This window comes from Mytilus trossulus, chromosome 6 (genome assembly GCF_036588685.1).
Source record: "Mytilus trossulus isolate FHL-02 chromosome 6, PNRI_Mtr1.1.1.hap1, whole genome shotgun sequence".
In the NCBI taxonomy this organism is placed as follows: Eukaryota; Metazoa; Mollusca; class Bivalvia; order Mytilida; family Mytilidae; genus Mytilus; species Mytilus trossulus.
In genome coordinates this window covers 36,310,753-36,438,781 of record NC_086378.1, presented here as the reverse complement: position 1 = coordinate 36,438,781, position 128,029 = coordinate 36,310,753, and the positions used below count along the sequence as shown (strand labels likewise).

At 31.7% G+C, this 128,029-nt stretch overlaps 4 protein-coding genes and 1 pseudogene across 9 annotated transcripts; 3 read left to right on the top strand and 2 right to left on the bottom strand.

The window, feature by feature from the left end:
* Window positions 1-7,274: 7,274 nt before the first annotated feature.
* LOC134721251 (teashirt homolog 1-A-like) lies at window positions 7,275-60,525 on the bottom strand. Of its 4 annotated transcripts, none has more exons than XM_063584087.1 (2): window positions 60,390-60,525; window positions 7,275-12,201 (listed from the first exon to the last, which is right to left on the bottom strand). In XM_063584087.1, exons 1-2 carry the CDS (start codon window positions 60,427-60,429, stop codon window positions 9,107-9,109), a joined length of 3,135 nt encoding a protein of 1,044 aa, XP_063440157.1. In that variant the 5' UTR covers window positions 60,430-60,525; the 3' UTR covers window positions 7,275-9,106. The 4 variants fall into 4 exon arrangements, with proteins under 4 accessions (XP_063440157.1, XP_063440159.1, XP_063440158.1 ...); XM_063584089.1 differs by lacking the exon at window positions 60,390-60,525 and adding an exon at window positions 37,843-37,961; XM_063584088.1 differs by lacking the exon at window positions 60,390-60,525 and adding an exon at window positions 16,493-16,743.
* A 35-nt stretch (window positions 60,526-60,560) lies between these two features.
* LOC134721250 (zinc finger protein 845-like) lies at window positions 60,561-77,923 on the top strand. The gene is made up of 3 exons (XM_063584086.1): window positions 60,561-60,645; window positions 69,368-69,496; window positions 71,121-77,923. The coding sequence occupies exon 3, from the start codon at window positions 71,131-71,133 to the stop codon at window positions 74,944-74,946; it is 3,816 nt and encodes a 1,271-aa protein (XP_063440156.1). The 5' UTR covers window positions 60,561-60,645; window positions 69,368-69,496; window positions 71,121-71,130; the 3' UTR covers window positions 74,947-77,923.
* A 12,830-nt stretch (window positions 77,924-90,753) lies between these two features.
* On the bottom strand, window positions 90,754-101,106 carry LOC134721249 (plasmanylethanolamine desaturase 1-like). Its single transcript, XM_063584084.1, has 5 exons — window positions 100,931-101,106; window positions 99,699-99,818; window positions 98,361-98,452; window positions 97,178-97,396; window positions 90,754-95,892 (listed from the first exon to the last, which is right to left on the bottom strand). Exons 1-5 carry the CDS (start codon window positions 101,073-101,075, stop codon window positions 95,632-95,634), a joined length of 837 nt encoding a protein of 278 aa, XP_063440154.1. The 5' UTR covers window positions 101,076-101,106; the 3' UTR covers window positions 90,754-95,631.
* LOC134721248 (mitochondrial ribosome-associated GTPase 2-like) lies at window positions 101,057-115,109 on the top strand. Of its 3 annotated transcripts, none has more exons than XM_063584082.1 (7): window positions 101,057-101,132; window positions 105,689-105,849; window positions 106,948-107,095; window positions 110,463-110,578; window positions 111,372-111,593; window positions 112,272-112,410; window positions 113,041-115,109. In XM_063584082.1, exons 1-7 carry the CDS (start codon window positions 101,114-101,116, stop codon window positions 113,433-113,435), a joined length of 1,200 nt encoding a protein of 399 aa, XP_063440152.1. In that variant the 5' UTR covers window positions 101,057-101,113; the 3' UTR covers window positions 113,436-115,109. The 3 variants fall into 3 exon arrangements, with proteins under 3 accessions (XP_063440152.1, XP_063440151.1, XP_063440153.1); XM_063584081.1 differs by lacking the exon at window positions 101,057-101,132 and adding an exon at window positions 101,282-101,349 and having other exon boundaries at window positions 113,041-115,108; XM_063584083.1 differs by lacking the exon at window positions 101,057-101,132 and adding an exon at window positions 101,310-101,407 and having other exon boundaries at window positions 113,041-115,107.
* An 8,347-nt stretch (window positions 115,110-123,456) lies between these two features.
* Window positions 123,457-127,422, top strand: LOC134723401 (complement C1q-like protein 2; annotated as a pseudogene).
* Window positions 127,423-128,029: the final 607 nt, after the last annotated feature.

The window sequence follows — 128,029 nt, the reverse complement described above, 5'->3', positions numbered from 1 at the left end:
CTTGACCTTGAAAACAACCATAGACTACCAGCATACAATGAATTAAGTTATGTAAAAAAGGTAAAACTGTTCAGCTAAAAATGTCAAACGCTATTTGTATTAATTACCCGGAAAAGATAGGGTATATCAGGGTGGCGACTGACGGCTGACTTAATAGTAAAATGGGGCTGAATATTGAAATACTACTTTTTGATAAATATTCCTAAAGTAATTAACTAATGAGAAGTTCTCGCTCGGACACACACTCTGAGGTATAGAGTATCATTGATGTTCATTAGGTCAATGATTTGAGGATAATCCCCTTCAAGCCATTGGATTTTGTCTCACCTGTGACAAAATATTAGACATATAAATTACTATCAAGCCAGGCCACAGCATACACTTTTAGTGAAAAGCTTTATCTGTCAGAGGGTGGAGGACCTTGTATTCAGATGCCTTATGTTTTCAAAGTTTCCCTGTTCAATTTTTGACCTCATTTTCATGGTTTAGCAACTGCTTGGAAAATATTTTTTTTGTTATGAAGTACTAGCTTTTTGTGGGTAAAAGGATAACTATACTTGTATATGGTATCCTTGCAAAGTCTGCAAATTCATGTTTTGACCTCATTTCATAGATTAGTTAAGTTTTCATGGTAAAATCTGTACGTCAGATACTGTAAGAAATAGGTCAACTATATTTGATTTTTGTCGAGCCTGCAACTTTTGTTGCAGAAAGCTCAACAAAGGGATAGTGATCCGGCGGCGGCGGCTTTAGCTAACTTCTTAAAAGCTGTATATTTTAGAAGGTAGAAGAAATGGATGCTTCATACTTTGTTTATAGATGCCTCATGTTACGAAATTTCTGTCAGTCACATGTCCAATGTCCTTGACCTCATTTTCATGGTTCAGTGAATACTTGAAAAAAAAGTTAAGAATTTTTGTAATGTTAAATTCTCGCTTATTATAAGTAATTGGATAACTCTATTTGGTATGTGCGTACCTTGCAAGGTCCTCATGCCAGTTTTCACTTTACCTCGACCTCATTTCATAGATCAGTGAACAAGGTGAAGTTTTGGTGGTCAAGTCCATATCTCAGATACTATAAGCAATAGGTCTAGTATATTTGGTGTATGGAAGGACTGTAAGGTGTACATGTCTAACTGGCAGGTGTCATCTGACCTTGACCTCATTTTCATGGTTCAGTGGTTATAGTTAAGGTTTTGTGTTTTGGTCTGTTTTTCTTATACTATATGCAATAGGTCTACTATATTTGGTGTATGGAATGATTTTAAGGTGTACATCTGACCTTGACCTCATTTTCAAGGTTCAATGATCAAAGTTAAGTTTTTGAGTTTTCGTCTATTTTTCTAATACTGTATGCATTAGGTCAACTATATTTGGTGTACGGAAATATTATTATCTATATGTCTGTTACGCAGGTTTTATTTGACTTTGACCTCATTTTCACGGTCTATTGCTAAGTGGTAAGTGTTTTTGCTTTGGTCTGTTTTTCTTAATTTATAAGCAATAAGTCAACTATATTTGTTGTATTGAAGATTTGTTAGCTGTACATGTCTGCCTGGCATGTTTCATTTGACCTTGACCTCATTTTCATGGTTCATTGATAAATGTTTCGTTTTCTTGGTTAATGTGACAGTTGTAATAAAGCTTTATATTAAGGCCTATCAACATAATATCAATGATTAGTAAAGGCAAGACATTTCAGCGTGTGCACTCTTGTTTGAACGTATATAAGGTGCACTTAGGTTATAGATCAACCATATTTGGCGTATGGCTTGACTATGGTGTATATGTCGGGCAAGGTTCATCTGACCTTGACCTCATTTTTCTGGGTCATTGATCAATGTTTCAGTTTTCATAATTTAGTTTGTTTCTCGGATACTATAGGCATAAGGCTAACTATATTTAGTATCTGGTATGATTGAAAAGTGTTTAGTTTTAACGTTAGGTGATATTAAACTTATGAAGTAAAACCTTCAGATATCCTTACGATAAAGGTCTGCTTAGTAGAGCAGGCAACACATACATTTCAGTGTGTGCACCGTTGACTTCTATTGATGTATTTAACATTTTGCAATCAAGGACCTTTTATATTTAAGAAATAATTCATGGGGGCTTGAATATATTGTGATTTTACCACGGGTTGGACTTTTATGACAAATATTTTACCCTTAGCGATAGCTTGCATTGCGTTCGGGGTTAATTACCCAAAACATGTAGGAAAAAAGGGCAAAAAAAAAGCATTTTGCTAGTTTCCGGACAATAACTTGTATTAAAGTGTATGGATCTCTCTGAAATTGTACTACAAAGTTCCATACTACAAGTATTGCGTTTTAGGGTTATTGCTCCAAGGGGGGTTTCAGGAAGAAATCTTCAATTGCACAGCGATTTGTAAAATCTTTGACCATATGTATTTTGTGTCAGAAACCTATACCATGTCAAAATTTTTATCACAATCCAAAGTCGGACAGTATAAAGCTTGAATATTGTGTCCAAATTTGACCCAATAGTTTGGGGTTCGACCTCTGCGGTCGTATCAGGTTGAGCTCAAGGAAGCATTTTATTGTTAAATGTCTTAAATGCAGTATGTTGACCCATAGTGTTGTGTACATCCTTTTTTCATTGGTGAATAATCGTATCATTAGCAATCCTATCACATATTCATATTCTTATATATTGTACTTGACTGAACTACAAAACCATATTTTTAGTCTACAGCAAGACATGTTAACCTGTCTAAGACACCTACTCTTGACTTTGAGCAAACCAATCTGCTCTTTTTTTATTACTTCTAAATGCTGCATAATTGACAGAATCATCAAATACTTAGAATGAACCATAGATATAATATCAATTATTATATCTACGAATGAACTAATAACAAGAAACTGGCCTTAACACCTTGGATTGAAACAAATACATCTAGTTTTCTTCAGCTTTTTATTTTAACAATATTGTTGATAGGATATGGATTTATCAAAACATGTAAATACAAATATATAAAGTCAAAAGAGAACATGTCAGACTGGAAAGATTTAAGAATAGCAATTATCTAAGAAATTTTCTATCTTATGGAAACATTTGTTTCATTTAATATATATTATGCAAATACATAAATTTCCTTGTAGATTAAAATGTCATTACAACATGCTTGCAGATTGTAGATAATCTTATCACTAAAGATTTAAATATGCTTTTTGACAACCAGTGTAAAATTAATTAAAATTAAGTGTAAAAAAAGTCATAACTGAAACAAAAAAATTAACAAACATTTTCCAAATTTTTTAGAGTGATTTTAATTAAGAAGAGAGAACTCAACTTAAATGTCATTTCTCGCTCAAAAATTCAAAATTAGTATTGATGAATACACACAAAAATGACATGTCTGTATGCATGATACTAAGCATTTTAATTAAATCATTCCAGTCTGATTAGAGAATGAAAAATGAAATTTTCAGAAACATTTTCAAACTTGTATACTTTTGAATACTATAAAATAAAGCACTCAAGTGATAGCATATTCATCAACATTTAGTATTCAAAAGTACAGTAAACAAATAATTTCTGAATATAAAGTAGATAAATGATATGTAAAATGTAATGGTTTTCACAAAAATATGTACATAATTGTAGAAGTCAAAAGGGATTTCATTCATTTAAAGCAAACTCAAATATACATGTATAAATGCGAATTCTGACTATGCCACAATAACTAGATAATGTAATAAATATTTGCCATTTTCAACATATAAAATAATTTCTTATGCAAGTAAATTTCATTCAACTTAAATAAATACATATCTGTTTATTTACCTATAAAAACTCAGAATAACAGTTTAATAAAAGATTCACATAGTATACAAAATGATACAAGACCTTTGGGGCAATAGAGATGGAGTGGGCATTTTTCTATATTCCACATGTCTAAACCAGGAGAAAAGGAAAGCGGCTTAATTTAAAGTTCTTTTGTATATATCGGAAAGCAAAGAGACATATCTATGATGACATGAGCATTATATGAGATAATTAAGTATGTATTCTTTGGTCAAATAGTTGCCACTGTACATAAAGCAAACAAGGATCCACCAATCTGGATTATTGAATACATGGATAAAGTTTAAGGAGTTTAAAGCCAGTTAGGGATTACTTTTATCATAATTGATAGCCGAATTATGTGTGTTAAGAAAAGTAACCCTTACAGTCCCCTCAAAGGACTTAATCATTCCATTTGTATGAAATCTGTAGACAATACAGAATGACAAATTTTAATTAGATCTTGTTGAGTACTTTTCAGTTAAAAAAGCAGTTAATAATGAAATGTGACATTTGCAATCAGATAAAAAAAAATATATTTATACATAAATTTCTAATAATTTATATCCTCTTCATCAATATCATAAATATCATATGTAAATAACAGATGTTGACAACTGAATTAGCATATCTTTTTCATAAATTATATAATATTATCAATTTATCAGGATTCTATATCCAAGCATTGCATGTGTTGACAGAAAATCTATTTACATATTACTTTGCACTAGTTTTCCCCCAAAATATATATCTTCAAATTCAATTGATTCAATGACAAGGCATTTTATTGTCAACACTTTTTTTTCAAATTCCTCATTTTCCACAAGAAAAAAAAAAATCATTAAATTAACACTTGTGACAGTTTATGGATACAGTGTTTTCTAAATATTCTATTCTTTTGTAGCTACATTTGTGAAAGAAGATTAAAATGAAGAGAAACAAATGGATGACATAATTTCTTAAAAAGTCATTTCCGATAGTCCATCTAAAGAGTTATTTATCTTGTTTGAAGTTATCTCCCTTTAACTGTCTTATACTGCTAGTTGACTTGTTTTTTTCTGTTACTTTTTTAACCTTGGACTTTTTAGGGCAAATTTTGTGGAGATTTATTTTTACCATTTTCTAACTTCTTAGTCGTATTATGCAAAAGAATATCAAGTTGGACATATCCAACTTACTTTTTCAAGTCATCACATTGAAAAGCTCGCAAAGATATTTAAAAAAAAAATTGGTTTAGAGAAATGACATGCAAGTTGATTGAGTGTGTCGTGACATTTTTGGGTATCATCCAACTTACTTTTTCAAGTCATCACATTGAAAAGCTCGCAAAGATATTTAAAAAAGCTCGCAAAGATATTTAAAAAAAAAAGAGACTTGACATGAGTTGAACAGGTAGATGTCCATTAGCTGCCAAACCCATTACCAAAGGTCCTGTTATAAATAGTCCTAGTTTAAGTTCAATAAGATAGAAATTCCAATGTTATGCTTTAAGGAGATGGGGGAAAAAAGGTCCAATTTCTGGTGGCCAATACATATTACTGATATTAATTGATCACTGAACATACATCCAAGTAAAAGTTTGACAGTTTCCACAAATACCAAATTACTACACCTAAGAAAGATATTTTTAGTCGTGGTATCTTACGTACCCAATGACAATCCATGTCTAAAGGCATTAACCAACCTGATATGGTATTAACTGACAGATGACCTAAAAATGTCTTTCCCAGCATTGATATGTGTTAAAAGATTAGTTAAAGCAAATAATCTAAAAAATCAATCTTCTAAATTACATATAATAGTCTCTTATACAAGATTCAATTTTCATTTAGTTTTTTTATCTTATTCAGGAAACTATTTTTTCGCATGCTATTTTCTACTTGGGAGAAAGGATTTGAAAGGCAGGATTTATTCTTTTAGAATGTATTGCACCACATGGGATAATGATCTCTCTTAAAGATTATCTATATTTTCCCATTAAAAAGGTTTATCTGTTCAATAGGACAAAGATATTTTTGATGTATGACAAAGAAACACAACACATCTAGACGATTTCTTTGTATAAAAAAAATCATCGGCTGACAATTTGACAAATCTTCAAAATAGTCGAAATCCAAATCAAATTTAATTAGTTTAAATCCAATTTTTCTTTGTAAATGGTATATATACCACAGCTGACGCATATAAGATATGATTTTTTATCAATATTGTTAATCTGCCACGATTGATATGTCCTAACACCATCAAAGATTATAGACAGCCGGAAACAGATGAATACCCTAAAGCTAAACTAAAGGGGAAAAATTAAGCTCTATTTGGTGTTGAATGATTGCAGCAAAACATCCCTCTTGTATTTTTTGTCTTAAAGGGTGGACAAAAATTAATTATGAATAAATGGTTTTGTAATTAGATAATTCATGTATGGAATTAAAATTCCCTTATAATTTATGGCAAATTTTGAACATTTTAGACAAAAAGGGGAATTTTTAAAATAATACCCATTATGCCTATACATTTGTAGTGACGTCAAGGTCATAGTTAAAATAATTACAACACCGTAATAGTCTTGAGGATTTGTGACAGTATCAAATTACATAATCATGAAAATTACATTTAACAAGATTTTCCTTATACATGCTAATTAATTGTTTCTACATCAACAACATTTTTAGATAAGAGAAGTGGATTCTGATAAATTACAGCTTTATATTTGACAAGTCTGTATGTGACAGGATACTTAATTACTGCGTGAAAAATAACAGAACATGCAAGTGTTACCTCACATTGTACTCTGAAAGACAAAAGGATGAAGTAAAGGCAAAAATTTAGGTCGCAATTTACTAGTACAAATTTGCATTAGGACTTTAACCATTTTTTAACTAAGAGAATAGTTATTACTCTGTCAGAAAAGACTTGTTTACAAAAATTTACAACTGAAATTAATCTATTGATTATTGTTATATAAAATTTAAAAGTTTTATTCTGTTTAATAAATTAATATTTCAGGTACAGATACTTTTTGTAAAAACTGAATAAATATTTATGTTTAAAAAACTGATGAAAATAGCAAATATATATAATAGAAAAAATAACTCTACAACAAAGTAGCAGTATAATAAAGCAAATGAAATAAATAACAACAATTTAGACAGATTAGATCTGAAATCAATAATATAATAAAGCACTTAGTACTAACAATTCATTTTGATATGTATACAATAGACACAACCTCTTTCTTTCGACTTTGTTTTATTTAATAAATAACTGAAATAAAATGATTCTAAAGGACCAAGTCCCTATTGTGGAATGGTAAAATGTACAAATATTCAAATAGATAAATTCAAAGAAAACATTAATATCTTCTATCATTTCATTTCTTATAGATATTAGGGATTTCTTTAAATTCTAATTTTAGATTTATGGCACTGGACATGATAATGAATTAAATCAGTAACCATTAAATCATTGGTACTCTAAAATATTTTTATGAAAAATAATTAACTTGATTGACAATTCTAATTGTTTAACAATTCTCAATCTTGATATAAAACTAGCATCATTTTTTAAATACAATAAAAAAAGTTGTGCAACAAACTCCACAAAAAAACAAATTTTAACCCTGAAGGTCATTCCATAATTACAAAAAAAATATTTGCAAACAGTCATTGCTATTTAAATTCTACAGTTGAAATTAAAATTACTACATGTACAGAGAAAATGCTTGAGCAATTTTGATTTCAACTGCTATCTATCTTTTTTTTTTAACAGTAACTAAATCCATCTAAAACAGACATCATGACTGCTTTGAATAATGTAGAATGGTCTTTGCTATGGAGTATAAAATGAAATCTGTCCCATTTTCTATATAAAGTTGATTTAAACAAATAAAAAAATATTTCATAAACAGCTGCTTTCATTAATCATTATTTTTCATCTAATATATAATATCCATTTAATTTATACACCTCGATATAATATAACTTACAAATACAATAGTAAAATTTAATACCTGTTTGTTTACCGAAATTTTTAATAAACTTTTCAAATTTCCTGTTTTTCAATTGTTCAAATATTTGAAAATGAAAAATCGTTTAAATAGCGTGGTAAATTTATCACTGTCACCCAACGTTTATGACATGATTTGTTACATCGTAAATTTTACTGACCATCAGAAGAAATTTATCCTTTGGTCCCTTATCTCCCTCACAAATCAATATTAATTCAATACAAACTATAATACAACACAAATTCTTGTCTCAGACTGCCATAGATTATACTTTGGTCTAAACTATAACTGTACTAATTTCCATCAAATATACATTTATTCGTAATGTTTTCTTATAAAATTAGACTTGTTTTCTTTTTAAGGGAGTAAAAGTAAGATGAAACTCTTGACATTTTTTTGAAACATAAGGACTTTTTACTATTACTATGGATTCAATAATAATCATAGGACACCAATTTTGGTAATTTCATTCAAAAAGGGAAACTACTTTATATACATTGAAAAACTTTGAAAGAAGCAAAGTATTAAAACCATGATATTTAGTGTTCTCAAAATAGAGATTTCTCTTCAAGTACAAAAATAAGAAAATAAGCTATTAACAATGATAAGTCCATAGGACAACATGCCCTGCTCCTACTATAAAATGTCCATGTTCTGTGAACCATGGAATCTAGGTCAAACCCCTGATCTGGCATACATATAAAGCTTGCATCATGTTGAATATGACTACCAAGTTTTAAATGATAGTGAACAACTTAAACTTATTTTGGGAAAGATGCATTAACCAGTAAACATAATTCCCCTTTTATATTTTAGGCGTGGAAAAAGGGGGAATTTTACTCACCGATTAAAATAAAGTTGAAGTAATAGAAATTTCATTGGAAAGTTCAAATTTTGGTACCAGTACTTGTTCTAAAGCCTTAAACTCTAAATCCAGAAAAGTTACATCAAGTATGTCATCTGTTACAGACTGAATTTGGATTAAAATAAATCATTAAAACTAAACCAAAATAATTCTACAAAATATGTGTATTACCAATGCTTTTTTTTCTTGACAGCTTCTTAAAATAGGAAAGAACCAACATTTCCAAAAAGTCTGTGTTTAAATGTCAATGTTAAATTATGTAAAGGTTTGCCCAATAACTCAAAACCACCTTGCAACAAACATGTCTTCTGACAAACATTATGCAATTCATAGCAAAAAATATCAGATTTCAAAAAAATAATATACCGAAATTAGTACAGTTATCGTTAAGAAATTGCACAGAGCAAAATAAATTTATATATGTTACAATTTTTCTTTTTTAACTAATTCTTCTGCCATTTTAAAATACTTAGAAAACTTGGCAGTATGGTCTAAAGGAAGATATACATAAGGACTCATGTTAAAGGCCTCTTTTATACCATATTTCTTAATGGTTGATAAATGACATCGACTTAAATGATAACGGTATGTTCCTTTTGAAGCAAAATGTCTACTGCAAGCTACACAATGGTACTCTACAGCAGAATCACTACCACTGTCGCTATGACTACCTTCAGATATTCCATCCTCCACAAGGTCATCCTCGTCAATTTCTCTTTTCACAGACAAATTTAGAGGAATGGAGACTTCAGGTGACCCATTTAAAATAGTCCGACTTGAAGAACTCATTCCGGGAATGTCAGTTTTTGTTATGAGCTTCTGTAATTTATCAAGAGGGTGTTCACTGTCTAAAGCTTGTCCATAGACAAAACTACTCAGCGAATCCAGTGCTGATGAAGACTTTTCAGCATTTTGTTCCTCTTCATCAATATTTAAATATTTACTACTTAATGATTCATTTGTAACTTTTGTTTCTTTGAGTTCAGCAGTTTCTAATTTCGTACTTTGTTTAGGACTTGTCTGCCTTTTGTTGACATTTTCACATAATTTTTCAAGTTTTTCTAATTCATCTTTTGTGGAATCGTCGGCTTCGCTATCATTCATCTCTGATTCCTCTGGCTTCTTTGATGTATTCTCCATCATTAAAGACGGTTGGAAATATTTCCTATATTTTTCAAACTTCAACAGAGGACTTAAAGACTCCTGCTTGTCAAACATATTAACCTGAAACTTGTTTTTGCCGTAGGTAAATTTTGAACTAAAACTTTTTTGAATGAATGATTCCATGGCTTGGAGAGCTGAATTACCTCCCCTATCTGTCCCTTCGTCCTCTGGATTTAAAATATCTAACATTTTAACACTATCAGATTTTAGTGGATTTCTGTCTTCGGATTTATCATTTTGGTTTTTTTCTGAGGATTTTTGGTTTTCATTTAGTTCTATGGGTTCAGTTTTGATATTGTTTAGCTTTTCCGGAGTATCTGAAATAGAATCTTGATTGATTAGTTCTTGTTTTATATCACTGTGTTCATCATGTTTCAAATCTTTCTTTTCCGTACTTTCAAGTTTCACAATTCTAGACTTGAATTTCTCAGAATCTTTTCCATTACTAGTTTCATTTGGGTCAACTTCAAAGTTTTTATTTTCTTCTTTTACATTTTTTGACTGTAGATTGTCAACTTTTGATTTTAACTTTTGAATTCTTGATTCAAAGGCATCAACCATACTTTGATGAAGACAAGCTCTTACGTGTTCTACAAATAAACTTGTTTCTATTTTATCACCGCAGTTTTCACAACTGATCATGCTATCATCCATTAAATCACTCTCAGGACTACTAGCCGATAACCTGTCCTGAGGCGGTGATGACCTAGAAAGAGATTTTTTACGAGTATCACGCTCTGTGCTTTCCTCACTTACAGGTAAATATTGACGATTGTTTTGTTTTAAATTTAATTCTGCAGTGTGATTTTGAGTTCGGAGTATGTTTCGTTTATGATGTCCTGATAATATCATGTGATTAGCTAGTCCTTCCATGTCAACAAACATACTATTGCATACTTTACATTTGAATACACATTCACGGTCAACATCGCGATCACAATAAGCAGAACACTTATGTGTACGTCGTCCGTGTTCAGAACTTACAATTTTTGTATAATGCTGAGTCTGCATCATATGAACTGTCAACATAGGCAATGATTTAAATGATTCTCCACACTGCATACAGCGTAGAATTCGTTTGGTTTGTTCAGACTCTGTATTCAACCACATATCTTGACCCCGGACAAGTTTGGGATATTCCATTAAGTTTGCCTTTTTCACCCCAGCAGGGAGATGTCCAGTTTCTTGAATATGTAAACTTAATTCATACAATGAAGTAAAAGTTTTAGTACAAACACACTTATGCCTTGTGTACTTATCTTCTTCATTATCATTGCTAGAATTCTGCTTTTTGAAGTTAGAGTTCAAGTCTTTGTGATTATTAAATGACGATTCTGATTTTTCGCTCAAGGATTTCTCTGATGTTTCTGTAAATGGCGGAATAGGGCTTTTCTTTTTTGGTAATGAGGATATGGAATTCAGCAAAACATTATCTCCACAAAAAGTTTTGTTAAACATTTCATATGACAAGGGATGCAACCCTTTCACAGGTTTTTGTAATTGTCTTGTGTGATAGTCGCCGCCAAACTTTTGTTGTAAACTTTGTAGACTAGATTTTACAGAATCTGGAAACATTCCATTACTGTACTTATGACGAGATTTCAAATGAATATTTTCCACTGTATGACTTGATGTGAGTTTGCTAGAACCTGGTGAGTATGACGCAGATGATGATGAAGATTTTCCATTTCCTGTTTTTTTCGACAAGTCTAACGGTTGGTCGTCATATACTTTTAGATTGGGTTGATAACCCATTGAGTGAAATGAGGAAACAGCTGAAGGCGAAAGGAAGAGTCTGTTTGAATAAGGCTTTGATTTCAACATATGTTGCCGTGGATGCATCGGAGCATTTTTAACATTCGACAAAAAGGCAGGAGTAGGAATGAGTGGCACCTGCCACTTTGAAGAGTGAATATGTTCCTCTTTAAACATCTTTTTAGGAGGTGAATGATGATGATTATTCATGAAGAGAGGCAAAGGGTCCTGCCTCATTAGTCTTTTTAATGGAGGTGTTTCTGAACGACTAGATTCTTTGCTACATTCTTGCTTATCCACAATATGTTTAGTGTCTGATATTTTTTCACTTTCCTCCATAATTTCAGTTTTTTCTTCTTCTTGTTTTGTTTCTTCCTCGTCTACCATGATGTTTTTATCACAGTCGCCATTCTTTGTATTCAAACTTCCCTCTTCTTCATCATCTACTTCAGACTCTTCCTTGTGACCATTAGCAGTTATCTCCCCTTCATCCACATCCTGTGAATCCATGGTTACTGTATCACAGTCTTCGTCACCATCACTTTCGTCCTGGTTATCATCATTATCTTCTTTTTCTGACGATTTCTCATCACCAATAGCTGTAACAAAAAAATATAATAATTAATTTTACAAGATAAAAAAATGTAAAGGCCTGAGAAATACAATGTATACCTCTGTTTCAATACTAGATTTAGCTGCATGTCACCCGAATTCTACATTTAATTTCAAGCATATCGTTTCAACCAAACTGACAATGCTTTGTTAAATCAGTTTATTTTATTAAATATTTATAGCATATAATGGAAAATGGAAAATTCTTGCATGTTGCAACAAATCTTGCCAACTCACTTTTATTAAGATGGCTTTATATGTTTTATCTATCTTTTTTGCCGCATATCCACTTTATTTGGATCTGGTATATAGTTGTTTCATTGGACATCATACCACATCTCCTTAATTATCTTTATTTTTGTATCATAGCAAGAATTTCCTTCTAACCTTAACTTGCGTGCCAATATATATTTTACCACCTCTAATTTTGTTATTTTCTTCAAATTTTTGGATTAATTGTTTTATTACTTCCAACAATTTATAAGTATAGCATTCTTATTTTTTTCTCAATTTTTGATAATGTAATGAAGCTGACAAATAATATCCGATTTTAATTTCCACCGCAATTTTCAGGTAACTATCACATGACAGTTCACCTGTAATCAACTTTGTTTATTCCTAAGCACACGAAAAACATGTGAACCTGGATGCACTTTATGACATAAAGTAATAATATGAATTGTCATAGACGGATGCAATAAGTCATCTGCGCTAGATTTATTACAAGATGACAGTTTGACAGTCTGATGATTGTGTTTCTTGAAACTGGAGATGAGACCATAAAAACAAGGATGGGTTTCAAATTTAGGAAAATATTAAAACAACCCTAATCCATCACAATATCGGGTATTTTAAGCTGGCCTATAAATCTGTCAAAATGTAGTATATAAAACTACAGTAAAAGTGCCTAAGATTTAATGATAGGTGACATTTCAGTATGATAAAATATGTCATCTCTGTGCCAAATAATATTAGTAATAAAATTTGATATATTCTGTTCAAGTTTTAAATTTAATACAAAAATTAATACAGTGTGATTGTAAAAGCAATATTCCTCTTGGTTTCAGAGACAATACTCTCTGTTGTTACAGCCATGAAGACTAGCATTGTGCAACATGATACATATACACTCAAATTTGACAAAAATACTAGCTTGACTAGAACAAAATTTCTTTTGGAGTTATCTCCCTCATATGAGTTATCTCCCATGTTTCATAGCTAGATAATCTCAGAAAATCAATGGATCAAAGTTGATTCTTTTGACTAACAGTTTTATTTCTTTTCTACATCCTTTTGCAAATAATGTACTTATAAGAATATTTGCTATTTTACCCAGATTTTTCAATACTTGTATAAAAAAAACCTAAAATTTTGCACTTTCACACTTCTTCTAAAAAAATTAACTTTTAAACAAAATAAAATAATTATGCATGGAGTAAGACCATCTTTTTTAAATTATTTGTGAGGGGGAGCATTTAATTTAACTTATATTTTTCAATGCAGCAATGCCGTGCAGACCTTAACTGCTCCTGTACAATACAACATAATATGAATCATGGTTGTTTTCTGATGGATACTGATGATAAAATGCAAATTCTACCGTAAAGCCCTGTGGACTCAGATACACTGCATATATATATATTAATTTATCAAATACAGCAACCATTTTTTATGGATTCATTAAATTTGCAGGTAATATTTCACTTCAATTATAAGCATATTAAAGAAATAATAAATAAATGATACATTACTATCCAGAGGCAGATCCAAACCGAGGTGGGGGTGTTCTGGGATTGGAACCCCTTTTAGGGGGGGGGGATGATCAATACATTTGAATGGGAACATATAGTTTTCTTTTATGTAAAATACCACAAGTCAATAAGTTTTAAAAGGAAAATTTAGTGCTAAAAATGGTTTTGGCAGAAGTTGACTGAAGAGCTTAAAGATGTTTTAATTTATGTTTTCCACTTACATGTAAATAATGTGAAGTAGTCTTGCTTGTGATTTATTTCTGACTTATTCATCTGCTAAAATGGGAGGTAAGAAGGTCCATACCAGCAAAATTTGGCAAAGGACAGACACAATTTTGGTATTTTGCAATTGAAATAGTAATGAGGACCTGCAGATTTAATTCAAGGACCATCCGGGGAAATACTATTTTGAGAATGAGAACTCTGTGATAAGTTTACAGAAAACTTGCATAACACTTATTGCCAAAGGACAGTTAATATACATGGATTACATTGACCAAGGAAGTTAAATTTCGAAATATAACCCCCTTGCACTCATCACATGTTTCGTGCAGATTCTTAATTATAAAATGATTATTCAGGAATGCATAAACAACCCCACCTACCCATGATATCAAAACAGCAATTACACAAAGTCTTATTATCTTTGATGTATATTTAATGGCTTTATAAGTACGTTACATATGCAGTCTGACAACAATTGTGATTACGGAGACATAAAATATCCACCTGAAGACCCCCATTCTTTTATCCTCCATTTACCAAATGATTTATAGAAATTTTCGAAGTTTTATGGTGTTTCTATGCACAAATCCATGCGAATATATATTTCTATATTAACTTATATTGATTTAGTATGTCAGGTTGTGTTTTTATGAAATTTGTATAGAAAATAAATCGTATCAAAAATCGATGGAAAATGACAGAATACATCTTTAATTCCACCAGACTTAATGTATTATGTGTTCAAATGAAAAGAAATTCACCACTCCAATAAATCATATATAATAGTCCAATAAATCTGAAAAAAATACCCTGAAAAAAATTAATTTCTATAGTTGAAGGGTGCTGTATATCATAATCGAAAAAAAAAACAGATTCAGAAAACTGCAAATTTTGCAGTCATCGAGCTTGAAAAAATTACTCATTTGTTTAAAATTTATTTCTTAATCAGTCTGCTAACTAACATGCTGTAGGACAAGAATGTACTTATTCTTCATAGTACTCTTCGAGGTTTAAAGCAGGAAAGAAAATATTTTCAGACAGACAAAAGTTCAAAGCTGTTGTATAGATTTTGAAACTTGCTGTAGCTATAACATAATAATCATGATGCTGAAGCAATAGAAGGTTCTGCATGCATGAGCCAAATATGAGGTTTTAACTTTATATGTTTAAAAAAATTTGAATCTTTCATGGTAAACTATGAAACAATAGTGTAACATCACAACATAGATAGACATATCAATTGAAATGGCTTAATAACTCAATCAAGACATATTAACACAAGTTACCATCAGGGACATTTCTCCCTATTGCATAGGAATACAGAAGAAACAGCATTACGAAAAAAGTCCGATTTGGAGCAAGCACAAACCATATGGTGGGTCTTTACATTATACCACTGAACCAAACCAGGATTAAACAAAGGACCCCTGGCACAGACAACCCTCAAAATAGTAACTTACTAGTTAACAAGTACTTCTTTAGTTGAGGTGGTAAATATTACTAGTGGTCTGAATAATACAGTGCAAGGAGTTGGAGACTCAATCCAAAGACACAATATAGTGGTAATTTTTTAATGAACACCATTCTTTAGTGATGTAATTTAGTATATTCTACAGTAGTACAATTCCAGAGACAGTTACCCAGATGTCACTATAACCCTCCTCTCTCAAAAACGACATCTACAGTTAATTTTCCTCATAGAAAGAATGCATACATACATGTATGTATGAAATAATGAGATGAAAAAAGTGAAATCAATCCCTGATCACATTTCTTCATCACAGGACCCCAGAGTGAGCTTTTCAAGGGGTATAACTACTCCCATCATATGTCAACCATTATCTTAATGCAATTAGTGTCTTTTTATTTTATTTTTTATTTTTGGCATTTTAGGAGACACAGTGGTTCTGAGTGAACAATTATAATACACAATTGATTTAGACATTTGCAGTTTAAGTTTGCTTGTCCTTCAGTATTTGTGTTCTAAACTAATTGACTACCACCCTTCAAAATCTTAAATAGTTTTTTCTTCTTCTTTAGAATCACAATTGTATTCAAAATAAAAATGTAAACAACAAACTTTAAAGAAAATGTTGAATTTCATTTCCTACTATAAAACTTTAAAATTTAAATATCATATCTTCCTTATTCTAACTTTCATTCTAGTCAATACTAAATAAAATAAATTACAATAAAATAAATAAGGATGATTTAAAGCCGTTATATAAAAGAAAATAAAACATTCCTTCCTGAAGTTTTTTTCTCGCTAAAAAAGTTACGTAAGGTTTGATATAATCCTTACCTTTATCTTCTGTTATGATCATAATGACAACATTCCAGAGTCACACAGTTTCAAACTAACACTCCATAATGAAGAATTATTGTGTAGTCAACGCTGATTGATGGTTACATTTCACCTGCTGTAACTGAGGGACCATATTTACCTGGCCGCTCAGGTGTGTCTGTTTGACAAAAACGTAATACCTGTCAGGAGGTTGATAAATTCGGAACCAGATGCGGACCCTACATTTACCTGTCAGTTTTTCACTGGTTTGACAAAAAAATCGGCCAGTTTATTGGGTGATTAGCGACATATTGATTTTTGCCTTGATAGCTGTCAAAGTTAAAGTATCTGTAGGGCAGGTCATAGGATTTTGTCATTTAATATTGGTTTGTTGTGCTATTAGCAAATCTCCTTGTTTCCATTTTCCCCCCAGAAAAAAATGTCTGAGGGCGGATTATTAAATCGCAGAACAAACTGTTACAAGATGGACAGCTATATGTATATCAGAAAGTCAAATTTGACATAATTTAATATAAAAATAAATATTAATGTTATGTATGCTCGATATTTATCACTTGTGTACATTACAAACATATTAATTTAATTCACTTTCAGATTGTAGTGTTAAGTAGAAACTTTAATGTTGTTTTAAATGTAAATACTTTAGCAAATAAGATTTATTTTTATCATTTTGTCAATTAAAAGTTGTAAAATACTTGCTGATTGAAATTATAATCTTTTAACCTACCAAGATTTCCTGTTTAATGGGGGTACTTAAATAATGTTCAGTGATTAATAGTTCAGCGAAATGGACAAAATACAACTATATAACCAATGCTTGAATGCAGCAATGATGACATTTAGGCCAACCCCCTCCCCCAAAAGCCCTTGGCATAAAAAATATGGAATGCCTCCACACCCTTAGCTGGTCGGGGATCAAGGGGGTTGTACACCTCCCCTCCCCCTTGAAAATAAATAATCACTGCTAAAGTCGACGTTCTGTTTGAATTTTAATTGTTTTCGAGTTGAGTATGATTGTATTGACCCCCATTGAAAATTCCTGGCTACGGGCCTGCTGAGGCCTCCAAAGACTCAATACTGCCGAATCATAGCTCTTTTGATCCTTGTGATATTTTGATATAACTTAGAGACTACTTGTTTCTAATCTAAATGAGATAAATGACTTAAATGCAGTCACTAAATTCCAATTTTTTGGGTAAATTTTGCCGTTTGTCATTGTAATCTTTTAAGTAAATGATGAATGCACAATTAATTCACATGCTCTATAATCGTTTCTAGTGCAATACTTATAGACTGGAGTAAACATTGCATTTGTTTGTATTGGTTGTTTCATGTCTTGCACTGTAAAATAATTAAATGATGAATTTGTTTCTGCCAATGTTAAGCTTACATAATGACATCCATTGCGGACAAAGATTAGGCTAGTCTAAGAAACAAATTCCCTCTTTATAATACAGTCTTGTGTTTAATTTTTTTTTGGAAGACTGTTGGACATTGCTTCACTCAATCCAAATAGATATAAGAAGATGTGGTATGAGCACCAATGAGACATTTAACTCTCCATCCATTAGTCGCAATTTTTAAAAGTAAACCATAATAGGTCAAAAGTACGGTCTTCCACATGAAGACTTGGTTCATAAAGAACAGTAAGCTATCACTGGCCCAGATTACTGATAAACCAAGCATATAGTGTTTCTGAAGAATCTTAGTTTCCTAAGATTATTTGCAACTTGCAAGACTCTGGATGGTTTTCAGCTTGAAATATTATATGAACAATTGTCTACTGTAAAAGACTGACAATTTTGACCTCTATATATGTATTTTGACATTTTATGTGGTTTGGTTGCTGTCTCATTGACAAATCTCATTCCCCAAATCTCTTTTTGTTCATATTACAAACTATTTCATTACACAATGTGAAGCCTTACAGTCAAGCAATATGTAAAACTTATTTATACCTACTATTATTTCATTGACCTTGGAGTATATAATATTGTCATAAATGATATTAGCTTGAAACCATATAAATATATAATCAAGTCCATCAAAACTCATAAAAGAAGGGATGAGCTCCCATCAATAATAATTTGTTTTATTATTTTGCTTTTAATGTCAAAATAAATCTTTCATTTGAAATCATCGGGTATCATAATTGAAAAAAAAAATCAAAAATCGTGATTGAGGATTTGACAATCCTCGGAATTTAATAGGGGGTAATTTGCTATACAATATAAGAAATTACACCTGTCTATCCATACAAACAATCCTATTATAATCACAATTGGTTGATCATCTTGCAGTCCAAGATATCTAACAAGCTGCAATTAGAACCTTATACTTTAATGTGTTTTAAATATTCCTGTTATGGAACATTTACATAAGTTTTTTTTCTAATTTGAGCAAGACTTATGTTGTTGATGTCATTGACAGTTGAAGAGCGATTGAAATATAAATAAAAGAACTTTTCTACACTGTGCCCTCTAAATACATGTTCATTACAACTCATACGAATACATTCTGCATCTAGCTCGGAAATCTTTTTTTTGTTTAAAGGTTAGTATGAATTCAGTGATAATATATCGTCTTATTAAAAGTTCTACAAAAAACTTATTTGGGATGCGGTATACATAAATTAACCATTTCAATTTAGGAAAGAAAATGAAATAAAGATAATAATATTCTAATTAGTACAAAAGTGACATATTGATATAAAACCTGACAAAAACCTAAAAATTTCAAACTTTAAATTTTCTATGAATGCTCACTAATTATGCTCAATGTTGCTGGTAAATAGAAAGAAGAACATTGAAGGAACTGAAACAATGTAACGATGTACAGCAAAACTATACAACGATTGCTATTTATTTATATCAGAAAGTTTTGTCTTGACATTGTTGAGAAAAACAAGACAAAAAAGTGTCATTTTCAGACAGAAACTGAGGTAAATCCAGGCAACCACTAATAATACCTTATTCCAGCATGCTGCTAGTTTTAAATTCTAATAAAAAAAAACTTACATTTGATAAGTTTCTAAACAGATGGACAGACCGACATAGCTTATGAGTAAATAGTACTAGTAAACAAGCAGCCCATACCTTTCAAGGCTAAAAGTATAAAACTAAATACATCTGTACTCGTGCATCTTATCTTTTGCTACTTTCGTCAACAAACATCCACATTACTTAATTCAGTACCTTTCATGTTAAGACAAGATCATGCAATGTTGGAAATTTTAATTAACAATCATTGATTATGTTCAATATTTATAACTTTAAAGCACCCAAAACTCATTAGTACCCAGTTGCATACAATAAACAAGTTTAAATAAACTAATAAACTGTAACAATGTGTCAACGTTAACGTGATAAATCATACTAATCTATCACTTCCCTCCACATCTAAACTTAGTCATTCTGTTATGACAACAAATTCTTAATTGTTTGTCATGGTATGACTGCCTTCTACTGTGTTTTGTTCTTTTTTTCATAATGGAATTAAGTTTTATTACAATCAAGGCCATTGACAAATGGTCATAGGCGGATCCAGGGGGGCCCTAGGGGGACTTAGCCCCCCCCCCCTTTTTGTGGGAAAAATTTGGTTGATTATATAGGGAATCATTGAAGCATGACCAGAGCCCCCTCCCCCCATAGGAAAAGTTCTGGATCCGTCACTGATGGTTCTTAGATTTTGTACAATCAAGGCCATTAAGAAATGATTCCTAGATTCAAATCAGATTCCTAGATTCAACTCATTCTCCTTAGCTTTTTTTGTAAAATTTGTGTATTTTCTTTTGGCCATAAGATGGTTTATAGGCTGACCACCAATTTTGATGCACTAGACATTCAAAAGTTACAATCCTCGTATTCAGAAAAAAATGTTCTGTTATATGCCATTCAAATGATTCAGTATGTAACTTTGAATAAAAGGGTTCAAGTGTAATTGTACAACTTATGATACATATATTTGCCAATTTAGAGTTGACTGTGTTGATGTTGGATATATAACAAATCAGCAAATCTAACCAACCATATTCGGCAACAAAATGCTGCAACATTTCTTAAAACTGAAAATTCATGTAGTCATTGAAATCTAATTCAGTTTTCTGAGCTTAAATTCTTAAATTAAGAAAACACCACTTTAGCTCTTAAAGGCAAAAAAGTAAAGTTACATTACATAAACAGCAAAAAATGTCATTTAAAGTTTATTTAAATGTCTATAATTATTATACATAAAACTTTAAAATCCCATATAATTCACTTCTGCAATTTTAAAAACATGTTTTTCAGTAGTCATTCTTATAAGGTGTTTTGTTGTAAAATACATTAAACACGACTCTTTTTTAAGCATTCTTAAATTTATTTTCCCATATCAGGGAATTAAATATTGCAATTTTATGTATATAGCCTGTCAGCTAACTCACCATAAAAATGACAATGCTATTTAATGAGAGTATTTTCACATAAAAACACCCTTATTTCTACCCCATCGAAGTTGATAATTTATTAACCAAAATGTTCAGCCAGATGCTTTTAATGTATGGATTCTGAAGAGCCCTGACAACCTTTACTAGAAGAAAATGAATGATTTAAATCCTTCATAAGAAAGAAGTTGTCAGTGTGCTGCCTGATTTATGATCGCTTGTTATTACAATTGCGCCTAACCGGGTATTATTAAGGAGAATCCCATGGCACAGTAAGAAATGGGTATTAATTGCGAACTACTCATTCAATCAAATGATATCTGACACCTTGTTTTGCAAAGGATTTGTTGTTGATATCATTTGCTTGACAAGACTTTTATTATCGCTTTTAGAGCTTTAGATGACGAAAACAAAGGGACAATCAATCACACGTCTAAATCATTCGTAAATTACTTGTACATGCAACTCCCAAATGGTGTGGCTGAAACGTGATTTTCACTGCACGTAAATAAACTGCATTGTGCTGAAGTATAACATTAACACGATCAGTCTGTACAAAAAAAATACGGAAAATCTCATATATTCTTATTCTTTCTCTTCAACAAAATTAATTCCACAGCAAATAAAATTTTCACATAAATCAAACAAAAATTCAAATTAGGAGATTTAAATTCACAAAATCCTGTTAAGGACTCATCACTTTTACAGTTTTTTTGATTTAGCATGTTATAAACTCAAATACTGTAAATAACACAATATTTTCGCTTATTGAAAAAAAAACAAAAAAAAACCATCAGTTATTTACTAACAAAACCATTCAAACAATATAAAGACATATAAATTTTATGTACTCTCCATTATACACACAAAACTTTCAAATTAAAGCATTGTACCTTATATGAACTAGGAGTTGAGTAGATAAATTAAGCATCATATAGTGAACTGCATAATTATCATTCTCAGAATAATATACTCTTCCGAAAAACACAACACACTTTCTAGCTTTAAACGGTACAAATGCACCTAGTATTGCAAGTATTGATTTTTATGAATTATTTAAAAAGTAAGGACAATTGAACTAGCATTTTTGTTTAAATTTCAATATATTATAAGGATTCTGGTTTTGATGAATTATTAAAAAGATGGTTCATTGAACTATTTCCATTTATTTCAAATTTTGCATACGAGATACACTTCATTATATTCTTTCATCTATTCCAATTGTTTCCAAGCTAATTAATTTTGTGGAATCTTGTACTTTATTTCTTTAATTATTCAATAGTCTTTGTTAAATTTGCATAATTTAATATGCACATCATTGGTATACGTTATGCAGTATATACGCTTCTAGTAAGCAGTATGTGATGTTAACAACATCCATTACATTCACCTAGTATACATTATAAACATAGGGGACAGCTGCAGAAGCCTGCAATTGGGTGCAGGATTTTCTTGCTGCGTTCAAGACCCATTGTTATATGGCTTTGTCTTGTTTTCTGCTCTTTGGTTGGGTTGTTGTATCTTTTAAAAATGACAACAATGTACTTCTTTTATTGACAGAAGGACAGAATTATTGGTACTGTATAAAACAAGTGTTAACATAACCCCAATAGTTCTTGTTTTTGCAATAAAATTTATGACAATTGGTGGGAATAATTCAAACGCACCTCAAACTGATTTGAAGGATTTTCTCATCCCATGAGAATGCTTGTCAATAACTTTAAATAATCTATCTATATTAATTTTATTCCTCCTTCTTTTATTCAAATGATTTATGCGAACATTATGTAATAAGATTTAATTTTTAAACTGATGTTTGATCAGACAATCTAATACCAATGGTTCTATATCAAAGCTGTGCAGGTTAAGAATTTAATCCACTTAAAGTGATTATAAAAATTTCAAACTCTACCTGTGAAAAAGCACTCCCTACTAATCCATTCAAAGTCGAAGCATTATTGTATAAGTGATTAAATATCAATAGCGTCAAGCCAATTCTATCTTATTAATCTTTCAAAATAACATTTATCTTTATTGCCATAATTTCATTACCAAAATTTGTTGTATCATTAAAGTTGTCTTCAAAAGATCAAACAAAAACAGTTATATTAATTATTGGTGATAAGAACATTAATGGGGTAACATCAAGGGCTATGCAAATAGTTAAAAACACTATTAGTAAATCTTGATTTTCTTAAACATGATGAATACATGTTTAAGTAATCAATGGCTTTCAGTCTTCTTTGATGGTTTCTTGTTTTAGTCTGTAGTGTATCATAAGTACTAGCTTTGCAAAAAAGCTTACCAAACTCACTTTCAAGAGAGCATTCAATAAGCTTCAGTAACTAGTGATGGGTAAAAAAAATTATCTACCCTTCAAAGATTTTACTGTTTTACCTTCTACTTTAAGAGCAGAGGATATTTTGATAATTTGTCAAACACAATCAAAGATTGCATCTTACTGTCATGTTTAAAACATAGGTACAGAAACAAAATAGGAAGCCTTTCAGACATTCTCATAAAGTTTGATTAAAATTATCCCAGTTGATTAAATGAAAATGGAAATGTTCTTTTCCAAATGGTTTGAATTGGAACTATGTGCCATTAATGCCACATGATGGGTGCCACTCAATTAACATTCCGTGTACCTTACCTAGAGGGTCTTCTTACCGTTAATATCCTAAAGTTTTAGAATACACCAATCCGAATTTAACAATGCCTTCTACCATCATGTTTTAATCCTGAGTGGCTGAAAAAGTAGTCGACATTGGATGTTTTAGATGAAATGATGAAAGTGTAAATTGGTCAAACAAAGAAGGAGTGATAGACACAAAGTGAAGACCCAATTAAGTGAAAAATTGCCCTGTTGGTCTGGTTAATATACTAAGCTCAAAAAAGTTACATTTTTACTCTGCATCAGGCCACCAATGGACCACTCAAGAACTTGCTGCAAGACAGACATGAAACTCTTTCCTGTCTAATGTCTAATCTACCTTAGTATCCTAAACTTTTATGGTAACCCTTACACTCACTTTTTATGACCATTTTTTTAATAAGCATCATCCAAGTCCAGACATTTTTGATGATGCACTACTAGTATTAAATTCCAGAAAATTTTTAAAAGATCTTGTCTTTTAGTGAAAGAAATTTGATAATTACAGAATCAGAATCACTTATTAACCTCAATGGTTTTTTTTTACTTACATATGACTAACTTGTTCATTTTGGTCTTGTTATATTTTATGAGATCATCTTCAAACTTAACAGGCTGACAGACACCATGTGTTGGCAGTAGTTCAATCACACAGACACTTGAGTTAAAAAGTTGTCTAAAGCCTCATGTTAATTCAATGAAACATGCATGATGACTTTCAAAGACATGCAAAGTAGTTTGTATTATCCAAACAAATCACATACTATTGTGACCTCAGTAACTAGGATATATTGGCTATGACAGAAGCTTTGACAGACTGTCAGAATGCAGCGGAGAATTACGACCCCCAGGGACTACTGTATTCCAATTTACCTGTCAAACCCACAATAATAAATACAAAGGGTGGCAAGAAAATCATTAATATCTTAATTGTGACTCATCATTTTATATCAAATGACAAAGATTTCACCATTTATCTTTTTCTTTCCCATTGAAGTGTACACCTAATTCAATTTTTTTCTATATCACTGTCAATTCATTGGTATCATTTTTCATATTGTATGGATGTCAAGCAACGAAACAAATCAAATTCTATATTCAAATAACTTCTGATCTTATGACAGTCACTGGGATTACAAACGAAGAAAACAAATGAATAAAACCTAAAGGACATTTACTACTGTGTTAAACTCCAAGAAAATTCTTTACAGGGAGTACATTCATATTGACCTTGATTTGCTAACACAATCTGTCCAGTGGCGTCTCAAGAGGGGGGTTTCCAGGGATTGGAACCCTCCTTTTATTTGGACGATCAATGTATTTTGAATGGGGACATATAGTTGGCACCCTTTTAAATTTATATTTAATATCATAACCAGGAGTATTTATCCTCATATCTGTAACTGCAATTTCCAAAATGTGCATTTAAATTGTCTTTCTATCAGCAATAATAGATATAATCATAAATTTAACTTTACTTCTTGATACTTATATATATAAGACTTATAATTTAGGTTTTGAGAAATTCAGAGTCCCCCAGTCTAAAAGACTGATGAAATTTAGAGGAATAACTAAAGATATACACTCTCCTTTAAATTTTCAACTCATATCACTAAGAGTGTAATATTGACACCAATTTCCAATTCACTCCTACTATATTCAGTCTGTAATGATCTGTAATATTAACACCAAAAGTAGAAATACAATCTATTCTATTACATCATTTTTTTATACTAGGTAAGAATTCAAATTTATCTGTTTTTTTAACCAAAAAGAAGTAATATATATTTTTCTTAGAATTACAATTTAAAAAATGTTTGGCAGCCCACACACTATCCCTTAAAGAATCAGTCAAATGTCAAGCTCAAAATCATCTGTCTTGTTTTTAGTTCTTCTTTAAAATGAAAAAAGTATACATGTACCACATAATATAAATCTACATGCCTACGCTGAAATTTCTATATATCATTACATATCTCCAAGCCATCAAGTTCTTATGATTTATTTACGGAGCGTAAAAAAAGAAAAAAGAAAAAATATATATAACTGACAAGCATTCTTCTATAAAAGCTAATTTTAGGTGACTATTTGTTTGAATGCATCATAATGTTGAAATTCATCATCGCATTCATAAGAAAGAAAAAAAGATACATGTATCAAAATTAGAGTGGGATTAATTTATAGCTGAAAACAGAACATCAGTTTAAGAGAAGAAAAAAATCTCATAGCAATCTGTCATTCTTTATACAGTATATAAACAATAAAGATGGATTTGTATATTTCCTAATAAAAAACAATGATGAAAGACTCAGATGCTACTGGCAGCTGTGCCCCTTTATAAAAAGGCCACGAGAAGATCATCAGAGTACCGTATATCACTCTGGTCCTAACACAGTAATAAATTGAAACAATCAAAATCTCTTTGTCACACCTACAGAAATACACATAATTAATACCTGTAAATTAATTGTTCAGGTAAAAAACAATGACAAGACGTAATACTGGAAGTAGGAGTCTTTTTGTGAATTACAACGACAAGGTCGAAGGTTAAGTGAAAAGCATACAAATAACCTTAACAAGTTGTAATAAACATCAAGTAAACGTAATGCAGAAAACAAGGGTAGAAATATCATATGTTTGTCAAATTTGACATTTATTTTTATGATTAAATGTTCTTCTAACTTCTACCAGAGCAGCTGTTAGGCCTTAGAGTTGCTCGTTCATCATTCTGGCAGTAAAATATCACTTCATGGTATTTCCTTAGGAACCAATGAAAAATAGAGTTATCTCCCATTGAATAAATATTACCAAAGTTTTTTCAAACCATAGTATCTGAAATATCAGAAGCTGTTTTATGATAAATATCATAAATTCCAGGTAAATATGTCAGAAAAAGAATGTCAAATTATATAATAATTGATTGTCTCCAAGGACAGAGAAAAATCTTTTTACCCTGATGGTCCTTGGAGAAAATCTGCAAATTCTAATGCAATTAGTTTGTAACGACAATTTTCATTGGACGTTGATAAATATTTTGAGGGGTTAGATTCCACGTTCTACCAGTCCGTAACTAAGAAAGCCACCATTTTGAATTCTGGGATATGTAATTTCTCAAAAAATAAACAAGATATTCACATTTTGAGCCTCAAAATCTTCTTTTAGTCTATATTGAAACCATTCTGAAGCGTACGAAAAATATGTTTAGTATTCATGTTTGACATCCAGAGTAAACACATGACGTCACATTGTTTAGATGCTAAAGACAATGCAACAGTTTCGCGGACTTTTTCATTTATGCCATTTTTAAGCCAAAATATTTATTAAATGACATTTATTCTAATATGTGACATTAGAATGGAGATAACTGTATTGTATTTTAAGCTTGGCCTTCGTAAAACTTGATTTTACTGTCGCAAATATCCGTTTACCTATCTCCGCTCCGCGTCGCTAGGTAAACTCAATTTGCGACAGTAAAATCTACGTTTTACGAAGGCCAAGCTTAAAATACAATACAGTTATCTCCTAAATTTGATGCTCCTCACCATTATTTCTATTGCAAAATACCAAAAGTGTGGGCCCTTTGCAAAATTATGGTGGTCAAAGTTCAAATTTTTGGACCTTCACTTTTCCAGAACTCTGCGAGGCCATAATGGTACCATCGATACAGTGCTGCAAAAATTGGTGCATGACTAAAATGATAAATTAATGTTTTTCCTATGGCTGCATGTACATAAATATAACTATTTAGTTTTAAATTGAGCAGTGAATTAAATTCAAATTTTTGACCCTATTTGGCCATGTGGAAGTAAAAAAATCCTCATTTTCTGTTTTATTAGAAAAAGATTAAGTCATTTTATGTATATAAATTTTACTGTCCAATGATTTCTGAAGTACTCAGATAAAGATCCCCTTCAAATTGACCAGTCACAACACTCAAACATGATTGCCTGTGAAGCTATAATCAGTTTGATCTTCATATATATATCATGTCCATAATTTTCAAAACTATTAAAACAGATGTGCTAACACTTAAGTACAACATTTCCCCCTACAGAATTTTTAGCATCTGTCTAATCTGTGAAATCTACATGATTATGACGAGGACAGGTGAGTATAACATCATCATCACAAGGGGGACAGGTGATAGTTAGTCTGAGGACAATCAAGTCTACATGATATATAGGTCTGCAGGGTGGTCAATGTCCACAGGTAATATGTATAGATTATAAACTGATATACATGGTTTAACATTCATCATCATACAAATTACTCCACAGGTCAACAGATCTTAAGTACAGCCATATAAATGTACAGGTTAGACATTGGTCAGTCATGGTCCATGAAAAAGAATCTTTGAGGCTTATTTCACTGTTGGTACCATCATTTGATTTTTTTTGTTTATATTGATAAATAAGTCATATTTTGCCTGATACAGTTTAGCATCTGTTACAAAAATAGCATACCTAAATGACTATTCATTTTAGGTGAGGTCAAAAGAGAAGCAACTCTTACAAAATAATCAATCATAAAATTTTGATAAAACAACACTATGTACTGGTATTAAAACAATTTCTGGCATAATTGTATTATCATCCAGATCAAAAATTTGTGGCGAGGGTTTTTTAAAAAGTAAAAAGTCTCAAAGTTGGTGTCCAGAAAATTAACAATATCTATGGTCAGGCTATGATTTTCAAAAGGTTTGGGTTATCAAACTTTATGTGCCTTATTGCCAAAAGAAACACAACACAACATATTCCAGGTCCAGTTTGTCCCTTTTTGAATCACAATATAAAATATTTCTTTTATAGCACTCCCTACACATAATTGCAAGAGGATGTTACTTACTCAAACCATTTGGTCTGTTTTCAGTTAAATAACTTTAAGAAAGCAAAGCTGACACAATTTTAGTTCAATATAATAAAACTGGACCAAAATCTAAGTACAATTTTTAAACTGCATCACTGTTCATTAAAGTGATTTTTGCATTCAAAAATACAAAATTCTATTTTGATTTACAAAATGTGATAACAAAAATATCAACCTCAAAGGTATTAAAATAGGAAAAGTCCATAAAGGTATTTGACAAAACCAAACACTTTTCCAGACAATTTTGTTAATAAAAGCATTAAAAAAAATATCTGAAATTTACCAGATCCATACTACTATCATAGAAATATGCAAAATTTAACAACCATTAATCACCTTCAAAAAAATGAGATGATTTAAATTTCTTAACTCTCAGGTATCAAATCCAAATCTCTATTTGAATCAGAACAATAGTAAAACATTCAAAAACATTCAATAAATTAAAAGTTTGATAATATATCTTAAACAAAAGTACTAAAACAGATTTTAACACTACAGTATCTCAGAAAAATAGAAGGAAGAAAAATGTGAAAATAAAACAATAAGTGCAGACAGAAAGTAGTATTCGAAAATGAATAATGGATAAACAGAGATGAAAGACAAGATGAACAGATCTTATAATTCAACAGACAAAATAAATAGGTTACAAGATAAATTTGATGGAGTAAATTACCTATACAATAGATAAACTAATTTATTACTGATATTTTTCATCTTTTATCTTAGGCTCTTAGGGGTTAACAAACAACATTCAAATCCCTGGTGACAGATAGCAATGCTTGAAAAAAAACCTGAGAAATGATTTTTCTTAAAACACCTAAGAGATATACATCAAGAGCTTAACACAATATGTCGTATGTTACACTGCCTGGCTCGTTAATATCCCCTCCGATATTTGACACCAGAAACGGATACCACTCAATCAAAATATTTACCAGTAAGTTTAGACAATACTTTAAGGATTTATGATGATATTCCTGTCAAAAGAAGCTCACTAGATGCAGCTAAACATCATATTTCAATGTCAACTAACAGACAATGTGGGACCATACAACCGATGGCTTTTCTACTTTATTTGATGCTTTCTGACAGTTACCATGGCAATATTAAAACTTATCCATCACTGACTTTTCTTATTTTTATCCTAATTTGTTTCCATTTAAACTGGAGGGATAAAGAGAAAGAATCAGACAAATGTCACACAGACAAATATATTTATGTCGTAAGACAAGAGATCAGTCAGCATTAAGTCTGCTATAAGCACTCTAGATTGGTACTAAAACAGGTGAAATGGTATACAGTAAAAGGGAGATAACTCTTGAATATTTTCATAGTATATTTGTCAGGAAATTACAAGTTCCTTCATAATATAAGTTACAACAGAAATATTACAGAATTTGTTCCTTACAGAGTAAAAGGTAAAATAAGATGTGGCACTCATACCACATCTTTTCATATCTATAGAATATTTATTCCATATAAGAATAGTGTGCACATCTTCTTATATAGATCTATAGTATACTTTATTCCAACAGGAACTGATATTATGGCATTGTTTATGACAAAGTTTCTCAGAGAATTTCTTTTAGTCGGAACAACATGTTTCCTTAGTAGTTTTATGGCTATAATTCTTAATAGCAGCAATTTTATATCTTTAGAAGAAACCATATACATTTTCCATAAAACTCTATCACACTTAGGTATTTGCATTTTGCTATTTGAGAATGTTTTAAACACAGATCAGTTTTAATTACAATAAGCTGAAGATATATGTAGGTCTAAATATTTTTGATCCCCTTTATAAAGACAACCTTAATGACTGCTTTTTAAAAACTCTCTTGTTTTTTTCTTGATCTTTAAACCAAAATAATTAGATTCATCAATATCTTTATTTCAAATAACAAAATGTTCTACCAGTGCATACTTTGAACAACTTGAAAGGTCCCTTAGATTAAACTCTTTATAATTTTATTTTCAAAATTATTTCTAATTTAAAATCTTTAAACAAACATTAGAATGTCAAAAAACTAAATTGAAAGGGAAATAAATATATCCATATTAGGAAGAAAACCATTAAGGTGAATATTAACACAACACAACAAATCAAATAAATGCCAAGATCACAGCTTTTTAATATCGTACATGCAATAATAGCCAAACATGCAATAATAGTAAATGAATTATAAATATTCATATTACATCAAGTCTAGAAAAGAAGATAAAATTTCCCACCCAGAGACATCTCTCATAAAAATACAAACAACTCCTGCCACAGCTAAAAGTTATTGATATGGTCCTGATTGAAGCATGGAAAACATAAGTCTGACATTAGCAATAATATACAGTGATTTATATGGAACTTTAAGACTGATTACAATCCATTATGGGGTCTCGTATGTAAATTAAGATCCACGGTCATGTAAGATCGGTGAAACTGGGTGCGATTTCCAATACAAATCTGTCATGAACAGAAGCCATCAATCTCGGCAATAAAATATGACAATAACTTCAATCATAAATCACTATAAAAATGTTTTATGGTTGGCTACCTATTAAAAGATGGTATCAGGTTGCTTTCATTTTGTTTTCGAGTTAGTATTTTGTTTCTATTAACTATTCCCTGACACATGGTTGATAATAGTTGATTTTCAGATAAAAGACACATAAAACAAATCATCAAATTTTATAGTTTGATTCAAAATGAAAATTCATAAATCTGAGAGACAAAGAAGTTTTTTGTTCTTTGATTTAGACCCTGAAATACTGTGTCAATGTACAGTCCCAAAAGGGACATAATTCATGAAAATGTCTTTATGTTTTATTGCGATATCCAACTGTTTTCCACTTCAGAAATGCAGTTATTTAGATTAAATTGGGTTCCAACTATATGCCCTTATTCAAAAGCATTGTCATTTATCAAATAAAAAAAATTAAAAGAAGTAGAATTCCTGACAAACAGAATTTTGCAAAGGACAGATACAAATTTGTTATATTGCATTAGAAATAGCATTGAGGACCAGCAAATTTTCTTCTAGGACCATCAGGGAAAAAAACATTTTGAGAACTCAGTATGTGTCAACTCTAGCATGCAAAAAAGACACGCTCAAAAATCATTCTATTGATCATCAGTACCAAACATTTCTCAATAAGATTAAATCTTCATCTTCAAACAACTTTAATCTGTAAGCCTGTAAGTGTTATTCATAAACCTAAAAATATTCAATTTTTCATATTCTAATATTTGTAAGTCTTGAATTGATTATGTCAATTGGCAAACATTGAAATTCCAAATCAAAACTGGACATGACAAACAGATGTTAAATTGTAAATAACATTATAAAGGGAAATAACTCAAGATGGGTAATTAAGTGATGCCCCTAATTCAACTTTGAGGTAATAAGCATTGTGTATCAGTTTCATGAAACTTAGTTGAGGCAAACTAAAGTTGAAGAATGGAAACCTATTTCAGGACATACATAGGGAAGAACAGACGGACAAGGGTAACTAACTCTTGATGACCCATTCACTGGGGTGAGGGCACAAAAAGTTATTTGGATGGAGAGTTGTCTCATTGGCACAGACAACACATCTTCCTATATCTTTGTCAAGCTGTTCTCTATTTAATCAATGTAAGTAATTGGAAATGTACTTGTATCTTTGGACATATTTTCCCTTATACACCTCGTGACAAGTTGGGGAATCAAATTGATATAATGATGAATTAAAAATTTTATGGAGTAGTCTCCTAAAGAAAGCACTTGCTAGAATTTCTATATAAATTTATTGAATGAATATTTTCAATGCTTCTAATACAGCGTATTGGCATTTTACTCTTAACGGATCAAAAGTTTGCATGCAGTGTCTGAATAGAAGTTTACTTAATAGACTTACCTCTTCAGTTTAAAATGCAGTTGCAATCAAAGCTTTTGAAAACCAATGTTCAAAATAAATATTTATCATTTTCGTCATCGATCATGGAGAAAAATAATAGGCTTCAAAGGCTTGATGGATCACAATTTTTTTTCTCAAAATTTTAAAAGTTAAAAAAGCTTTGATCATTTTTTGAAAATGACAAAACAAGAATGATAAATTGGTTCATTCTTTATTTCAAATGTCAAGATTAGGCTGTAATTTCATCATTCACACATAATCAATCAAACAGCATTTAAAACACAGACAGATTAAAAAGGGAAACAACTCTTTTTCAACATGCAGTACATCAATTTGATATGCTCAATTCCTGTATAAATTTATATTCATCAATCCATTTCTTTCACTCTGTACGAACAATCAGTAACACCATTTTGGAAAACAAATTAATTAAATAAGACATGAATTTAATCAAACATCAGTAAGAGTAAAGTTTTAGTATATAATCAAATCAAAAGAAAATCAAATGAAACACATTGCTCAACGATTGCATCAAATCTTTTTAAAAATTCAAACACTTTCTTAACATCTCAAACGCAACATGACATTCATTTCAAAAAGGACGAAAATCTGGAAGTTTTCGGGGGAAGTGCAGTTTGTCAAAATCAAATTTTCAGAGATAGTGGGAACCATGGAGTCGGACATATCTTCTGACATGAAACAATTGCATGTAAAGAATGTGAAACGTTGTAAAGACTTGAGGAGCCTGTGTAGATAATAGATGTCAATGTGATACAGAAGTGATGTTTTACAGCTTATGTAATGTTTGGTAAATGTTCAGATGATCTATGTGCCTTTATCATGCCATAGTTATCAAATAATGAAAACAAATGAGCCTTGGGTGCACACTACACTAATCAGTCAGAGATTTATGTCTTAATATGTACAGACTTATGGCAGACTTCAGAACCACAGGGGAGAGGTACTAATATAGATAAGATACCACTCAAACATGCATCAATTTTAAGTAAAAAACAAAATTGAATTATCTCCCCTTAAAATGGACATCTTACTTTCAAAAGTACAAATATATCAAAGAAACAATCAGTCATTTTGTTTTTATTTTTGTTATTTTTTTAATCTGATACATTATATTTATCCTGTAATCAGCCAACCATTGAACTAATATCATGTTCATATTTTTTGCTTTATTTGTACTTGTACATATAAAGTCTCAATCTGTTACTCTGATCCTATGTTGAGGAAATGGTAATGGGACGATTTCTTTTTGGATAACAGATCATTTTGGGGTTCTCTTTGTTTTTTGTCAGAAATACTCAATTATTTGTACTCCTTAAGAAACACACCAAAAGCTAGGTGAGCCTCCCTTTTTGCCCTGTTCCCAAATAAAACTAAGCTCTACATTTTGGGACAAAAAATTATTATACATGTATATATTGTATATACATGTACACATCTAGAAAAAGACACAAATCCACATCATATCACATAATAAGCTCCTCAACATTTTAAATCCTTTAGTTTTAGACTCTTTTTCAAATACATTCATTACCATGCCTTTGGATTTTATTCCCCTAATCAAATAGAACTCTATAAAGTACAAGAAGCAAAACCAACAAAACAATGGCGGCATAAATCATGCACATCAGATTTACCTTGAGAAAAATGTCCAGCAGCTGCCTATAAAACATTCTATAATGACAAATGTTTATTGGGTCAGGACCCTCGCAACTACCTGGGGCTTCTGCAAACAGGCCATCTGCTTGTGAAAAATGAATTTACTACCAGCATAAAACCTAAATATGGTTATTAATTTAACAAGCACACGTTTAGTAACACTTGAATCTAATTCGAAAAACAAATTGCAACAAACAAAACTACCTATATATATACAAAAATAAGATTGATTGAATGATTGGTGTTGAAGGCCACTTTGAGAACTTTTGTGTTATCTAATGGCAGTAAGTTTTTAATAGTGGAGGAAACTGGAGGCCCAAGAGAGAATTAAAATTGGAAACTGACAGTTCTCGTCATTTAAGATTGGAAACTGTCAGTTTCGTCATTTAAGATTTAAAACTGACAGTTCTTGTCATTTAAGATTGGAAACTGACAGTTCTTGTCATTTAAGATTGGAAACTGACAGTTCTCCTCATTTAAGATTGGAAACTGACAGTTCTTGTCATTTAAGATTGGAAACTGACAGTTCTCGTCATTTAAGATTGGAAACTGACAGTTCTTGTCTTTTAAGATTTTAAGATTGGAAACTGACAGTTCTCATCATTTAAGATTGGAAACTGACAGTTCTCGTCATTTAAGATTGAAAACTGACGAGTTCTTGTCATTTAAGATTGGAAACTGACAGTTCTTGTCATTTAAGATTGGAAACTGACAGTTCTCGTCATTTAAGATTGGAAACTGACAATTCTCATCATTTAAGATTGGAAACTGACAGTTCTCGTCATTTAAGATTTGAAAACATTTCTTGTCATTTAAGATTGGAAACTGACAGTTCTCGTCATTTAAGATTTTAAGATTGGAAACTGACAATTCTCATCATTTAAGATTGGAAACTGACAGTTCTCGTCATTTAAGATTGGAAACTGACAGTTCTTGTCATTTAAGATTGGAAACTGACAGTTCTTGTCATTTAAGTTGTCATTTAAGATTGGAAACTGACAGTTCTTGTCATTTAAGATTGGAGTCAAACACATCTGTCACACACCAGAATCAAATTCACAACCTCAAAGTCGACTGGCTAGGGTCAGTGGTGGATCCAGGGGGAGGGTTCCGGGGATTGGACCCCCCTTTTTTTGGACGATTAATGCATTTGAATGGGGAAATATATAGTTGGAACCCCCCCCCTTTTTTTAAATGGCTGGATCCGCCCCTGAGGGTTACAGTAGTTTAAAAAAAAAAATAAGATGTTGCATGCACTGTCCTTCAAAGTATTGAAAAACATGAAGAAGGATTAAGACAGATCTGAAACACATACATGCATATACTCATCACTGTCATTGGCAGATGACAAAATATGCAGTCATTTTGTATAGTTGTTACTCAGATGAGTGTGATGAAAATATTTGTTTTTAGTCAACATAAAAATTTAAAGTAATGGCAAACAGGAAGAAGGTATCTGACAGATCCCAAAAGTGCTCACACTTAATAATTCATCAGTGTCAAGCTGATCGCCAAATTATGAATTCATTCCATCTTAGAGTGCCTGACAAAAGTGTGACAAAAATATATGTGAAGGATTAACTGAAAGACATATGATGCCAATATTAATACATGTACTAGACTTCCATTTAAAAATAATATAAATACTTTAACAACTTCATTCTAGATCAGCAACAATTAAACAGGAGTTAATTAATTTGAATTACATATGTAGAATTTAGGAGTAGTGTTGGTTTTCATTTAATAATGCCTCCATAGTTGATCAAGGTTACTATTGCTCATCATTGATTACAATTGTCAAACTATGGTTGGATGTGCTTTACACCATGGTCTACTACAGTTTTCCACCTTTGTGACCATGGTTGACCATTTTATTAATTTAACAAGCACATGTTTAGTAACTCTTGAATCAAATTCGAAAAATTTTGACAGATAAAATGGTCAACCATGGTCACAAAGGTGAAAAACTGTAGTTGACCATGGTGTAAAGCACATCCAACCATAGTTTGACAATTGTAATCAATGATGAGCAATAGTAACCTTGATCAACTATGGAGGCATTATTAAAGGGGTGTATCTTTGGCAAATTCCCTGTTTTCATATTCTATTCAATCAATGAATCACGTAAAGTCAGCCTCATGAAAAATTTGTTCAAAAGTTAAAAGGAACCTAATGTCAGTGGTTGTCTTATGCTTTTTGTCAACTACATTTGTATTAATTGCAGACCTTTTCATAGTCACCATTAAATGTGTTCCCTTTTTTATACTATAGAGATCTATATAAAGCTAAATTTTTATATTGGACATCTAACTGTTTGATCCCTAGATGTCTTATTTGTATCCACATCTTTGCCTGCTGCAGGCAAGGGTAACAAGTCAATAGCTGAGAGGGGGACTCAATCACTATCCTTTGTTTGCGAAGATGTTCTATCAATGGTTGCTGCCTCTTTGGCATTTAATATAATTATAACATTTTCCTTTTATTTTTCTTCTTTTTGTACTTGCAAGAAATATTTGCCACTGGACGTTTAGCAAGCTAGAATCAATCAAATCTTTTAATTCACTGTATGTTTTTTTCCAAAATTTCTATTAAAATATAGTAAAATAATAATTTTTTAATGATAATATGACATTCTGAGCAATTTAAAAATTTTCAAGGACTGCATGAACATGTAGTACTGTTACAACCAAAATATCATTTTTCATTAAGCACTTGAAAATCAGTGGATTCATAAACATCTTGAAATTTTAAATATCAATCCTTTTTACTTTGAGAGTGTCCGAAGTACTTGTACCAATATTTTATTCACTTTTTTCTCAGGGTGGATGACGAATGTGAATCTTTACCAAAAATAGAACTAATACATTTTTATTTCCTTAAAAATACTAAATTTTCACATTACTCTGGTAAATAAATATAGTTTTTCAAATGTTGATTTTAATGAATAAATAAACCATTAATAGTCTGAAATTAGAAACCTAGCTGATGTAAAACATTCAATATAAAATGTAAATTTTTTAACATTATTTACAACAGGATTTGACACATTTAACAGCAATTAAACTGTGTTCAATAAATTAAATAAATTGGCATGTCTAGTCAATCCCTCAAACAAACCATCCTACATAAAGTATCATATTTTGTCTCCGGTTTTTTTCTTTTTGGTATTCAGCTTTATTTTCCAACAAAATAGGAACTGTAGGATCAGTTGATAGTCTTCAGGGTAATAAAAAAAAGAAATGATTCAGACTTCCTTGTAGAGTGAATGGCTAAGTTTCTAGAAAAATGTATGCTAAAGACAGAGTCAAAAATCAATAACTTCAGATACTTGTAACCATCTAAAAGAGAAACAAATAGACCTATAAAGAACAGCCACCATCCATGGCTTGAAAGGCTATCAAACTTTGTCAAAGGTATTTTCAAACCTTTTTTTTCTGTAAATTTTTTTCACTGAAAGTTGAAGTAGAAATTTAGAATTGAAATTAACTCAAATAATTACTTTTTCAAAGCACTGGTCATTATACATGCATATAGAAGTTTACCGGTAACTAAGACCCCCAATAAAAAATTGAAAATGCTTATTCTGTATTTGTCCCTTGTTGCATGTCTTCATTTTCACTAAATATTGACCTTAGTCTAGGTATATTGGCATAATGAAGAGTCTTTATCATTCCAATTTAAAGAATCTTGTCAACCTCTTACAGATGTCATTTGCGTACTTTTCAAACACCTAGCTAGTGACAAACTTTTGAGAATGAGTGCCTAATGATACGAAGGTCCAATCTATATTAAGAGCAGAAATGATCAACTTCTAATTAAATGTTGATTTTTAAGTCTTACCTTTTTTAAATATTTGAATTTAACATCTCAATACCTGAAGAAGCATTAGTAAATTGGTACCAATTACGAAAATCAATTTCTGAAATTCATCTTTCCATGCAAATTACATAAAAGATATAAATAATAAAGAATATGTGATAATAATTGAGTAATGAATTTCTTAACAGGATGTGATAAATGATTTCTCCCCAGGTTTTAAGATTTAATGATTGGCCTATCTGATACAGGTGTCATCCCTGATTTTTGACAAATACGTCACTTTCGTCTTAAAATCATTTTTCATTTTTAACGTAATATAATTTACATCTGAGAGAACTTTCTAACAATACTTTACAATACTTCACACCTGCGCCATATCACAAGTTAATTAGGTTAACTCATTTATGTCGATTACAACTGCAATAATTTTGTAAACTTATACTTGAATCGTCAATATTTGACTTTCTAAAGAAACTAAAGAAGAGGTGTTGCCGTTGATTAATGACAAAGTTGTACATATTTTTGAAAAACATCTGTCACATTTTTAAACTTAAATTATGATTGATATGGCACGCATGCACAACTAAAAATTATTAATTTCCTCTAAATTCATTAAAAGATTAAGATTAAAGCCAGTAATTTATGTATTTCAATACAAATTGCATAACTCACACATTATTTATTTCCTCCCATAACTGCGTACTGACATAACAAAATTTCTCACATACTTTTCCCAAAACAGCAATATATATATATTTTAAAAAAAGAAAAATCGTTTCATATAATTTTCAATTCAAAAGATTGATAGTCTTCATTAATCTAAAGCCAACATTATTCATATGTGCATTTTAATCCAATATATGATGGTCACCATTTATATAAAGCCAAAAGCCAACATTATTCATATGTGCATTTTAATCCAATATATGATGGTCACCATTTATATAAAGCCAAAAGCCAACATTATTCATATGTGCATTTTAATACAATATATGATAGTCACCATTTATATAAAGCCAAAAGCCAACATTATTCATATGTGCATTTTAATCCAATATATGATGGTCGTCATTTATATAAAGCCAACATAATTCATATGTGCATTTTAATCCAGTATTATCAGATATAAAACCATTGGTCACACCTTGCCACAATCTAATAATCCCGAAATAATAAGAAATTTAATAATGCGACAGGTCTTATCAATCAAATTAAGATAGATCAAATGATATATTACATAAGTTTAAATATCAAAATATATTGTTTTGTCAAAACTTACTATATAAATGGATATGTTAAGTATCTACTGTTTACAACAATGAAATATAATGGTCCATTTAAAAGTACACATTTTAGTATGAGTATGACATATTTTTCCATGAGAAATTACTAATAATACAGTCATGCTTAATATATATATAGTGTTTTTCTGTCACATGTATTACTATTGTTCTTAATCTTGTGGTTTTTGTTTTTATTTTTTGGCCAATGCACTTTTGACTGTTAAATTTTTTGGCCAAGACATTATGTCGTATTGTTCTTCTGATTTTTTCCCTCCTGACCCCCCCCCCCCTTTTTTTCCATTGGAATCATAAAAAATAGGACCTGTCCTCCTATTTATATTGGAACTAGATTGCTCTGATGTCCAACAGCAATTGGGGTATTTCAACAAAAAGTTAAGTCCTTTTGGAACCCAAACAACAAAACTTCCTTTGGAAACAGGTCTTTTATCTAACGCTTTTTGTAGATACCAAATTTTTAAACATCTGAAGAAGGAGATATCCCATTTTCACAAAAGAAACTTGACAACATGAACTTTCAAATAGTCCTAAATCAGTAATTTGGTCCTAAATCATTAACCTATCAAAGATATCTGATGTGGCCATCAGATCATAGATGTCAACTTATCTGCCCTTTGAAGTTGGAGCACTCCCTTTTATGAAAAGTTTGGACATTTATGATGCATTGAACTTAAGATTTTTGCTGTTTAACCAATAATCTTACAACCAACAATCAAATCTTAAGAACTATAAACTTAGTGAAACCAAGATTTTGGAAATCTTGATTTCTTTTTTTATCATTTTCTTCTTTTTTTCAAGGGAGAGGGGGTTTTGTAAACCTTTAAGCTTCTCTCTATTCCAGTATGGGAAAAAAACACGCTTCTGGTTTGTTATGAATCTACACAACTACCGATGAGACACTTCTGAGTATAATGAAGCAGGAAGTTTAAAAATATTACAAGGGCATTTGACAGGCATGACGGGTGACTTCTCATATGATTGATCAATGCTTTTTTCATTTATATGAATAACAACTTAAATTCATTATATTGCACCCAAAAACATAAAAATTTCAATAATTCTATTATACTGCTTGCTTCATTCTATACCCATGCGACAAGGTGTTTTTCAATCTACCTTGGTACTAAATATTATGGCTTTGTTCAGACAGTTTAAAAACTAGATAAGGTTGATGTATAAAATATTGATTGGATTTAATTGTGTTTTGTTGCTTGTTTGATCAAACTATGTCCATCACAGAGAACATTTACGAGTGATTTATGACACGTTATTAGACAAGGATTTTAGCTACTGCAATGTCCCAGTATTGACAGAGCTTTTGAAATCTGATTGGACTGACAGGACCACTAACATTTGTCATTTCTTCTGATACAGACCCAGTGATAAAAGAATCCATTAAAGCTTGGGACAATATATCATTTGTGCAATGATCATAATTTTTCTGGAGTGCATTGTCAGAGGGTACACAGGAGTTAATCTATCACGCGGATACACCCACCTTAATAACATGACAGTCACAACTTAAGCAATCCTGTTTTTCTAAAGATTGTAATTCTTAAGTGTTATAAAGGATTAACTAAGTAGAGGTTATGCTAATTCAAAAGAACTTATCCTTGTTTTCAAAACTATTTTAAGACATGTAAATCTCTAAAAGTAACAAATCCTCTTAATTTACTTTTAATAACAAAAAACAACCATAAGCAAATCATTTCTCCCTTAATTTCCTCATAGTTGACCTAATACATGAAAATCATTATAGTTTTAACTCTAGAGGAAAACTTATGCAGTATTTTGTTTTTATATTTTAAAGGGGCATAACCCATCGAAAAATCACATAGCAGTAATATCAATTTGGTAGAACATAACTTTTTAACAGGAAAGTTGAAAAACTAAAGACTACAGTTCTTGTCATGAAAACTTCAATAATCACTCATTTTCCCTATAATATCTAAGCACATGCAGTTTATAATCACATAAGCAACATGACAGGTGTCACATGTGGAGCAGAATCTGCTTACCCTTCCGGAGCACCTGAGATCACCACTAGTTTTTGGTGGGGTTCTTGTTGTTAATTTTTTAGTTTTCTATGTTGTGTCATATGTAGTATTGTTTCTCTGTTTGTCTTTTTCATTTTTAGCTATGGTGTTGTCAGTTTATTTTTCGATTGATGAGTTTGACTGTCCCTCTGGTATCTTTCGTCCCTCTTTTATAAATGTCTCAGATTTTGTTTTACCTTTTATATAATATAAATAGGTGAAACCAAATTTCATTGACAACTTGCAGCCTGTGTTTTAAAGGGGCTTTGAAATAGATGAGGACTTATCTGCGGGAACAATCCTTGTTACTAATGTATCTACAAAAGCCTCTTGAGTAAATTGTCTAAATAGCTGTGTTCACAAAATGTTAAAGAAAGATGGGAGGGACAGTCTGTTTTATATACTGTCAATCACAATATGACAGAGGAAAAAAGTACTACTGACTAACATTGTAAATATTCATTCAAAAATACTTTTAAACAGGATAATAATAAAACTTTTAAAGTCTTCAGAAAGAATCAATTTATAATTTGGAGTGCAGTTATGGACAATACAGGTGCCTTGTGGAAGATACTCAGTTGATTCATCAACAGTTTTTAAAAGTTTAGCACGCAAGACAACTATTTGTCTACAAAAGACTCCTCAGTGAAACATGAAGCAACAAATTAAAACGACCATATAAAGCATGCAGTTGAAGAGCATTGAGGACCCAAGTCACTCCATGCATTTTTAAGAAAATTAAGTATGAAGTTGAAGAGCATTGAGGACCCAAGTCACTCCAAGCATCTTGAAGAAAATCCAATACAAAGTTGAAGAGCACTAAGTAATTGGAGAACTCATGACAGGCCCAGTCACTCCAAGCATCTCAAAATGAAAGAGAGAAGAAAGCACCTGTATACCCTCATGTCAGCTGATTCATTTTACCTGTGCAACACCTTTGTATGACAATCAAACTCATCAATCAAACAGTACAGAAACCTTTTTGAAAATCAATCTTCTGAAAATCTCTCTCCTGCCTGGGATAATCATGGTGAAGTCAGTCATTTAACTGATTAATGGACAAAAGAAAAATTTCTGAATTAAAGAGTGAAGATCAAATAAATTATGTACAGAAAAATTTAATGGCTTTTTACATCCATCCTGTCAATTAGTTTGAGTCATAGTGTCTATGACCATTAAAAATAAGGACATATTTCTCTTGGCCTCCATTTTTCTTTTCCCAATTTATGGGAAGTTTTCAAGTGATTTACTGCTTTGAAAAATTTATACTTCAAAAGCCATGGTATAAATATACTTTAAATGGTGTAATTATATACAATATGTTATGTCTTTTCTTTATATTTACTTGACATGAGAAGACATCAAATTCCTGCCTACATTTTGCATTTTCTAACTATAAATACATGTACTTTAACATTAAAATTCAAATGTTCAGTTGAGGACATATTTACAGGTGTTTTATTCCATCTTTGAGGTAGATTCAAATAAAAAAATCGAGCAAGAATCAAACATAATCTTGGAGCATTATATTTGACAAATTTTGAGGGAAGAAAACATATTCTGAAATTTGAGATGACCACCATTCTTCATATTTAGCAAATCAATTATTGGTATCAAAAAAGTCAAGGAGTAGTAATAAAAGGCTGCGCTTTAGTGCATGATACACTCCTTGCTCTTTTAACTTGTCTTTTATGCTTTAAATGAATTTATTTGATCAACTAGAAATAGTGTGAGCCCTGTCAAAAAAAAAGTAAAATCACAAAAATACTGAACTCAGAGGAAAATCAATTTGGAAAGTCCATAATCACATGGCAAAATCAAAAAACAAAACGCATCAAAAACGAATGGACAAGAACTGTCATATTCCTGACTTGGTACAGGCATTTTCAAATGTAGAAAATGGTGGATTAAACCTGGTTCTATAGCGCTAACCCTCTCACTTTAATAACAGTCTCATCAAATTCCGTTACATTTACATGATGCGTTAAATAAACAGTTACAATCAATAAAATAGTCAAAATATGGGAACATCAGTCATCATCGTATAACAATTTAACAAATCAAAACCCCCCCCACATAATAAATAAAAATGTACAAAAAAATTGGCACTATTAAGGTCAATAGATATAAATAATTTATCAAAGTTGCATAAAATTTTGTGAAAGTGTTAGTTATTGTCCCAAAATTGGAAAATCCCCCCTTTTTTAAGCATAAAAATTCATAACACGGAAATGTAAAATCTTAAATTTATAAAAATTGAAAGGGAGCTTACTTCAATAGATATAAACAATTCACCAAAGTTTCATGGACATTGGTAAAAGCCTTTTTGAGTTATTGTCCGAAGTGTTAAAAATTCCCCCTTTTTTTTATGAAAAGCCCCATAAATCCAAAACTTAAAATCTGAAATTAAAAAAAACCAAAAGGGAGCTTACGTCAATAGATATAAACAATTCACCAATGTTTCATGGACATTGGTGAAAGCCCTTTTGAGTTATTGTCCGAAGTGTTGAAAATCCCCCCTTTTTTATGAATAAAGCCCCATAAATCCAAAACTTAAAATCTGAAATTAAAAAAAAAAGAAAGAGAGTTTACGTCAATAGATATAAACAATTCACTTAAGTTTCATGGAAATTGGTGAAAGTGTTTTTGAGTTATTGTCCGAAGTGTGGACTACAGACGGACAACGGTATACCATAATGTGTCCCGTCCCATGCGTATAAAAATGTAAATTACCCCCTAAAATATATTCTTTTTTTCTTTTAAAAAAAAAATGGTCAAACCTCTGTTATCACTCATTACAGTAAATTCAATAGTTTAAAAAGTTCAGTCCTCAAACAGAGAAGCACTTACAAGTTAACACATTAAAGCAATCTATCAATAAAACATGGCCAAAAGAAAGTATACAACCTACTAGATCATCATACGATCAGACACAGTAGTCAAGATCACTGTCAGTCCAGGCTAAATTGCTTAGTCGTCATTATGGATCAAATGTGCTTTATAGAGCAATCAACAAACTTTATTATCTTGTTTTTAAATGAATTGTCCATTTGCATTAATTTTAAAAGGTAAAAGTTCCTGTAATTCACATTTACAGTGTCAGGAATGCATTTCAGGCGGATCGTAAATCGTCAACGCCAGACGTCTGAGTGAAATCTGTCTGTAATGAAATGGTAATGGAAAACCTGAAGCTGTCATTAACTTTTGCTAATTTAATTTTCAGCTCTGTTTTTGTAGATTTTTTTTCCTAATGAATTAATTCCTAACAAGGGTATGACCTTGTTTGTTTTTTATATGAATCAAGTACATTAACTCATTTACTGTCGCTTGAATAGAACAGTTATAAGACTTCAAGAAAGTTTAAGCAGATAATTTTTTTATCCCAATGTATGAAATAAAACTTAATCACCAATAAGGAAGCAACAATATATTCCTAAGGCTTAACCAGTTTAATGGCTTCCCAAATCATCCATAGAGTGATTTTTCAAAAGCAAAGCAGGTGAAGCTAGCATCTTTTATAGATAGGCTAGTATTTTTTAAATCAACCCTACTCTGACAAAAATAATGTTATTGACTAATAGTTCTGAACTTAAACTTAAGCAAAATAATTTACATCAGTATATGTTGATCATTTAGTGCCCAACTTATTCATTGTTATAAGGACTAATGGAACACAATTTTAGGGTAGTTGTACCCCTTAGACCCTACATGCTATTTTTAGTAGGTACTTCCCAAACACATGGGGTCACTGTAACAAGACTTTATACATTGGTTGAATATTGGCATGAAGAAATTTTGTGCATGAACAATTCTGCATATATATATACATTGTGTTTATGAAGATAAATTAAGGTAAATATTTCAAGAGCTGTAAAAATTGAAAACTTTGGTTGAAAGTATAAAGGGATTTTGACTTCTAATAACACCAATAAGTCTAAAAGCCAGTTTGTCACTATCAAAGTTTTTCATCAAAAACTTGGTCAAAGAAAAAACTGCACTTTGATTGGATAATTTCTGGCAAAGTTTTAAGAAATAGCCATTTCCCCATCCTGAATCAACTCTCAAATTATATTTGGATGGAAATTGTTGTCATTAGTAGTTGCATTGGGTTCACTGCAATCAGGAACAATGATTATCAGTTATTATTACCACAGCTATTTGTTGTTGTCAATCATAATTGGACATTGGTTTTTATGATACTTATGATACACTTGTAAACAACTTGATTATCACAATGAAAATTTGATTTTACATAGAATTTAGTATGGTAATTGGTAATTTATTATCTTCTTCTCATCCTAGCTCCACATTACAGTGAACTAGTTCCTTAGAAGGGTAATAAAGTTTTGTGAAAATGTAAATTTAAGTAAATTCATGAAATATTTGCCACTAAACTTTGAGCAAATAGCAGTCAATTGCTATTTACACATTAGATTACTATATATCTATATGACCTATATACCATGCTTGAATGTCTTTGGGTAAGTTTTATATCTAGGTTTTCTTGTTGGTTTGGATACATCAATGATACTTTACCAGTGCAGTCTTCTTGTAGGTTGCAACATGGTCGCATCTAAGTGACTAGTAAGTCTGTTTTCCTTCAGTCTTTTAACCATCTTCGACCATGGTTATTGGCGATGTTTGACACCATGGTTAACCAATGTAGAACACGATCAACCATGGTCTAACAAAAAATTGACCATGGTCGAACACGATCAACCATGGTCTAACAACAATTGACAACGATCAACAATGGTCTAACAACAATTGACCATGGTCAAACACGATTGACCATGGTCACTGATGGACACTTGTTGTCAACCATCAGGCTGCTGTGCTGACCATGGTGCCAATTACATGAAGGTGGTCAACCATGGTCCATGGACAGTGACCATGACTTTTTGCCTGGGAAATTTAGTCTCTGCTTCATTGTAAACATGATACAACTTAAATGTACCTTCTTTCTTTGACATGTCTAAGGATTTTCTTTAATCACTTATAATTGACCTTTAAAAAAAAGCATCACAAATAACATTTTAACAAGCCAATTAAATGTGACTCAAGTGTCACCATCAAACAAGCAACATGACTCTTTCAATAAATGTTAAACACGGAAAAATGCCTTAAAAAAATAAAATAAAAAACTTTCAGCAGATTAAGACGCAGATCTGATGCCAATTACATACATGACAAGACATTTTTATCCAAATTTTGCATGTTTACGATAGACATATGCCATTATATCAGAGCCATCAATCCTCAAAACGCTTTGTTGAATTCCATCAATGCAGAAACTTATTGTTTGATATTGACATTCAGCGCTGAATTAAAGGAATCAGTCATCCTATAAATTGAGGGTACAATTCCCAAAAGTATTGTAAAAAAAATAAAACAAGACATGATACTCTGTTTATCCCTAATTACTAAGGATGAAATCTACTTCTAATCTAGAAGAATCAAAAAGGATTAGGTCAATCATTTTTCTCTTATACAACAATGTTTGTCAAGTATGGTAATGATCATAGACTTAACTGATTTTTCGTGAAATTGAGAGCTTCCACTGGGCAATATTTTTTGTCAGAAACAATGCTGGGTTTTTTTTCCAGATAAACAAACCCAGCCTTAACCTCAAATTTTCATTGTGGGGCATACATAATTGAATTTAAAATAAATAAGGAATGTGTCCATTTGTTAGCATTTCATATAAAATATTAAAGGGACACAACTCCTGTATGGGAAAAGTGACACTACCCAAATTTGTGCTTGATCTCAGTTTTGTGGTAATAAGTTTTGTGTATATAAGTTTCATAAAATTTGGTTGAGGCAAACTTAAGTAAGTATGGAAACGAAAAAGTCAGCAATTTTTCAATTTCTAAAAGGGCATAACTCTAGAACATTTAAAGTGACACAACAAAAATGCATACTTGATCTGTGTTTTGCAGTAATAAGCATTGTGCATAATTTTCATCATAACATTTGGTTGAGGCAAACTGAAGTTAGAGAAGGGAAACCAACTTTGTGATGTCCCTAAGGTCAGGGACGGATGTATGTACAGACGGACAAGGGAAAAACGTAATGCCCCCCTCCCTTACAGAGAGGACATAAAAAATAATCCCCACATATATACCGAAATTTGTAGATGCTGAGAATGGATGACATTTTACAGGATACATGTGTATCATAATTTTTTTGTTAACCCTGCCACACTTACATGTTTTTAGATAACCCAACAACACTTGTGAAAACCTAGCTAGATCATCACAGCATACAGGAAATAGTCTTACCCTTGGCACTAAGTAACTGAGAAATGAAACAAGACACAAAATTTGAAGCTGAATTTAATGAATCCTTTTGAATTGACATGTTCACCTAGTACAGTAATTCCCTACACCGTATATAGTTGAACAAATAATTGAGTCTTATGTAGACAAAACGTGTGTCTGGCGTATATACAAATTTTATTCCTGTTATCTATGATGAGTTCATTTGCATATTGGAACTAAGAAACATATCTATAGATATAAAGCATGAAAAAGCAATGTTGACAAACAAACCATGAAAATAATGTAAAGGTCAGATAAACTCTTCCAAACGGACATTAAAATATATCTTATAAACATCAGAAATTGACTTGATCATCATGCGCATCAAGTCACAGAAAGCAACTTATCATCTTAATTTGAAAAAATTTCGTCCAAGGGTTTTTAAGTTATTGCACGTACACTGTTTGGCAGCTGCCGCCCAGCCATCAGACGTACATCATCAAAGTAATATCCAATATTTTCCTTTGGAAATCTGGTAAAACACGAGGACAATTAAAATACAACAATAATAAATAATACTTTAAAAAAAAATAGATCTTTATTACCAAGATCACGAACAAGACCAAGTCAGCTTGTAACCTTCCTTTCCCTAGCTAAATCATTGTACTTTTCACAAATTTATCTCAGGTTTTACGAATATAAACTCTCAGCTGAACACGATTTTTAAGACTACGAATGGCTGCTGATACCTGTCATACCAAAGTCATGTAACAAATTCTTAAGAAGCATTACAGACCAATAATTCAATGACGGGACATGTCAGTTTAATTTTTTTTTATTTACGAAATGATTTTTATAATACTGTCCTCTTACAAAGGAAATATAATCTTCTTATTTGTTTGCAAAATTCAGTAAATAATGAGATTTATTCAGATCATGTCTAAAACTCACAAATCAACTAAATCAAATAAATAACAAAAGAAGACAGAGACTCGGATGGAGTTTTTGTCAGAAAACAATCCAAGTCGTCTTCAATAAATCACCTCCCTACATGTGACAGTCTCAATTATAATGATTTTGACAAATATAAATGGGAAACTGCTTGCTTTTAGTTCTGGAGTTGTATTTACACCAGAAAAATGGATTAACTGAACTATAAAATGGCATACATCAGTCTTAAGAGATAATTATCTATTACATGATCAAACTTCTATGTACGGTGACACTAGCACATCAAAACTCAAGAGGGTATCATTTAAAGCGGCTTTTACACCAAAGGATAAAATGACAATTTTTTATTATTGTTGTTTAACTTGTTGGATTGCTTTAAAATTCTGTTGTTGGGAGCTTGACAATTCAAAAAGCACTTAAACTATCAACCTTGAGTTTTATTTATATCTATGCTTTCATATAATTCTTCATCAATAAAATACCAATATAAAAAAGAAGTGGTATGATTTCCAATAAGACAACTCTCCAAAAGAGACCAAATGACACAGAAATTAATAACTATAGGTCACCGTACAGCCTTCAACCATGAGCAAAGCCCATACTGCATAATAAGTCAGCTATACAAGGCCCAGAAATGAAAATGTAAAACAATTTAAACAAGAAAACTAACAGCCTAATTTATATAAAAAATGAACGAAAAACAAAGATGTAACACATAAACAAACGACAACCACTGAATTACAGGCTCCTGACTTGAAACAGGCAAATACAAGTCAGAATTATATGGTGGTTACATTTTCAGTGTAGAGGTTTTTTTTAACAGCACATTGCTATATTCCTTGTCAAATAACTATTATAAGCCAACTATTAATTCAGTTGAAATATAAACAATTTTGTCCTTTAGTACTGGTAGGGAACTGCTTTTTTCAAAATTGCCTTAAGCTTTTATGTACCTCCAAAATGCCAAACAAATATTTCAATGTCCATCCCTGAGTATATGTATTCACAAGCATTTTAGGAATGAAAACTGAAAGTCAAGCAATTATAATATCAGATTTTACTTAAATACAGTATATAAATAACAAGGTGTGGGCTGATTGCCAATGAGAAAACTCTTCGTCCGTAGACAAAGAGGTCAGCAACTTGAGGACAACTGACAACATATAGCCTTCAACAATGAGCAAACCCATACAGCACAGCAAGCTATTAAATGGCTCATAAACGATAAATTGAAAAAATGTCAATTAAAAACTTTAACGGCAAGGTACTGGAAATATAATTGTTCAGGAAACAGCTCTCTTTAAACTAAGATACTCTTAAGAGTAGGCAAAGTTAAACTTAAATGATTTTGGCCTGTTTGGTTACTTTATGCCCTGAAATGTTTTATATCTTTGCTTCCAAACTTTGGACACAAGCATACACAAAATGACCTCTAATAAGGATATTCTGGAAACATCTTATGCACATATAAATCATATTAGTTACATTTTCACTCAGATCAATTTTGATATAAATTAACACTTTACCTTAAGTGACAGCTCTGGGTTAATTGAAGGTGTATAAATCATTTGCTAGAATATAAGTTAACAAATTCAAATTTCAGTTGTAAAATTAAATGAATGTGAACCACATTTGCTGGTACTGAGATTGTTCTCAAGACACTTATAAGTATCTGAGATATTAACTTGACCACCAAAACTTAACCTTGTTCACTGATACATGAAATGAGGTTGAGGTCAAGTGAAAACTGTCTGAAGGACATGAGGACCTTGCAAGGTAAGCACATACCAAATATAATTACTTATAATAAGAGAGAATTTAACATTACAAAAAATCTTAACTTTTTTTTCAAAAAGTAACTGAACCATGAAAATGAGGTCAAGGACATTGGACATGTGACTGACAGAAACTTCATAACAAGAGGCATCCATATACAAAGTATGAAGCATCCAGGTCTTCCATCTGCTAGATTATAAAGCTTTAAGAATTTAGCTAACGCCACTGCAGTGGCCACCACCACCGGATCACAGCCCTATTTCGAGCTTTCTGCGACTTGTCGCAGGCTCGACAAAAAAACAGACAACAAATTTCAATATGCCCCCCCCCCCCCCCCCCCAAAAAAAAAAAAAAACAAAAAACCACAACTTTAAAGACCACATTAAGGGGAATTTAATTCTTTCATACGTTTCAATTTAATATCAAATTGAGCAAAAGTAAATAATGTGCGAAAATTGTGCCCCTTTTCAGTATATACTTATAGGTTACACACCATTAGATTTAATGGGCTCAGCCATTTTATGAGCACAACATGGTATTCAGAATTAAGAGTATGGCGAAATCCTGATTGGTCGATATGTGAGCCCGTTATTTTTTATTATTAGAGACTTTGTGCACTCTGCTTTATACAAAAGGCAAAATAAAAATTATTCCGTAGTCCTAAAGGCACTGAGATGACTTTTTAATGCTAGAACAAGACATTTATTTTTTAGGTCAAAATTGATAGGCATGGGAGATAAGTACAAAATACGCTAAGAAAAGCAACGCAAACCTATATTTTTTGGACCAAACTATACTGTCCAAATAACCTTTCTTTGATTCTAGCAAGGTTTTGTTAACAAAAAATCAACTTTCTAAAATCTGTATCTCGAAAAAGGCTACCATTGTCACCAATAGGAAAATAATTGTTTATTTCATTCTATAATCAAATGCATTTGCCAAACACTACTGAGTACTGACAACTATACCAATCAATGGTATATAGTCCTACTAACAACTTTGACATTAAGTGTTGTCAGTTACCTGAATTAATTAAACTGTCATTAAATCATTACAACTGTTTGTTTTATTATAATCTCACCATACCTGACTAATCACAGCATAATTAAAACAACCTAACTGTCACCTTCACCTGTAAAAGTGACATGTACTTGTCAGTAGACTGCTGGTGGTCCTATGCTTGGTGGTGTAGGCAAGGGAGGCATACAATTGAGATTATAGTCAGGTTACTAGCCCTTAATCCCACAGTTCCATCTATTTGTTGTAACCAGAAATTTTTACCAAAAAGTAACTTAGTCATACACTAGAAAACAATTTGGTAAAACTCTCATTCAAGGGCAGCAACTCCTTCAAAAAGTACATTTTGAAGATTTTATATTTAACTTATAATATATGTAGATTTTGGTTTGCTAACTGTTTATATATATAGTTCTCTATCTAGTTCAGTTTAAAGATACTTGCCAAAAATAAAAATAAATATATTCTTTCAATTTAAGGGCAATAACTCTTATAAGAAGTTGATAAACAATTTTGATAATGTTGAATTTATTTATAGCTTCTAGTTTTCTCAAAATCTTAGAAATGGAACAACAACAAAAACTAATGTAACCATTGATTACAATTGGTAAACACTAAAAATTTGGTCCATGTCAATGAACCCTGCCAGATCAGAATGCCAAAAACTTACCATTTTTGTGCTATTTCATGGCGGACAGTTTTTATTGGTTGAAGAAGCCAGAGTACTAGTGTCTTGAGAGAGGCTAGTAATTCAACTACTTAAGACCACTTTACCACCCAGACCTCTTTCACATAAAACATAATGTTGACCAATGGACCATACAAATTAGGTCAAGGTCAGATGAAGCCTGCCAGAGAGGTAACTCTCTTTAGACCACTTAGCCACCCTTAACATGAAAACTTAATATTGACCAATGAACCTTTTTTTACAAATTACAATTTTTTGTATTATTTTTTTTAAAGTTTTACCGAAATCACATATTGCAAGACACTTATTTTCTAATTGTCTGATTTTGAACAACTTGTTCACAATCAGGATCAAACAACAGCTTGTGTCTCAAGTTATCTGAACCTGTTTTGATGAAAATACAACCATAAATTTTCAGACCTTGAAAATTAACAACAAACACAAAACTACAATGATCATACATTATCCCAAAGTATCTGATAAATAGAATATAATCTTCTGTTAAATTATCATATATTTTTCAATATGAAATGTCATATGTGCTTATCAAACAGAAAATCTGTCAAGCCAACAAAGATCAAAGAATTCAAATATTGAGTTAAACACAATGATTATCAATCTCTGTCATATCTAACAATGGCTATTATCAATTGTTTAAAATTTAAAAAATTTGGTATCTGATATCCCGGATCAATCTTGCCAGTTATAATTCAATACCTTAAGTGCTTAAACAATTTGTTCTTCATCCTCCTATCAAGTGGGTGACATTAATTTATCCCCATTAATTGATTAATTAGATAATTTAAAACCCTATCAGAAAACAATGTCGCTAATCTCCGTAATTGCTGCACAAAACTGCTTCATATTACTACATGTGAGATGCATAAAATTTCTTGGTGTCATTGCTGCAATCTTTTGAGCGTGATTTATACACCCCCCATTCTAATTTGTTATCTATTAATTGACATCTTTATCTAGAAAGCAAACCAAGCCCAGACCTCAACCTATTGACTGACGTCTTTTCTTGAGTTATCATATAGTAAACAACTTGCCCTCATCTCGTGCAATCTATTATTACAATTGGGTAATAGATTGCATATCTGTTTTGTAATGTGCCATAAAATTTAGATGATATAATTCCTGTCACAGTGACATGGTCCATACCTTTTTTCCCTGATGTTTGCACTTCAATTCTCATGTCTGTGAGGTCTGGAATGTGAATTATAGCTATAATAGATAACTTTCACCATATTTGTATAATTTTATGTCTTTCAAAAATAAAAAAAAGCCACAAAAAAAGTCTTGAATAACATCTTTTTCACTCTTTAGAAATGATTATATTTCAAACAATTCAAATCTTTCATAATTGTAGGGATTGCTGAAAAAAAAAAAAAGAATTTAAGCTTTCCATTTGTTTGAGTTATTGGTTTGCTGTCTAATTGAAAACACACCAAATCATTCATTTTTTATTTAAAATTAAAACCAATTGTTACTATATAAATACAAACCAATAATTCCTTAAAAACAAATGGGTCATTTGATGTTTTTTCACATGATTTTGTCAAATACATATACCTGAGTATGGTTGTCTATACAGATTTTTTATAGTCTCTTTTCTAGACTCATGGCAAATTAAAGCTTGGGACACTTGTCTTATTCACTCTTTTATTGAAGGCCTTTTTGAACTTTTGAATTTTGTGTTGTTCATGTTGGTTTGCAGTCTTTACAATGTATACTCCATACTTACTTAATTTCATGATTTTCTTTTGAACACATTTAAAAGGGGCAATTCCTTTTCGGAAAATAAAACAACTTTGTAACTTTTGTTTAAACAGAAGATACAAGTTCTTTCAAAAAACATTCTTTCAATCTGTTTAAGCATAGTAATTGCTACTAATGATTCAAAATCAAAATTTTCAATCAATAGACCAAGGTTTAAAAAAAAAAAAAAATGACAGCTATTTACAAGACCAAGTGTGAGAAAAATTTACAAAATAAAATTCCATTCTGCAGTATAAGGCATTTTTAAAAACAATTTAAGGAAAAATCGTGCTTCCAAGTCCAAGTTGAACATTTCTAAGACCAATGATTTATCCTCAGTCACTATACCTTTCCCATCATTAAAATCCCATTCCATCAACAATTTTGTAATTTTTATTGAATTCTATACAAAGCGTTTTGTGATAACATTTACCTTTACCTTGCTCAGAAGCATATATTTTCAAGACCGGATCAATTACAAATATGTTGCTATGGAATCTGAGTATATAAAACTGTCACAACAGACATAACAATCAATTTGTCATCAATTTCTGTCATTTCAAATCTCAAGCTATAGAACTGCAAGTTCCTTTATTAGGAAAATAAAATGTAAAAAGAAACTCCATAGACATCATAAACTTGTTCATCCTGTAATTTGCCAGTCTTTCGTGACATTAAATCATGGATTCTGATATTAATTCAAAAACGATATTGTGACCGATTTATTTATATGTGAACATTATTATGATGATCTTTCTCATTTACCCTTACCTGATAATACTTTGTCAACCTTTGTTTTTCATATTTTTTTTAGTCAAAACAGTAAGTGTCTTCTTGGAAATTGTATAAATTTAATTCAAGCCAAACTAAAAATGCATTACATAGTTCAACATGCTCAAATGAAGCGTGGTACCTGATTTCATTAGGTTGCTCTGATCTTTAGTTCCTGAAAAAGAACTGTTACATTAATGAGACCAAATTTTGATTTTTTTCTTTTCAATTGTTATCTGATTTCACAACCACTGATATTCAGTTTTAAAAAGGTTACATGTTTGTTTATTTTCATTAAAAGCTAAGCACTAAAAGATGTTTCTCAAAATCTAAGAATTTTTTTTTCAATTTTTTTTTATATTATATGGCCAATTTTCAAAAAACTAAATATATATGCTTCATATCATGCATGACAACTGTGCTGCATTTCTTCATGTCCATATCTTTTCGCATTGATAAAATGTTTTTTTTTTTAAATGTAACAAATTCCATCTGAATTCAAAAATTATAAATAAGGACTGACTGTCTGTCTGACAGGCAAAGTGAAATTGTGGGTTCCCACATCCACCATGTGGGATTCTAAAGATCTTCGACTTTAACACTACATTTCTTTAAATTTTAATGATATTACATGTATAATCAAATAGCATCAATCCCTAATAAATCAACCTAAAATAAAACATCTTCCAATACATTATTAATGTACACTGTGCAAAATGATTTCCTGCATAGTGCAACATGTTAATAGACTGATGTTATTCAATTAGCATTATAAACAGATAAAAATAACCTAATAGAAATGAAATAACAAAAGACCACTCTGGACAAGATGACACCTTTTTAATAGTGTCTGAGGAAAATTACCTAAAAAGGATGCAAATGACATCCCAGATCTGTTCGTCCCTGATCAACATGACAGACCCCTGCCGATTTCCTTCACTTCACCTTGCCCGGTGACAGCTCAGAAAAGTATCAACACGTCTTTCTGTCAGAAACAACTGCTAAAAGGATTTCATACTACTGATTTTTCCAGCAAAGACTGTCACTTTCAATAAATCAACGGACGTTTTTGTCCTATCAAATATTGAATATGTAGCTCACTCAATATAAGTTTTAGTTCTTCCTTGTAAACAAATTCCAGAATTGTTAAGATTGGTAATTATCTATGTATTATACCAGAAAATGAAACTGATCGCTAATTAGATAACAATACCCTGTATCTCTTGTCATTCACAGTCAATTGACATGAAAAAAACCAAAATGTATTATTTAATAAATGTAACAAATTGCATCTGAATTCAAAAATAATTCTTATTTCTATTTCTTTAGCTACATTTGCTTATTAGATTTATGAAAGGTAAAAATGGTCCCACAAGTTTAGGATTAATGCTTGAAAAAATGGTATTTTAAAGGAGTTATTTGATTTCTACCTGAAAAGAGAAGGTTTTAATGATAATGACACTTTTAGGTCTTTCAAATTTGAAAAGAACAAATTATAATAAAGCTATTGAATGCTTATATTAAGACATACTTATATTTTGCATTTTAAAAGCATTATTGTCCAAATTCATTAATTCACAAAAATCAGACTTTTTGTCCATTTATAATAAACAATCGCAATAATTGATGAAAACAAATAAAATTTACAGTTATGTTTCAGATAAAAATAAGAATGTGTTCCCAGTACATGGATGCCCCACTCGAACTATCATTTCCTTTGTTCAGTGTACCGTGAAATTGGGGTCAAAACTCTTATTTGGCATTAAAATTAAAAAAAAAGATCATATCATAAGGAACATGTGTACTAAGTTTTAATTTGATAGGTCTTCATCTTCATCAAAAACTATCTTGACTAAAAACTTTAACCTGAAGTAGGACAAAAGGATGGACAAACAGACAGACAGACAGACGAATGGACGTACAAATTAGAAAACATAATGCCCCTCTACTATCGTAGGTGGGGCATAAATGTTATTTTGTCTTTTTTATTCGTATTAGGACCATATCTTGCATTTAATGCTTAAATTTAAGAAAGACAAATTAAGGTGGTACCCTTAAACACTTAACCTCATTTTAAAATTATGTTTTGCAACAAGACATCTTATGCTTTGTATAAAACTGGTATTATGTGTAAAAGAGGGACGAAAGATACCAATGGACAGTCAAACTCATAAATCTAAAACAAACCATCAACGCCATGGCCAAAAATGAAAAAGACCAACAGACAAACAATAGCACACATATGACACAACACAAAAAAAAAAAAATAATGAACAACACGAACCCCACCAAAAACTAGGGGTGATCTCAGGTGCTCCGGAAGGGTGAGCAGATCCTGCTAAATATGTGGCACCCGTCGTCTTGCATATGTGATTTCAAATCTGGAAGGTCACATTCATGAAAGGGGAGGGGATTGTAGTTACGACATAAGGAACATATTCGATATCATTTGTTAAACGGTTATTCCATAACGGTCAACTAACTCGTGATGGCGTCCGTAAAATTTACGCAGGGATGATTTCAACTTCACCATTTGAAACTCTTGGTTAAATAGCTTCCTTGTGAGCAGCAACCCTCTATCAAGAAAATCATGATAGGAAATGCAAGCACGGGAATATCGTATCAATTGGGAGATATATACCCCATAAGCAGGTGCTGCTGGAATGTTGCTACTTAGAAATAATATTTTGGTAAAAACTTGGCTTATAAATATTTAATTTTGCCCAAAACTGTGAATTAGCTATTCAAAAGACCAGGTTCATAGGCATATCAAGGGGGCCCTTGAGCCTGCCCCCCCCCCCTTTTTTTGGAAAAATTTGGTTGCTAACATAGAAAATCACTGAAACATGACTGGAGCGGGCTCCTCCCTAAGCTATTGTGAAAAGGTGATAAAAAAAATTGAAGACAAATTACAACAACAAGACTGATGAGATCTTGCAATATCTATACCTCGTTCTGGGTGTTGGAACCACCAAGATTCATGTTCAGTGTTTCAAACTATTGTCAAACAGGTTGCATCATGGAAAACTACATATTTGCAGTAACAAGTCAAGATTACAAGCTCTAGATCAAATCAATTCTTCAAAGAAAAACTAGCAAAATAAATCTGCTTAAAACAAGCATTATAATATAGCAATACTTAATAAAATTAAGTCCTACAAATTTTGAATGCCCATTACATACAATGAGTTCAAATTTGATTTAAATCGTAATATACCCAGAATCATTTCACTGAATTTTCAAATGAAAGGTACTCCATAATAAAAGTAATAGTTCTTGTATAATGCATCTGAGTGTAAAAGAATTATCAGGTTCCTTGACTAGTGTAATTGTCCCCTCCTATGAAAATCCCTGACCTTGGACCTACATTATAATTTGAAACCCTAAATAAAATGACATCTATAGGGCTTGTAGTACTCCTATTAAAATGGTTGTTACAATGTTTGCTGCAAAACTTCTTAAGGATTTCAAATGTCAGATGCCAGAAGGCACAGTAGTATTACTTTTCTAATATGAAAAATTCCCAGAAGCACCAACCTGCTCATGGTTGGTGGTTCTTTATTGCTTCTTCCACCAATAAAAACTGACTGCCATAATACAGACAATAGTGCTAAAAGTGTCGATAATGGAGCATGATCAAGCTAAATTTGTGAATGTTAAACATAAGAGATGCAGAAGCAAACATTTCAAACATTGACCTTTACTCAAACCCATTCAAGATCAGTATTTAACTAAGTTAGATCAAATTTGGATACATACATGTAGTTGAAAAAGTAACATCATGAATCTAAATTTTTTTTTGCATTGCTTATCACTGTTTGATCTATTGACCCTAAAATTTAGTCTTGATCTTTGTCTTACCCCAGTTAATAAAAAAAGATGTGGAGTATACAACAATAGGACAGCAACCCATTGACATAAAAAAAAAAAAACTTTTGCCATAATGTTCATAAAATACGGAGGAATACACAAGCAGTGCTCTTGATGAAACAGTTACTTCTTCAACACATTTTTGGTTATCTTTATGAATTACTTTTTATAGACACATTACATATTTGTTCTTTCAGATGTCCTATACTTATCAAAAAAGGGAAAAGGAATTTCAATGAGCAACTGTGTTACTTTGTCTGCTAAAATTTATAATGCAACATTGTTTTCACTTTTACTTTTTACTGCATTGATCTATGACACATGTACATTACTTACGCCTCAAGGGTATGAAGAAATATGACAATCCTTAAGGCCAGTGGGAAGCAGAACTTATAAAGAACATGCTTAACCCAAGTACTTTTTACTTGCAATTTCATTTATTTACGACATACATGTACAATTAAAAGAGCAAGTAAATTTCAGAGGAAAAGTCAATTTAAGAAAAAGCTTTACCACAGCATTGCACCCCTTCACTTAAATTGCTTTTTCTAAATTTAAGATTTTCTGTCATTTAGAATTGAATATGTTTCCACTAAGGGAGATTACAATTTGTCATAATAAAAGGTCAATATCTATTTTGGCATCATAAGTTTTAATAAAAGTTGCTGTTAATTCTACGTACTCCTTAAGACTTTTACACCACATTTCTTTTGATTTCCAGATCTGAATCTTCAACAAATTTAAGATCCATTAAAAAAAATTCTTGTTTGTTTAATAAATTATAGCTACAGCAGATAATTTAATTTGCATTAAAGCATGTGAAACATTTTGAAAGTTCTTCCCATATATGCCACCTGTTCTTCCAACTGCAGGCTCTGCTTAAATTTTGCACATTGCACTTATTTTCAAAATCAATTTTACCTGACACAAATAAACGACAATTTTTAATGACATATTGGTGATATATATCTTTTTCCTCATATATACCAATCTGTATGGGCATAGAACTTGATGCTACTGATAAAAACCACCCCACTTAAGTCTTGTTGTGGTATTTTCATCATTAACAATAATTTATGAGTATTTGGCTGACATGTATGAAAAATAAATGATGTTATTTGTGTCTTCCTTTGACTGATAACAGCACCTATCAATCAAATTGCAATTAGCATCTCCTGTTACACAACTGAATGGTGTATTCAAACCTTTGGAATTACCAAGAGATCTTACATCATACTGTTTGAACCAATCAATTTTTTCCTCATAATTTTAATAGCACGAATATCTATATATATATAAATAGATTTAGTTATAAAATATCTGTAAATAATAAAAAAAAAAAATTAAAAAAAATGCTATAGATTTTATATCATATATATATGGACAAAAACATTAAATATCACAACCATGACAACTTAAATTTTCAAATATTTTTTTTAATGAACTTTTGTAAGTCCTCTTATGATTTCTTTTCTTACTACATGTAGTTAAAAATAAAAAGTAGATATTTCATAAAAAAAAAAGTCAAATGAAATGTAATATTACTAATTAAACAGGTTTCAGTTCTTTTTTATATAGTATTAAACACATTATCCCTTTTCACCTTCATCATCAACTGAAATTAAATCGTTAATGTCATTTTATCTACCCCATTATCAACTTGTTACCTAATATTTTCTTTTTAAAAAACTGTTTGGAAGCAAATGTCTTTGTGTGTGCACTGCTGAACAAATACACTTTACAATAAAGCTAGAGGTGATTGATGGCTTAGCAGATTGATTGTACTGGCTCCACAAAGGCGCTGTGACAGCTGATTGACAATCTCCAATGAAATTTTTGATTGATACCTTAGAAACACTGGCAGATGTCTGATGCATAGATTCAAGGACCAATACACAATTGTTTAATGGCAATTGCAAATAATAAACATTCGTGATAGAATCGATCAAAAAGAATGAAGTGTCATTTATTATGTAAATAGATACCCTTAATTAGTTTTTGGCGGCGACTCGTCATTCGGGTATCTGCATTGAAAGACTGTCATTTTGACAGACGACGTGTTTGAGTGACAATTCAAGTGTGAAATTCTGTGAATATAGACAATGTCAGTAGTTAAATTTGATTTTGTACTTACATTTACATCTTTTTGGTTGTATCTGTTTTCTTCTTCCCATTCCTAACTTCTTTTTTGATGAGAATCCATCTGTTTGTTGACAGAAATATGTTTTGAATCTTACCGCACGTGAAGTGGTCGGGGCAGTGGGCTGAACTTAAACCTGACCCGGAAATAAATATTATGCTGACTGCGCATCAATCTTTTGGAGCATTTCCTGTTATTGGATAACGATTGCTTTACAATTTAGCAAAACAGCTCAATAAGCACACTTAATGTACGTTTAAATTGAATGTTTTTGCATTGCTACACACCTCAAAAACTGAATGACAACTCTTGTTTTCAACAAAACAAGTCGAATTCGCCAGAAATTTTCATGCACGAGGTGCGCACTGGTGCCCTCCATAACAAGTATGGCGGGCGAGGTTGGCCAGTTTTGGTTAGGGAAATTATTGATGAAAAGTCGATAAATTTAAAACTGACTTTAAAGCTTAACACAGACTGATATATTTAAACCATGTTATCCCCCATTTATCATGTGATAATCTCGTACACGTCGTGCAATTTGTACTTGCACCCACTGAATACTCTAGAATTTAGACTTTAGTAGATAGGGGGAAAAAAGGGTGGGGGGGTCTGATATGGTACATGTTCCTGCTTATTGTTTGATGAGAATCTCATATCCCGCTTTTCGTTGCGATAAGAGAGCATGTAATTTCCAGTGTCCTGTCTGACTTCGTCTCCCGTTTTCACCCTTAATTATTGGACTCTCACATGTCTAGCTGTGAAAACGTAGCTCTTAAGGTGATTTTGATATTTGCGAACTATGGCAAAAAAAAAAATCAAAGGACAATAGAGCTACGTTTTCGCAGCTATCACATCACAAGCTTTACAAAAACTGGCCAAACCTGTGCCGCGCTTAGATCTCAATGAGACCTGATAGACAAATTTTTTTGGTCCCATTTTTATACGACCGCAAAATTTGAAAAAAAATTTCGTCGTACATTGCTATCACGTTGACTGCGTCGTCGTCAGAATAATTTAAGTTTTCGCACTCTAACTTTAGTAAAAGTGAATAGAAATCTATGAAAGAAGTAGGTCCGGTAAGGACTCATTTTGGCCTCAAATTTCAGTTTCATCTGATGAAAGATTTTGACCACTTTTTAAACACTTAAGTGTTCATTTCACTTGATTCAATTAGTTTATGACGTGAAAGATTTTAACTGATTAAGTCATTAAAAACGATCCGATTGAAGCTCAAATATGAAAAATCTCTCAAATATGCCAAAAACGTCACTTTTCAGATGGTTTTTGTCAAAAATGAAAGTGGCCACAGAGGTGTTCATCCACAACCTTTATATGTTATGTATCATCATAAAATACAACTTACATTGCAATATTAAGGATGAACACGAATGCTGCCACTTTCGTTTTACATGGAAACCGTCTCAAATTTAACTAAAATGATAGAATTTTGAAGATTTCAGTAATTTAGCATGACTTAATGGTACTACAACCCAATATATGTGCATTGTATTGTCAAAAACAGCCCATATGTATGTACATGATGTAGCAGAAGCATTCAACTGTCCAATAGCTATAGATAACTAAAAGTTTACATTTTAACAATTTTGTAAAACTGTTATAGTTTTGGGCCAAAAAAGGGGCCTTACTGGACCTACTCCTTTTAACACAAGGTTTATGACCACAAAAGGATGGTTGGGATTAATTTAGGGAGTTTTGATCCCAAGATTTTAGGAATTAGGGGCCAAAAAGGGCCCAAATAAGCATTTTCTTGTTTTTCGCACAGTAACTTAAGGTTGAGTGAATAGAAATCTATGAAATTTTGAAACAAGGTTTATGACCACAGAAGGAAGGTTGGGATTGATTTAGGGAGTTTTGGTTCTAACAGTTTAGGAATTAGGGGCCAAAAAGGGGTCCAAATAAGCATTTTTCTTGGTTTTCGCACCATAACTTTAGTATAAGTAAATAGAAATCTATGAAATTTAAACACAAGGTTTATGACCACAAAAGGAAGATTGGTATTGATTTTGGGAGTTTTGGTCCTAACAGTTTAGGAATTAGGGGCCAAAAAGGGGTCCAAATAAGCATTTTTCTTGGTTTTCGCACCATAACTTTAGTATAAACAATAGAAATCTATGAAATTTAAACACAAGGTTTGTGACCCTAAAAGGAAGGTTGGTATTGATTTTGGGAGTTTTTAGAAATAAGGGGCCCAAAGGGGCCAAAATTAAACTTTGTTTGATTGCATCAAAAATTTAATAATTGGGGTTCTTTGATATGCCGAATCTAACTGTGTCTGTAGATTCTTAATTTTTGGTCTACATTAAGGTCCAAAGGGTCCAAAATTAAACTTAGTTTGATTTTGACAAAAATTGAATCCTTGGGGTTCTTTGATATGCTGAATCTAAAAATGTACTTAGATTTTTGATTATGGGCCCAGTTTTCAAGTTGGTCCAAATCAGGATCTAAAATTATTATATTAAGTATTGTGCAATAGCAAGAAATTTTCAATTGCACAGTACTCAGCAATAACAAGAAATCTTCAATTGCACAGTATTGTGCAATAGCATGAAATTTTTAATTGTACAGTATTGCACAATAGCAAGTATTTTCAATTGCACAGTATTGCGCAATAGCAAGAAATATCTAATTGCACAATATTGTGCAATAGCAAGAATTTCAATTGGAGTTATCTTTCTTTGTCCAGAATAGGTAGTTGAATCAACTTAAATCATTGTTTTATACAATATACAATGTATATTCATTTTTACTACCAACTGATAAATTAAAACAATCTTTACCATTCACTGATAACAAGCACTTTTTTACATTTTAATAGTTTTTGATGTATTTAAATGAGTAAATATTGCAAACTCCATTAGTAATTTGAATTGAGATCAGTTTTTGAATTGGAGTTATCTTTCTTTGTCCAGAATAGGTAGTTGAATCAACTTAAATCATTGTTTTATACAATATACACTGTATATTCACTTTTACTACCAACTGATAAATTAAAACAATCATTACCATTCAGTGATAATTAGCACTTTTTTACATTTTAATATTTTATGATGTATTTAATTGAGTAATTATTGTTGCAATCTCCATTAGAAATTTGAATTGAGATCAGTTTTGGAATAAAGGATAGGGGGATGTGAAAAAAAAATTAGGGGGGGGGGGGTCAATTTTTCTCATTTGAAATTTCATAAATAAAAAAAAAGAAAATTTCTTCAAACATTCTTTTGAGAGGATTAATATTCAACAGCATAGTAAATTGCTCAAAGGCAAAACAAAAATTTTAAGTTCATTAGACCACATTCATGCTGTGTCAACTATTTAATCACAATCCAAATTTAGAGCTGAATCCAGCTTGAATGTTGTGTCCATACTTGCCCCAACCGTTCAGGGTTCAACCTCTGCGGTCGTTTAAAGCTGCGCCCTGCGGAGCATCTGGTTCACTGTTGCTATATATCCTAAAATTGTGCATTTACTGAGCATAGCTGTTTTGTGCTGTATTGCCATTAAGCACAGCAGGGGTAGAAAGGTGAAACTTGTAAAATGTGGCAGACCATAGAAACAGATTGAAACAGGTCACCTTTCAAAACATACTGCATATAAAGTTCAACTGTGCCAGCCAAGCAATGATAAAAAACTTGTGTGACAAGCTGCTTGACAAGTTTTTCAGCCTAAAAAGTAGAAAGATAGAGTTCTATATGGGCTAATGATGTTGTTCTTGTATAACCTGTGATTCAACGAATAAACACAATGTTTGATTAATATCTTTTATTAAAATATGCCCTTTTCATATTATCATATCGCGCGTTAAATGCACTTTTTCAGGATTGGCACCCTGCCTTTTTGAAATCCTAGCTGGAACACTGTCTATTTATTCTATAGCCCTTAAAAAAAACATTAAGGTATGCAATTGAAAGACAAATGTGTTAAATTTGAGCCACCTTTTTAGCTCACCTGGCCCAAAGGGCCATGTGAGCTTATGCCATCACTTGGCGTCCGTCATCGTCGTCTGTCGTCGTAAACTATTTCAAGAATCGCCTCCTCTGAAACTACTAGGCCAAATACTTCCAAACTTTAACTGAATGTTCCTTAGGGTATCTAGTTTATAAATTGTATCCAAAGTTTTGATCTATCAACTAACATGGTCGCCATTGCTAAAATGCAGTTTTTGGCTTATATCTCAAAAACGAAAGCATTTAGAGCAAATCTGACATCCGATTAAAATGTTCATTAGGTCTTGATCTATCAGCCCTGAAATTTTCAGATGAATCAAACAACCCATTGTTGGTTGCTGCCACTTAATTGGTAATTTTAAGGAAATTTTGCAGTTTTTGGTCATTTTCTTGAATATTATTATAGATAAAGATAAACTGTAAACAGCAAAAATAATCAGGAAAGTAAGATCTACAAATAAGTTAATATGACCAAAATTGTCAATTGACCCCTTAAGGGGTTATTGTCCTTTAATGACAATTTTTCACAATTTGTTCATCATATTTGCTAACTTTAAAAAAATCTTCTCCTCTAAAACTACATTGTACTCAACTAAATTCAACCAAACTTCAACTGAATGATCAGTAGGGTGTATAAAATAAAGTTTGTGTTTTATTTTCTATTTCGTCAAAAAACATGGCCGTCATGGCTAAAAATAGAACACAGGGTAAAATGCAGTTTTTGGCTTATATCTCAAAAACTCCAGCATTTAGAGCAAATAAGACAAGAAGTTAATGTATTTATTAGGTCAAGGTCTACCTGTCCTGAAATTTTCAGCCAAATTGGGTAACTGGTTTTTCAGGTATAATGCCCCTGAATTGATGATTTTAAAGAAATTTTGCAGTCTTTGGTTATTATCTTGAATATTATTATAGTCTATAGATACAGATAAACTGTTTATAGCAAAAATGTTAAGGAAGGTAAGATCTACAAATAAGTCAGTTTGACCAAAATTGTCAATTGACCCCTTAAGGAGTTATTGCCCTTTAAAGACTTTTTTCACAATTTACTGTTTTTTAACAGGTGGTTTTGTCTGTCAAATTATCCTGTCACCATACTTTTTGGTAATAAGATGTACAAACTTGCAGGAAATTGTACATGTATGCTTCTTAAAATTTGTGTAACCAGATACGAAATTTTAGGAAATGATTTAATCTTATGTTCCTTTATGATGTTTTATAAAAAATAATCCCCAAAAATGTATTTGCCTTCCTTAAGAAACCAACACTTCTTATGTAGATTTTTGTTCATACTATACTAATTTCCTTAGTAATTGTGAATCAAGGGGATATCAATATTTTTATTAAGAATCCTTAGAAAAAGTGTCAAGGACTTTTGAGGCTGGTTGTTTCGTTGGTAATCATACCACATTTCCTTTTTTTTTGTAAAGAATTCTTTGAAAACATTTATCTTGTAATTTTTTTGGGGTATTTTAAAAAATACAAACATTAAAAATATGCATCATGAATACAGTCATTACAGACTGAAAGAAGAAAGATGTCGTTTGAAAAAACTTTTAAAAAACACCTTTGCAACAACTATTGTCAGTTTGGACTTTTCTGGTGTTTTTGCTGATGAACCAACATTGCTACTGTTACTAGGAAAACTGACAATTAAGATAGAGTTGAGTGCACCTTTCTTGTACAGAATTCAAGTTCACAACCTCTGTGTTGACTTGCTGGTAATACTATGTACAGTAGTTTGACTTCTTAGACAACTCTGCCACCCAGTTCCCATAGGTGCTTTAATGAATTAACCCTACATGTATATAAGAAAATTTAGACAACTACTGTAGTGAGTTGTTGCCCTTGTTTATTTTAGATTTATTTAAGAATTTTTTTCTCTGATCCTGAAAAATTTGATGGATAAAACCTAAGCAAAAATAAACAACTATACAAGAACTATAAAAATGCTATTATGTTCAATGCTAATTAAATCATTATAGGAGTAATTGCCCTTGTTTAGATTTTTTTTATCTTTTTGTTTATGATCTCAAAACCTCAATTATATAAATAAAATGTAAACAGCATGAGTTTATGACACATAAATGACAATTTTTACCAATTTTAGTGTTTTAACTTATTATCTTGAAATTCTATTAGTTAGACATGATAGACAGTAGCTGTAAAACAGAAATACATTATACATGATCTAAAAAAATCCAAACTGAATAAAAACATTAATTGACCCATAAATAACAATATGGATTAATTTAAGTGTTTCTACCTATTAATATTGTGAGTATAGCAAAACCATTTCAGCAATACATTACAAGATCTCTAAAAAAACATCAATACAATGAACTAGTTATTCAACTTATTGCTCTTAAAAAACAAATTTTACCTATTTTGCATATGTATTACATGTATCTTGAAAACTTTAATTGATATATTGTTTACAGATAGTGCAAAAGGATCAGCAATATTAAAATTTAGATCTAAGAAAAACACATCAATCGACTTCTTAAAGTTATCATTGCCATAAACTGACAATTTAAATGAGTTTGCCTTTAACTTTTGAAAAATAAAAAGAATCTAAAATAAAAACAGCAAAAATTTCAAGTGATGCATGATGTACAAAAATGCAAATCAGAAGACTTCACTCATAAATGATGATTTTTACCAAGTTTTGACAAATTTATTTTGAAAACTTTAAAAGAAAGGCCAAACAAAAACAAAGAAATTACCTGATAGTGATATATATTTCACCAAATGCTTAAATTTTATAAGAACCATCCTGGACTTTTTGTATTGCACTTAAATGACAATTCTTTACCAATATAAGCATTTTGTCTGGGTTTTTATAATTTTTCAATGGGAAAAACTGTAAACAGCAAAAAAGAAAGGTTTAAAAATTAGTTACATGACCAAAAGTGTTGGAGTTATTGCCCTTTAAAGAATGATTATTCTTACCTGCATTTCTGGTTTGAAACATCTTCACTTTTGGAACTTCTAAACAAATTAAACTTATTTCAACATGAATCATCCTTGATCTGTTACTGAATTTTTGTGCATTTATTATATTCTTGTCTAATCAACTAGCTCAGACTGCAAAAAAAAAAGGGTGGGGTCACAATGTCAATAAATGTTTTTACTCTTTTGATAATTGGTACAATGTAGATGTGAAAACTGACATTGTTGTGACACCCAGTGTTTTCAACAAAATTATCAAAAAGTGCATTACATTTATATATGGTTAATTCTATTCAGATACATGTAGCTAGCTCAATGATACAAGTTTGATAATAAGAAAAAAGAGTACCATAATACATAGGTCCAAGATTCAAGTTTCAAGATTTATTGATAACGCAGCAGTTAGTCACTTAGATTCATAAATGTGTTACATGATGTCAAAGGCCAGAGGAAAGCATTTAAGTGACCAGATCTAAAACCCTGGTCCACCTGACTTTGACCTCATTTTCATGGTTTGGCAATAGACATTTGTGTTTTCATGATAAGGACAGTCTCTCAGAAACCATGAATTATAATAGACCAGCTTGCATATAATGTACGTGATCTGTGAATGTTGTAATGTTGGTTTTAATGAAGATTTCTGTCTGCCAGGATTCATCTGACCTTGTCACCCTGGCCTAACTTTATTTTTCATCGGTCAACATTTCGTTTTTTTATTAGGTCTATTTCTCCGATTCATTTGGTATGTAGGATGATTGTAAGAGGTAACTGTCTAACTCCTTTTCATGGATCATTGATAATGGTCAGTGTATGTGAAATTTTCAGTAAGAGCTTACTTTTACAAATTGGAACTTGGACAAAAAGTTGTCTTGTTGACACTCATAATACTACATCTTCTTATATCTATTGAAATAAGACTTTCAGCATAAACAGTAACATAGAAAATTCTCATAGACTTTGGTATAAAGATTTGACCCACAAAAATGTTAAATATATTTTACATACTAGTTTTATAATTACACCTTTACATAGGAACTGTTTTAGTTTAAATATGTACTCTTTGTATGTCCTTTTAATTGTGTGCGAGCGTGATGCGGTGGTAATTACAGTTACATTTTACAAAAGTCTATTCCAATAATTTTTCAAAGAATTCCACTCAAACCTGTGATAGGGCCCTTCTAAAACATGCAGTTAGGTGAATGTTTCTTCTGCTCTGTGACTTTAAGATGAAAAACCGCAATAAAAGTCTTGTTGTTTTGCTATTAATAGTTTTTATTTGCTGTGCATGTACTGATTTGTATTTCCTAGATGATTACACAATATCCTATTTTATTACTAGATTTGATTGATTTGTGTGTTACATTTGTAATAACAAATAATGCAATTAGATGTAGGGCCATAATAAATAAAGGTTTGTTTGCCCAAACGCTACCTACCCAGAAAAAAGCTGCCTACTCAAATTCTTTTATTGTCCTGATTTGAAGAAGTTTTTTTTATTCAAATAGGCATGAAGACTTATAAACATCTGATACTTCAATTTCTTTTTTTTGAAAAAAGAAAAAGAAAATGCCTACCTACCTACCCACTGTCTCAACCTTTGGGTAGGGTTTGGGCAAATCAAAATATTTTTTAAGTGTAGCCTAAATAAACTTATTGCCTACATTTTCTTGCTTATGCACTTTATTAGGAGTTTTGATGACATTCCTATAATGTTTTTGTAAAAACAAATGGAGAACAAGATATTCTTAGAAGTCATAACTAATCTTTAGTCTAGTTTTACATTTTGCAAGATGCAGAAGTTGGGACTAACACAACATTGGTTTTAAAAGGTGAAAAATTTAATTGAGAAAACAGCATATTTACATGTTTTCCATTAACATGATTAATATTAATACTTGTAATTGAAGATGCAGAAAATGGACATGACTAGTAGCTTGGTTATTTGCTCTTAAAACTAAGTTAGCTGTAAGAAAAACCAGTAGTTAGTCATGCAAACTAATTAGTCATTGTCATTATTTATATAAGTATATTATTATTATTTTTGTCTTTTTTCAGACGTAATTGTGATGGACACGACAAGTATTGATGATGTGGATGATTGACCTCTACCTTTGGCTTTGACCTTTTGCATCAGCGTTGTCGTAACTACCACTAACTCTGACAAACTTGACAGTTCCTTAAAGAGTGAGTGATTGTTTGTCACATTGAGTAATGGTTGTCATTCTGCAAGGGCTTAAGCGAAAATCTGTCAAACAAATAGCTTCTTTACATTGACAAAGACTGAAGGATATATATATTTTTTGTTCTTAACTAACTCGCATTAGTATGAGGATCTTCATGGGTTATAAATTATTTAGAAAACTAGGATGAAGGGTTAAGAAACTTAAGGAGATGTATAAGTACACAACAATATATCTATGATTCTGATAGCAGTGATACATGTTTTTTGCAAACTTTATACATGACAAGATAATTTTGTCAAGATTAGATAATTTAATCAATAATTCAGGGAGGGAGAATAGTCTGGCATTTGGGGCAAAAATATGTGTTGTGGTAATGCTGTATTGAAATGAAACACAGTGAAAACTATGAAAGTTTTTAAAAAAAATTGTCAGGTCAATTTCATGTATATTTTAATTTCAATTTAAAATTTATTATTTTCTTTTTTTTCTAATGTTACTTTATATATAATTATAATAATTAAAATACCATTGAATGAATATGTTATTCATCAATAAAAATCAGTAAGCATTTGCATACATCATTTGTTCAAGGGGAGACAACTCTAGAAACTTAAAGTAGAGAAAATTGAAACAAGAATTATTGTTAGATCACAAGCAAAACAATGTTTCCTAAGGTTACACTTTTTGAACAGAAGTGGAACAATTGTTGAAGAACTTTAAATTTTACTATCTGAAATGTTAATATTTTATGGTTTCCTCAGTATGAACATGAGGCTCACTGACTTTTTCATCATTTTAAATGAGCAACTCACAGAGCATCTATCCATATGCTGTTCCAGAATAGAAAATATATATTTTATGGTAATCTGAAAAAATCAGTTTTGTCAAAAAATCAGTTTCATTATTTTGGATATTTATCATTTTATCTTAATTTAAATTTCACTAGCATTTTTTTGATTTATATTGCTGTCTGTAAGAAATTGTCAGATAACATTTACCATTAGTTTTCTGAAGTTTGAAAATGGATGAAAGTTGCCTTTAAAAATCTTTTTTGTTCATTCTGATGAAGAAAAAAAAAGTTTATCCAGAAAGTTTTATTTTTTTATTCACTAATTTCTTTAAAAAAATACTGAAAAAATATGGAAGGATGTATGTTAAATGCCAGGTTTTTCCCCTCGAATTTGAAAACAATGAAATCAAGTGTTTCTAAATTATGTTAATTTCATTTAATATAATTTATAAATGAGCAGGTTAATGTAGTCATGACACATTTTTACAGTAAGGTCACCTATGAAGTCACTATGAGTATGACTCATAAAACAAGGTGAAATTAATGCAATGGTATTGAACCTAAAATCACCATTTCACACAAAGATTTTGTTCTAAATATATATTTCCAACCCCTTTTCCTGAAAAAATCTGCATACTCAAAAACACTCTTGTAATGGTTGTTTATGCAGAGTATTGCTTTTTACAGATTTTTATTAAGTTCAAAATTAGAAAATATACAGATGCTGTTTAAACAAGGCAAAAGAAACGTGTGAAGGGAAATAACCTGCATTGAATCGCATTCATAAAAGTGGCATTGTTGCAATATTTATACTGATTTTTTTTTTTCATTTCAGATTTGAAGCCATGGACGAAGATGATGATATGCACATTTGTTTGGTCTGTCAGGCGACAGTGGTAGGACTAATAAATTACGTCAATCACAAAAAGTATGAATGTCCTGGAAGAAAAAATGCAGACAAAGGCGTGAAGACGGCCAAACCAGTGCAAGCTGTATCCCAACCTACATACACACAAGGGGAGCCAGCTACTCAATCTTTCATGCAGTTATTATCACCTACTGATAGTCAGTACTCACAATCTCCCATGTTTGCTAGTCACATAGATAGTCCAGCACAAATTACTACCAGTCAACAATTTGCTCAGTCGCCATTGCATACTACTAGCCAATTGTTTTCTGTGAGCTCTTCTCCAAGCCATGGAGTAGGTTACACAACTCAAATCTCATTTAGCGATGAAATTGGCCCTGTGATGTCATTACAACAAAATACTGATCTTCCGTCACCTCCTGCATCAGGGATGAATCATAACGATAAAGTGTCAACATCCCAGGCTTCAATCGAAATTTCACCAATCCAGACCAACAGGTTAAGCAGCTCACCGTCACAAGGAAGACAGCCACTGACAGTTGACCCCAACGAGCAGTATTTAACACTTCCATCAGGAGGTTTTAGTCCATCTGGAAACGTCATGAATCCAAATGTTGTCATGAGCCCAGAAGGGTCTGATTTCTTTTCTTCTTTAGCATTACAAAAGAAAAGTGAAAAAGTAGAAACACACCAGAATGAAAACAAGGATAGTTTGACCGCTGACTTACCAATAGCTAACATTCTCAATAGTTTGGACTTGTATGATGAAGATTTAGATTTTGTGTTTGCAGACGACAACTTTCTGCAAGATGCTTTCACTGACGAATCTGATGACGACAGTTTTCCTCCACCCAATCATACTCATGGAAAGTGGAAACCAGGAGAGGGGCCGTCACATCACTCTAAAGTGTTATGGCAGCCAGGTAGAAGACCAATGCATCCATCAAAAGGGAAATGGAGGCCTGGTGAAATGCCTGGAAAGGCAAAAGGCAAGTTAAAGTCTCATATCCTGGCAAGACAGCAAGAAAATGCTAAAGAAGAAGAAGAGAAAAATCAAACAAGGGTAGCCTATAAGAAAAGAAATGAATATAAATGCCAGTATTGTGACATAACATTTTCAAATCGGTTTGTTTTTTCAAGCCATTGCCAGAAACCAGAACATAAGAGAAATGTTTCAAACTACGATAGAATAGAAGAGGCTGTCAAGAGTCTTGATGTGATAGAATGGAAAAATGATACCAATGAAAATAATAAAAAAATTAAACTTGACAACGAAATAAAAGAAGAAAGATCGAGTCCGGATAATGACAATAGGGAAGCTTTGGATGAAAATAAATCTGTAGAACTCGAAAAACCAAGTAGTGAAGTAGAAAAGAAGAAACATGAACCTCCTGTTTATATTTGTTCTGTCTGTGACAAAAAGTTCGATAGCAAGTACACAATGGCACGTCATCTTCTGTCGACTTACCACAAAAATCGTATAACAGGAAATCCAGATACCATCAAAGTTTTAGAACAATATCACAAATATATAGTCTGGCTTAGCCCTTACCAATGTACAATTTGTCAGTTTTATTTCAATAGGAATGATGATTTCATGGAACATTTGAAGTCTGAGGATCATAAATTACAGTGTGAGGGTCTCGATGGTGAAATTATGTGCAGCACTTGTAAATTTAGTTGCCATGACAATGGCTCTTTACTTCGTCATATTGAGAATAATGGCATCCATAAGCAAGCTGCAAAGAAGGGAAATAAGCCATGTATAATCAAGGAAAAGAATTATGATACTGTTTGTAAATATTGCAAGAAGAGATTGCATTCTAAATTACATATGAAAAGACACATGCGTTCCCAACATTTCAAAGAATATGCTGAATATGAATCAACATGCAAATTATGCGACAAATTTTTCTTCGATACTTACACATACAAACGTCACATGGCCACGGGTCAGCATAAATTACGAGCAGAACAAAGACAGGCATCAGGAAATGCTGCTAAGGAAGAAAAGCCAGAGGTCTTCAATGAAGGAGTTAACAGGACCAGAATTAATCGGAAAGTTGAAAAGCCGTATAAATTGGCGAAAAAGAATACCAAGAGTATAAATAAAAGCTTCAAATGTGAATATTGCGACTTTGTTGCGTCACAGTACAATGAGCTGAGGCCGCACTACATGGAAAGCCATGCAAACCATGTGTTCGTTTGTGAATTGTGTGATTTAACTTTTATAACGGAGAAAGCACGAAAAGTTCACTTTGCTGGAATCAAACATCAAACAAACTTGAGAAAATCTGAAGGAAATCCCGAATCATTGATTCTTCAGTGTGATTATTGTGATAGAAGATTTGAAGATGAAAAATTGAAATTGTTTCATACAGAAGTTTACCATTTACATCCTAATTCAGAAGAATCTTTGAAAGACAAACTAGGTCGCGGTGATGTGACAACTTTGATGTATCGTGACTTCCTGTCAACAATTGATCAAGTAGAAGATGAAAGAATTCAGTGTCTGGAATGTCCGAAGACCATTATGAAGGACTATATCCTAGAACATTTACGATCACATTCAGGGGATAAGCCATATAAATGTCGTTATTGCAGTTCAGGTTTTGCTGCACCACTTTCTCTTAGAAGACATTTAATGTCACATGTAGGTTTGGCAGACAGAAAATGTGAAATTTGTGGTAAAGAGTTCAAGAAATATGGTTCTTATAGAGAACATATGACAAAACACTGTCTTGAAGAGAACAACGCTAGCAAACTTATTTGTGATGTCTGTGGACAGGAATTTCTATTACAAAAACAATTGACTACACATATGAGAAGACACGGAGAGAAGAAATTCAAGTGTACCTATGAAGGATGCCGTTGGGCATTCTATTTATACAATGAACTTAAAGCTCATTATAGGTCACATACTGGCGAGAGAGCTTATCTTTGCGACATTTGTGGATATGCTGCTGGAACAAAAAATCGTCTAAACCGTCACCATCACACACATACGGGAGAAAGAGCTCACCACTGTGAATATTGTAATTACAAGGCTGGAACACGAACACATCTACGAAGACACATGAGAATACATATAGGTTCTAAACCATACAAATGCCCTTATTGCCCTTATTCTTGCAATACACATGAGAACATCAGGAAACATATATCCAAAACTAAGAAACATGCAGGACTGCCAATCTATCCCTGTAAATTTTGTGATTATGGCACGAGTAATACAGTTGATTTCCGTTTTCACTTGGAGCAGAAACATAAAGGAGAATTCAATTTTAAAGCAAGTGATGGATTAGCTATCATTGCTGGATTGTACAAAAAGGATGATGATCCGGCCAAACCTTTAGAAGGAACAGAAATATTTCAGGTACGAGAGAGAAAGATCAAAACTGAAAGGCAGCCTCGTCAAAAACAAAAGAAACAACCTATCCATTTTGTGGACACAAAATATGATATCCCCGAAGAAAACAAGATTGAAGTAGCTCAGTATCAGGTGAATAATGAAGATTTCCACAATCAGACAGAGATTGTAGATGTTCATGTTACACATGAGCAGTGGCCAGCTTATACGACACAGGCAAAAATCACACCAATTTCATCAGACATGCAGTCCTACCAGAATGTAATTGAACCAAGTTATTCTGGACAGATATCTTCTGTTGGATATTTTATGCCCGTGACAACTCCCTCAAATACTGTCACCGTAGAAAGTTCGTTGATTCCACAACCTCCAGCCTTACAAGTTGATGTTGTAGCTAATGGTATTAAATTTCACTATGATTAAAGAAAGAAAAAAATTCTAATAACAGAACATTCAAGAAAAAAGTGTGGGATGAAAAAGGAATAAAAACAGTGATTTTTTTAAAATTTTATAAATTGAAAATCACATGTTTCATGTATTTTGGGGTATCATTTGTTTTAGCCAGAAATCATGTTCAAGTTTGCCTGTATTTTTTGTTTGTTTGGTTGGTTTTTTGATGTTTGATTTTTGACTATTTTTGTTTATAATATTTTGTTGATTTTTGTTTTTGTATTTCAGAACAAGCCCTAGTCCATGAAATACATGTTCAAATAATGACGAAAAGTATTGTCTATTATGTTGTTGGTGATCACCTTAGCATTGACAGGTTTAAGCATTTTTTGGAAAAAATAAATTGTCACTCAATTCTATTACAATTGGTGCTGTAGTATATTAAAGAGATAAAATTACTTACCAGTGTAATCAAATGAGTATTTTTAAAAAAGATTTAAGAAAATAAGAGATCATTTTATTATTTAACAAACTGTGATTAGGTTTATTATTTTCTATTGAATATGCATTTCATGGAACAGAGGTAATATTACAGACTGTTAAACATACATGAGGGAAACATATTTATATCAAGCCTAAGAAATGATGGGGACAAAAAAAATCTCATTCTTATTTCAGTACAATATTTATAACGCATGATAATTTTTTTATCTTATGCATGTTTTTTTAAAGAGCCCCTGAGTGATAGGCAATGAGAATTTAGAAATAGCTCCAATGGGTAAAACCTGAGTGAAGTCTCTGATGTATGTTTGAATTTAACACTAAACCCAAAAATCTGATATTTTAATATTTTTATATTGATTCATTCACACAATATGAAAAATAATTTCTTTATAATAAAAAAAAATTGGTGACTACAATTATTAATTATGCTGGTTAATATGCTTGAAAATTATATTTTTGCAAAATCTTTATATTTTTGATTGAAAGATGTGAGTTGTAAATTTAATTTATTTTGAATCAATTTCAAAGGGCATTGTAGGCTAGAAAGCATTTATTGTGTTTATAAGGTGCTATGATCTATAATTAGTAGCTATAGGTTTATCCAAGATAATAATTATCTTTGGTAAAAACTTAAGACAACAAGTAATGCTATGTTTGCTTTATGCAGGTTTCTCACTTAGATGAGTCTATTAGACAGACTCTTGAAAGTTCAAATAGACTTTATTCTGCTCTGTGTTGAAGGCCTATAATGGTTTACTTTTATAAATTGTTATTTAGATGGAGAGTTTTCTCATTGGCACTCACACCACATCTTCCTATTTCTACTTATAACTTACTTCAAAGGTAAGTCTAAAATTCAAACAATATAAAAATAAGGAGATGTGGTATGATTGCCAATGAGAGAATTACCCACTACACATCAAATTAAGTGGGATGAAAGCTGTTATAGGCAACGTCACAATCTTTGACAATGACGAAAACTGGTATAAAGTGTAGTCTGCTATAAAAGGCCCTAAAATTAAGGTTTTTTTAGCATTGTGACTTTGATCATGTTGATATAAGCTTTGTCAGAACTTAACACTGGTTATGGCCAGAAATCCTCCAAACAAAAGTCTTGGTACAAGAACAAATTGTGGTGAGGTTTAACCAGTTTTATGGCTGCAATACACCACATTTATTTCAGACCATATGTATTGAAAGTAAAACACACACACATTAAAGTCTACATTCCAACTACCAACAGGATGACCACTGACTCGATAAAAAACAAATGGCAGTTCAGAGGCTGATTAAGAGGGGGGGCCCCCTTTTCTGGGAAAAAAATGGTTGATTATATAGGGAATCACTGAAGCATGACCGGAGTTGGCCCCCTCTTAGGCAGTCAGTGGGCTCCCTCTTATAAAAATTCTGGATCTGCCACTAGACTAGGCACATACACATAGTTTATTGTAGGATCAAAATGAGCTAGCTATGATGGGAATGTCTGTTCATTTATTTATCCATCTACCAACATTTTGTCTTTGCAAATTTTATGGATGAAACAAAATATTTTGCAACTTATTGCATTCTGCACATATTTTCATAGTTTTTTCCAATAAATGTACATGCTTCATACACATAAAAAAATAAAATGATATAGAATGAAAACTTTTTTGCCATTCTGATATTCAGAGTTGCTTGCATAAATGATATACTATCAATGTAATTCAGTTGATGGACCAAGTGTTGTTTTTTTTCTATTTAATGTATATTAATTTATAGTTTCATTTGAAAAGTTTACTTCATCTGATTAGTGAAAATTATGCTCTTTTGTTATTAGTTTAGATTATTAATGGAATCATGTTATTGTAAAAGACCTGACTCTTTTAAAGTTGCAATTTGGTCAAAAACTTTGGTTTAAGTAAACACCATTCTTGTGTTAAGGTGCAGTGTCCTTTCTTTCCTATGATGAGCAACTGTGGTTGAAAAATATGATGCTATATTGGCAAATAATGTTCTTTTTAAATGGTAATTAGCAAAAAAAAACAACTATTTCCAAACTTTATTTTCTTAATGGCAAGCTTAAGGATACCATTTATATTGGTGATTTAATAAACCTGCTGGGCTATTTTATATGAATGCATGTAGCAATTTCTTGCTTCTTGATAATGATATTGTGTTATTATTATATGAGTTTATTATAAATGTATTATTTTGCTAACATTTTTTGTGAATTATTTGAACACCATGAGGGCTTTGCGTTTTGTGTATAGGTGAAATACAACATCTACATCTTGCACAGTGTGCTGCATTCCAACACTTAGCGTCAATGTACAAATCTGTAGACCATTAAATAGTCTCCTTGTTAAAACCTGTAAGTTTCTTTTGTTATCATGTATAAAAATCTCTTATTATTAGAAGATTTAATTTGAGACCCATAAAGTACCTCATTTTTGGGGGAAACTATGATTTCTTTATTTAAGTTTAAATTATAAAACCATAATATTAAATGACAGAAAGATATATATGAATTAGTTGAAATTAATAATGATTTAAATCAAGGCGCTATAAACTGCACAATAAAAATATTCAAAAATGAATTTATAATTCTTGAACATGGAGATAAGATGAGAGCGATCTATAGTTGTGTTTTTGTCGAGCCTGCAACTTTTGTTGCAGAAAGCTCGACATAGGGATAGTGATCCGGCGGCTACGGCGGTGGCTACGGCGGCAGCGGTGTTAGCTCACTTCTTAAAAGCTTTATGTTTTAGAAGGTAGAAGACCTGGATGCTTCATACTTTGTATATAGATGCCTCATGTTACGAAGTTTCCGTCAGTCACATGTCCAATGTCCTTGACCTCATTTTCATGGTTCAGTGACCACTTGAAAAAAAAGTTAAGATTTTTTGTAATGTTGAATTCTCTCTTATTATTAGTGATATGATTACTATATTTGGTATGTGCGTACCTTGCAAGGTCCTCATGCCTGTCAGACAGTTTTCACTTGACCTCGACCTCATTTCATGGCTCAGTGAGCAAGGTTAAGTTTTGGTGGTCAAGTCCATATCTCAGATATTATAAGCATTAGGGCTAGTATATTCGGTGTATGGAAGGACTGTAAGGAGTACATGTCCAACTGGCAGATGTCATCTGACCTTGACCTCATTTTCATGGTTCAGTGGTTATAGTTAAGTTTTTGTGTTTTGGTCTGTTTTTCTTATACTATATGCAATAGGTCTACTATAATTGGTGTATGGAATGATTGTAAGGTGTACATGTCTAGCTGACAGGTGTCATCTGACCTTGACCTCATTTTCATGGTTCAGTGGCCAAAGTTAAGTTTTTAGTTTTGGTCTATTTTTCTAACACTTTATGCATTAGGTCAACTATATTTGTTGTATGGAAATATTTTATGATCTATATGTCGGTCGCGCAGGTTTTATTTGACCTTGACCTCATTTTCACGGCCCATTGCTAACTTTTAAGTGTTTGTGTTTTGGTCTGTTTTTCTTTATTTATAAGCAATAAGTCAACTATATTTGTTGTATTGAAGAATTGTTAGCTGTACATGTTTGTCTGGCATGGTTTATTTGACCTTGACCTCATTTTCATGGTTCATTGATCAATGTTTCATTTTTTTGGTTAATGTGAGTTTATGTGACAGTTGAAATAAAGCTTTATATTTAGGTCTATCAAGATAGTATCAAGGATTAGTAAAGAAGGCGAGACATTTCAGTGTGTGCACTCTTGTTATATAATACATATACATGGTGTACATATGATGTATATTCATGTAATATTTGCCACTGGATAGTACACACCTTTTTTATCATAATAACATTATGTATAAATGAGGAGATGTGGTACGATTGGTAATGAGACAACTACATATCAGAGTAGTATGGTTTGTTGTGGGTCATCATGTACCGAGTTGGCATCATTGCCTCGTATTTGCTTTGATACAAAGTTGCTTTCTCCTTTGTTCGTTTGAAGCACTGGGTATTCAGTGGGTTACTACTTCATATGTAATTTGTGGAGTGATTGTTTGATATGTCGTTTCTACAATTTTACTGGCTTTTGTTGCATCAGCTGTGCCTACAAAGAATTTCCTTAGGGTTATGTGGTCCCTTTCAACCTTGTTAATCCACCTCTACTCTTGTTGTAGTATACAGGAATACAACTGCTTGAAATAACATATCAGAGTAAATCTGGAACACAATATCATGAAATACATATCAGATCAAATCTGGAACACAATATCATGAAAAAACATATCAGATCAAATCTGGAACACAATATCATGAAAAAACATATCAGATCGAATCTGTAACACAATATCATGGAAAAACATATCAGATTGAATCTGTAACACAATATCATGAAAAAACATAGAGCAAATCTGGAACACAATATCATGAAAAAACATATCAGATCGAATCTGTAACACAATATCATGAAGAAAAAAAACATATCAGAGCAAATCTGGAACACAATATCATAAAATAACATATTAGATCGAATCTGGAACGCAATATCATGAAAGAACATTTTAGAGTAAATCTGGAACTCAATATCATGAAAGAACATATCAGAGCAAATCAAGAACACAATATCATGAAAGAACACATCAGAGCAAATCTGGAACACAATATTATGAAAAAAACAGAGTAAATCTGGAACACATTATCATGGAAAAACATATGAGTGCAAATCTGAAACACAATATCATGAAATAACATACCAAAGTAAATCTGGAACACAATATCATGAAAACATATCAGAGTAAATCTGGAACACAATATCATGAAAAAAACATTTCAGAGCAAATCTGGAACACAATATCATGGGGAAAACATGTGAGAGTAAGTTTGAAACACAATATCATGAAAAAACATATCAGAGCAAATCTGGAACACAATATCATGAAAAAAACATATCAGAGCAAATCTGGAACACAATATCATGAAAAAACATATCAGAGTAAATCTGGAACACAATATCATGAAAAAACATATCAGAGTAAATCTGGAACACAATATCATGGAAAACATATCAGTGCAAATCTGGAACACAATATCATGAAACAACAAACCAAAGTAAATCTGGAACACAATATCATAAAAATACATATCAGAGTAAATCTGGAACACAATATCATGAAAAAACATATCAGAATAAATCTGGAACTCAATATCATGGAAAAACATATGAGAGTATATCTGGAACACAATATCATGAAAAAACATATCAGAGCAAATCTGGAACACAATATCACGAAAAAACATATCAGAGCAAATATGGAACACAATATCATGAAAAAACATATCAGAGCAAATCTGGAACACAATACAATATCATGAAAAAACATATCAGAGCAAATCTGGAACACAATATCATGAAAAAACATATCAGAGTAAATCTGGAACACAATATCATGAAAAAACATATCAGAGCAAATCTGGAACACAATACAATATCATGAAAAAACATATCAGAGCAAATCTGGAACACAATATCATGAAAAAACATATCAGAGTAAATATGGAACACAATATCATGGAAAACATATCAGTGCAAATCTGGAACACAATATCATGAAACAACATACCAAAGTAAATCTGGAACACAATATCATAAAAAAACATATCAGAGTAAATCTGGAACACAATATCATGAAAAAACATATCAGAATAAATCTGGAACTCAATATCATGGAAAAACATATCAGAGTATATCTGGAACACAATATCATGAAAAAACATATCAGAGCAAATCTGGAACACAATATCATGAAAAAACATATCAGAATAAATCTGGAACTCAATATCATGGAAAAACATATGAGAGTATATCTGGAACACAATATCATGAAAAAACATATCAGAGCAAATCTGGAACACAATATCATGAAAAAAACATATCAGAGCAAATCTGAAACATAATATCATGAAAAAACATATGAGAGTAAATCTGGAACACAATATCATGAAAAAACATATCAGAGCAAATCTGGAACACAATATCATGAAAAAAACATATCAGAGCAAATCTGGAACTCAATATCATAAAATAACATATTAGATCGAATCTGGAACGCAATATCATGAAAGAACATTTCAGAGTAAATCTGGAACACAATATTATGAAAACATATCGAAGCAAATCTAGAACACAATATAATGCAAGAACATATCAGAGCAAATCTGGAACATATCATGAAAGATCATATCGGAGCAAATCTGGAACACAATATCATGAAAGAACAAATTAGGGGAAAATCTTGAATACAATATCATGAAAGAACATATCAGAGCAAATCTGGAAATATAACGAAATAACATCTCCGAGCAAATCTATAATTCAATAGCATCACAACACATACAAACAGGACCACAATCATATGAAACAACAAAAAACCAAGAAATCAGGAATACATCTTAAAATAATATTTACCAAAGCACACAGGAAAAACACTAACATGAAACAACATATTACAGAGCATACCATATAAATAAGAGATGTGGTATGATTGCCATAGAGTAAACTATCCACCAAATTTCAAATAAAGTGGATGTGAGTTATTATAAGCAACTTTCTACAATCAGAAAAACCTATACTGTATGGTCGGCTATGAAAGATCCTTACAAGCAAAATATGAAAATATTGTAACAAAATGTATTAGGAAAAAACAAATTGACATCCACATAAAAAATTGCTGGGTTAACCATGTTTGTGAGTTCTCAATCTCCCACTAATCTGAGACAGTAGTGTAACACTTCAAAATAAGAACAAACCTATAACAAGAGTGCACACGCTGAAATGTCTCGCCTTCTTTACTAATCATCAATATTGTGTTGTAACATTACCAAAACAACTAAACATTGACCAATGAACCATGCAAATGAGGTCAAGGTCAGATGACACCTGCCAGCTAGACATGTACACCTAACAATCATTCCATACACCAAATAAAGTAGACATATTGCATAAAGTATTAGAAAAAAGACCAAAACTCAAAAACTTAACTTTGACCACATGAAAATGAGGTCAAGCTCAGATGACACCTGTCAGCCAGACATGTCCACCTTACAATCATTCCATACACCAAATATAGTAGACTTAATGCATACATTATAAAAAAAACAAGATCAAAACACAAAAACTTAACTATAACCACTGAACCATGAAAATGAGGTCAAGGTCAGATGACACCTGCCAGTTGGAATTGTACACCTTACAGTCCTGCCATACACCGAATATATACTAGATAGACCTATTGATTATGGTAACTGAGATATGGACTTGACCACCACAACTTAACCTTGTTCATTGATCCATGAAATAAGGTTGAGGTCAGGTGAAAAGTGTCTGACGGGCATTAGGACCTTGCAAGGTACGCACATACCAAATATAGTTATCCCATTAAATATAATAAGACAGAATTTAACATTACAAAAATTATTAACTTTTTTTCAAGTAGTCACTTAACCATGAAAATGAAGTCAAGGAAATTGGACATGTGACTAACAGAAACTTCGTAGCATGAAGCACCCAGGTCTTTCACCTTCTAAAATATAAAGCTTTTAGCAATAAAATTAACGGTACCAATTTTCTTGCACCATATGCGCATTTCGACAATACATGTCTCTTCAGTGATGCTCGTGGCCAAAATATTTGAAATCCAAAGCTTATCTAAAAGATGAAGAGCTAGTAAGTTAGCAAACGCCGACGCCGCCGGATCACTATTCCTATGTCGATCTTTCTGCGACAAAAGTCCCAGTCTCGACAAAAATCAGTAGAAAAAGTCTGAACTCATCAAATAGATACAAATAGAGCTGTGAAAATAGAGGTACACAATAGCATGAAACAACACATTACAGAATTTACATATACATAAAACACAATAACAGAAACAACATACAATAACACAATAACTCGAAACAACATATAACAGAACAATGTGGGAACATAAAACACATATAAGTTAACAGAACATACAGGATTAGAATATCACTTAATATCATATAAACGTGGAACATAATCTATTGAAACAACATATCATAGAACATACAGGATTAAAATATCACTAAATATATAAATGTGGAACATAATCTATTGAAACAACATATAATAGAACATACATGATTAAAATATCACTAAATATCATATAATAGAGCATACAGGAATACAATATTACTAAATAACATATAATAGAACATACAGGAATAAAATATCACTAAACATATAATAGAACATACAGGAATAAAATATCACTAAATAACATATAATAGAACACACAGGAATACAATATCAGGAAAAAAACATATAACAGAACATACAGGAACAACATATTACAGAATAAATACGAACACACTCGTGAAACAACATAATAGCAGAGAACACATGAACACAATAAAAGGAAACAGCATATAGCAGAACATACAGGAATACCGTAGCATGAAACAACATATACCAGGACATACAGGAACACAACACAAAACAATATTAACAGAGCATACAGTACACCATAACATAAAAAACATAAACCAAAGCATAACATTTATACCAGAACATACAGAATCAATCACTATAGCATGAAACAACAATGATATACCGGAGAATTCAGGAACACGTCATGAAATAGCATATATACCAGAGCATACAGAAACACTTTATAATTATACAATAAAAAATCATGCATACTATAAAAAAGAAGATGTGGTATGATTGCCAATGAGACAACTATCCACAAAAGACCAAAATGACACAAACATTAACAACTATAGGTCACCGTACGGCCTTCAACAATGAGCAAATCCAATACCGCATAGTCAGCTATAAAAGGCCCCGATAATACTATAGAACATTCAGGAAAACAACATATAAAAAAATACATACAGGAACACAATGACACTAACATATATTACAAAGCATACAGGTACATCATAGCATGAAACAAAATATATCAGAGCGTATACATCATAGCATTTTCAATTTGTTATAGATTCTAAAAGTACACCACATCATGGCACAACATATACAAGGGCATATAGTTACATCATAGCATGAGATAACATATAACAGATCATGCAGGTACACCATTGAATGAAACAACATAAATGAAAACAACACGAAACAATATAACAAAACATAAAGTACATAATAGCTATACCATGCAGTACACCATAGCATGAAACAACATATAACAGAGCATACAGGAACACAATAACATGAAACAACATATAACAGAGCATACAGGAACACAATAACATGAAACAACATATAACAGAGCATACAGGAACACAATAACATGAAACAACATATAACAGAGCATACAGGAACACAATAACATGAAACAACATATAACAGAGCATACAGGAACACAATAACATGAAATAACATATAAGTCAAACCTGCTTAAGAGACCACCTGTATTAAGCAAAAGCCTGTGTTAAAAGACCAACATTTTTAAATCTCTCTTTAATGCATTTCATATAAATTGAACCAGTATTGAAAGACCCCCTGTCGTTGCTGTTAAAGTGGACTAATTTTAATATATACAAAATAATAAAGGAAAAACAAATATGGCATACAGACACTGAGTTGTAGGCTATTGGCTTTTGACAGACACAAACGGAATGTGGTGGGGTTAAACGTATGTGTTAGTTCCTGCGCCCTCTCCTTAGCTGTGACGGTGGTGAAAAAGCACAACAAACATACTTCTAGGTGGAAGGTGCATAACATACTGGGTATATACCCGATTGTACAGGCACCGACTGACCGTACCAATAGTGTATGCAACACATGACATAACATCTCTGATCAGTTTAAACGGGAACACATGAAAATATATGATACTTTGGAGTTATTATTTATTCGTTGGATACCAATTACGTGATGCTCTGAGACTCTCATTAAAGGAAGGAAAAAAGATTCTTGACATATTTGCCACTGAATATTATTAAGCACACACATAAATAATTGACAGGGGCGTAGCTGCTGTTAGGCACTTTAGGCACGTGCCTACACATAATTTTTCACAAATATTTTTTTTTTGTTAAAAAAAATAAAAAATGATAAACAACGTTATCTGTAGATGAACGCCAGTTAAGTTGTCAGAACTCTTTGAGTATCGAATGGCATGTGCACACTAGTCTCTCGTTCTTAGTGAAATTTGTTAAGTCCTTACAAAATTTCGGGATCCGCCAGTATATCAAGAAAATCATGATAGGAAATGCAAGCACGGGAATATCGTATCAATTGGGAAATATATATATACCGTATGCAGGTGCTGCTGGAATGTTGCTACTTAGAAATGGAAAGTTCACAATTGGAAAGCTGAAATCATCTCTTTTGTCGTAAAGTTTTGTTTTCAACCGAATCTCATTGTCAATTTCAAGATGTTATTTAAGATATGAGGCCGACTTAACTGTATCTATCTGTAGTATCTTGTATCTCTAGCTCGATTGGAAAGATGCGATCCACATAGTCACCAAATTTTGAATTATTTAGTGAAATAACATCATCTATATAGCGGTAGAGTTGAAGGATGTCGACACAAATACTTAAAACTCAGCAATGAACCGTGAAAATTAGGTCAATGTCAAATAAAACCTGCGCGACTGACACTAAGATCATAAAATATTTCCATACACCAAACATAGTTGACCTATTGCATATAGTATTAGAAAAAATAGACTAAAACTCAACTCGAAACTTAACTTAGACCACTGAACCATAAAAATGAGGTCAAGGTCAGATGACACCTGCCAGTAGGACATGTACTCCTTACAGTCCTTTCATGCACTAAATATACTAGACCTATTGCTTATAGTATCCGAGAAACGGACTTGACCACCAAAATTTAACTATGTCCACTGATCCATGAAATGAGGTCGAGGTCAAGTAAAAACTGTACGACGGGAATGAGAACCTTGCAAGGTACGTACAAATATAGTTATCCTTTTACTAATAATAAGAGGGAATTTAATTTTACAAAAAATATTAACTTTTTTTAAGTAGTCACTGAACAATGAAAATGAGGTCAAGGACATTGGACATGTGACTGACGGAAACTTCGCAACATGAGGCATCCATAAGCATCCAGGTCTTCCACCTTCTAAAATATAACACTGTTAAGAAGATAGCTAACACCGCCGCCGGATCACTATCCCTATGTCGAGCTTTCTGCAACAAAAATTGCAGGCTCGACAAAAACGGCAAAATTTCCTTAAAATTACCAATTCAGGGGCAGCAACCCAACAACTGGTTGTCCGATTCATCTGAAAATTTCACAGCAGATATATCTTGACCTGATAAAAAATGTTACTTTGTCAGATTTGCGCTAAATGCGTTGGTTTCAGATATATAAGCCAAAATCTACTATTACCCCTATGTTCTATTTTTAGCCATGGTGGCCATCTATTTGGTTGGCCGGGTCACCGGACACATTTTTTAAACTAGATACTCAAATGATGATTGTGGCAAAGTTTGGTTAAATTTAGCCCAGTAGTTTCAGAGAAGTAGATTTTTGTAAAAGTTTACAGACGGCGGACGCCAAGTGATGAGAAAAGCTCACTTAGCCGGGACACGTTTTTAAACAAGATACTCCAATGATGATTATGGCCAAGTTTGGTTAAATTTGGCCTAGTAATTTCAGGGGAGTAGATTTTTGTAAAAGTTTACAGTCAACGGACGCCAAGTGATGAGAAAAGCTCACTCGGCCCTCTGGGCCAGGTGAGCTTAACAGTAACTGGTGTGATTTGAAGTATATGACTGCTGTAGGAATTATAAAAAGTCAGATTCTAGAAGCCAAAATTCTCCAGAGCCCTAATAGAAAGAACTACAGGCTCTAAAGAGCCTGTGTCGCTCACCTTGGTCTATGTGTCACTGAATAAAAAACAAAGGACACAGATGGATTCATCAAAAAATTGTGTTTGATGATGGTGATGTGTTTGCACATCTTACTTTACTGAACATTCTTGCTGTTTACAATTATCTCTATCTATAATGAACTTGGTCCAGTAGTTTCAGTGGAAAATTGTTAAAAATTTACTGTAAAGGACAATAACTCCTTAGGGGAACAATTGACCATTTCGGTCATGTTGACTTATTTGTAAATCTTACTTTGCTGAACATAATTGCTGTTTACAGTTTATCGCTATCTATAATAATATTCAAGATAATAACCAAAAACAGCAAAATTTCCTTAAAATTACCAATTCAGGTGCAGCAACCCAACATTGGATTGCCCGATTTATCTGAAATTTTCAGGGCAGATAGATCTTGACCTGATAAACAATTTTACTTCATGTCAGATTTTCTCTAAATGCTTTGGTTTTTGAGTTATAAGCCAAAAACTGCATTTTACCCCTATGTTCTAATTTTAGCCATGGCGGCCATCTTGGTTGGATGGCCAGGTCACCAGAAGCATTTTTGAAACAAGATACCCCAAAGATGATTGTGGCTAAGTTTGGATTAATTTGGCTAAGTAGTTTCAGAGGAAAAGATTTTGGTAAAAGATGACTAAGATTTTAGAAAAATGGTTAAAAATTTACTATATTAAAAGAGCAATAATTCTGAAAGGGTCAACTGACCATTTAGGTCATGTTGACTTTGTAAATCTTACTTTGCTGAACATTAGTTAAAATTACCAATTCAAGGGCAGCAACCCAACAACAGGTTGTCCAATTCATCTGAAAATTTCAGGGCAGATAGATCTTGACCTAATTAACAATTTACCCAAGTCAGATTTCCTCTAGATGCTTTGGTTTTTGAGTTATAAGCCAAAAACTGCAATTTACCCCTATGTTCTATTTTTAGCCATGGCGGCCATCTTGGTTGTTTGGCGGGGTCACTGTACAATTTTTTTTAAAGAAGATACCCCAATGATGATTGTGGCCAAGTTTGGTTTAATTTGGCCCAGGAGTTTCAGAGGAGAAGATTTTTGCAAAAGTTAACAACGACTGACGACAAGACGAAGACGCCGGACGCCTAGTGATGGGAAAAGCTCACTTGGTCCTTTGGGCCAGGTAAGCTAAAAACAAATTTAGGGCATCTTTGTTAAACATGTCAGGCTAGGGTTCCATGGACAAAAAAAATACAGAAAATAATATAACAGGGGTTTCAACCCCAAGTCCTGAGACCACTTCTAAGTTATAATTGGTTAAAATTTTAAATTCTCCAATTGGTTTCTCATTCTATCAAACGAAATTTTTTGTGGTCGTATAAAAACAGCTATAAAATCATTATGCCTGTGTTTCTGGGGTTTTGTGTCATTATTATACACTATATCACATATTTTGGATAACCTAGTATATTGAGCATCATCAGTTGAGCAAGAACTGCTATTTCTTTAGTAACACATGTATTCACCCCTGGTTTTTGGTGTATTAAATTAGCTCTTTCATGTTTTTTCTATGTAATGTTGTTTGTCTTTTAGCCATGGTTTTGTCTAATTTTTTCTCTTATTCCTGTTTTTTTTAATTTTTAATAAGCATTGTTTTTTTTTCTCAATCCCTTAGATTATTGTTCAAAATTAAGACCAGCTTGCAAGCCTGAGGTCTAGACTTTTCAGTGTTCTCCCCAGGCCCTTAAAGGACCACGGGCCCGCGATGTATAATTTTCTACCGCGGTGGTATCGTTCTTGCCGCGATGTATAATTTTTCTCCGTGGTGCTAAAGTTTTCGGTAAAAAATTCGTTTAAAATCGGTAAAGTTTCAAATGACTTCAACTTTGAGTGAGAGTTAAAATTTTCCATGAAAATTGACCAGTTCTAACCAGTTTAATCCAGTATTGACAGGTATAATGTTTATACCACGTGATCGATTTACCTGTTGAGGTTAACATTGATGATTGGATTTAATCGATGTACATGATTCTCTTATGTTTTAATTAATTAAGAGATCATATTTTTAATAACAGACTTGTAATAGGGGACAAGCAGACATTTGTGAATGAACTCTTTTACGTCAGTCTTTAGTCAAAATAATTTGACTGTTATAGAAATTAATTGTGGAGTTATTTCCCCTGATTTTGCTTATTTCAAATAAATGCTCCTCACATATAATTTCTCATTGAAAATTAAAATAAAGTACAAATTGAATGCAAAATTATATTAGAATGTTACATTAAGGATAAACAAATTCTTAGAACATACCAACAAAAATGTTTTGCAAATTATTTTAGAGAATGATACCTTTATTGATACACATACATTTTGTCATTTTATATTAAATAGATATGTACCCCAAGTTGGACAGGGTTAAAAAAAGCTGATTGTGCCTAAACTTAATAGGAATGTGAGTTTATAAATACTAATACAATTGAAATAAAGTATTTATAAACTTAAATTTTAAAAATAATAACTAAGATGCATAAGAAAATAAATAAAACTGTTGTTAAAAAGAATGGAAAGTAGTTTTCAATTTACTGAGGGTTCTGTAACAAAAATTAATGTTGTTCAAAGTTCATTGTTATGGTCAAATCTAACATGGGGAATGTGTAGTGTAACTACAAGTATTGGGACAAAATGGCTTGATCCAAAAATAAGAAGTGACTTTAGTTTAAAGACTAATTGTGCTTTCTTTTCTTTTTCAAAGATATTAAAGTATACAAACTGTTTTATTGATTTACTTTTTCTACCAATAATGTTCTGACCCAAAGTCCATACAACACAGTACCACAGTAAACAAAACAAAGGCAAAAAGGTAATGACAAAAACCAACAAGAAAAAAAATAAGCGACGCAACGCGACACAAAATATTGTAAAATTCATTTCGTCACGCGTTACCCTGGTGCTATCCAAAAATCCTGGGGAGAACACTGCTTTTTAGTAGCTTGTTATATATTATTGACAGTCATGATGGAGCAGGCTGAAATGTCTTGAAAATAGCTGCAACATAAGCTATATCCTGACATGCTGACGAGAGTGGACAGACAGACAACTGTATACCATAATACGTCTTGTAAACAGGCGTAAAAAAACGTTCTTGGACCTTAAAGATTGCTCACAGACACTTGCTCTGCTTCTATTTTCACAAAAAAATCTTATGATTAAAATTGATCGCAAGTTTATAATGAAATGACCATTATTTATTTTTACTTACATGATATTTCAGTGGCAGATCCAGAACTTTTCCTAAGGGGAGGGCCCCGCTGACTGACCTAAGGGGGGCCCTCTACAGTCATGCTTCAGTGATTCCCTATACAATCAACCAATTTTTCCCAGGAAAGGGGGGGGGGGGGGCCGACCCCCACCTGGATCAGCCTATGTTTTTTGTGAAAAGAGCCACTGGGTGAAAAATTTGTTCGTCTCTTTGAGGAGTACTCAAATTTGATCATAATAAAGAACACATATTGTTTAGTACAATTTTATTAGGCACAAAGGATGAAAATTTTACAGAAATAAGAAATCTTACAGGACAGATTTATGAGTTACTAAAGAATATTACATGAACATGTCTATATTACTGACAATTTAGATTTTTTTTTAACAATACACCAAAAAAAACATTTTCTATTTTTTTTAAATACTTTTTAATGCTTATTTTAGTGTGTGCTATCATGTTTTCTAAAAAAATACCTCGAGAGTACATTGAGAATTCTTAGAAAACAACATAATGCCGGTTTGAAAGTATGATTGTTTTATCTTGAACTGCGTAAATTATCAATATATTGAATTAATTAACAGAATATTCATAAGAATAAATATTTAATCTTCATCTTTTGTATATTCATGCTATCAAAAATTATGGTCAAAGTTGAAATTATGTTAATACTGATCTTTTTAAATCACAATAAAATAAACTCAAATAAATAACTTAAAACAAAAGATGATATCTAAATGCAACTATGCAGGGGAGATAACAATTAGTGAAAAGATACAATAAACAGGGGAGATAAGATTACAGAAAATCATTTCTCAAATAGGTATTTTCATACTCAAGACAGTTTTCTAAACATACTGCTAGAGACCATTTCACACAATAGAATTTTCTTTAGATTATATTTTCTACAGTTGTGCCACATACATATCATTATTTTCAAAACATAATTGGCTCTTGAAGTGGGTGTTAAATATATTGTTGATGTGTTCAATATATGTATTTTAGATGTGTTAATTAAGTAATACTATACATATTGAAGTTGTGTCAAATAAGTTTGTGTTGTAGAAGTGTACAATATCGAAAAGCTTTGAAATAACTTTATGATAATTTCTCTTACATATGTAAATCAGTAAAGCAAACAGGCAATATAACTTACTGAGTTATTTCCCCTGATAATATTATTCATTAGCCAATCAAGTACAAGCCTCTACATGAAGGATAGTGCCTTATCGATTAAAAATGTATAAAACTAGAATATGAATACTAAAGTAAATGATAAAAGTAAATCTATATTAAAATACATAATACACAAGTACTGATCACGTAAAAGATGGGCATGGAATTCGAATGATACAGAAAAATATTTTTTCATGTGAGACCAAAGGATTTGAAACAAAGTACAGAATGTGTTTGAGCAATTGGTCATTTCAGAATCTAATGCACTGTGGGTGAAAAGAACACCAAAATGTTTTGATTGGTTTAGGAATTATCTAATGTAACATCATAGGTAAAAAAAAACATTGTTTGTACACCAAAATTTCAAGATTAATCATATTACCCATAGAAATTTAGTTTCTGAAATAGCAAATTGAAACCAGCATAGCTAGAACAACAAAAATCTGCCAAATTTAACAATTCCTTAAAGCATCTGTGTACAATTACATAAATAATAAACTGAATATTCCCCATCAAAATACATTTCTTCATGTTCACTCATAAAATTAGTTTTAGCCCAATGAAATACTGTTAGATATATTATCAAAATTTTGATAAAGCAATTTTATGTACCAGTTGAAACATTTCTAATCAAGAAAGTGTTTGACTTAAATGTTTGGATTTTTACAAATTTTACACCATCAGTGCTTTATAAGCAAAATCAAGTTTAACAATTCAACAATTTATAACTGTAATGATTTTCACTTAATCTTCTATTTTTTTTTTATCTTTACCAAAAGAAATAGACAAATTGTTGATTGCTTATTGTCCACTGGAAAATATTACATGCATGTTCGGGACCAACAAAAACGGTGTTGAGATCTTCTTTAATTGATTTGCATATAGATTTACAGTTTCATCTGTGATGTTAACACATGTTTCAAGTAAGCAAACAATATCTTACAATATGTAGCACATAAACAAATATAGATCAAACACACTTATTTTTATTGTTACTAAAACATTCATACACTGTACTTCCTATAAAAATAATTTAGGCACTTCACAAGACATTTGACAAGGAAAGGTATTCTAAACCAACATTGAAGAGAAGTATACTGTCAAGTACACTATAAATTGCAAATTTCTAAGGAACTTTGAAATACTTTTCCAACCCCTGCATCCAAAAAGCACATGTTACAAACAGAATACATGTATAAGGAATTAGTTAGTTAACGAATTTTTCTAAAAAGAATAAGTCAACAAGGAAATTGTGCATAATTCTAAAGCTAAACCAATTTTCTATGGTCTTGTGAAATGATCTATTTAATGCTCATATAACTCAATAAAATAAAGTGTAATGTGTAAATAAACTTCATATGTAAGATAGATGAGAACATAAAATTGGTCATACATAAATTAAAATAACATATCAATGAATACACAAATCTTTGAGACAACATCAATTTAATCAATTTATCCTTAGTTTTTTTGGGTATTAGGGGGAGGGGGGAGGGAGTAAAAAAAAAGTTCCCTCAAACAATTTTGAAATCAAGGAGATGCCTTACTACTAATGTCTGATTTATATATATTTTTTTTTAAATATTTGCAATTGATTCGGAAATAATTCAATAAATTTATTCACACTAACATACATTTACTTCTACATTAATTCCTAAAATACTCTTACAAAACATAAAGAGCAATGATCTTTTATTGGTCAGATAAAATTAATTTTTCAGTCTCAGCCCCGTCTGCTCTCAGAAAATTTTATGTTGATTTTAAGAAATTGTATGAAGTTTTAAATTATGAGAAAAAAATCCATGTTTAAACAGTATTTCAGTATTTCTAAAAAAAAATGTGACATTTCCTACCAAATGTTTCAATCTGCACCAATCAACTGACTCAATACAAATGACAATATAAGAGTATTAAAATGACCTTATTTAGTTCATTCTTTGTCCCTAATCAAAATTGTGATTTTAACAGATATATATGAGTTTTCATACACATAAACAAATAAATGAATGTGAAAACTGTAATTAACACATTGGTATAAAATTATCTCAGATCTATGTTTAACCGGATAACAGCTTTACCATAACCCTCAACAGTTAAGAATGTCTAAATGAAAAAAAACCAAACTTTTTAAGTTTCATTTCGTTTTTTTGCAAGTCATATATCACAAATATTTATATTATCACTTTTTGAAAGTTTTGTTTTTTTTAAATCTCTATGAGAAAATTATATTTTTTTTTATATTTTTAAACATGTTAAAAGTTTAAAGTACATGAACACAGCAAATTAAAATTATTACTAGTCATCATTGTACGTATCGTTCATGAAAAGAGTGAGTATTTTATTTTCCCATATCTACACTAAAGTCCAAGGTCAAATCAGTTTTTACAAGGTCATATTACTAGGTCGAACTGATTAGAAAAAGTACATACATGTGTCTACACTGAAGTCCAATGTCAAATCAGTTTTTACTATAATTGTTGTATTACTAGGTGAAACTGATTATAAAAAGTACATATCAAAGTATCAACAATGACCTGATATCAAATTTGCAAACAATAAATACTAGAAGAATCCCTTTTGTAAGAAAAAATCAGAATAAATGTGGGTAATTATTAACAGGTGCAAACTTTCGTACACAATTATAAATTAGTTTTTGCACTTATATATATATCCTCACTTCCAATTTGAAAACTCTACTGCAAATAAATACATGTACATCAAAATTATATAATATGTTAAGTATAAAATACATCTTCCAAATATAAAACTTTTATGTTTCACATTTAACTTCGATTTACACTTAAAGCATAGATAGCATTACCAGACTTACATACATGTACATGTCATGCATGTATCCATAATAAAAAATGTTACCAGACTTACATACATGTACATGTATCCATTATAAAAACGTTACAAGACTTACATTCACGTACATGTATCCATTATAAAAACTATAAGATGTACAAAATAACAAACTTCTTCATAACAAGAGAGCTAAATAACAATGAAATGAACAATTGGCAGGATTCACAACACAACATACATTGAATACGATCATTCTCATTTGTTCTGGTCAATAACTGTTAATAGAGGGTCTAGTAAGGGGTTCTGAATTTTTAATTTTTTAATTTTTAGAGATGATTTTTCTCTTTTTTTTTATATTTCTGCCCATTATTTTCCATTCTTTACATTTGGCCCATTTTTCTACATTTTCCATATATTAGCATCACTTTTTTACCTTATTTTTCTCTATTCTTTACTTTTGAGGCCCCTTATTTTTTATTCTGTAAACCCCAACCAGACCCTCTTAATTTGTATTGCAAGACAGAAGTAAAACATTTAAAACAGTAGAAGTTTCATGCAAGAAGATGAATAAAAAGCTGATTTTGTTCAAGCATCCATAATGTATCAATTTAGTATTAAATGTCTTGATGAATGTCTTCCAATGGAAAGAGGTCTTTGAAAATAAGTTATAAATCCCTGAAGAGGCATCAAAAAGATCTTCATCTTTTTAACTTTGATATAACATCTTGTGACTTATAGTTAAAAATACAATATGAACAACATGTTCAGTTAGATTTCTCAAAAAAAGTATATTTTAAGTCATTAAAAAGGTAAAAAAAACAATGTTTTTACATGTTTTTGAACCCTACTTGCAATAAAGGCCTAAAGTTAATTTGTTTTACTCATATCGATTCTGCATTGAATTTGATCTTCAAGTTAAATGTTGTAATAATGCCCAATGTTTGAGATATAAGTCTACACACTCTGTAAAGAAAACTCCCTGTTTCAACACATCAATTTAATAGTATCAAAATATTTTGCACAATTCCCGTTGTAACATCAGGTGCAAAGAAAAATCTTCTAAAACAGGAAATTTTCTCAACATAAGGTTTTTCTTCTAAACATTCTGTGCTTTTATCCAATTTCATTCTAAGTTATCTTTTCCTCAATGGGTTTTGGATGCCCATTTGAAATCATCTGCTCTAGGCTTGTTTCCTGTTGAGCTCTCTATTAAGCTTTCTAGTGTAGTCCAGAACCTGATTTTCTCTAGTGGATAATTAAGCCATCCTGTCGTTATACAGAAATATGTCTCGTGAGGAGAAACATGGTGGATCCGATGATGCTTCTTTGGTAAGATAATATGATAGTCTTGCAACATAGTAATCCACTTTGGAAGTCCAAAGTAAGTATGAGACCATTTGTGAAACTGAAAAAGAAAGAATATAAATAAAAATTAAAATTAAATTTTTCTTCAAATTTTTGTTTTATTATGTTATGGTTATCAATGAATAAAACTTATAAAGAAGATGCTATACTAGCAAACAGCCTTGTATTTCTGTTGATTTTAGTCTTTGTTGCAGATCAAACATAACTAATAGAATATAGAATTAGAACTGTTCCTGCAATATATCCCTTATTTTTTTCGATGAAACTTAAGTTATTCATTTTCATTCTAAATGAAGTTTAAGTGTATGCTGCATTTAGTCAGAACAATACTTCAAACGGAATGTAATATATTAAACCCCTCTTTCTTTACATGTCAGATAAGCTACAATAATGGAGTATCATTCTAGGTTTCAGGGTTTGCCTATACAAAACATTAGTATTTTAAAACAAGAGCTCATCACAGTTCAGGTTCAAATTTTTTTCTGCCATTTTACAATGTCCAATTGATGTAATGTATATGCATTATGCCATATATGTGATAAAATATGAACAATTTGGAAAAATGAATGTCATGAAACAGTACCTACCAACTATTCAAAATCTTCATTTGGGATTTTCAGCACATGAAGACCTCATGAATCTCTTCTACATGTTATATATTTTATAAAAGTGTTTTAACTTTTTAAAATTACATAAACTATTGTTTTGAATATTAGTAAGGGATATTCCAGAAAAAAATGTATGGGGGGGGGGGGGGGGTGGTTGGAAGGCAGTTTTGTCAGCACCCGCCACCCAGACAATTGTAATTGAGAATTATAGTGCATTATAGTGTGAAAAGTTGCTCTGATACCCATCACCCATGTATTATTAATACAATGTGCCTTCCAACCCCCCATACATTTTTTTCTGGAATAGCCCTAAGTATATAAATGCCATTATAACTTGTTTTAATGTATGTTTCGAGGTATATGTACTGTTATCAGTTTAAAAAATTGAGGATTTCAAGATTCTGATCAATACCTCTAAGTAATAAGATATCTGGGAAGTTAGCAGTTCTGATGAAATATACTACAGGAACTGAGACTTGGCAAATTAAGTTCCCAAGATGCAATGTTAAAATACAGAGAAAATTAATCACTAAATTAATAAAGATATTTTTTTTTATCAGTATTAAAATATTTTAGAGTGCATATTTAATTTATCACTTATATTTGCATTACTGTTATAACAAGCATCTAAGTTTTTTCATAATGCTTAAATATTCAAGCAAACATTTTGACCAAGAAATGTGCATATTATTTTGTTTAAGCATTGGTTATGCCTACCTGATTAGTCAAACTAACAAATACTGCAATAAAAAATACATAACATTCCCAATTATAAGTGGCTGCTATCTGTTCAGGTGACAGTGTCCAAAACTTGTATGTCATTTGAGCTAAAAATGGGACTATAACAGCAAAATTATCACCATTGGTCTCTATAAAATCATGTCTAGTTATAGAGGTTGGGTCTATATGGTGTTCTCTGAATGGTCGTATAAAACCCTAAAAATACAGATAAAGTTACAAATGTATATTGTATCAATGAAAAATCAGTTACAATATAATAAAAGCAGTTAGTTTTTTTCATGTACATAAAAAATAAAAGAAATTTTTAATGGGTGCATGACATGCCTTTACCCCAAAATACATTTTTACCCATTTTAATCTAATTTAGTCTTGTCTATAACAACTTATGTCTTAAATTCCTAACTGATTTAGACCTTGCCTTGTTAGTTGATTATTCTTTTATCATAAACATGTGATTCAATCTTCTTTCATTCTTTTTTTTGTGTTGGTCAAATTAAATGCCAACAAGTACATTCATAATTACAATCATTTATTTTCCCATCCTCTACTATTTTAGTCTTGGCTATAACAATAAGATTTAATTTTCAAATTCCTAATCTTTTTTGTCAATCCTTGAATCAACTATGTAATATTATCAGATCTTTTTAAAAATGCATTTTGTTCTGTTAGCAATTGCCACCATCTTGGTTGAACAGCTGAGTATTGTTAGGTATTCTGAAAATGAACTTTTGTCTTTTGTAGACAAATGCGCATCTACCGCAAATACAAAATTTCAATCCTGGTATCTATGATGAATTTATATAGGACCATTTCGAAATCTCATTTGTTTAACCAAGGAGGTTATATGAGAAGGAGAGTGAACACTCTGCTTGATACAAAATTAGCATCCCCAGGATAGCAGTTCGATCAGAGAAAAATGATAAAATTATAAAGAAACCGACATGTTTATCACCAAAAAAGAACCATGTACTTAAAATTAGTTATCGTTTGGTGATTGTGTTTTGTTTTAACAATATTTATATTGATAAATTTCAAATTTGTAGCAGGACTTGACCATAAATATACAAAATCTATCACATGAGAAGTGTACTTTGAAGAAAAAAACATAACATGACCTCCCACAAAGGCATTAATAACTCTGTGATTAATTAATTATTACCTTTCCCAAGATAGGCAATTCCACTGATCCCCAAGTGTCAGCTCCCCAGTGGACCAGTCCACTAAAGAAATCTGCAGTCAGTATACCTAAAACTGAACAGAAACATTTTATTAACAAACGATGTTCATAACATGTATATCATAAACACAAAAATTCAACTATGAAAGGCACAACAACATTAAAATCTACAGATGTGAACAATTTTTATTTTTTTTTTTATTTTTTTTCTACGGTCGGGTTGTTGTCTCTTTGACACATTCCCCATTTCCATTCTCAATTTTATTTAATTTACATATTATATTCTTATGATTGGCAACACTTGTGGGTCCATTATGTGAGTAATCCATTAAATACTGTTATATATATATATCAATCAAGAGTGGCAAATTATCCGCACATATGACTTTTTGCTACCCTTATTCCTTCTGGCATGTGCTCAAGAATTATAGATGTTCAGTATTGACCAATAATACAGCAAGCCAGCATACATTTAACCATTAAAAGCAATCTACAGGTCTGAATCATATATACAGCCAATCACAATGATCAGGTAAACTGGCTTTATAGCTTGCTCAGTTGCTGTTCGGTGTGAGCGAAAGCTCTGTGTTGAAGGCCATACCTTGATCTATAATGGTATACTTTCATAAATTGTTACTTGGATGGAGAGTTGTCTCATTGGCACTCATACTACATCTTCCTATATCTATTTATGACCAACTCAAATCTTTTGGAAGTTTCATATATGCATAAAAGATTACTTTATTTTCGATATAAACACCAAATTCTGGACTGAACAAAAAAGGTTGCTATGACAGTGAAAACAAATTGAAAAGATCCCTGCCATGGTTAATTTGATGTTCAAGTATAAAGCTTATGATTTGATTTTTCTTTATCCATGTTATCCTGCAGCATTTGAATTTGTGTGAATGTACAGATCATTTGAGCTATTGGTAGCTATTTGTTTGAGACAATCAACTTTTCTTCAATTCTGAGACTTCAATTTTGTTAATAATGACAATCTATGTATATATATATATGTCATTATGAATTTCCAAAATGATTTTAGCATAAATATGTGTTTTTTTTAATAAATAGTTGATTTTTTTGGTAAGAAACTGTAGGAAAACTTTATTTCAATTCTTCATTGCATCTGATCCAATTATGATGTCAATATATATATATATAATGTTTGTGGTATTCCAATGTAACTGGTTTAATACATGGAATAGAAGATAACATATAAGATACTTGATGCAGTAGTGGAATCTGTATAAAATTTTATCATGTTAAATTGTTTATATATGTTTTCAAATTTCAAGCATTAACCAGCATACTTACTAGCTGAGACAAGTATAAAGTACCAATTTTCTGGTTGGAAATATCTAGCTAGGTTTGTGAAATTCCATATAATAAGTCCTATTGCAGTAAAAAGGCATATGGTCTCTTGTATTCTTTTCCCTGCAAATATACATTTTAAAATTGATAAAATAAGTAAGCCTTAAATAAATTGTATTTGCATGTTGGTATATATATGGTTATAAAACAACAATGTCATGAATGTTTACAAATGTGTAGACTGAGAAATAACATAATAAATAAAAGATTTTTTCATTTGGTGAAATTCTGGTCCAAGTTACCAATATTACTGACTTTATTTCCTACATTTGGTGAGTGTCATGACAAATACCAATCAGTTTAAATGGGGATTTACAATTGCCATGGGGAACAGGTAAATGGAGTACCTAGAGGGAAGGAACAAACTCAGTCTGCAGCCCAAACAATTGTTTAATTTACAACAGTTTGTAACAATGGATACAGCAAACAACTTTTTGCAAATTTGTGCATATGATAATTACCACAAAGATTCATAAAAGAAATATGAACATATAGATTTTTAATACTTTTCAGTGGCAGATCCAGAACTTTTTGTAAGGTCACTAAGAGGGGGGAATGACTGACCTAAGGGGGCCCTGCTTCAGTCACACTTCAGTGATTCACTATAAAATCAACAATTTTTTCCATGGATCCGCCTATGCTTTTCACAAGTAACAACAGCCTAAATTGTGTAATTAGAGATGTTTGAATCCAGTGTTTCAAGTTACTAGTGGGTCTCATTGGGGTCTTAGCTTGACGTGGGATTGCCGATTTTTTGTATGCGTGACACGTGAAAGTCATATTATTGTGTTGTGAAAACGGGAAATGAGGTCTAGCAGGACCTAGGAAATGATAAAAAAATTGCTTACCTACATAGTGTAAGGGGGATACAGGAATCTGACAAAACAGTAAGCAGGATCCGGGATTGGAACCCCCCCAATGAGACCCCCTTACTAGCTATAGTGACACAATAGAAACTTTTTATCATATATCCTGGGTCTACTATGATATGGGAACAACATAGATATATATTATTCCCAAGTATGCTGAAAGTTTGCAGTGCAGAAAAGGTCGTAAAATCAACAAGCATCCTGAATACCGTACACAGGCACTTGTAGAAACAAGTGCCTGTGATACCGTACGTGAGGAGTTGCATAAGCATAAATTTAACAGCTAAATCTGGTTCAATACTTTACCCATTGTATATTGACCAGCCAATTCCTTGGCACCAGCATGCTGAGGTCCCCATCTGGGTTTTTCTGTGACAACAGATTCATTGGAGTTGGGGTCATCCTCCAACATAGATTTCATCAAAATCTCGTCTCCCTTTTTGACGACCATGTTGTTGCTCTGTTGATCGTTACCTTTGACCTCATCGTATGACAGCACTATTCTGCAGTAAATATTTTTGATAAAAAAAAATTCTTCTAATTCTTCTTATGTCTTTAGTATCAATCATTGTTAATTCTTATCAAATATCAATCAGGAGACCCCTACATGGTTTATTATACAAAATAACAATAAAACGTATTTTTTTTTATAAACAGGTAAAGTGTTCATTTCATGATTGTTGTACAACTTGTACCACTTCTATCAGAAAGCATTATTTTAAATGGTAAGCAGTTGTTAATGAAGCATGATCTGGGTATTTGAAGAAGATGTTATGCTATAAGGTTATTCTCAATATCAGTATACGATAAAATAATCAGCTAAAAAATAGTAGACAGACTAATTTTAATGAAATCAAGGATTATAATTAGTATTTATATAATTCGTCTAAACATCAGCCCAACAATGTTAGATCTGTAAATTTGCTTTCGCAACTTTTTTGTTATTCCCTAGTGGGAATTCAAACTCATGACACCAAATCACCTGCTCTGTATCCAACACGCTATTTAGTCTTTAGTCTTTAGTAAGTGTCCCAAATGACACTGTAAACACTTGTGTACGTTTCCTCTTTTGTAGTTTCTTCACATATGTAATGTTCACTCATGTAATTAATTGAAATGGTGGCTGCTGCTTAAAAAATTTTGACTTAATTTTGATTTAGAATTATAGTGTTTTTTTACTGTATAGTGTTTTTGAATCTACCAGACTCCGTTAAATAATTTTCCAGATGGCACAATATCTCATTTCGATTGTCTCTATTAATGTCTTCTTCATCGATTCCTAGTAAGGTGTCTAAATCCATATGTATATTTCCTGTTATAAAGTAAATAGATGTTCTCATCCTCTCTCTAGCCTCCTCATAGTTAGAACAATGTAAAAGGTAGTGTTCTACAGTTTCTGGCTCTCCACAGGAACAATTTTTGTCTGTTGATGGTATGATTTTGGATTTGTAATCATTTAGATCACAATAACCTGTTCTCAAACTAGTAATAATTGAAAACGACCATTTGGATGGTAAATCTTTTTGTATTTTTTGACAAACTTTTTGATGATAGTTATAATAATTTCTGCCACGTTGACTTGATTCCCATTGGTTCTGCCATTTTCTTAAAACACTTTCTCTTGCTGCACGTTTTATATCCTGCCTGGTTACTTCTGATGGTTCTTCAATTTTTTCAGCTTCTTTAGCTCCTTTTTTGGCCAGTGAATCAGCAATGTCATTTCCTTGGATATCAGCATGACCAGGTGTCCATTCAAAATTTAATGGAATTCCATTCATCTTTAATACTTTCATGTTTTTTCTTAATTTCTCTTATGACTTTGATGTAATTTTCTGATTTCCAGTTTAAAGTAAAAATTCCAATGGAGGTCTGACTATCTGAAAAAAGTGTAATTGAGTCTGTGTTTTGTCTGTTTTCTGATATTAAAAAGTGGTCAACAACAAGTTTAATGGCGATCAGTTCTCCGAGTAGTATTGATCCTTTCTTGGATACAGCTTTACTAATTTCAATTTGTGGTTGATTATTTGATGGAAAAATGACAGCACCTGCTCCTACAGGGCCAGGACTACCAAGACAGGACCCATCAGTAAATGCTATACATGAATTTGCTGGAAGATGACTTAGTTTTTCCATTATTATGTGTTTTCCAACATTTTTTTGGTCTGTTGATCTTGATTTGGAATTTCCAAGGTTTTTCCAATAATCTGGAGGAGATTTATATCTTTGTAACCCATTAAACTGAAATTCTGCTTCTATACCATTTACATCAACACCTGTACATACCTTCATGTCTTCTGCCTGAAGAATCATTTTTCCCACTGGAGATACATACTTTTCAGGGATGTCAATTGTTTTCCAATCATCCAGGATTTGTTTTATTGGAATGGAGATATCATATGAGTTGATTTTTGCAAGTGTACGAGTTGCAATTTCTTCTCTACGCAGATGTATTGGTAGGATTCCAGAAACTACTTCCAAAGTCTCTACACTTGATGTTGGGGTAACATTAAGGCATATAGCTAATCCCTTTCGTTGAATTTTGTTCAGTTTGTCTGTTATATTGGTTTCACAGGTCTGCCAAACACTACATGCATATTCTAAGGTGGAAAGGACAATACTTTGGTAAATTTGAAGTAGAATTTTTGTAGAGACTTTTGCAACTCCTTTGATCATTCTAAGAAGGCTAATTGCTTTATGTGCCTTTTGTTCCACATTTTCGATGTGTTTGAGAAATGATAGTTTTTCATCTAACGTTACTCCTAATATTTTTGGATTACAGTTATATTTAAGCAATTTACCTTCTAGTTGTAAATTCATTTTCTTTATTAGACCATTCCTTGAAAATATACAATATTCTGTTTTTTCAATACTCAAATTAATTCTCCATTTTTTGGTCCAATCCTGGATTATGTTAAGATCCTTTTGTACCAGTTTCTCCATGTCATTCAAGTTCTTTCCATTTATCCATACAGTACCATCATCAGCAAATTTACACTTTTTACATGATAGGTTAGCAAAAATGTCTTTGATAAAGATATTAAAAAGAAGTGGAGCTATAACTGATCCTTGTGGGAGACCTATTTTGGTTTCAAACCAGCTTCCTTTATGGTTGTTAATCACACACCTTTCTTGTCTTTCCTTTAAAAAATTGTTGATCCAATTCCAGATGTTACCTTTAACACCATTATCATAAAGTTTTGTGAGAAGTCCTTCCCTCCAAACACTGTCGTATGCTTTTTCAAGATCAATAAAGACTGCTAATATAAATTCGTTGTTATTAAAGGCATTAAAGATGTTTTGAGTTAAACTTAACAAGTCATTTTCAGTAGAGCGATAGTGACGAAACCCTTCTTGTTCTGGATCCAATATGGAATTGGTCTCTATATAACCTTCTAGTCTAGATGTTACTACTCTTTCCATAACTTTACCCAGTATACTTGTGAGACTAATTGGATGATATGAAGAAGGGTTATTATATGTTGACTTTCCCATTTTCCTTATAAATTTTACATTTGCTAGTTTCCAAGGTTTTGGAAGTTTTCCTTCTTCCCTCGACCACTCAACTACTTGGGCGGCACAACAATATTCAAGCTTTTGGTGACTGGGTGGTACCTTTCTCGTCAGTTTTAATCTAGCGTTGTAATACAGTACATGATATATAAGGCATGAAGATGGAATTGTTACAGATCAGCTGAAATATCTATTATATATATATAGTATTGTTATGCATTTACTTTTCTACATATTGGCTAGAGGTATAGGGGGAGGGTTGAGATCTCATAAACATGTTTAACCCAGTCGCATTTTTGCGCCTGTCCCAAGTCAGGAGCCTCTGGCCTTTGTTAGTCTTGTATTTTTTTAATTTGAGTTTCTTGTGTACAATTTGGAAATTAGTAAGGCGTTCATTATCACTGAATTAACTAGTATGTATTTGTTTAGGGGCCAGCTGAAGGACGCCTTGAGGTGCGGGAATTTCTCGCTACATTGAAGACCTGTTGGTGACCATCTGCTGTTGTTTTTAATATGGTCTGGTTGTTGTCTCTTTGACACATTCCCCATTTCCATTCTCAATTTTACAGTCATGACAGTATATAATTGACTATACTAATCCTTGATGACATATGTCATTATGTATATCTTTATATATTGTGACATATAAAATGAATTACTGTCTTTACTTGTATGCATGTTTCCAAGGACGTATATATGTTAGTTATACGTCCTTGATGTTTCCTTTTAAGATTAATGATATCAAACAAAATTTTGATGATGCCATCCTAAAATTTGCAATTCAATTTTTAATCATTTTTATCACAACACATGGTGAGTTTTCCTAAATCTGGATTGATAGATTTGTTGCATGCATACATGAACTTTCCAATTTTTCATGAAAAAAAATGATCTCATAATGCAAATATCTTAGAATGGTAATGGCCTTTGACATGTTTCCACACATATAACCCAAGGTCTTAACGATGTTGCAGTTCATAATACCAAAATCGTAATCTTGTGTATTGATCTTGGTTTAAAACAAAATCTAACACTTCTAATACAGAGGTATTTTGATTTAAAATATGTCCAACCTCTTAAATTATTAAACAATGTGATATATAATTGTCTTTCAAAATTTGCAAATAAGAAATGTCTTGTTCATGAAAATCATTTATAGGTCAATTGAATAGTTGAGTTTCAATTTGACGTAATTTGAGTTTGAATTATTTACCTTAGCCACCATTCAGGGGGTCTTTAACTGTTGATTTCCTTATTTACATACAACAATGTAAAATCAACGGTTTCACTATAAAAATTGAACAGATACATGTAAACTTACTTCAAGACTGGTTTCATAATCTTATTTGATTAATTTCTTCGTGGGCAACAAAAACACAAATGTTCATTTTGATCTCCAGCTTTGAAATTTCAATTCTGAAGCCAATCATATGCAGCCCATGTTTTATTGGAATAACAACACATGTCTTTGTTTTCAAAGCTACAATGTCATATTAGAATAGTGTTATGAAATCTATACAAACAATATATAAAATAGTTATGTTTTTATTTCAGAGCTCACAGTGTTGACAATTCAAGATAAGAAGAAAATGGCAAATGCAGGATATTTGATGACATACAGCAAAATTGCTATGTTTTTTAAAAGAGATATGGCTCGGCTGATGTCAACTGCTCAACCATTGAAACCTCACAAGGCTAAGTCTAAAATCAACAGAGTAAGGGTGTAGTATGATTTTTCTTTGATTCACTAAGATTAGATATCAATGTCTTCTTTTATTTGATCATTCAAACAATAATTAAAAAAAATACCAGTTTGAATATGAGGGTCTGGAAAGAGGTTTACAGAACATAGAATAATGGGAAAGAAATAAAGAATATTTTAGAGAATAATGGGAAAGAAATAAAGAATATTTTAGAGAATAATGGGAAAGAAATAAAGAATATTTTAGAGAATAATGGGAAAGAAATAAAGAATATTCTAGAGAATAATGGGAAAGAAATTAAGAATATTTTAGAGAATAATGGGAAAGAAATAAAGAATGTTTTAGAGAATAATTGGAAAGAAATAAAGAATATTTTAGAGAATAATGGGAAAGAAATAAAGAATATTTTAGAGAATAATGGGAAAGAAATAAAGAATATTTTAGAGAATAATGGGAAAGAAATAAAGAATATTTTAGAGAATTAATCAATAATGGGAAAGAAATAAAGAATATTTTAGAGAATAATGGGAAAGAAATAAAGAATATTTTAGAGAATAATGGGAAAGAAATAAAGAATATTTTAGAGAATAATGGGAAAGAAATAAAGAATATTATAGAGAATAATGGGAAAGAAATAAAGAATATTTTAGAGAATAATGGGGTGCTGAAATATATAAAGAATAGAGAATAATATGAAAAATTAAAGAATAGATAACAATGATGTGTTAAAAAAGGATAAAATAGAGAATGATGGACAAAAAATTAAGAATAGACAAAAATGAACAAAAAAAGAATTGAGCAAATTATAGTCTTAAAAAAATATAAAAATGAGTATCCCACATCCAGACCCCCATATTTGAATAAAAAAGGATACTGATCTTTAATTACCCATCAGCAAAAACATCTAAAGTAAAGATTTATTGTAACTAGTTCTTGTGATTTCTTAGATTTCAGAGTTATATAACATTTTGTATATATATATAATTTAATCTCTCATATGACAAGAAATGTGATAGTAGATTTTTATAGCTTTTTATAAGACCTGGCTTAAAAGAAGCTCATCATAATTTGCTTATTTTGTATCATTCTGTCTATTTTTTACTTTTTCAGAAAACATTTTTTGTGGATTTCAAAAAAGTGAAAGTGACAGGTGGAGCAGGAGGCAATGGAGTTATGTGTTTCACTAGTCAAAAAAATAAAGAATTCTGTGGTCCTGACGGAGGAGATGGGGGCAATGGAGGCCATGTTGTTCTCAAAGGTAGGTCATGTTGTTCTCAAAGGTAGGCCATGTTGTTCTCAAAGGTAGGTCATGTTGTTCTCAAAGGTAGGTCATGTTGTTCTCAAAGGTAGGCCATGTTGTTCTCAAAGGTAGGTCATGTTGTTCTCAAAGGTAGGCCATGTTGTTCTCAAAGGTAGGTCATGTTGTTCTCAAAGGTAGGTCATGTTGTTCTCAAAGGTAGGCCATGTTGTTCTCAAAGGAGGCCATGTTGTTCTCAAAGGTAGGCCATGTTGTTCTCAAAGGTAGGCCATGTTGTTCTCAAAGGTAGGCCATTTTGTTCTCAAAGGTAGGTCATGATGTTCTCAAAGGTAGGCCATGTTGTTCTCAAAGGTAGGTCATGTTGTTCTCAAAGGTAGGTCATGTTGTTCTCAAAGGTAGGCCATGTTGTTCTCAAGGGTAGGTCATGTTGTTCTCAAAGGTAGGTCATGTTGTTCTCAAAGGTAGGCCATGTTGTTCTCAAAGGTAGGGCATGTTGTTCTCAAAGGTAGGTCATGTTGTTCTCAAAGGTAGGCCATGTTGTTCTCAAAGGTAGGCCATGTTGTTCTCAAAGGTAGGCCATGTTGTTCTCAAAGGTAGGTCATGTTGTTCTCAAAGGTAGGCCATGTTGTTCTCAAAGGTAGGTCATGTTGTTCTCAAAGGTAGGCCATGTTGTTCTCAAAGGTAGGTCATGTTGTTCTCAAAGGTAGGTCATGTTGTTCTCAAAGGTAGGTCATGTTGTTCTCAAAGGTAGGTCATTTTGTTCTCAAAGGTAGGTCATGTTGTTCTCAAAGGTAGGTCATGTTGTTCTCAAAGGTAGGCCATGTTGTTCTCAAAGGTAGGTCATGTTGTTCTCAAAGGTAGGCCATGTTGTTCTCAAAGGTAGGTCATTTTGTTCTCAAAGGTAGGTCATGTTGTTCTCAAAGGTATGTCATGTTGTTCTCAAAGGTAGGTCATGTTGTTCTCAAAGGTAGGTCATGTTGTTCTCAAAGGTAGGCCATGTTGTTCTCAAAGGTAGGTCATGTTTTTTTCCAAGGTAGGTCATGTTGTTCTCAAAGGTAGGCCATGTTGTTCTCAAAGGTAGGCCATGTTGTTCTCAAAGGTAGGTCATGTTGTTCTCAAAGGTAGGCCATGTTGTTCTCAAAGGTAGGTCATGTTGTTCTCAAAGGTAGGCCATGTTGTTCTCAAAGGTAGGTCATTTTGTTCTCAAAGGTAGGTCATGTTGTTCTCAAAGGTATGTCATGTTGTTCTCAAAGGTAGGTCATGTTGTTCTCAAAGGTAGGTCATTTTGTTCTCAAAGGTAAGTCATGTTGTTCTCAAAGGTAGGTCATGTTGTTCTCAAAGGTAGGCCATGTTGTTCTCAAAGGTAGGTCATGTTGTTCTCAAAGGTAGGCCATGTTGTTCTCAAAGGTAGGTCATTTTGTTCTCAAAGGTAGGTCATGTTGTTCTCAAAGGTATGTCATGTTGTTCTCAAAGGTAGGTCATGTTGTTCTCAAAGGTAGGTCATGTTGTTCTCAAAGGTAGGCCATGTTGTTTTCAAAGGTAGGTCATGTTTTTTTCCAAGGTAGGTCATGTTGTTCTCAAAGGTAGGCCATGTTGTTCTCAAAGGTAGGCCATGTTGTTCTCAAAGGTAGGTCATGTTGTTCTCAAAGGTAGGCCATGTTGTTCTCAAAGGTAGGTCATGTTGTTCTCAAAGGTAGGCCATGTTGTTCTCAAAGGTAGGTCATTTTGTTCTCAAAGGTAGGTCATGTTGTTCTCAAAGGTATGTCATGTTGTTCTCAAAGGTAGGTCATGTTGTTCTCAAAGGTAGGTCATTTTGTTCTCAAAGGTAGGTCATGTTGTTCTCAAAGGTAGGTCATGTTGTTCTCAAAGGTAGGCCATGTTGTTCTCAAAGGTAGGTCATGTTGTTCTCAAAGGTAGGCCATATTGTTCTCAAAGGTAGGTCATTTTGTTTTCAAAGGTAGGTCATGTTGTTCTCAAAGGTATGTCATGTTGTTCTCAAAGGTAGGTCATGTTGTTCTCAAAGGTAGGTCATGTTGTTCTCAAAGGTAGGCCATGTTGTTCTCAAAGGTAGGTCATGTTTTTTTCCAAGGTAGGTCATGTTGTTCTCAAAGGTAGGCCATGTTGTTCTCAAAGGTAGGTCATTTTGTTCTCAAAGGTAGGTCATGTTGTTCTCAAAGGTAGGCCATGTTGTTCTCAAAGGTAGGTCATGTTGTTCTCAAAGGTAGGCCATGTTGTTCTCAAAGGTAGGTCATGTTGTTCTCAAAGGTAGGTCATGTTGTTCTCAAAGGTAGGCCATGTTGTTCTCAAAGGTAGGTCATGTTGTTCTCAAAGGTAGGCCATGTTGTTCTCAAAGGTAGGCCATGTCGTTCTCAAAGGTAGGCCATGTTGTTCTCAAAGGTAGGTCATGTTGTTCTCAAAGGTAGGCCATGTTGTTCTCATTACATACATTACACAGATCAATGTGACAAAATTCAATTATACTATTTACGTAAACAAAACAATACTGATCTTTTTTCTATGCTTCATTGGAGCATTGACCTTCATTTCATGGAAGCATTAATGATTCCAACTTCGATTCTATACTAGACCCACTTACTGAAACAGTCACAGGAATGAAGCAATGTATAAATAGGGAATAACCTTAGTAACCTATATAAAAATAAGGAGATGTGGTATGATTGTAAATGAGACTATCCACCAGAATTCAAATGAGGAAGATGAAAGCAGTTATAGTTTAAACAATATTTTATTCAGATAAAAAAATATGATATATAATTCAGATATGAAATAGGAATATTAAATATATATAACAACGCTCATTCAAAAACGGGTAATGGCGATGCATTTAAGTTAAATAAGAATACAATCTCTGGGGAGACAAACCTAAAAAAATTACCACATATCAATGATGGTCGACAATCTTCAAATGGTATACTTAATATTGTTGGTAATACTTCAGGAAAGATAAATAGGATTCAGAAACAAGCAAAAATTGAAAGCAATTATATAATTGACTCTTCCACAGTAAAAAAACTCATATTGTAAAGTCAGCTGTGAAAGGCCTGGATCAAACAAGAGAACTAACAGCCTAATTTATAACAAAATAGTTGTGAAAAAATATGACAGACATAAACCAACAATAACAACGTAATTTCATGCACATGACTTTGGATAGGCACAGAAAGAATGTGTTGGGTTTTACACAACTTTCCTTAACCTGGGACAGTGGTGTTACAGCACAATATAAGAACACACTGTAATTTTTTTTATGTATAATAATTTCATAGATTTGGTATAAAATAGAAGTTGGTCAGGTAAGCCAAATAATAAGTCATTGCATTACATTGATTTATATATTTTTATGCAGCATCCAAGGATGTAAGGTCCCTTAACCATCTACTAACAGTTATAAATGGTAACACTGGTGTAAAAGGAAGGTCCAGGAATTGCCATGGAAAAAATGCTGAACATTTATATGTTAAGGTAATTTGACAATGTGTTTACACTAGTGTTGTCAAATCGAACAGTTTTGACTAACCTTTTACTCAGATAATTGTTAAACCGATTAACCGGTTAACCGATAGTTTAGGTTGATGTTTAAAAACCGTTTCTATAGTACCCTACAAATATATGTTTTAAATTATAGATTAAATTGAAGTTTGTCCTTTGGCATTATGTGACTTGTCTGTGAGGATTCCTTGTGAAGTTAGACTTTTAATAATCTACTATGGCGTTTGTAACTTCAGATTGAAAAGATAAACAAACTGCTTGAAAATGTCTGAAACCGATGCTTCTGTCATTTTCTCTTGATGTCACAAACAAAATGTGGAATTTTGTCTGATGCTTGGTCTGTTTCTGTGTGTGTTACATTTTAGTGTTGTGTCATTGTTGTCCTCTAATATTTAATGCGTTTCCCTCGGTTTTAGTTTGTTACGCCGATTTTGTTTTTTGTCCATGGATTTATGAGTTTTGAACAGCGGTATACAACTGTTGCCTTTATTTAATTTGAAATAATTAAGTGTGTACCTCGTACCATCAAGTATACATTAATTACGTTCACATTGATTTGCATTTCACAACTTTTCAGTTGTCATTCTGTTTAAAGTATGTCAAATTAAAGCCTTGCACGTTCAGATGAAGCCTTGCACATTCAGATGAAGGTCTATGCAATATTAAATAAAAAATATGAAAAGTAATATCTGTTATAATATTGATTTTTCTAAATTAAAATTTCTAAAGTGTACGATTGTTCTTTTTTTCTTCTTACTTTCAAAAGGTTCCTCAAGGTACAATAGTCAGGAATGAAGAAGGAAAAATGTTGACTAGTCTCGATGAAGAACATGATTATTATATTGCTGCAAGGGGTGGATCTGGTGGGCGGGGCAACAGGTTTTTCCTGACAGACACAAACACAGCACCAGCTAAAGCTGAACTAGGTGCTGAAGGAGAGAGTAGACAGTTGATGCTTGAACTAAGGATAATGGCTAATGCAGGACTGGTAATAAAATTGATTAGACAGATTTTTTTGAAACTGTGTACACTGTGGATTCAATATTATTAGTTGGATTTTGTTGGAAATGGTGAACCATGGAATTATGTGTGATCAAAGAATCACAATTTTTTTAATAAGGTTATATGCAGACTTTGGCAAAACCATGAAATCAAACATCCATGAAAATGCATGTTTTCTATAATCCATGAAACTTGATACCCACTAAAAATAAATGAATCCACAGTGTCTAACATACAGATAAATAGAAATATCTGTGCAGCAGATAAAGCCATTTTTCTTTATTAGTATATGAAATGTAAAAGAGGACATACATGCCTAGTTAAGCTCAAAATAGAGTTTAAAAATATGCAACACATGACAGGCTTTTGACAGCTGGTCATTCATTTTCAATCAGTTTTTCATCACTTAAATTTGCCAAAAATAGGCTTGAAATTATTATTATTATTGTTTAAAACGAAAAAAAGAACAAAACCTAAATGATTATTTGATGAACATTGATTTGTCTGTTTTGCAGGTTTTTTTTGGCAAATATTTGTTTTTCATCTATTTCTGGACAAACAAGTCAGAAAATTTGATTTCAAAGTGGAACATTTCTACTTGACTAAATGATAATGTGATGCATATGCTGTTTAAAATTTTATAACCTTTAATTTTTTTTTTCAGATTGGCTTTCCAAATGCAGGAAAGTCAACACTTCTGAGGGCTATTTCTAGAGCTAAACCAAAAGTTTCACCAATTCCATTTACTACAATGAATCCACATATTGGTATGGTTGGTTATGATGATTACATACAAATAGCAGGTGATTATTTTTAACTATTTTAAGACACCCAGCATACCAAGCTTTAATGATATGTTATAGTAATCATGTTAGACAATGAGAATACTGGAACAATTGTGCTGTAGAAAAAAATCAAATTAAAATCTATATGACATTTTATGGCCAAAATAACAAAAGTGAAATGGAAACATCACACATCAAAAAGACATCTAAACATGTAGTTTTAACAAATTGATTATGTAAGCAAACAAACTTCCACTAAAACAGGTAATGCTATCAGGTTTTTTAAAATGATAATCATTGATTTCTGCTAGTCAAAGATTGGGTTTTTGGTTATAGGTTTTCCCTATCAGCAGTCAATTTCACTCTTAGCATGCCCTTTATGAAATATTGGTAACACAAAATTCATATCAAATTTCATGTGAAACACACAAAAAAACCACCTTTAGAAGTTTATTTTTTAAATTATTAGATGAACAACTCATCAACGAATATTTGAATATTATCACATAGTTGCTTTTCCAACGTTTAATAAATATCTGGCCTATTCGGGTTATAATGAATGTTTTAGAAGTTTCACTATTTATATGTGTTTTTAATTAAAACTAATACATCTGATATAATGTTGCACATACATTTTTTCATCTACAGTTGCAGATATCCCAGGTTTGATTAAAGATGCGCACAAAAACCGTGGACTTGGAATTTCATTTTTGCGCCATATCGAAAGATGTGCCTGTTTATTGTATGTTATTGATTTATCAGTGAGTGAACCATGGACACAGTTAAATGATCTGAAATATGAACTTGATCAGTATAAACCAGGACTATCAGACAGACCTCATGCTGTGATTGGTAATAAGATAGACCTTCCAGGAGCAAAAGATAATTTGAGGGAATTGACTTTAGCCATTAATTTGCCTGTGTATCCAGTTTCAGCAAAACATAAAATAGGAATTGATTCGTTATTGACACATTTAAGATATATGTATGATAAATACGGAGCGAAAGAAGACATCGAGGAAGATTCTAATTTGGTGACATGAAATTGTTACGCGATGGATTAAAAATTCATTGAAGATTATTGCGATGATTTTGTATTACATACAAGTTTGCAATTCTTCTATTATGCTTTTTGTACTGATGTAAACTTGAACAATTTAAATGTGAAACTCACCTCAGCAGTCACTAGTTACTTAAGCAATTCTTGTTTAATACAGTATACTATAATTCTTATGTTGTGTGTAAAAAGTAAAATAGAAAAAACTACCCAACTCCAAGGACAGTTGAAAACAAAATTCCTGTAAGCTGAAATTTCATTGGTCAACCTCACAAAAACTGGAAAGTGAACACATCAATTCATGTTGTTTTGTAAAATTTTGAATTTGAAATTCTTTTACAGACACAATAGTTTGTAAATTTCTTATCATATTAAGGTGACAGTAATTAGGCATTCCATTAATCCCTAGATGGTGCTCTGTAAAACAAAACAATAGGTCTATTACATTTGAAACTTGTGTTCCATGCTTTTTGCATGCATTATTTTTAAAAATGAAATTTGTTATATATGGAGCATGGAACAAATATCAAAGTAAAAGGATTTTATCAATTGCTTAAGTTTGTGCTGAGGTGAAATTAAGAAATTCTAGAATGTATTAAAAATTGAAACTGTATGTCGGAAGAACAAACTAAGCTAAACAATATTCAAACGTTATGGAGCTCCTTTACAAGATTTGTATATTTCAAAAATGGTGGGAAAAGGCTGACTGAGACTTTTTCTTTATCTTTGCATTGTTATTATTTGGGTCTGAAATCGATAGAAAAGAAATCTAGAATCTGCTTAAATTTTGGTGAATCACCTATTATGAGCTATTGAAGTCTTATATGGAAAGAAAAATGGGTATCATGGGGCAAAAAAGTTTACCCTTTGTTGAAGGATAAAAACCAAAGACTCCAAACATCTGATCATTCCAGATGATATTTACATTACTGAAAAAAAAGAATTATACACCATTGAATTGTAGAAGAATCAATGGAAACGTTTTTTAAGAAAATGAATAATTTTGTAACTTGAGTTATCTCCCTTGTCATAAAAACTTTTAGTGAAATTTTTAATTTTCTTTAATCTTATCTAAAAGATTACCTAAGAAATAACTTACTGTGGATTCATTATTATTTGTTGGATACCAATTTTCATGGATTTTAATGGATTTCATGGGTACAGGTCAACAATGAAATCAAATGTTCAACGAGTAACAAGTTTTTTATATGCTTGTATGCCTTCTTGGGAAAAACCATGAAATTAGATATCAACAAACATGTAAATTTTCATTAATCCACGAAAATTATTCCAACAAAAAAAAAATAATCCTAAGTAACTTATTTAGACCAAGCTAGACATTACTATTCTTTGTATGTCAAGACATAAGTTATGACTTATAACAAACTCAATCAACCATTATGCTTCCATAACTGAAATTAAAAAGCCTTCTAATATTTTAAAAACGTAAAAGATAAGGAAATACGAAGATGATAATTGCGAAGAAACTCTTGTTAATCCATCAAAGTTTTAAGAAAATTCTTTTATTGATGATTTTTATGAAAAGAAAAGACATCAAGCAAAAAAAAAGACAATAAAAAAATTTAAAAAAAATATAAATTTGACAAATCATCACATTGGTCTATATTTTGATGACTAGCAAAGATATGTTATACATTGTATTATATATCTGTTTCAATAATTTTGCCAAATGAGCGATTTCAGCTCATTCAAGCTTAATAATTGAAAAAAATGTCTTTATTTATTTATTTTTATTATCATTTCCAAAGCTATTTTTTTCGCTCTTGTATATATAAAATAAAGACTTAAAGATAACCAATACATATAATTAATGAACCATTTTATTTAAATGTTACTTGGTAGTGTCAGAGACATGATAGTAATAGGTATGAAAATAACTAAAATACTGAACTCCAGGGAAAATTCAAATTAGAAAGTCCCTTTTCAAATGGCAATATCAAAAGCCCAAACACATCAAACCAATGGAAAACAACTGTAACTGTCATATTTCTGACTTGGTATAGGCATTTCCTTATATAGAAAATGGTGGATTAAACCTGGTTTTATAGCTAGCTAGACTAAAAACTGAGGAGCAACACATATATTTTCAGTTGTTAGAAGAAATGCACCGTCTTAAATCTGTTTGTCTTGTTTACAATGTAGCAGAACCTTTCTATGAAATTGATAATTATAATTTGTCCAGTTCTGAATACGCATGAAATATAAGCCACAGGACATTGAGCGAACAACATTCAATGTTTTAATCCTGTTTGTAATAAAAGGTTCATGAAATATTTTTTTCAAAAGAAGGTCTGTCATTATTCCTTCATGGATACAAAATAAGAAATAGTAACCTTTTGTTAATGCTATTTATATATATGAGTATGAGCTCAAAATTAAACACATATATAATTGTGAATCACTAGAAGTTGAAACTTTGAATTAAATTTCTAAGTTTTTTTTATCACCATATTAAAGTAAAATTTTACTTTATATTCACTTCTATAATGAATATATATATATTCACGTCCATAATGAATATATATTTACTTGTCTTTATATATCACTATATTATTCAGTGAAACATTTGATGATGTGCAGGGCGTTGAAGTATTTTACATTAGTTGATTCTAAATATAGTAAGACATGACTGGTAAATATTATAAGTAGAATAAAGTTGAATCCACACTTTGTCAAATGTCTTTAATTCTAAAGCCACAGCAGCAGTTCCTGGTGTCCATGGACCTTGAGCATTACCTGTCATATATTGCCAGTGTATGGAGTTAGAATTCTTCATGATATCTATTCTTGCATGAGTGTCAGTTGACAGTATTGTTGTTACAATATGATAATATCCAGGAACTAGACAGGTAAACTTCCCTGTAATTTGGAATGATGAAATGTGGGATACACCTACAAATGTTTTAATTTTGTGGAACTTCAGTGGTCCAGCAGGGAAACTACGACTACCAGTAGTACAACCAGTGACCACAACTGAAATGAAAGAAGGACGATTTATTTTGATAGTTCATTTTTGTGCAATTTTAACACCGCTTTAAAGACACTACAGTCAAGGTGTGTCACAAATGCTTGGCTAACATTGCTTTGTTAACTTTTGGACTAGTTTAAATCTCGGGTCTATTTCTAATATTTAATTCTAACATACTTTTTTTTTACCCTGTATTCTAATATTACCTATTTGTTTCTATGTACATTGAACGACAAATTTATGTGACGTATAATAATTTTCTGACGTCAGACACTCAAATCAATCAATGTGTTCGTAGATAGTAGATGGTTTTTTTTGTGTTCTGTGAAATTGTTCCTTTTGAATTGTTATACAATGATGACTGATGTACCCATATTTTGACTGTTTTATTTATTGTGGTTGTTTATTTAACGCATCAATGTAAATATAACGGAATTTGATGAGACTGTTGTTAAAGTGAGAGGGTTAGCGCTATAGAACCAGGTTTAATCCACCATTTTCTACATTTGAAAATGCCTGTACCAAGTCAGGAATATGACAGTTCTTGTCCATTCGTTTTTTATGCGTTTTGTTATTTGATATTGCCATGTGATTATGGATTTTCCGAATTGATTTTCCTCTAAATTCAGTATTTTTGAGATTATACTTTTTGTTAAAATACTTTCTTAAAAATGGCTTCAAAGACTTCTACTAGATGAGTAATTTTTGTTCAATCTTTATTGAAAGAGAAATAGTGAAATCAGCCAGTTTGGATAAGATTTGTCAAATAAAAACAAAAAAGAGAAATAGTTAATGAATTATTCACTTGCAAGTGAGTAATTTGACCTGATTAAATCCGTATTCATTTCAGCTTCAATTGAAGCCCTCTAAGTAGAGATGGGTTATACATCAACTAGGCGTACTTTGGAATTTCAGGTATTTATGAAAGGAAACGAACGTCAACATTCAAAGTGGAGCAAAATCAAGGGTACTAAATTAAAACTCATTCTTATACAGGTAAAAACGATTATTATTATTCTGTTTTTCACCTTTCGGAAGGTAACATCGATGATTATTCAGAAGGCGTCTAGACTAAAATATAAACACGTAATTCGGATAAATACTATCGATTTGATGCATCGTAAATTGTTCATTTTATACTTTTATTTGGATATACGTTCAAGTATGTTCTAAGTCAAAAATTAGAATATTGAAAGTCAAATCGATGAACATAAATTTAACAGCGAATGCCCCACTGATACTTGAATAATGTACTAGTAATAAGAAATGGTATCGTACATTTGTTTTAATAAATTCACATTTTGGTGATATTATAGGACTACATAAGTCCCAAAATGTACCTTAGCCTATGTGGCAATAATTATATGTTGGCATTGTATCTTTGAATTGTAAGGCATCATTGAAAAAAGTTAAATCACAAAAATACTGAACTCATAGGAAAATCTGATCGGAAAGTCCATTTATCAGGGTGTTGCTGAGTAAGGCATTTTAAACATTTGTATTGCACTTTACCTTTCTGTAATTGCTTATACAGATTTTGCTGAAAAAGTAAGAATAATAAGTTGTGGTATCTTCCCATTTCTTCAATTTCCTTCATACGAATCATAGTATGGTTTGCAAGCTTTCCATTTTCATTCCTGGACTCCAATGTCAGATTGCGTAAGATTCGAAAATCTTCCTGCTGTTTCTGTTGTAGCATTGCTACAGATATGCTCTGATTCTTTTCAAAGGTTTTAAATTGAATATTCATTTTATTTTCCAGTTGATGATTTGATGATGTTGTCAGATTATGTAAGGCTAAAAAGTCTTGGTTTCTGGCCTGTTCATGGCTGGTCAGTAAGTTTATCCTGGAATCAAATGTTTGTACCTATCCTTGTAGTGTTTGGAGAGTTTGTAGCTGATTGACATATTTAAGTTGCTTCAGTTTGTTGATTTTCTCAGCAAGATCAAGGGTTTCGTTCACTGCAGTATTATACATTTGCTCCTTGAATGTCAATTTTGCTTGGACTGCATTGTACTTCATTTCAAGTTCCTTGTAATTTTGATTCAAAGCATCAATTGTTTTCTTTGTTTCATTTAATCCATTGTATGAAGGTTGTGCAGCTAAAATTTGTTCAATAATGTCACATTTTTGTTGCAGTTGATTAGCTAATAACTTCAAGCTCTTCTACTGCTGTTCGCGGTTTCTTTCATGGTCATTGTGAATATTATTTTTGTCTTCGTAATATTCTGCTGTTGTTAGATACGTGGGTTTTCCTACTAATGTAGAGGTGCTCTTGTTTTCCAGATGAAAACCGTAAGTACTTCCAATTACAAGCAATGGAATGAAAGCAGCAATCATTGTGCTAAAAATAGTCTGTTGCAAATAAGATTTTCTGTTAAAACCTATTCCGTAAACAGTTTGTTATCTAATGTATAATATATACATATATAAATATTTCTGTTTCTATTGATCATCACAATTTATAATGAGATAATTTATTTTGACACTTGAATTGTATTTAAAGGTGTTTTTTTATAGTTATTTAATATGACAAACACTGAGAAGAAATAAAGATGTTTATGTCCTCTTGATTATTATCTTTCCTTGATCTGCAAGGACAAGTACGCTATGGCCATTTCTTGTCATCCTTCAACTTTATTAGGTCTTTCCACTTTTCTGTGGAAAGACCTATTGTTTTTCTTCTGATTATTTATTTTTTTTTTTTTTTTTTCTTCCGCTTAATTTTGTTCTTGCGATAAACATTTGTTTCGCAATATGTCGCTTAGATATTTGGTATATGATATCGAACAGTTTATGCGCTTTTGAAATTTACCCTGCGTAAACGAATACTTTTCTTTGTAGGAGTTATCTCCCCAAACACTGTTTTCCTTGTAAGCGCATCTCCTTCGCAACCGTAAAAGATTATGACAAATTTATTTTACAAAATTGCTCGTTATATCCTTCGCATGATTTGTCCTATTTTGACCGAAGCGATATGACCGCTCCATATGAGAGTTATTTCCCCTTATGCATCTGATATAAGTGATATGAATTTCTATCTTATAAATCATAAGTGATAGAGACTTAGGATCTTTTGATTTGAGGTCCTTGGTCCCAAAAAATGAAAATTAGGTCAAGGTCAAAGGTCAAGGTCATATTCTAATATTTTGAATTTGGCTTATTTTCACTTATATCCAAAGACTGTATAAGATATCAACAAATTATTTTTACTAAATTGTTAGTTGCGACATGTCGTAAGATGTAAATTTTGATTGCAAGCGTACGTTGAATGTAAAAGGGAGTTTTCTCCCCTCTTGTATTTAAAAATACGCGTTTGGTGATATAACTCATTAACTAAATATAATAAAGACCTATGGTCTTTTGATTTGAGGTCCTTGGTTTATGACCCAGAAATTGATCCCAAGGTCATAGCTTAATTTGACGTTCTAGATTTTGACCTTTGCTTTTATTCTATATGTATACATGATAAAGATATACAACTTTTAGAAAAAGGTATCAAACCATTTAACCTTGTAAAAAACAACCGGAAGTGACCTTTTGTAAACCGGAAATAGCTATTTTTTAGTACTTTATTAATATAAAAGTATATAGAACCAGATATTTTTGGAATCAGTGTCAAGTAAATATTCAAATATAATCGGAAGTAACATTTTTCAAACCGGAAGTAACAAATTATCTCCCTTATTTAATTTTTTTTTTATGGAAACAATATTTTTTTGGAATCAGCTTACTAGGAGCTATCATTTGACGATTGAAATGACATTTTAAACTTAGTTTCACAACTTTTCATATCAAAATACATTGTTTTGATGGAAAGACCTTCAATTGTTCTCTGAACAATTGGTTTTTAATTGTACATTAATATTGTTGTTATCTTTTTTCAAAGATCGTCTCTCCTGAAACTGGATTCAATTCAACCGAACTTTTGGTGAAAGATCGTAAGGGTATTTTGTATTGTTTTGGATAAAGGTTGTATGAAATTAAATCATAATCCTATGGTATTGACTTGATATCTATATCTTCCAAGGTCTATCACTTCTTTTCATATATACAAACTAAAGTGCATTGATCATGAAACTCTATGCATCCTATCCATGGACATTTCCATAATTTCATCAATGATATACATGATCAAATATTCCTGGTGCAAAATGATGTACTAATTGGCACAAAAATTACATAACTTGAGCAGGAATCTTATATATTTTCTAAGAAAATCTATGATGTGTGTTAAAGTAATCTTTATAATCAAAGGTAACTTCCTTTGTCCATATTTGTAACCTATAGTTGAATGAACTACAACCAATGCGTTTTACAATGCTTTATGTTTTAGTTTACTACCAATCAAAGTAATCTTTAACCTTAAATCTTACAAGTATTTGATTGTATAAAGTGTTTTTTTTAACACATGACTAAAATAGAACATATGGGATAAAGGCATTATTTGTCTTATGTCTTGAAATCATAATAAACCGAGTAAATTACACAGTCAAAATTGCTTAGAATGTGAAGATTTTAACCAAAATTATTAGATGACTCCTAAAAAAACGTAACTGCTCTGAAATGAGGCGTTTTGGCTAATTTTCACGTTTTTGCTTACTAAAAAAATAAGATAGGAAAAATGCTGAATATTAAAGGTCAAATGATAACCGAAACATGATCTATAAAAACACTGACTTATCTACATAATAAAATTCCTGTACCATGTCATAGATATACCAGCTGTTATCAATTCGTTTGATGTGTTTGAGCTTTTGATTTTGCCATTTAATAGGGGACTTTTCGTTTGAAAGGGCCAAGTGAGCTTTTCTCATCACTTTGCGTCCGTCGTCCGTCGTCGTTAACTTTAACAAAAATCTGCTCCTCTGAAACTACCTAGGCCAGAAGATTTTCATTCTATTCCTTTATATATTTCTTCATTAAAATTTCAGTCATTATTGTTGAATTTAAAACTATTTTTCAACCAGCAAATTCATATTCATATTCATTAACAAAAATCTTATGTTTTTTAATTGTTATTTGTACTGTATATATCAAGGTATCCTCATTCAGTACAATAACCATAATCAGTAATATTAAATAAGTATGCATTGTAGGTAGAATATACTTTAATCCACACACAGCCATTAGTATTTAATTCAAAAGCCACATCACCATTCCAAGCGTGAAGTAACTTCAATTTTGAGTATAGTCTGTCATATATTGCCAGTGTATGGAGTCAGATTTTTTTAAATATGTCTATTCTTGCAATTGTCTTAGTGTTGTTTCTGAATTTGATAATAACCAGGAACTTGACAGGTAAATTTGAATGTAGATTGGAATAATAACAGATTGGACACTCCTACATATGCTTAATGTCTTGGAACCTGAGTGATCCAGCTGGTAAAGTACTTGTACCAGAGGTTCTAACAGTGACAACAACTGAAATTGAAGAGGTCTATATACTTTTAAAGACATTCCTTCTTTTTAGATTTATTCAATGTATGAAGTTCAGCTGGTACAAAGTCAAGACTGATCTCAATATCTTGTCAAACAAATGACATCATGATACCTGAACCAAGGCTGACATTATATGCAAGCGTATGACATTGTCATATGGTCCATGCATAATATTATCGATTTCATTTGATCAGGATATGGAACATATGATTGTCAGATGTAAATCTTATGATTCATTGCTTGATTGATTGCCCAACTTTACCACTTTTAACTATACTGTTGCAGCCAGTTTTTATTGGTGGAATAAGCCAGGTTACCTGGCGATGATGGAATAAAGAATATAAAAACGAACACACCTTCTTACTTTCATATAAATTATAAACATATCCAACATGCCAATACAAACGTTAACAATATATTTTTGTCATATTGTCATAAAGCGGGAGTTTTGGCTAGCCATAGTACAACCCACCAATAGTATAAAAAAATATCATGTATCAAGTTAGGAATATGGCAGTTGATATCAAATTGTTCGTTTCTATGTATGTTGGCGTTTGTTTTAGTTGCACCTTAGTGTTCCTGTTGGTCCTTTGTTTTTGATGGCGCATTGTGCACTGAAGACCTATTGGTGACCTTCTGTTGTTCTCTGGTCGGGTTGTTGTCTCATTTTCGTGGTTCAGCGACTGTTTGAAATCAAATTTGATTTTTTAAACATCCGTTTACGGGACGTGTTGTAGCAAACATCTCTCCGTCCATCCGTTCGTCCGCGTTAACACGTCAGATATTAACTCAAAATTGTTTTAACCAATTTACCTTAAACGTTGGTAAATTTTGTTTATATTCATTACTGTGAGCTCCCTTTCGTTTTTTTTTTTTTATAAATTTTAGATTTTGCGTTTCTAAGTTATAGAGTTATTCATAAAAAAAAGGGGATTTTCAAGTTTTCGGACAATAACTCCAAAATGCTTGAAGCAGTTTTGATGAAACTGGTAAAACAGTGTGTTTCAGGAAAAGAATTGTCATTCTGTCAACAGACACAAAATGACATAACACAGATATACATGTCTCTGCATAATAGAAGTCTATCTAAGAGTGTTTTGTAAAAGATAGGGTTTTAAAGGTCATTCTTCGTTTGAATTTGTTCACGTGCGATATTTTCATCCCTGACGCGAAGGAAGTCATAGCAAAGGTTTTTTTTCTAGAAACGTTTGGTGTGCGCCGATGCTCCTTGTTGAAGGCCGTACTGTGACCTATAATTGTTTATTTTGCATTCATTGTTACTTGGATGGAGAGATGTTTTACTGGAACTTTATGCCCTATTTTAAATTCCCTCTTTTTCCAGTAGCAGTACACATTTCCCGCTTTTCAACCAGGAAGATCTTCTTATCAGAAATTACTGACAAAAGACGGAAATGTTCCAATTATCTCAACTACATACACTCTTGTCCTCTTTTTCCCGAACGTGACGTATCGAATCGACTATCACCGTGTTTGAGCTTAAACTCCTGTTGACTTATCTGTAATTCTTGTCCTGCTTTCATACTTTGATAATACATAATACTTCCTGATAGCGCAACTATTTATATCTTGAAGAGTGAGAACAAGAATAGTATCAATTACATTTGGACGTCACTCGGAAATGAGGTTTTTAATATTTCTCTTCATTGTTTTTTTTTGCAGGGCAGAAGTAGACGAAAATGTTCTGAAAAGGCTTAACAAGATGGACACAAAGATTAATAAACTGACGACTGAGATGAAAAAACTGGAGAACGAAAACATGATTTCTAAAGCTGAAAACAAGAACCTACAAGAAGTTAACCAGAATATGCTGGGGAAAATAAACAAGTTAGAGGATTTTATGTTTTCAATTCTTAACGATACTACCCATAGCAAGCGGGTTACAACTATAAATCGTATGTATTTACTTATTTATAACATGATTGGCAATTTTTCCTTTGATCTTCTAGTTTGTTAACTGCAGTTAATTTTAGAGGAATGCTTTTTGTCGAGCCTTCGACTTTAGTCGAAAAAGCGAGACTAAGCGATCCTACATTCCGTCGTCGTCGTCGTCGGCGACGGCGTCCACAAATATTCACTCTGTGGTTAAAGTTTTTGAAATTTTAATAACTTTCTTAAACTATACTGGATTTCGACCAAACTTGGACAGAAGTTTGTTTATGATCATAAGATAGTATCCAGAAGTAAATTTTATAAAAATAAAATTCCATTTTTTCCATATTTTACTTGTAAATGGACTTAGTTTTTCTGCGGGGAAACATTACATTCACTCTGTGGTTAAAATTTTTAAAATTTTAATAACTTTCTTAAACTATTCTGGGTTTGTACCAAACTTGGACAGAAGCTGGTTTATGATCATAAGATAGTATCCAGAAGTAAATTTTGTAAAAAAATAAATCCATTTTTTCCATATTTTATATTTGAATGGACTTAGTTTTTCTGCGGGGAAACATTACATTCACTCTGTGGTTAAAGTTTTTAAAATTTTAATAACTTTCTTAAACTATCCTGGGTTTGTACCAAACTTGGACAGAAGCTTATTTATGATCATAAGATAGTATCCAAAAGTAAATTTTGTAAAAAAATAAATCCATTTTTTCCATATTTTTCATTTGAATGGACTTAGTTTTTCTGTGGGGAAACATTACATTCAGTCTGTGGTTAAATTTTTTTAAATTTTAATAACCTTTTTAAACTATCCTTGGTTTGTACCAAAACTGGACAGAATAAAATTGAGAATGGAAATGGGGAATGTGTCAAAGAGACAACAACCCGACCAAAATAAAAAAAAAAAAAAAAAAAAAAAACAAAAAAAAAAAACACAACAGCAGAAGGTCACCAACAGGTCTTCAATGTAGCGAGAAATTCCCGCACCCGGAGGCGTCCTTCAGCTGGCCCCTAAACAAATATATACTAGTTCAGTGATAATGAACGCCATACTAATTTCCAAATTGTACACAAGAAACTAAAATTTAAATTATACAAGACTAACAAAGGCCAGAGGCTCCTGACTTGGGACAGGCGCAAAAATGCGGCGGGGTTAAACATGTTTGTGAGATCTCAACCCTCCCCCTATACCTCTAACCAGTGTAGACAAGTAAAAGCATAACAATACGCACATTAAAATTCAGTTCAAGAGAAGTCCGAGTCTGATGTCAGAAGATGTAACCAAAGAAAATAAACAAAATGACAATAATACATAAATAACAACAGACTACTAGCAGTTAACTGACATGCCAGCTCCAGACTTCAATTAAACTAACTGAAAAATTATGATTTCATCATATGAACATCAGGCACAGTCCTTCCCGTAAGGGGTTTAGTATCATACCATCATAACATATATGAGAAGAACATAACCCGTGTCATGCCAACAACTGTTTTTAGAATAAATGTGTTTAGTTTGTTTATGATCAAAAGATAGTATACAGAAGTAAATTTTGTAAAAAAATAAATCCACTTTTTACGTATTTAAGCATTAATTAGACTCATAAACTATGCTGGATTTTTACCAAACTTGGACAGATGCTTCTTACAATCAAAAGATTGTATCAAGAGGAATATTTTCATTGATTTTTTTCCTCATTTGTATTGAGCCTGCCATTTACAGCAAAAGTAGGCGAGACACTGGGTTCTGCGGAACCCTTACAAATTTTTTGCTGGGATACCTGTTTTGTCGTGTCAAATTTTACAATAGTCTTAAATATATTACTTAATGCTTAGTAATTTTCTTCATTTCATTAATCTATATATATATAAACAACATATACAACTCGTAAACCCAACAATGTTATAGATCTGTAAATTTGCTTTCGCAATTTTTTTATTTTTTTTTATATCCATTGTTAAAGAAGATGTGATATGATTGCCAATGAGATAAGTCTGTACAAGAAACTAACATGACACAGAAACAGAAGATATATGTCACCGTACGGCCTTCAACAATGAGCAAAGCCAATACCGCATAGTCAGCTATAAAAGACACCAATCTTTTGTTATTGGTGTTGGTTTTGTTAGCCTATAGAAGAAATTGTTAACATTCGATATTTCTTAACCAACAATCAATACTCAATTTAGATATGAAAATAAATTGATACTAGTATACTTAAAAAGTAATACAAATGCACAGAACAACAAAACTGCAGCTACGAAAAAAAAACAAAAAAACAAACTGAATTCCGGATGCAAGAAATAGTGGATTCGGAAACGAAAATCAACTAAAGGCAAACGTATAAATTCGAGTCTAAGATATTAAAAATTAACTAGGTTTCTTTAATTTCATAATTTGAACCGGTAGGTAAACAAATTCAAAGGGAAATTTATGATGTAAATTTTATTAATGAGAATTTCAATTAACAAGATCATGTGATATACACAGAAAACCATGATTTCTTACCAAATGTACACCCTTTTCCAACACTCAAACAATCGTTGAATATTGTATTCAGTATATAAACAACAACAAAACATCTGTCTTTCCTGATCCTTTGCAATAAAATGGTGTGCTAACAGTTTCTTATTATTTGACATTGGATTCAGCAATTGGAATCTCAATTGTTTACAATCCGAGGGTATTATCACATCAGTAGTCAATACTGACAGGGTTCATGCAAACTTTTAAAGAAACTCAAGTTCCAACTCCCTCAGGCAAAGCTGATCTTGTAAGGATTAGGCTAATACTTTATTAAGAAACTAAGGTTTCAACTTCCTCAGGCAAAGTTGGCTTTAGATGAATTTGGCTATTATTTTAGGTATTTTTTGACATACAGCTCTTCAACGGTTTCGGTACTTATACATCTTCGGATTTCAAATGTTTGGCTTTGAGCGTTCCTGATGAAGGTAAATCCAGAAAAGCGCTTCGGACGCAAGAAATTAATAACGTGTTGTTTTCAATATTTAAAGTTATTTTTGATTAAACAGTTCTTCAACTGTTCATTTTTGTACGTATGCTTTTAACTATTTGACTTTGAACGTTCCTGATAAGGATTTAATCTAGAATGGCGCCTCGAACGCATTGTATTTATACCGTGTTGTTTTCATTTTTACAGCAAGAAATGTGGCTTTCCATGCAAATATGGTAGGACTTAAAAGTTTACATGATAATGAAGTGCTGCATTTTGATCGAGTCAACACCAACCTAGGGAATTCATATGATGAACACTTAGGAGTATTTCAATCCCCTACTGTGGGTTACTACGTATTTTTTGTACACACATTTTCTTACAATTGCACCAAACACTTTAGAGGCACAAATAGTGAGAAATGGACATATAATTCAAAATGTCTATGCAGGGAATAGGGGTTCTGCAGGCGCTAAATATGCACCGGGTTCCAACTTAGTTATCGTTCGGTTGAACCAAGGAGATAGAGTATGGATTAAAGTTCATGACCAGTACCACGGCATTGTCGACGTTCTTGATGGTCCATGGTGTACATTTGCTGGATATCTACTGTATCCTGGAATATAAACACAAACAAGAGATATCGCACACAATGTTCTTACAAATAAAATAAAGAAGAAAAAAGATAAATCGTTATATTTTCAAAATATGTAAATAAAGCGTTATCCTTCAACCATGATCACACAATTCCTTTTCTTAAACAATAAGTTTAACATTTTACATTAATTTTTTTATCTCCCCCAAGTTGATTGACCTTTGGAAGTTTCGGTATGCATTGACTGTTACCGTTCTGATGTTTTCAAGTGAATAGTTTGCAATGGTGACACATCTTGTTTTGTGTACTATTGTTTGTCAATTTATCTTTTTCATTTTTATCTATGGCGTTGTCAGTTTTTCTCCCGTTTTAACTATTTTGATCTGAGCGTCACTGCTGAGTCTTATGTAGACGAAACGCGCGTCTGGCGTATAAAATTATAATCCTGGTACTTTTGATAACTATTTACACCACTGGGTCGATGCCACTGCTGGTGGACGTTTCGTCCACGAGGGTATCACCAGCCCAGTAGTCAGCACTTCGGTGTTGACATGAATATCAATTATATGTTCATTTTTATAAATTTTCTGTTTACAAAACTTTGAATTTTTCATAAAAATAAGGATTTTTTTACCCCAGGAGTAGATTACCTTAGCCGTATTTGGCACAACTTGTTAGAATTTTGAATCCTCAA

Excerpts from the sequence above, each read along its gene's own strand:
- LOC134721249 (XM_063584084.1), bottom strand. The coding sequence starts at position 101,075 with ATGGTCGTCAAAAAGGGAGACGAGATTTTGATGAAATCTATGTTGGAG. Across the intron at positions 99,819-100,930 it reads GGCTGGTCAATATACAATGG|GGAAAAGAATACAAGAGACC; the intron begins GTAAAGTATTGA and ends GTATATTTGCAG. Across the intron at positions 95,893-97,177 it reads TTGTTAGTTTGACTAATCAG|TTTCACAAATGGTCTCATAC; the intron begins GTAGGCATAACC and ends TTTCTTTTTCAG.
- LOC134721250 (XM_063584086.1), top strand. The coding sequence starts at position 71,131 with ATGGACGAAGATGATGATATGCACATTTGTTTGGTCTGTCAGGCGACA.
- LOC134721251 (XM_063584087.1), bottom strand. The coding sequence starts at position 60,429 with ATGGGAAGAAGAAAACAGATACAACCAAAAAGATGTAAAT. Across the intron at positions 12,202-60,389 it reads ACAACCAAAAAGATGTAAAT|CTATTGGTGATGAGAAATCG; the intron begins GTAAGTACAAAA and ends TTTTTGTTACAG.
- LOC134721248 (XM_063584081.1), top strand. The coding sequence starts at position 101,298 with ATGATTGTTGTACAACTTGTACCACTTCTATCAGAAAGCATTATTTTA. Across the intron at positions 107,096-110,462 it reads AGGCCATGTTGTTCTCAAAG|CATCCAAGGATGTAAGGTCC; the intron begins GTAGGTCATGTT and ends ATTTTTATGCAG. Across the intron at positions 112,411-113,040 it reads TGATTACATACAAATAGCAG|TTGCAGATATCCCAGGTTTG; the intron begins GTGATTATTTTT and ends TTTCATCTACAG.